Genomic DNA, 118,629 nt, shown 5'->3' with positions numbered 1-118,629 from the left:
GAGACTATGAACATGCAATGCAAAGTCATAAGGTTTGGGTCCTTTTTTTAAAGTCCGAGTAGAAATTCTGATTTAGAACTAGTGATGTGTACAATTCTAAGGATCACTAGGTATTATAAATGTATGATTCTGTGTAAAAAAAAACAAAAACTTTAAGCCAAAGAATTCTGAAAATCTTAAAATTACAGTTTCTCAGATGTACCAACAAAAAAGAAAGAGATTTTAAATTTGAGGAGAGTAGAGATGGAAGTATTGATGAGAGAAACAGAGATCCATCCACTATCACAGTCTTCCCAAGTGAAAGAATTTGAGAAGACACAGTAAGAAGGTTATAGAATGACTGTCCATTCTACACTGTGTTACAGCTTTGGAGAACACGACACCTAAGTATGCTTTTTCCAACATTCTCCGCCCCCCCCCCCCCCATGCCCTACAATTCATCAAGATAAATGGGTTGGCTTAAATGTAAAGAAGAAGAAACAAATCAATTCCCATGTAATGGCTCCTAGTCAGGAACACTGAATGGCAGGGTGCTGATGACCTCTCCAGACTCGGTGACAATGGCATCGTAAACCCACTTCCGGCTGCAGCGGCACTCGGGCCCACACTTGTTGGAGTTACACTTGGGGCAGGGGTAGAAGCAGCCCAGGCAGTTCTTCTCCAGGCAGTCGCACAGATCAGCATCGTTACAGATTAGCCGGCCACTTTTGTCATACTTCTTCATAATTCTGCAAAGAAAAAGAATGACACTAACACAACAGTGCAATGCTCCTCAACACTGAGATAAATTATTATGCAACAACTTCATTAATGTGATCTCTTTACTCAGAGGAAACAGTACCCTAGAGATTACCCAGCAACACTTCAAAATATTATATGGCAGTGATGTTCTGGGAAATTCAGCCAATATGTGTTCTATAGTTTCATCAACACTGATATTATCAGACTGTCTGGGGAGTGGGGCACTTCTCCATACATTGCTGATGGGGCTCAGTATCCTGAGTGTTTATTAGCCTTTTCTTCTATGAAATGTCTGTTCATTGTTTGGTTCATTTTTTTCTCAGAGGAAATTTACCTTTTTTAAAAAAATTAACTTGTAGAATTCTCTATAGATTTTGGACACTAATCTTCTAAATTATAAGTAACTTTTCCTACCTTGTGATTTGTGTATCATTATTTTAGGGTGTTTTTGATGGTTATAAATCCTTAATTTCAAAGTAGTAGAATTTATCAAGCTTTTTCTTTGTGGCTTACTTAGTTTATACTTCTGATGCACTAGCAATCATTGTACTTATGACACTTCGTGCTCATTTGATATCTGAATCCACTCCCATGGTTATATTATTTCTCCTTCAAATGATGTATCTTACTTTTAATCATTTTTCCTACTAAATTCCTCTGGAGTCTTTTTTTGAAATTGAATTCTAGTTTGGGATTATCTTTTATTTCTTGAAGTTACTAACTTCCAGATACATCGGGTGATACTGTACTTTAGAAAACATATATTTAAATCATAAACAACAGACAACCTTTAATTACTTTGCTTTGTCAAGTAGAACTCGTGCATTTTATTATCCCAGAGATCAAGTAAAATAAATCATGATCTTACTTGTAATTCACAGAAAAATACTCATTCATCTTTGACATCCGGGCTTTCTTTTTCTGCTGTCGTGTTTCAGGATTAAAGTCTGCTACCTGGGGTCCAGGGTTTTGAAATGCCAAGCATCTTAACTGTCGCTCTATCTGTTGCTATGAAACAAATAAAATGTATTAGCAGTAAGAACTGGATAGCTTTATCTATTTTACCTTGTGTCAAAATAAATTTTCTGTAATGTTTACCATAATGGCATGGAGGACAGATACTATTACCTAGAGAAATAACCAGTTTAATCTGATTAAGTTCCAGAAGATGATGTAAATTTTCTCAAGTTAAGTCATTCTTTCTGAACAAAGAAATCCATGGTATAAAACATATGTAAAAAAAAACAAACAAATGAGAACATAATTCTTTTTATACCAGCAAAACACCAGCTGGCTCCTCAAACATGATGGGGATGAAAGTGAGAATTAGCATTTTTCTGGTAGAGAAGGACAAAGGTAAACTGTGTCACATCACAGAGAGCCCAAGTACACGCAGTCCTCCCTTCCGTGCTCTGGGACATTTCAGGAGGACTGATACCCTGGGAGTGTGGGCTCTACCAGGGCTCCGATGCAGACCACAGCCAAATGAAGTTTACACTCTCAGTCAAAGCCAGATTTGAAAAAGAAAATCTTGCTAAAATGCTGTCTAGAGTGTTAGTGTAAATTTTCAAAAGTCTCTGGGGTTATTTATAATTCCAAATTAATGGGGCTTAATCAGGAACACAAGTAACAGATGCTTCAAGCAATCCCGACGTCTTATTTTGAACATGAGGGAAGGGAATGCTCTTTTAAAGGATTTTATAAGGATAACCTGAGTGGCCCAAAAACATATAGGCTACTATACAAGGCTACTATACAAGGGTATAGGGGTAAAAGTAGGTTTAGTTATTCATATGGAAAATAATACATAATTAATAAATAGGAAGGATCCAAGATGGTGGCAGAGTAGGGGGACATTACACTCACCTCTTCCCAGAACAAAACTGGAGTTACAATTAAAATAGAAAACAATCAACCTGAATCACCAAGTGAAGATTCACTGAAGAAAAGTCTTATAACCAAAGATTTATAGAAGAAGCCACATTGAGACTGGAAGGAAGGGTGGAGGCGAGAAAAGGGCTAGCCCTACTCCCACAAGCGGCAGCTGAGATTCTGGAGGGTTATCTCAGCTGCAAAGGTTCCTCCTGAGAAACGTGGGGCATAAACCCCAAGCTGGGTCCCCAGTCCTGAGCACCAGAGATGGGAAGGGGTGCCCACGTAGCATCTGTCTGTGAAAATTGAGCAGAGCCTTCCCTTTACACAACCAAATTTTGGTCTCATTGGGCCTGATAACTCCCTAAGACCCTGCCCCCACCATAAGGTGTGCAAAAATTCAGCAGGTGGCAGCTAGATTTGGTATACCCTGGGACATTTGTTGAATGGCCTCAAACCCAGCATTGGCTCCAAGTTTGAAACTGTATTGATCTGGTGAACACCGCTCATCTCTACCTGGTGACTCACTGTGAACCTACCTCATGCAACTCAAGTACCACTAGAGGCTCTTCAGTGACTAAGCCTAACAGGCAGCCAGCAGATGGAGGCAGGTGGAGGTGGATCTTGGGGTGCCTTGGAACTTTTGCTGAATTTCAAAAGATGCTGGTAAGAGATGGCCTTGGTGCACAGCTTGGTCTTCCTGCACACACTCAGGCTCAGCAGAGGCAGCCAAAAACTATGGATTGCTTTGTAGCTTCAAAGAGATTGCCCAGGGCCAGTCACAGGCAGCATCTGACATGGACCTGCACTAGAGTCTCTCCCAAAAGGCACAGAACCAACATAGCCAGTGACCAGCTTTAGACAACAGCAGAGCAGAAACCAAATAGCTTCACAAACAGCATATCCAAAGGGAGAACTCAACAGGTACCAGACCCTGCTGAGGCAAATTCTATTCTGAGGTACAGCAGCTTGTACACTGAAAGCCAGCCAGTCTGAGGGTTGACCCCACAGATGAACAGGCTAATAGAAAGCAATACTCAAGTACAACAGGAAGGTCCACTTAATACATATAAGGGACATTGCCAGGATCACCAACTTCAGGTGGTCAAGGGGACTGCATCACTGGGTCCCACAGGACACTTACTATATAATGTTACCCTTCCAAGACTGGAAGTCATAGCAGATATAATATATAAACAAACAAAATGCAGACAAAAGGTAGTCAAAATGGGGGGACAAAGAAAGATGCCCCAAATGAAAGGACAGGAGAAATCTCCAGAAAAAAAAAAAAGCTAAATGAAGCATAGGTAAGCAATTTACCAGATATCCTATATTATACAAAGCCTGTAGTCGTGATGCCCTCATGCTGTAACAAACGATCACCAGGAGGCTGTGTGCATGGCAGGCACTCACGGGTGGGCGGGGCTGCATGCGTGGCGAGGTGCGCGCGGGTGGGCAGGGACTTGACACTGCATCCCTGCAGGCGCCGGCCCAGACTCTGACAGGAGAGAGGAGGGAGCCGAATACCCACACCCAGGACTTGGCAAATAGTGATGTTAAAATATTTCTTCTAATTAATTCCCTTTCAATGTGCACAAATTCATGCACCAGGCCACTATTAGAGTTCATAAAAACAATTATAAGGATGCTCAAGGAACACAGTGAAAAATTCAACGAAGAGATGGAAGACAAAAAATGTCACAGAAACCATAAAAAAATAACCAGTCAGAAATGAAGAATACAATATCTGGTTAAATGAAGCAGAAGATGGAACAAGCGACTTGGAAATGATAGTAGAAAACATCCAATCAGAGCAGCACAAAGAAAAACAAATTTAATGAAAATAGTTTAAGCAACCTTTGGGATGACATGAAGCATAACAACATCCATATCTCAGGAGTATCAGAAGAAAGAGAGAAAGAGCAAGGGATTGAGAAACAATCTGAAGAAATAATGACTGAAAACTTCCACAACCTGAAGAAGGAAAAAGACCCATGTCTAGGAGGTATCACGCGACCTGATATAGAACTACACTATAAGGATATAGTGATCAAAACAGCATGGTATTGGCATAAAAGCAGACATATAAATCAATGGAACAGAATAGAGAGCCCAGAAATAAACCCATGCCTTTATAGTCAATTAATATTTGACAAACAAGGCAAGGACATACAATGGGATAAAGATAGACTATTCAATAAATGGTGTTACAAAAACTGGACAGATAAATGGGGAAAAAATGAAACTAGACCATCTTCTTACACCATACAGAAAAACAAACTCAAAATAAATTAAAGATTTAAATGGTGGACCTTGAGACCATAAAGAAGAAAACATAGACAGTAAAAATCTCAGACATTTCTTGTAGCAATATTTTTTCTGATATATCTCCTTGGGCAAAGGAAACAAAATAAAAAAATGGAATTACATCAAACTAAAACATTTTTACACAACAAAGGAAACCATCAACAAAATGAAGACAACTTACTGAATGGGAGAACATATTCACCAATGATATATCTGATAAGAGGTTAATATCTAAAATTTGTAAAGAACTTTATACAACTCAACATCAAAAAAACCAAACAATCCAATTAAAAAATGGGCAAAGGACCTGAATTAAAACTTCTCCATTTAGGACATACAGATGGCCAATAGATATATGAAAAGATGCTCAACATCAGTAATCATCAGAGAAATGCAAATAAAACTACATTAAAACATCACCTCACACCTCAGAATGGCTATCATCAATAAATCAACAAACAAGTGTTAGCAAGGTTGTACAGAAAAGGAAACCCTGATGGACTGTTGATGGGAATGCAGATTGGTGTAGCCACTGTGAAAAACAGTATGGAGTTACCTCAAAAAATTAAAAATGGAACTGCCTATGACCCAATGATTCCACTTCTGAGTATATGTCCAAAGAAACTTGAAACACAACTTGAAAATTGAAAAATATATGTGCTCCCCTATGTTTGTTGCAGCGTTATTTAAAATAGCCAAGATTTGTACAAAGCCCAAGTGCCATCAATAGATAAGTGAATAAGAAAGCCGTGGTCACAATGTAATACTACTTAGTCTTAAAAAAATAAGGAAATCTTACCTTTTGTGACAGCATGGATGGACCTGCAGAGTATTTTGCTAAGTGAAATAAGCCAGTTAGAGAAAGACAAGTACCATATGATTTTGCTCATATGTGGAATCTAATGAATAAAATAAACTAACAAAATAGAAACATACTCATAGATACATAGATCAGGCTAACAGCTGTAAGAGGGAAGGGGGGTTGAGAACTGGGTGAAAAAGGTGAAGAGATTAAGAAAAAAAAAACCTCATAGACACAGACAATAATACAGTGATTAAAAGGGGGGATAAATGTTGATGGAAGAGATTTTACTTGGGGTGGTGAACACATAATACAATATGAAGATGATGTATTATATAGCTGTACACCTGAGACCTATATACTAGTAATTTTATTAATCCATGTCATTCTAATAAACTCAATACAAGAATTAATAAAAATTCTGAAACTGAGAGGCACAGCGGAGATACATGAGGTGCGACCAGCTTAGCGATGAGTAGAGTTAAGAGGAAGAAAAGCCCCATCATTATGGGGAGGAGGCAGAAATCCTCTGTGAGAAGTCCTGAGTTAGCCCACCTTTCCCTGCAAATCTGGGGCCTCTCAGGAACCCCCATGCTGGAAACTCCCCAAATTCCATGGAATCGTAATATCCATACGCCATACCAGTTGCTTTTGTCCGATTTGACAGTTTTTCTCAGGAGAACTTTGACCTGTGTGTCCCTCTTCAGTGGAAGTGGTTTTTTCTGGCTGTTCACTCATTTCTAATCACTAAAAAAGGTAAGTAGAAAAAAGTAAAACACATTAATTTCATGCATCCCCAGTAACTTAATCCTGTGTGTTCCACTTCTATGGGAACGTATGCACAGGTGACCCAGTTAGCCTCATTTGGATATACCAATACAGACGTCAAAGGGTACTTTATTACTTAGGCCAAGCTTAAACCAAAATTAAGAAGAGAGGAGACACAGGAGACAGAGTACAAGAATCACACAGGTTTATTTACCAGAGAGCAGATGGGTTTCAGTCCTTGGCAGGCCACCCGGAGACACTCGCTGACAGAGATACACGGAGGTCAGATACGCAGCTGCAGGTGCTCAATCTCTTGACACAAAGAGAGGCCTCTAACAATCTGGGCTCAGGGCAGAGCAGGAGTGGCAGAAGTTCCAAGGGTAAGGAGAATGTCTCGTCTGTGGAGGGCAGACAGGCATCTGACTGCTGGTGTGAGAGTCCTTCTTTTATACCCGATGGATGGGCTTCTTCAGTGTCTCTTATCAGTGTGCTCCAGTGGTGCCTTCTGGGCTTATCGGGGTACACACGCAGGGGTTTGCAAAGTACTTATCTGGGATGCACACACACACAGGTTAAGTTTCACTTCTAATACAAAATGAAGTTATGTCTCCAATATAAGATGGAGTTTTAGAATGAACTTTATAATACCAAACCACACACTAATACAATTTTATTTCCTATCACTATAAATTCAAACTTATTACTATAACACTGTGACTTTCCTGCTCTCTTCCTACATCTTTCTTTCAAAGCCAGACCTCCATCTGCACACCTGGTTTCTTTTTTACCACTCACTCTTTTGTTCTTGTTTGTTTTGTTTGTGCATTTATTTTGATTTTTAGGTTCCACATATAAGTGAAATCATGTGGGGTTTATATTCCTTTGTCTCAACACTCACTCTCAAATCCTGCATTTGACTCCCCTGTCCACTTTACTGATGCTCTCCTTTGCCAGTGTCCCATGAGCAAATCAATGGCACCTCTTACAGTTCTTAGCATCGCAGGCCTCACTGGAGCAGGCAACACCAGGACCACCATCTACTGCTTAACAAAACTGAATTCTTAGATCTCTATTTTTGCCCCTTTATATTCCCTTTAAAAAAGGTAAGACACATTAATGTTATATATCCCCAGTAAGTTTGTGAAAATCTTATTCACTCCCATGGTTTCAGTGGTCTCTTCTTCAGAGACCTTTCCCCAGGCTGACCTTGTGAAAATTTTCTAATACAACTTGTGCTAAATGGAAGTAATCATTTTCCCATAAATCTTAGCTGCTAAGATGCCTATAATTTACTTTGAAATACTTCAGTATGTATCCAGGGTGCCTGTGTGTGTGTGTGTGTATGTGTGTGTGACTTAGGTGAAGCTAACATAGGATGCTAATCACAAATGCACCATCCAGGCTGCTCTACAGGTTCTGTCAGAAAGGACCACCCACCCTCGAGAGGAGGCTTCCACAGCCCTGCTGCTTTCCCTCTCTCTCTCTGTCAACTGCTGGCACTGACTATAGGGTCCCGTTTCTACCAAAGGAAACTAAGGATTATGCTTTGCCAAGATGGCCTGGGTCCTTTGGCACCACCTGCCTGCCAACTGGAAATTCCATTTCTGTCAATGTACCTTCATTCTCCCTGTGTCTAGAGTCACTAGACATTGACTGCTCACTTTTCTGTATCATGGAACTTAAAGTCAGCATAAAAGAGGAAAGTCACATGCAGACAAAATTATCCTTGAAAATGCCTAGAAAATGCCTAGAAATGTCTGACTATCCCTATACAGTCAGGCATTTCTCCAGTATTGAAATAGATTATTGTTTCTTAGATTGAGCATCGGATGAAGTAGTTGGTTTATTCATAGGAGCCATCATAGTAAATTATGTTTACCTTTAAACCTCAGAATCTACACACCCTGGCATGTTGCTTACTCTATGGAGGCCTTAGGAAGTGGGTCTTATAGAAATACCACTGGGTCCAGATCTCCATCTTACTGCCCCCCTCTGAGGCACAGGTCATCAAGGGAAATGCAGGCAAATGACTCAAACTTTCATCACTACACTTATCTGTAGGATGCCCCAGCACCGGACAGTTGAATTTTGTTAAGCTGATTGTGCCTTGCAAAATATAGACAAAGTATTTTTTCTACTTTATCCCTAAGGACTCTAGCAAATTTCCAAAGCAAGAAAAGTGTTTAATTTAAACTCTAGCTCAAAAGGCCTCCAATTTCATTCAGTGCAGATAAATAGGTTTATTCAGAGACACTATGTGTAAGACACCCCCCAGAAAACACTTAGAAGTAAAAGACATACACATGGACACTGACAGAGAACATTCATATGGGCAATATAGTGGTAACTTAATAAAAAAGTATTCATTAAAAGCAATCACAGTAGACTCAAGCTATTTTAATCTCATTCTGTCTGTGGCCTTGGTTTCTATACTCGCTAAAATGGCAGGTCACTGGGATAACTGACAGGTAAATCAAATCCCAGCAGGATCATATTTGGTGGAGAGAAACACCTGCTGTGCAGGTGATCAATTAAGTCATTCCCTTGCTGCTCCCTCCCAGTTGATTCAGCTGTTTTCAAAGTCACAAAAAACTGCTCAACAACCTTTAATAAAATCTCCATCACCATTTCTCCTAAGAATGAAACATACTTTTGATCTAAGCCAGTTGAGAGTGGTTTTAGATAAGCAATGTTAATGCTTGATTAGCAACTTGCTTTACAATACTGTACATAAATTTTCCTAAAGGCACTTTTATTGCTATATATTCCAACACACACACACACACACACACACACACACACACACACTTCTGTGGCTCAATATAAAATAATGTGAATACAAATATATTTTTAAAATAATTTAAAAGTGCACTCAGCAGAGGATTTGAGAAGCTGTGGAACACAATGAGAGATGTTGCTTTTGCTAATGCGGGAATTCTGCAATCTGGTACTGCTCTGAAACCACATCCCCTGAAGAGCCCATCTGAGTCAGTTACAGATCAGCATCCATGAGAGCCTCTCTATTCACAACTTATTTATAATTTGGATCTCTTGAATCATACATTAAAATTCTTCCTTGCAATCTTAAGGATCCTAACACGCAGAAACCTGTCTGTTTACTCGGCCCCATCAATGGAAAGCAAAGGGAAGGAAGAAAACTCTTATGAGACCAGAAGATTTGGGCCATTTTCTGCATTATCATGATAAATACAGTCAGCATTATCTTGACAAAAATACTTCAAAACCACTCATCCCAAATTTCAAGTGTGGAGGCTTTTTTCAGGTCTCTAAGGCCCTTTTATGCTCTTTTTTTCTTTCATTTTTAATTCAGTCCACACTGCAACAAAAGAACACCAATTTTCTTCCACTCTTAACTACAACACATTAATATGGCAATATATATTCACAGTCAACATTCAGTGGCTTGCTTTTGCTGCTTCTTTCTCTACCAGCCTCAGAGAGAATCAAGTTTAAATGCATCGTTGAAAAAGAAGTGCCTTTCTAATTATAAACTTCCACAGTTCTCTTACTCCCTACTTCTCAATGAGAGTTGCCTTGTCAAGCTGAAGCAATAGGTGGTAAGGAGAAAGTCCACATACCTTTAAGTTGGATGAAAAAGAAGGAAGGAATACTGGAAAAAAGAGAAACTGTACTGCTTTGTTTCCTTTGTTTTGCTGAGAAACCATAGAACTCTCTAGGGAAAAAGTCACAGGCCCCCAAGGTGCTTCTATAATTTAACACTTTAATAATATTGGCCAAGAGGAGGAAAGGTGAGGAAACAGAGGGGGTTTTTTGGGGGGAGGGTATAGATGTAAACATTGTTAACTCTCTCTTCCAACACGAGTCTACTCTAAAATTAGATGAAATCAGGAAGTCATAATTCATCTGCTCACTCATTTTGCATTTGCACTAAGAAATGAATCTAGAATTTACGTTTTGACTCTACTGCTCAGTCTCATGTATCAACTTCAAGTGTTCAACTAATATTAACACCAAACTGCCTCTGGCTATTTTTATACTTCACTGTAAAGTATATATAATGTGTGTGTGTGTATGTGTGTATATATATATATATATATAGCTTGGCAAGTTGCTTAAATATCTACATGTATTTAAAATAAAAAAGCACTTAAGAAAAAACTATTGTCCTAAGAGAGAACTAAACCATGTTCATAAATTGTCTAAGACATATTAATCTCTAAATTACAATGCTCTAACCATTGTCCTCTACCACTAGGACTCAGATATTATGCTGTGAGTCATTAAAACCACTCTACTACAAGTTAATACCCATCCGTTCATTTGTGAATTATAGGGTAAAAACCGCCATTTCATTCCTAATTACTTTTGCTGCAAAGACAAAGGAAAGGAAACAAAAACAGAGCTTGCAACGCATCTGGCAATGATGTGAAACCTTAAGGTGATACCAGAATTAAGTATATTTGACCTGAATGCTATATCCATTATGCAACTGCTATATTTTTGAGATTACACCATATGTTTTGCTTCTCAAAAATTTTCCATTTAAGGGTTGTCAATTCTATCTTGCCAATTAAGGACTGATAAACCTCAAAGCAGGTAAAATTCCTACTACACTTTCCACAGTAAATCAAACTTTACAAAAATACATTTTTGTCCAATGTCTGGCTTTGTTCTTATACAATCAACAGAAAAAAAGTACTCGTCACTGATCTAACCACACAAGATGCTACAGAAAAAAACAAACATATCAAGGTCCAATGCAAGGGCAGTGATCCTCTTAAAAACCAAGAGAAGTCCCAACTGAACACTTAAAAAACTAAAGTGCTGAGAAATAATAGTGCATCACAGAATAGAAAGCTATTTCTTCTTAATTCTTTAATTTAAAAAAGAAAATAAGTCATATAAAATAATTATCCTGTATTATTTCCAAGTTTCTCAAGCAAAATCTAATGGCTTTTGAAACTAATTGGTGTTTAACTGGCAAATCTTCACAAGAACTTTACACCATGTTTTTAAAAAGATATCAATTTAATCTTTAAAAATGAAAGAGTAGCCCTAACCGGTTTGGCTCAGTGGATAGAGCGTCAGCCGGCGGACTCAAGGATCCCAGGTTCGATTCTGGTCAAGGGCATGTACCTTGGTTGCAGGCACATCCCCAGTAGGGGGTGTGCAGGAGGCAGCTGATCGATGTTTCTCTGTCATCGATGTTTCTCTCTATCCCACTCCCTTCCTCTCTGTAAAAAATCAATAAAATATATTTTTTAAAAAATGAAAGAGTATTTTTCAAAGTTAATAATACCTCACTAAATTTACTAGTCCAATGGTGGCCTAACCAGTGTGGCTCAGTGGTTGACTGTCAACCCATAAACCAGAGGTCACAGTTTGATTCTCATCAGGGCACATGCCTGGGTTGCGAGCTAGATCCCAAAAGGGGGCATGCGGGAGGCAAACAATTGATAATTCTCTTTTATCATTGATGTTTCTATCTTTCTCTCTCCCTCTCCCTTCCTCTCTCTGCAGTCAATAAAAACATATTTTTTAAAAATTTAAAGATACTAATGGTGTATTTCACAGAACTAGAACAAATATTCCAAAACTTTATATGGAACCACAAAATACCCAGAATTGCCACCACAATCTTGAGAAAGAAGAACAAAGTTGGAGGAATCATGCTATTAAAGTGTACTTACTACAAGGCCATGGTAATCAAAACAGCATGGTGCTGGCATAAAAACAAACACATAGATCAATGGAATAGAATAGAGCCCAGAAATAAACCTCACCTCTGGGGTCAATTAATATTCAACAAAGGAGGCAAGAACCTAAAATATTCAATAAATGTTGTTGGGAAAATTAACAGACATGTGCAAAAAAATGAAACTACACCACCTTCTAACATTCTTATACCATATACAAAAATAAACTCAAAATGGATTAGAGACTTAAATGGTAAGACTTGAAACCATAAAAATTCTGGAAGAAAACACAGGCAGTAAAATCTTGGATATATCTTGTAGCAATATTTTTTTCTGATATATCTCTTTGGGCAAGGGGGAAACAAAGATAATCAATAGCCTTATGAAAAGATGTTCAATATCACTAATCATCAGAGAAATGCAAATTAAAACCACAATGAAATATCACCTCACATCTGTCAAAATGGCTCTCATCAATGAATCAACAAACAGTAAGTATTGGCAAGGTTGTGGAGAAAAGGGAATCCTTGCTTTACTGTTGGTGGGAATGCAGATTGGTGTTGCCACTGTGGAAAACAATATGGAGCTACCTCAAAAAATTAAAAATGGAATTGCCTCATGACCCAGCAATTCCACTTCTGAGTATATATACAAAGACACCTGAAACGCTAATTCAAAAGAAAATATGCACCCTATGTTCATTGAACCATTATTTATAATAGCCAAGATTTGGAAACAGCTCAAGTGCCCATTAGTAGATGAGTGGATAAAAAACCGGTGTACAATTACACAATGGAATACTACTCAGTCATAAAAAAGAAGGAAATATTACCTTTAAGACAGCATGGATGGACACAGACAATATTATGCTAAGTGAAATAAGCCAGACAGAGAAAATCAAATATCATATGATTTCACTAGATTAATGTGGAATCTAATGAACAAAATAAACTAACAAACAAAATAGAAACAGACTCATAGATAGATAGAACAGACTGACAGCTGTCAGAGTGGAGGAGGGTTGTGGGGGCTGGGTAGAAAAAGTGAAGGGATTAAGTTTAAAAAAAACACATACATAGACACAGACAGCAGTCTGGTGATTACCAGAGGGAAAGAAGGTAGAAGTGGGTAAAGGGAAGAACAGTGGTGATTGGAAGATACTTGACTTGAGGTGGTGAACACACAATACATTATATAGATAATGTATTACAGAATTGTACACCTGAAACTTATATAATTTTTTATTGATTTAGAGAGGGAGGAAGGGAGACAGAGAGAAACATAGATGGGAGAGGGATACATCTATACTGAATGTACCCCAACTAGGGATCGAACCTGCAACCTGTGTATGTGCCCTGACTGGGAATGTAACCTGCAACTTTCTGTTGCAAGGGATGATGCTCCAATCAACTGAACTATACCAGCCAGAGGCTAAAATCTACATAACTTTATTAACCAATGTCACCCCAAGAAATTCAATAAAAATTACAAAAAAACACAAATCAAAGCTGAAAGATAACATATTCTTGTGTGCATGAAAATAAAACCATTAGATCTTAATAATAGGTATCTCTGGATTTTTGTCTTATCCTTTATTATTTCTTATCTTACCATTTCCTGTAATAAACATATCCTTTACATGTTTAAAAATATTAATAAATATTTTAAACATACATCTGAGAATAAATGTACAGTTCTCTCACAGTATGTACAAAACAAATATGTCCAGCAGATGGTGCAAAAACCCAATCCAGAATTAAACACATTTTAAAAGAATAACCCTTATTAGTTCAAGAATGCCATGTGGATGGTATGTTTCTAGGTGACCAAGAATCAATCAAAACGGAATTTTCATGTCCATCTATATATATAAAAAGCCAGCAACCAGAATGCCATAATGACCGGAACAACCAGTCGCTATGATGTCCACTACGGCCAGCCACCCGGTCAGATCAGGGGGTGGGGCCAGCCAGCCAACCCCCCCACGGCCCTTCCCCCCAGCCAGCCCCACCCCCGATCAGCCCCTCCGCCGGCTGACCCCATCCCTGATCACCCCCCACCCCAATAGGGGGCAGGGCAGGCCAGCCAACCTCCTGCAGCCCCTCCCCCCAGCTGGCCCTGTCCCCGATGGGCCCCCCACCACCCCATTGGCCTGCAGCCCCTCCCCCTGGCTAACCCCACCCCAGATTGCCCCCCCACCCCAATAGGGGGCAGGACCAGCAGCCAACCTCCTGCAGCCCCTCCCCCCCCCCCCCCCCGCTGGCCCCACACCTGATGGCCCCCCATACCCCAAGAGTGGGCGGGGCCAGTTGGCAAACCTTCTGCAGCCCCTCCCCCGGGCTGGCCCCACCCCCGATGGGCCCCCACCACCCCATAGGTCCCCTCCCCCCAGTCACCTCAACCCCCATTTGTCCCCACCGACTCCAATCAGGGCAGGGCCACTGGCCAACCACCCATGGCCCCTCCCCCAGGCCACTGGCCCCTAATCGGCTCCCCCACCCCAATTGGGGGTGGGGCCCGCCAGCCAATCGCCCCCGGCCCCTCCCCACAGCCGGCCTGGCCCTGAGCGGCCCCTATGGGGCGGGCAGTCAGCCAACCTCCCACCTTCTCCTCCTCCTGACAGGCCCAGCCCCAATTTGCCCCGGTTGGGGCCAAGCCGGTCGGACCCCACCTGTGCACAAATTCCTGCACTGGGCCTCTAGTTAAATATAATTTGTTTGACCTCTTCTGTAGTCAAAAGTGCGTCACTTCAGAGGTAAATTAGGGGTCTTTCCATAAGGAATGTGTGGGAACTACAGAGGCTACAGAGCAAGATGATTTGTGTAAAAGAATCTTGAGGAATGGGCGCTAGATGTCAATGTACTGTTGTACCAAGAAAGGGCTTTGAAAATCATATTGCCCATCAGTTTTCAAATTTGTTTTTTATATTTTTCTCTAAATAAATCACAATATATGAAAACAACAAAACTGGAACCATCCTATAGAAGCGGGAGTTGGGGACAAGACCCATGGTGGGCCTTCTCTTTATTCAAACTCCCACCCCTGCTTCTTTGGTGGCTGACAGAATCAACATCTACAGAATCTACAAAATACTCCCAAGAAGCCCTAGAGAAAACTTCTAATGCAGTGTAGTACGGTCACTTTACTACTGATTAAAGAGATGCTCAGAGAAGAGCTTCCCATGTGAAATGAAAAACTACATAAAAAGCAAATAAAAATTGTTAATTGGTTTTAAGGTACAATTCAATAAGGCCATTTAAAATGCATCAATAACAATGACACCAATACTTTTCACAAAATTTACAACATTTAGAATTTATATTGAATTAAGTTTCTGATATCTTAAACTTTGGATTCACTTCCATCCTTTTTATGTATGTGGTTTATGAAACTATAGGAAGTCAGCATTTAGTTGAGTAATATAAGCATATTATTGGGTCTTATTTATACCAATAAAGTTTACTTATATCAAAATGTCCTCAGACTGTACTTCCTGTACAGTCTATAATTTTTTTATAAATATATCTTTACTGATTTCAGAGAGGAAGGGAGAGGGAGAGAGAGAGATAGAGATAGAAACATCAATGATGAGAAGGAATCATCGATCGCCGCCTCCTGCACGCCCCCTACTGGGGATTGAGCCGCTGGGCATGTGCCCTTGACCGGAATCCAACCTGGACTCTTCAGTCCGCAGGCCGTCGCTCTATCCACTGAGCACATTGGCCAGGGCTAGTCTATAACTTTTAAATGCAATTATAAACCATACAAATGGTGATTTGATAGCATGAAGCTAGTTAAAGAAGTTCGCAAAAAAAAGAAAAGTAATTTATAAAATCTCTCTACGTAATGTTTGCAAAGTAGATACAACCTATTTAAATAAATTCACCTCGTTTCTTTTCAATACAAGTCCAAATTTAAGTCTCTTTTAAAACTCACTCTTAAAAAGTTTTGTTTGGATAGTTACATCTACATGAAGTTCTGCCTGATAAATTTTACTTGACACCCGGTATTTCTGGTCCACAGATGGTGTGGATCCAGCTTTCACCTGAGATTTCTCGGTATATAACAGTGTCTTGACGTGTCCTAATTTAACAGGTCAGAGAAAAACCCAAAGTAAATGGCGCAGTAAACAGATTGGGTCTTAAATCTGGCCGGTTATACTGACCGGAGTCGGGTAGTAAGCCGCTCTCTCGGTTCCAAACCCACCCTTTTGTCCTCCGCAAACCGCACGGCGCTTTAGCTCCAGGGGGCGCTGAGGGACCCGGAAGACTAGCGGAGGGAGAGGCTGGCTCTCCCCTGTTGGCTTCCGGTTTCTCTCAGCATCTCCTCTGCAGAGATTCTTATTACTGACTTGGTGCTGTTGGGTTCCGGTTCTCAGGATTCACCGTCCCCACCCCAGGCCCCATCTCCCAGGCCCAGCCTAGTGAGCCACCCACAGAAACCAGCACCTGGCAGAGCCACCGCCTCAGAGGTCCGGGTCCAGCACCAAGAGGCCGTCATCTGAGTTCCTAGAACACCCGCCCCAGCCAAGCCGTTCCCCTCCTCAAGGTCTGGATCCCAGCTCTGCCGGACCCTTTCTCTGAGCTACTAAGGCAGCAGCACCAGCTCTGGATCCCAGATAACCCCATCCCTTCTCCTTGTTGCCCCAGCCCTAGGCGTGCTAGCTATTCCTTGCAGCTCCTATCTTGGTGTTAGCTCAGTGTTACTCTTTTGCCTTTTTCAGTTCTGTACATACCAATGCTATATATTAGGTTCTGTAAATCAAAAAAAGCTGATCCGGTTTCTGTTTTCCTGACTGGTGCCAGCAGACTCTCAGGAAAAAGAATCTCAAGGTCAGATCTGACCATGCCCTGTCCTTGGACCCAGTGCTCACCCCCTAATGCCACCACGGTGAATCAGGTAATCACCTGTGTTTGATTACAGTGAGGTATCTACCGAAGCACGTGGCTTCTGGGGCGCAGGGGCTGTTGTGTTTAACCAGGGTGACAGCGAGGATATGGAATGAATGGCTATTTCTGAATGTGCTGGGTAATTTACAGGAAGAAAATTATCAGCTCAAGTCAGCGATTTTTAACCTGTTTCATCGGCACACATAAACTAATTACCAAAATTCTGTGGCACACCAAAAATATATCTTTTTTTTTTTTTGCCGATCTGACACAAAAAATAGGTATAATTTTGATTTATGCATACCAGATGGCTATTTTTGTGTTGGCTGTTGTCTTTTTTTTTTTTTTTTTTTTTTGACAACCTAAGGGAAAAGAGGTCAGTGCCCCAGACTAAATAGTCAGGTATTGCATGTTTTAAAAATTCTTGTGGCACACCAGTTTGCCTGCTGAGGCATGCTGGTTGGAAATTGCTGACTCAAGTGATAAAGAGCCAAAGACCTTCAAAGGCTGTTCTCACCAAATCTCATATTTCTTGTAGCTGCTCTGTAGGATGCGTCATTACAATGCAAGTTGAATTCGCAGGCTTGCTAAGGTTCCACCGTGAGAGTTAGGGCACTGATTGGAGAGGAGACCCTGAGGTTTGGAATGTGGACATCTGGGTGGACCAAACTAAACAGGAACTCGTGTGCTGTCTAATCCAAGCTCCTACATTCTAGTAACTCCAACCTTTGCCCTTTATCCTCCAGCCCTAAAGAAGAGAACTACTTCCTGCACTATAACTTAGGGGTTTTCTTTTGCATTTTCACTTCTCTAATAGCTGTTATACAAATCCCTAACATTAAAATCTCTTTGGTAAAACAAACAAACAAAAATGGCCTACATTCTATTTTTCTGGCTGGATCTTAGTGGATTCACTGTCTTATAGAGTTATTTTGAGGATGAGATAAAGTGGCACATAGCTCAGTACATCCTATGTAGAGGGTACTAAACAGGTAGTAGTGATTTCCTACCGACCACATCTCTTCTCTACTCTTCTATGGTCCAACCAACCCAGTCACCTGGCCAGGGCCTTAGCAAAGAATTTTTGATAAATCAAGATAGTAGTAAAGAATACATACTATACAACTTTGAGACTTATGTACCATTTATTACTAGTCGTGTGAAATATATCATTTAGGTATTACTCTGCATAGCTTAAGTCAATTATTGTTTAGACATTACTCTGCATAGCTTAAGTCAAGTTGTTGCCATAGTGACTTTTCAAGGTTACATTTATCCTTGTGTATATAGATTTTTTTCAAAAGACATAGTTCAGTTTTAAAAACTTCAGAAGCATAAATGCTACAAACTTACATACAAGTTTCAAATAAACTTTATTCAAAAAATTTATTTACATTTATTTTACATTTTGTAGCTCTGCTAATTTTGAATAATATCTTTTAATATTTTAGTCCCTTTGATTTAAGATGGAAACTATTGACTGAAACAAGAAATTAAGTTTTTTTGGGACAACCTGTGCCTTCACTTTGTGCTTACTGAAATGCTTAATAGATACCTTCAGGACTGTGGCTATGACCCTTAACAAGTTTGACATTAAAAAAAATATTTGAAAAAAATGCGTTGCAGTTCTAAAAAAAAATTTTTTATTTTTTAAAATATATTTTATTGATTTTTTACAGAGAGGAAGAGAGAGAGATAGTCAGAAACATCGATGAGAGAGAGACAACGATCAGCTGCCTCCTGCACATCTCCTACTGGGGATGTGCCCACAACCAAGGTACATGCCCTTGACCGGAATCAAACCCGGGATCTTTCAGTCCGTAGGCTGATGCTCTATCCACTGAGCCAAACCAGTTTCGGCTTTTATTTATTTTTAAATGTAATTTATATAATTAAAAATTTATAGAGAAGTTAGAATTATAATAAAAATATATTTTTCTGCATCATTAATATTTAGTTGTCACACCTGATGCCCCATTCACCCCTTGATGTGGATTTCCTACAACAGGGATTTTTTTCCTACATAAATACAACACAACCATAAAAGTCAGAAAGTTAACACTGATGCATTTCTAGTATCTAATCCTCAGAATTCATTCAAATTTTTCCAGTTGTCCCAATAATGTCATTTATAGCAAAAGAATCCAGTTCAGAATCACATTACATTTTGTTGCCATGTATCTTTCATCTCTTTCATTCTAAAGTGGTCTTCCATCTTCCTTTGACTTTCATAACCTTGACACTTTTGAAGGATATTTTGTGGCATGTAACTTAATTTGAGTTTGTCTTATGTTTCCTCATGATTAGGTTCATGTTATGCAGATTCATCTGGGATATAACAAAAAGTGATGCTGTATTTTTGTCATTTTGTTTTATTAAGTGGAACAAATTTTTTATTTATCCCACTGTGACAATGTTCACATTGATCTATTGATTAAAGTACATCTGCCAGTTTTCCCACTGTAAATTACTTTCCCTTTACAATTTATCAGTATTTTGCAATTATGTATATATTCTTTTCCTCATCAAAATTTCAATTTATTCATTACTTAGACATATAAGTATAGATTCATGAATCCCTGTTTTATTCCATTACTGTCTTTATTACAATACTCAAATTCTCCAATATTTGATTAGTGAGGGCTCCCTTTAAACTGGCTTTTGTGCCTTTGATATGTCCTCAACATTCTTTTAGCAATTCCTTATCTTTTAGTACAAAATGATATTCTATCTCAAATTGTCCTCAGCCTTGAAATCATCCATTTCTCCAAGAAACCCTGGTTCTCTTAGCAGAATATGGCATTTAGAAGCCAAGATCTGGACACTAATGGTGCTCATTGTTATTAACATGTTACTGCTCCCAGGCTCTATCAGTTGAATACCTAGCTCTATATCTATATCATCTATATCTATATAGCTATATTTCTATATCTATAAATCTATATCTATATATCTACATCTGTATTCCTATCCATATTTCTATATATTTATAACTATAATTACATATCTATACAGAGAAAGAGCAAGATAAGTCTATAAACACATTTACATTTATATGTATAATCTATTCATGTATTGAGAACTGTGAGATCTGTTCACATCAATACCTCCAATTCTAATCCAAAAACAAAGGGTTTGTCCTAGTGTTTTGTTTTTTTCCTTTTGAATATCTGCAACTCTCTTCCACAGAGAGAAAACCTGGATTCTATTATCTCATATATTTCCTTGTTGGCTTCATAACCCTGTGGTAGCCAAGCTCCCATCTCTGCCTCTCCCTCACCCCATATGGATGCCCCCCTCACCATCTTCAGTCTCTAATATTTCATGCTGGGCCACCCCACCCCTGGTCTAGATCTTCTCTTCTCAGCATTTGGGCTTTGACTGCTCTTGCTTGCGGCTTCCCTGCATAGAGGTCCTTCTTACCCTGTTTGGCTCTGACCCTTCATGTCATAAGCTGCCTCTCTGCACGATGTCACCCACTGACTCTTCTTCGCTCTGACAGCCGGTGCCAAGCTGCTCCCACAATGTGGACTCCCTCTTTGCCCCACTCAAGCTTTTCCACCTCATTCCAGGCCACAGGCCAGCACTGCTGTAGAAGCCTACCTTGCCCTGCCTCACCTTTAGGACTGACTCTTTTGAAAGAAAGGGAAAAGGAAGAGTCCAAATAACTCGTATGCATTTTAATGAATATCTTTGCTGAATTTTGTTGAATTAGAGAGAAGATCAAGCTGGAGGCAATATATGTGTGGTTTCAAATGCTGCTGACTGCTACACAATTATTTGTGGAGGCGCCAGTTATATTTAGTTATAAGCACCCTTAAGACTTTGCTTTGGATATATTTATTCGCTAAAGCTTGGATGAAATAAAGATAGCATTTATTGGGGTAAACGGGAAAAGTAATCAAGTAGAGCTCCCTTCTAAATCTCATCTTATTTTGCTTTTTCATTTGTTCCTCAGAATGGATTTACTGTACAGACAGACTGGCCTCAGGGTTTGAATTATAGAGGATCTCCAGTCTTCAAGACTAAGGCATTTGTTCTTTCACTTAAAGTCATTGAATGTGTTTGAGCAGAAAAGATGCATGAGATTGTGAGGAAAACTTTAATTTCTAATTACCAGATTGAAAAAAAAATCATGAGTACATTGTACATCTTGTTAACTTTTCTTAGGATGAACAGTATAAAGAAAAAACTATTTATAGTTGGGGTGCTAATAGATAAGATGGCTTATTTGTTAATAAAGTATTTATACCATTTAGATAAATCTGGCTCAGTTTAATTCCCTGGCTTACTGCTGTCACAATAATAAATTCATAATTACTTCTTTTTATACAATTATTAGGTACAATATAATAAAATGTAATTCTTATAAAAGTAACTGGCTTTATTCAAACCAGAAAACAATTTACATTATTCAAAATTCCTTTTCCTATTTAGAGGAAGGACTATTAACCAAATACTTGAGCATTTGACTTTGGATAAACACTTCCAGCACTATTTAATTACCACAGAGGCTAAGATGGGATGTGAATTTTTAGCAGATGGTCTGAATCAGGCAGTGCTTGTGCTTCTTGGTAGGATCAGGCAGTATTTGGCATCACCCAACAACAGGTATCAGAGCCTGCTGGGGCCCCGAGTGTCAGCCTCCAACTGCCCTTGGTGGAATGAGAACACAGTAGGGTAGGAAGACCAAGGACAGAGGACAAGGTTAACCAGGCCAAGGTCACTGGAAAGGAAGGAAGACAGAGAAGTCCGAGGGAGAGAGGGAAGAGCTGGAAGTGGAGGAGAGAAGGAGGAGGAAGAGAAAAGCACTTGAGAAGACATGTGACATGGTTATCAAAAGATGAGATTGATGATCAGAGGGGGAAAAAAGGAAATATAGAAAGAATGCTTAAGGAAACATAAGATATCTCATACACAACGATGTGAAAACATGGGGATATTTTATTGCTTTAATTTTAAATTTCTAAATTTCAAGGAAAAATTTTCTGAGCTGTGACCCATGGTCAAATCTGAGTAGAATGTGCATTGGTTTGTCCTCATGGTTGTCTTATAGCCTCCACTCACACTCAGGGAGCATCTTCTTATGAAGCAAATATGCAAGTGAATTTTTGTATAACATTTTAATTTGTGGCTGCATTAACTTATATAAGAAATAGGGAATAAAATCTTAAATCACACTGTCTTGAGTTTATATAACATTAGAGGCCCGATGCACAAAATTCGTGCAAGGGGCTTGGCCCCCTACATCATGGCAGCTGCCTCTGCCTTGGCCCCTGCCACCACGGCTTTGTCTGGAAGGTCATCCGGAAGGACATCTGATCTAATTAGCATATTACACTTTTATTACTCTAGATATTTAAAGACCTTTCATTGACATATTCCTTAGTTTTTACAATATCGCTCTGAGGTAGATAGGAGATTTGTAGTTTAATCCCCATTCTACAAAATCAAAATTAAAGCACAGTATTAAATCAGATATACACAAACTCTAGAGTAGGCCTTAGCTGTCCTGGTTTTATCAGGGATAATAAAACTAATCTAATTCCATACATTGTGACTGATGAAAATGTTTAAAGTTGTCCAAACTATAAGTAGTTTGAATTTGGCCAAATGAAACCACATTTCAAACTAATCCCCTGAGTGCAAAGCTGTGAAGAGTATATTCTGGTTAGCCTGTTAGTTTCATTTCTCTTTATTTGACCATCTCCCTTTGTGCTGAAGATTAGCCCATAATTGCTATTGTCTGTTGACATATTATTTTTGCTCATAAACTTTGGCTAAAAGAATATCCATTCCCACAGGAAAATACAGTCAAGAGCTTCAAGGCAGAGCCTTCCTCTCCAATCTGGCCTCCACACAGCAAGCCTAAAGGTACTTTAGGACCCTGTGATCCAGGGTCTTTTTGTGACATCATACATTCAGTAGCCAGTAAGTAAAGTGTGGCACAATGCCTAGGTACTCTGGGGAGAGAGGAAGAGGCACAAGACACATTTCCTTCTTTTAGGGCAGATCACACGGCTCATAAAATTGCCTGTTCCTTCTTTTTAAAACTTGCTTTTCTGATTTCTAGGGGGTATTATTCTTCTGGTTCTCCTTCTTTACACTGCTGTGTTACTTGCTCATTATTCTTTTAAATACCCTATCTAATAAAAGAGTAATATGTAAATTAAGCATCACTCCGCCACAAAGATGGTGGCACCCTTAGTGGCAGGGGCGGGATGCTGGTGGTGTCACCCCAGCAATGTGAGCCCAGCATCTGCACCCCGGCTGCGTGGAGGGAAGGGAGGGGAGGGTCCTCGGGCTAGGGCGAGGGATGCTGGTGTCGTTGCAGGCCAGGCTGAGGGACACCCCTCCCCCGTGCATGAATTTCATGCACCGGGCCTCTAGTTGAACTAAATAAACCCTAGAGTATTGCAAATCTGTATTTCTTTCAGAAAAGAATGTACTCATTTAGCCAATGATTTAATATTCTACTGGCCTTCACAACAGAATAAGCAAGACTTTCTAAGGTAAATTTGTTTTTTACAAGGCATTTAAAGTAAATTTTGTGGTTTTATAGCCCAACTTGAAGTGAAATCTTCCCCCAAAACACAGCAGTGCTGGAAAAATCCTCAGCAATCAGTGAGCTCAGAGCCAGCGTGACGACAAGGGAGGAACAGGATGCTGAGTAGTAAATGTGACTGAAATACAAATAACAAAACATGTGGTTTTCTAGACTCACAAAGTATTGGAAGACAAAACAGTCCGCAAACTACAGTATAACATACAAGGGGAAATGCCAAAAGTGGCCACTAAATTATGTGTTTTTCCGTAGCCATGCAGCTATCCTGGCACTTCGGTTTTTGTTTGTCAGATTTTCGTTCTTTATTGCCTGTAATTTGGCATGAACTTCGAGCCTCTGGTGCTCCTCCAACATGGGGCTGAAAAACTGCTGCAGCTGAAAAGACAAAGAGACGGTCAAGGCAATCTGACTCCTTATTTAGACAAAACAGGACGGTTCACTCTAAGTCGCAACATGATTTTGCAAATGGCCAATGGCAGTTGGAATGGGTGGCAATGTGTGAAGACCACCTACCCTGAAGAGTCAGATGTAGACTGGAAGCTCCATGATGTAGGAACTTCATCTATTTTATTCACTGCTCTATTCCCCAACCACCTAGTAGGTGTTCAATAAAGATTTACTGAATGCATACCAGCTATTAGACAAAATTTGTGGACAGAGATAGAGTGAGACCTTTTCTTATCTCAAAAAATACTTTGCAACTTTCAAAGCTCAAAACTGGCACACAACATCTGTGTCTTTATAGATGTTATCCTTTATTTAAGAACTAGAGGCCCAATGCACAAAAATTCATGCAAGAGTAGTCCTTCCTTCCCCTGGCTGCTGGCACCGGCTTCTCTCCAGCACCTGGGGCCCAGGCTGGCTTTCCTCGGGCTGCCCACAGGCACCCAAGACCCAAGATGGCTTCCCTCCAGCCCTGGTTTGGTAAGGAAGGATGTCCAGAATGACACCAGGAAGATGTCCGGTCTAATTAGCATATTACCCTTTTATTATTATAGATATTTAGATAGCGGATTTGTCCATTGGCTAAATTCCTTCATTGAGTCAAGTCAAGCATTAAGCTATAGGAACATATGCAATATTATGTACAAGCCAGATGCCAATTGACTAATTACTTATATTCCTAGTCTATTTTTCCATCAACAAATTAGAACTTAGCACATGTGAGATCACAGTGTACCTGTGCTCACAAAATGTCATTTAAACCCTAATGCACTTAAAATTGAGCAGTAATAGGGTTATCAAGGCTAATTACAATGTAAAAGAAAAGGAACATTCTGGAAAAAGTAGATTAAGGAACCAGAACCTCCCACCCTCTTCCACACCTGTCCATACCTACCAGGCAGTGGAATCCACCTCCCCACAACCCCATATGATCATGCACCTGCAGTGAGTGGGAGGGGAGTAGGGTCTGTGACATTGTAGGGGGGGCTTCATGTGTGCTTGAGAGCATGAGTGCAGCCAGGCTCCAACAGGGTAGTTTATAAGGAACAGAGCAAGAGAAGCAAAAAGTATATAGGAAATGTGCTGGTCTGGAAGGAGAAGGGACTCATGTGACTTTCTTTTCATCCTCTTTTTAGTAATTATTTTTTATATTACCATGTGAATTAATACATTATAGGAGGACTATTGGGCATTAGTAGGTTTTTGACAAGGATATTCACAATAGCTAACTTGTTTTCAAAATTGCAAAAATGTAATCACTGCTAAATCCACTTTTACATTATCTCTCTATATAAAAAGCTAATATGCAAATTGCCCCCTCAGGAGTTCGACCAGGAGTTCAATTGCTTGCTGTGACGTGTGCTGACCACCAGGGGGTGACGTGGAATGAAGGAAGGCCCTCGCCAGCAGCCGGCAGCTAGAGAAGGGAGGTCCCGGCTGGCAGCCGAAGGCCCCGATCGGCCCTGATCACTGGCCAGGCCTAGGGGGCCTACCCATGCACGAATTTTGTGCACCAGGCCTCTAGTTTTAAATAAACTATCAGTGACTAGAGAGCTTTGGAACTTTGAAGACTGCTAAATTTATACAACCTTCATTCATTAAACAACAACAACAAGCTCTAGCCAGTATGGTTCAGTTGGTTGGAGCATCATTCCAGACACCAAAAGGTGATAGACAGGTTCCATACACGGTTGGGGCACATGCAGGGGTCAACCAACCTCTTTCTCTCTCTCTTTCTCTCTCTCTCTCTCCCCCTCACCCCTTCCTCTCTAAAAATCAATAAAAATTAAAAATGAAAAACAATAAAATTTTACTGGGTTCTGTAGAGATAAACTACAAAAATAAACTGATACACTTTAGAAGACTCAACAGGATTCCAAACCTTCTTTCCAGCATTTCTGGGTGTGCCCTTTACTCTCTGATCCAGGGAATCCCTGATAAATCAGGTCCTGACAGTTCATCTTCAGGCAAGCCAAACTGAAACAAAGCTAATTCCTTCAGGAATTAGCAGTTCTTCCTCTCTCTCTTTATAACAACTACATAACTGACTGCTTCTTTTTTTCTTGCTCAGGATCAAATTTCAGGCCTTATGTCCTAAACATTTATTTGTTTACTTGCTGGGGCAGGGAGTTGATTTTCCTTTCTTATTTACACAGGCCCTTCCTATTTTTATTAATATAGTTCCAGGCCATAGTTAATTTTTACTCACGTATTTTTTTTTTACTTATAATCAACTTTATTGAGATAAAATTTATATACATAAGCTTTAAAGTATACAAGTCGAGTTTGGATCTCTGTATACACCTGTGAAACCATAGCCACAATCAAGATACAGTCCATTTCCATGGCCCACAAAAGTTTCTTCCTGCCCTTTTCAGGTCATCCCTCCCTCTATCCCAGGCAACCACTGATTTACCTTCTGTTACTACGGATCAGTTTGCATTTCCTAGAAAGTCTCTGGTTTCTTTTGCTCGGGACAATCATCTTGAAATTCATCCATGAGGCTACACAGAATTGTTCCTTTTTTAAATTGTGGGGTAGAATTCCATTGTGTGGATATATTGCATTTTCCTTGTCCATTCACCTATTGATGGATATTTGGGTGGTTTCCAGTTTTTAGCTAATGTGAATAAAGCCGCTAGGAACATTCATGTACAAGTATTTGTGTGGACATAGGTTTCCATTTCTTTTGAGTCAAAACCTTAAAGTGGAACTGTTGGGTCACATGTGTCTAATTAACATTTAGAGATACTGTCTGTTTTCCATAGTTTCCATGTCACAGTCCCACCAGTAGGGTAAGAGTTCCAGTTGCTTTACATCTTTGCCAACCTTTGGTATTGTCAATCTTTCTGATTTTATCTATGCTGCTGGGTGTGTAGAGGTTGTATTTATATTTTATTCTTGTTTTACTTTGTATGTTGCTTTTTTGTAGACATTTGCTTTTGCCACTCAGTTTACCTTGTAGTTATAGGATTTCCCTTTTCTTTCCAGAACTACTCCTTCCCTATCTCAGTGTCTGTGGTTTGGGTGGGGCTGGTTCCAAACGTGGGCAAATGACCCAGGTTAGGCCAATCAGAGTATTTCCTTCGCCCTGGACACGGTGATTCGTGCATGTGAGCCAAGTAGGACCAATCAGAGTTCTGCCTTCAGGACTGGAACTTGAAGCTGGGTGAAAAGGTACTCCTTTTTCTACAACTGAGGATGCTAAGGATCATGTAAGCCTGGACCTATGTTTGCCTCCATGTGAAGAAAGCCTGCCTAAGAAGAAATTCAGCCCAGAGGAAAGCAGACGCTAGAAACAGCAAGCCCCATGTTAGATTCTAGAATACAGTTATAATTAAAATGTGGTCTCTGTCCTCAGGGAGCTTATTTTACCCTCATAGAGTAGACGTATGCACACGCTGATTACAGTATAATGTGGTAAGTGCTGTAATAAAGATAATGATGGGATGATTTGGGAGTATGGAGGAAGGACAGGTATAAATCGGTTCATTAAAAATTCCTGGAATAGTGGTTGGAGCAGGGTCTTAAAGGATGATTAGGAATTATCCAGTCAAGGACAGGGTTCTGAAATCTAGAAAATGTAAAACAACCTAATAATTTCAGAAAATCTGTAAGTGGTGGAGTATAGCTAGAGGAAAAGAATTTGGGGGTGGTCTATCTCTTGGTTTCAGATACTCAGTGGTGAGCTGGGCAAAAATGAAATTAGAGGGTAAGGCAGGGTCCAGATTATTAAGGGCTTCGTGTGTTAATGAAAAGATTTGAAAATTTCCTAAAAACTGATAAGCTACTGAAGCTTTGGGAACAGGGCAATGGTTGGTAGCAATGTGCAGAATGGATGGAGGCAAGCCCAGCCCGGGCTAGGGAGCTTGGGCCAGAGTCTACTGAAGTAATTCAGGTGAGAAAGAATGATGTCCAATCCTCAAGAGCAAGATAGAATTAAAAAACATTTCATGTACAGTTATGACGGCACCAATGGAAGCATAGAATGTTATAATTCAGATAAGCATTTTAATTTTAGCAACTCTAAATGACACAAAAAGTGGCTTCCAACTAATTATAATAATTCATAATATCTAAAGTACTTACCTCCATGACCTGTAAATCTGTACTTATGGTTCTCCCTATTAAATATATTATAGTAACCAACGAGTGTATTCCATACCTGCAAAGCAACAAGATGCTAATCAGGGTTGGGAAATGTTTTGCAAGACAAAGCTATATTTTATTTGCCAGATAAATGCTAAGTATATAGCTCCTTTTAATTTCTATCTCCAACATCTAAAAGAAAACATTTATGAATTAGTTTACCCTCATCTTTTAATAGAAAATCTATTATATAAAAAATTCTAGCCCTGGCCAGGTAGCTTAGTTGGTTAGAGCATCATCCCAATATGCCAGCATTGCAGGTTCAATCTCTGGTCAGGGCACATACAAGAAGCAACCAATGAATGCATAAATAAATGGAACAACAAATTGATGTCTCCCTTCCTATCTCTTTAAAATCAATAAAAAAATTCTATTAGCACTAAAAATATTTATATTTAAATACTGATTTGTGTAACACATAGTTTTTAGTTCACTTAAATGTAAAAAAAACTCTTCTTAAAAACAATAACAATGTCAACTGTTTTTATCTTTTTAAATGAGGTGGTTAGAATAGCTGTCACATACCTCAAATTAAGAAAATTTGTAAGGGAGTAATAAATATGCAAATTATATCCCTTAAAAACAGTGTTTTTTTGTATTTGTGTGGTTTTTTTTTTTTTTAATTCTGATTAAAGTACACTGAAAGCTCATTAAAAATGTTGTATTTGTATGTGCTTTTTGGGAAGAGGATCCATATCATCTGAGATCCTCAAGGCTAAGTACCTGGCTCTACTCTATTTACATTCCCTCAAACAAGCGTGGTCACTGAAACTTCCTTCTTAGTTTAGTGCCCCTGATACCCAATGAGAATCATCTAAAAAAAAAAGCCATGAAGTGCTGCTGTAGAGAAAGAACAGACACATACCTGCCCAAAGTGGCGCTGTAGTTACAAAAGTAAATAAAGACTTTTGGATGCATTAAAAAAGAAAGAAAATTAAGATAGGGTTAATATAGACTGAATAGGAAATGGTTGAACTGGCTTGATAATTATACACACAATTTATTTCAAAAATGTATACTTGAAATTAAAAATTATAAGAGTTAATGTTGGCATACTACACAAACAAGGGTAAGAGAAAACAGTGCTTTTGTTCTTTTTAGATCTCCAGCTATAGTGTAAACTGTGTTTACTTGAGCAAAGTAGAGGACAAGAGACAGTCTACATGTGATTCAGACAAGCAAACTTGTTTCTGTGGGGAAAGTGGAAATATTTCTTATTTTTCATTTTTATTGGCCAGGTATGAAAAGCCTTTGAGATGACTCAAGAAACTTGGCAAAATTTGCAAAGAACCAAGTCCCAAGCTTAAAAGAAAAAAAAGTGGAAAACTACATAAGGTGCTAACTATGGGATTTTCTACCAGATCCAGAAGAAAGGTTACCCCAACAGGTGAGGCCCAATTTGAAGTTACCTTGGGCAACTCATAAATTGTAGAAATGAGGAATAACTTATTGTTAGAAGCATTGTTCTGGAGAGTAAATGAGATAATGTATGTTGTGGCATCTATCAGAACACCTGGCACACATCATTCCTTCCTGGTCTTGCAAACTTCAAGCGGAGATATTTCTGAGACAGATAGGATTTGTCACTCTCATTGCGAGAGCAATCTCTTTGAAATATTAAACAAAAATACATACTTTATGAGTAGTTTATCTCCCCCGTAGTCAAATGCATTCTAATTAATATCAAGACAGGAGCCAGTGGGTGTCAGCATAGTTACCCTTTAAAAAATACTGATAACATTCAATGCTAGTGTGGACACAGTGAGATGGGTATTCTAGTTTGGCTTGCATTCTGCCTCTTTCCTTTCTCACATTTCTCCTTCTCTCCTCTCCCTTCCCCTGCCATGTCTGACTTCCTGTGGCAAGCATGGCCACCAGGCAAGCATGGGGCACCAAGGCATCCAGCCCAATCCAGTGGCAGGTGATGGGAATGGGTCCACTCCAACCACATCTCAACTCACGCAGTTCCCTTGTGCTCCCACTTAACCTTTTCCACTCCATGTTCTCCATCATAAAATACAACAGAATGGAAGTGAAAATAAGTGCAGGTTTTAAGCTTAGGACTCTAGGCAATATAACAATATTTGGAGGAGAAATCGAGTGTTTGATAAGGAAAAGTGAAGATTCATTTTGGGCCAGTTGAGTTTGAAACTGATTATACCTTATAGTCTATATTCAAACAAAACTAGCGTTTTCCTGTTGGCTGTGAAATCCACATTGTTTTAAGAAAGCTAAAAGCAACTTAACAAGGGTGATAAGGGCACAAACATAACTTCTACCACATACAATAAAAGATCACAAAAATCCTGGTGTTCCATCCCTATCCACACATTCTTCCATAGAATCTACCCACATCTACATGTACATATTGATTTTCCTGTAACCTGAAAGATGTCTTTATGGTCAGTGGAGGTTCCTTCATTTAGATCAGTGCTCAAAGGATCATCTTGGTCCAACAGTTAAATAATTACCCCTCAGAGACCAGTGCAGTGTCTGCACAAGGGAGGGAGGAGCAGGAGCAAGCTGAAGATGTTTTACTCAAGCAAATATTCCAAAATGTATTTTCAGATTGGGCCTCCTGAGAAGAGTCCTGGGTGTGGTCGAGAGGAGCAGATGTTCCTGAACCTCTATTGGTAGTGTGCTCAATTCAACCCCGTGACCTCCCCTGTCTCCCCCTTTCCAGAGCCCCAAGCTCCAGCCAGGGATGTGACTCATTCCAAGTCAGTCTTTTAGTCCTTCCATGTGGAAGGTGACTTTTTCCAAATCTGCCTGTTCAAACCTCACTCAATTCCCTTCCTTCCCTTTGAGTCCCCAAAACCCTCTCTGTCTCCATCTCCACATTCTAATCACTTTATATCCCCAACAACAGCTGAAACTAACTGTGTCTTATCAGAGTAAAACCAAAATACTTTATTACTAGAAAGAACTTTAGAATTAATAAATATACGTCTTTCATTTTAGAGAAGAGGAAACTAAGGCCTAAATGTTCATAGACAAACAATAAATAGATGTTCCACTTCCAGTTCCAAATGAGAGGGTTAGAGAACTTATTTTCTTTTTCTTTCCTTTGTATTGAATTTATTGGGGTGACACTGGTAACAAAATTATACAGGTTTCAGGTGCACAGTTCCATAACACACCATCTGTACACTGTATTGTGTGTTCACCACCCAAAGTCAAATGGATAGGTTACTTTCTCATCTGTGTTTATTCTGATAGGACTGATCTACTAGCAAAAGGATACTTTGTTTACATGAACATTTATAGTGCATAGTAGGATTACAGATGAAAAGGCAGGCATTGCAGACCTAGAGTGAACATGGGGTGAAGTTTTTATTACAAGCTCCAGGGAAAGAGAAAAGATACAACCCTAGGGGGTGGGCGCCTCTCTGAAACCTCATGGAACAAGGGGACCTGTGAACATAATTCTGATTTACAGCCGAATTTCCAGTGAGAAGTAGGACCTAGGAAGGAGGGCATTATCTTTAACAACTTAAGCAAAAATGAAAACACCATTTATCCAAAAGGTCTTAGGGATCCCAGGAAATTTAAGGAATTTATAACACCCTCTGAAGCAATGAACCTAGAATGATAAATAATTTAAAACAGGAGATAAAGACAATTTTCTCAAATTCCACTGATGAGCCTGTAATGGTACTGTACAAATAAGCTTTTATCTACACATTTTTAATTTCTGATTTAAAACTACATTTTTTGGTGTTGTATGGGTGCTCAATAAATGTACACACACACACACACACACACACAAAACCAAAAAAATGCACCCCATTCCATTATTTTCCTCTTTCAGAGAACCATATTCACATTCTTAAACATTTTTATGCTAAAAATACTTTGTTTTAAAAGAACTTATTTATACAATGTAGCTTTCAACTTTACAGTTGCTTGTACCTGAACTGTTGGCTACTTCGAATCTGCTCACTCTATAGCATGTGATTATTAGGAATGCATGGTTGAGTAATGTTCTAGAAAAACCAGCCATCCAGGGCCTGCTGTCTGATATTTGTATGCCAATGTATATGTTACCCAATAGATGGGCTAGGAAGCAAACAGATTAGTCTTAAATTATGAGAAATATTAAAAAGTTTAAGACTATGGAATCCAGGCATATAAAAGGGAATCTGACAAGTAAAGCACACAAGCAACATCCAGGCTGATGTAATGATGGGGTTGCTGTTTCATAAAGACATGGTGATGCACTTCACAAAATAAACGAATGGTGATGTACATGCACCAAGAAAATGTGACTTGCTCTAATCTCGCTTTCAAACTTCTGAGCGGGCACAACAGGGAAACTGTGGTATAAAACTATCCCATGCAAATCTATCTTTATTCAGAAAGCCAAAACGGAAGACAAGTGACCTTCTCTTCCATGACACGACCAGTTTATGGTGAAACTAAATGCCTTTTCTAGTCAGTGCAGAGGACGTTTGTGACCTAGCCAGGCTGAATCTGTGCTTCTAGCACCAAACTCATGACCTAAATGAAAGAGTGGTCTTGCATCCTTTTCTTACCTTTCACTCACAGCTTGCCAATTGTTGACTAAAAAGTCTTTTGCGACATATCGGCCAACATCAAATGCTGCCACAACTTCAATTATATTTGTTTCATTAAAATTGAATGAATATGTAGTGATGGCATATTCCATATATCTGTAAAAATGAATTTGCAGAAAATAAATATGTAAAAACTATCCAATACAAGAAGTTAATTTAAATAAATGGAATCAAAATCCCATATGATTCCAAGTTAATGATGCACGAATATTTATTACTTGTTATCGTAGCACAGTGGTATTTTTCTCCCTTTGGTTTATTAATTGCACTCTTCCACCAGGAACTTTCAAGGTAAGTTGTCCATAATCACCTGGTAAGTATCCATGGGTCTTTACTGCAGCTCATTGCATAAGCAAGTTGATTCCTTTCTTCTTCATTTGTGTTATTGGCGTAGATATTTAACAAAAAATCCCACTCTTTATCACTTCCCGAGGCAATGCCGTAACATAAAATCACAGTTTTAATTGGATAAGGTATTCTGTAAAGTATAACACGTAATGATATTTCTCATGGTAGTTGAGTTATAAACATGTTACTTGGGTTCATGGGTTGTCATATATTCAGAACTATGTAGCTAGAAAAAAATGTTGTGATCTCAGATATAAAGAGCAAAAGTAGGGATCTAGAAAGGCAACTGTGGGAACTATCATTGGTGTTACCATGATGAGATGAGACTGTCAAATTAGTTTAGAAAGGGATTTAGGGGAGAAATAAATTATAGTAGTACAAATGGTAAGTATATGCTGATAAGTTTGGTTTCATATCTTACTATCATATTTCCTAACAGTCCATCTGAGGTGATATATTAATAGAGTCTTAGCCTCAGCTCTCTGAGAGACGGCAAACGAATAGAAAAAAAAAAAGAGTTGCTCTGATGTATGTATGTATATAATAAAGAACAACCTAAATAAGACTCAAAATAAGCATAAGTGCTTATAGGGAATGCACTGGCAATGATAGATCCTGAGTGATAATCGCTGTATAAGTTCTAATCTATTGTTATGAACAGACCTACATCAGACAGGTTTTTTTAAAAAAGAAAGATACTTGAATAAAATAGTAGGAGAGATTAACCAAGTGAAAACAAAACAATCATTCCCAGAGTGAAAGCATCAAAAAGGTAGAAAGATTGCTGGTGTTGAAACAGGACAAAGACCAGTGCAATTGCAGTATTTATCTTACTCATTCTCTGGATTGTCCATCCAGTTTTTGAAGAGCTCTTTTGACAGCTGAAGACAGTCCTCAACGCCCAAGAAACACACACTCGCAAAAAGTTTTTCCAGCGATATTCTTGAAGGAACAAAGGAAATCATTTTATTTTGCATTACCACATTATTTTTTTCTCCCTCCAAGAATATGTTTCATAAAAAGATGGGTATTTTAAAACATCCTTCCAATAACATCAAGTTTGCTAAAAAAGAAAAAAAAGCTTTTGTGGATAACAAACGTGTTTAAGATTCAGGGAAATGTTTTCTGAGAGCCTGTCAGGCACCAAATAAGCTCCTAAGACTGGTATTTTTTGAAAAGTTAGAAATAAATTACTGCCATCCTTTATCTCCCTCAATCACACATGGTGTACACAGACTCCACATCTGTTATCAATTTACTTTTCCTCCCTTTTATAATAATTGCCTTGTGGATAAAAAATGACTTTAGAGTATTTGATCTAATACTCTTAAAAAGAAAGTTCTTTATACATGGAAAGGAATGGTTTATTTCTCTCTTTCAACCATGTGCTTTTCCTTGCTTAAGTTTCTGTTTCTTCTTCAACTCCTCCTGGCTATTATATTTATGGCCAGAAAAAGGATAGAGGTTTTGTTTTGTTTTTATAGCTGAGAAGGGGTACACATTATGGTTCAAAACAAATAAGTTCAAACGAATACAGTGAAGAACAATTATAAATCCAGATAAGCGGTGCGTGGGGTGTATCTCCCTGCTCTCCCCAAGTTTGAAGTAAAAGGTAAAGGAAATCAAAGTGGCCATAAAGTTCCAGAAAATGCAAGAGCCAAATCTCTATTCCTCCACCCACTAGTTTCAACTCAGCTTGACCTGACTCTCTGATAAGCAGAAGTGGAATGTCCAAGGGTGGAGGCCTTCTGAAAGACAGCTCTGAGCATTCATTTATACACACACTGTCCCTCCCCACCCATCCCAAGCTGGCTGCAGAGAACTCGTCTTGGGATGCTACCAAAAAGCAGGTCACTTCAGTCCAATTAACTAATCCAAGGTTATGGCTAGTTAACAGGTGTGCTACCTTCGTGGGGTTTTTTTAAAATATATTTTTATTGAATTGAGAGAGGAAGGGAGAGGGAGAGAGAGAGATAGGAACATCGATGATGAGAAAGAATCATTGTTTGGCTGCCTCCTGCATGCTCTACACTGGGGATCGAGCCTGCAACTGGGGCATGGGTCCTTGACCAGAATCGAACCTGGGACCCTTCAGGCAACAGGCTGATGCTCCATCCACTGAGCCAAACCAGTTAGGGCCATGCCTGCGTTTTTGAGCACACTTTTGCCTTCCTGTTTATTCACACATGCCTACACATTCACTATTCCAACTAGTCCTCCCCATCTTCAATCTACTTGTCCATTCAACCCTATGTCCTTCTAGTCACAGGTCCTAGCACTAAAATTTTCTCCTCTCTCAGAAGGATACTCATGAGAGATAATAATCACATTTTGTATGCTTTGTATTTCTTGTTTGGTCTAATTGATTTAAAGCTGATGTGACTAGTGCTGTAAATATAATCCCTGTACCATAGCTGATCACAAACTCCCTCCCTAAATCTAGAAGCCCAGCATACACACCTGGCCTTGGGTCACAGGGAGGCCGGTGACAGCAGAGCTGTATTTTGCCTTTCACCCCCTTCCTGGGTCATTATGACAATGTGCTTACTTCTCTCACCAAATCAATGATTTGAAAATCATTTATAACACTTATGATCATACACAATGACTGATATATTTCACTGTCAACCTCTCATAAAATTTGCACAGTGATAGAATTTCTGTCGCCAGTAATATACAGAGGGGCCCCTTTTCCATGCCCTTTAATTCACTGGGATGGGCTGACTTTGCTTAGCACAGCCCTTCACCATTAGTATGACATACTTACAATTTCAACCAGTAAGATTTGAGAATACAGAGCTATAAATTCCTGTATAAAATGTCACATGATGTCACTTATTTGTGGAATCTAATGAACAAAATGAATTAACCAACAAAATAAGACCCGAAGCATGGAGGCATGGAACAGACTAACATACCTCAATGTGCATTGGGAGAACGAGAAGAGATAAACCAAAGAACTTATATACTTATATGCATAGCCCATGGTCACAGGCAATAGGGTACCTGGGGGGTATAGGTAGGGGTTAGGAGGAGGGAGTTAAAGGGGGGGGGGAATGGGAGATATCTGTAATAATATCAACAATAAAAAATATATTTTTTAAAAATTTTCTGTGTATACACATATGTGCTTTGTGGGTAAATTAAGATCCCAAACTATTATTTCCTATTAGGATACATGTAGCTCATCAATCTCAAAGCTACTGTCCTAAAATAGTATATAAAAATCTCTCAGTGAATCATAGGTATTAAGATGTTATGATGTAAGTATGGAAGCCTATTTATTAATATGAATAATTTTATGCAATTATTACTATTCAAAAATACTTACAAAGCTAAATAGTCATCTTGCAATGCTGTCACATTTTCACGAATTATAGTTGAATAATGATTCCATATTGAGGTCAGTCTCTTTAATAGATACTTCTATAAACAATAAAGAAAATATACTGTTAGTCTAGCTCGCAACACTGAATTTGCATTGCATTTCTCTTGATCTGAAGAGACATTAATAATGACAGATATGTCTTCAGAGATGGTTTTTATTTGTTAGTAATGTGTAACTGGTTTATTTTTTAGCCTGCATAGGTTCAGTTTTCTCACACAAAACAAGGTTTACAATAACACCATTATTATAGTTTTGTGAAGACTGAACAATATAATGTATGTAAGCATACTGCCTGGCAAATAAGTCAATAAATATTAGCTATTATTATAACTTAATATCATCCTATTCATTTCTGGTTATCATAAAAAATGAGAAAAAAGTATAAAAATTTAAAACTTAAACTTTCTATTTTAAAAATTCCATGTTTAATATATAAACCTCCAAGAAAATAAGAACTGATTTATGTCTCAAACAATTTAAGCCCTGAATCTGAAGTAAATAATAAGATTATAAAAGTTATACATTCCTGTATTGAAATACTACATGTATTCATTGAAATTCTTTAAAAACAAATATTAGTTTTTACTTATTTATGCAAACCCAGTCATCAGATATAATCAACGAGTTTCCTTGATCCCACAAATATTAAAGTGCCTTCTATTGGTCACCAATCCAACATTCCAGTAAGTTTCCCCAGCACTTTGGACAGAAGAGACAAGAAAGTATGGAACCCTGAGGTAGTTATGATTTCAGCCTCAAACTGCCTCAGCAACTCACTTGGAATCCTCACCTAACTTACTTTCCAGTTTGTTTGTGGCCCTTAACTCTCCAAAGGTTTGCTCCCTAACTTAGGCTTTGATTCTACCTGTGCTATCTTTCTTATGAACACTGTTTAAAACCGAATGATGGAACTTTTCTCCTTTTATATTGTTTCAGTTATGATGGCATGTTATGTCTTTAGTCATTAAGTCTAATTTCCCTCACTCTCTTCGCAACATCAAAAGCAGCTTTGAAACGTTACTTTTTCTGGAACTCACTTCTCTGGTTTTAAGTGCTGGCCCTGTAAATCAAAGCATCTCACTTATGCATTTGGATTGTAAAAAGTCATTCTGTTTGATTAACAATCTTTTAGGAAAATAGTTGCTAATGCATACTATCCTTTTCTGTAAGCAAAAAGGCATACCATATCTATCCACTTCTGGTTTCTTAGGACACATTGCCACTTCCATGAGAATTAAAGACCTTTCTAAACTTCTATCATACTCATCTCCTAGACCAGGTTTATGACTAAGGTATTTTCTTTTAAGAATAATCAATCATTCGTTGAAAAAAATGAATATGTATATATTAATTAGTTATATATATAAATAAACTACTTTTGGAAAGGCCTGTTTCACAGATGCTCTTTAGAATATAGAATGAGGAAGAATGGATTCTTTTAAACCACAAAACAAAGAATGAAATTACCTTTAATAATGTGTATGTATCATAGTTGCCCACATCAGAAACAAAATTGCTGGGTAGCAGGTTCACCAAGACTGTATGCCATACTATGATTTCATCTTCTTCAGCAAGGTACTTGGTTAAATCAAGTGCTGTTTCAATCTCAATATAATTGTTTCTGTTTGGTTTAAAAACACACACTAAAAAACCTTCACTTGCTAAAAATGATTTGTACACTTTCCATATTTGTTCCATGCGTCAATGCCTGACTTTATAAAGTATGTGAAATCAAGAAGATAGAGGGCAAAGGTCCCATCTCATTGATAAGATGGGAACCAAGCAATGTTGATCAACCCTCCATTTCAGTTTGGTATGTGCACCCAAATTCCTGAAGATTTTATAGAAAATCCAGGCCCAATATTGGCCTAATTATCGGGCAAAAGAATATTTGTGCATTTAGTATGCATTCTTATGAGAGCATAGTTTCCATTCAACAAGTATTAATTAAAAGTCATTCTCTCTCTAATGTTCTGCCAGCACAAACTAGAATATAGGACAATACGCTCTCCTACTATTGAGGATCTTACTACTTCAATGAGGAGCTGAGATTTATGCATAAGTAAATGTTAACAAAAGGTCCTAAGAAAGGCAATGAATACAACAAAGGAGCAAAGAAGGTAAACACGCATGTAATGGAAAAGTCAGCGAAGGCCTCCTGGAGTAGGAATTTGAGAACAATGAAGGTTGGGTAGGATTGAAATGGGTAATAAAAAAGAAGACAGTTTAGGACAAAGAAAATTATTGGGAATTAATATGATGGGCAGACCAAGCTAACCGAAGCAGAGAATTTCTTTTGTGTATAGTTGAAAGGTGGGGCCTAATAGGAAAGGTGGATCAAAACTGTGAAGAGCCATGAATGTTAGGTTATAAAATTTACATGTGGTAGGAAGATGTTTAGATCTGGGTACCATCATGAAGGTGATGCCTAAAAATTTTATTATAATTGGGCTCAAGAAGATAGAATGGAATTCAAAGGCACTAAAGGCGAGAAGCTAATGCAATAGGCCAAGCAAAAGACAATGAAAGCTTGGCTTAGTATGGAAACAGTGAAGGTAGTAAGTAAGGTGAGAATCCAAAAGACTTTTCCAGGAATGAATAGATAAGACATGGTGACTATTTGGGAAATATGCAGGAGTTCAGGATATCTCTTATGTTGCAAGTTTGGGTGATGGGAAGAATAGTGGAACCTTTGACAGAGAGAAAAAATGATAGCAGGAGCAGTTTAGAGACAAATAAAGTTCAGTGTCTCAGGTGTTGAATTTAAATGACCACAGGATAAATAGAAGACAGGGAGAGACAAGTAGGTTTAGAAGTCATCAACATATCTTCCACAAACATTTATTGAGTACCTTATATCTTCTAGGCACTGTACATGTACATAATAAAATCGCTGAAATTTTAAAAATGAATGCATTATCCAAAGGGAAGATAGAAAAAAATAAGACAACCATCACTGGTCTTATGATGCTCACAGCAGCAAGAAGAAGAGAAGCCAGATACATGAGGAGAACCACATTTGCATATTGAAGTCTCAGGAAGCCAGTAAAGAAGTTTCCAGGAGGATGTGGTCAACAGTACCAAAGTCAGGGTAATCTCAGAGAGGAGTTTCAACAAAGTAGTGAGCAAGGAAGTATGCTGCAGGTTACAGAGGGGAAAAGTAGTAAAGAAATAAAAGATAAAATAAGCAGACATTCATTCAAAAAATAGGACAAGCCAAAGAGAGAGTGAGCACACTAAATAATTTATTATGTATACTCCTTAATTTTATTGTCTGAAAATTTAAATTCTGAACATATATTAATTTGCCTGGTCAAATACTTACCAGCTGCTTTTATATATATGTCACATTTTATTTATATCATAATGAATAAGGATGATATAAATAAAATCAATAATTTTGCAATATGTTAAAATACATGCCGTATCTCATTAATATTATACCTACAGCCATCATCGTCAGGTATTATAAATCACTTCAAAATTTTAATAGTCTATTTCCAGCAACTCGTTTTTTAGATGACAGCTACTTTATTTCCTTAACACTCAATATCACAGAAAAATATGAACACAATCTTCCTAAATTTATCCATTTTAACATTTACTAGAGTTTACAAAGGTAAGCTTGAATCACTTGTAATTTACCTAAGTTTTTATTCCTGATTGATACTTTATAAATAATGGTTCTTATGCTTTTTATAATAAGCCTATAAATATTTAAGCACTATTATCTTTTTTCTCTTTATATCATCTCTACTACATCCTTTTCAAGCTTTTCCTTTAAGGTGTTTCTTTCAAAACATTGAGTTATCTTTGCTATTCTTTTAAAACCCTTTAAAAATTCTCCATAATTAGTTTAAATCTTATTATACCAAAGTTAACTTAATTGAAAATACATAGGACTTTGATTATAATTGAATGCCAAGGTTTGACTTGAGAAGAACATATTCTTTCTCTCAAAACATTGTTTCTTGGAGAGAAACCAAAATGGTGGCATAGGTAAACACTGGAAACTGCTGCCTCGCACAAACATTTCAAAAATACAACTAAAAGACAAAACGAACATCATCCAGAACTACAGGAAGGCTGGCTGAGTGGAAATTATACAACTAGAAGGAAAGAGAAAAGCACTGAGACTCAGAGGAGTTACAGAAGTAAAGTGCAGAGGTACGGAGGCGCACGCCGAAAGGGCTGGCAGCTGAGGACGCGGTTGTCTTTTTCAATCGGGAGGGAGTCACAAGCTCCCAACTGCTCTGAACTCCAGTTCTGGGTGAGTCTCTGGGGACCCAGACTCATACGGGGAGAAAATGGACTGTCTGGCATTGGGCAGAACTCGAGGGCGGCTTTCTCTCAGAAGTACTTGCAGCTATTACCGGGACACTGAGATGCGGGCCTCTTAGGGTAGGACTGGGGAGCAGCCATAGCTGCTTGCTCCGCCCTGTTGATCCACTGAGACCCCGCCCCACCCAAGCTGTGCACAGAGGCTTTTGCATATGAAAGGCCTGGCCCTTTGCAATCTGAAAATTACCTAACAAACTGCAGCTGAATCAGAGAGACCAAGAACTTCCAAAAGAAGGTCTAAGGCAGGGGTGGGCAAACTTTTTGACTCAAGGGCCACAATGGGTTCTTAAACTGGACCAGAGGGCCGGAACAAAAGCATGGATGGAGTGTTTGTGTGAACTAATATAAATTCAAAGTAAACATCATTACATAAAAGGGTACGGTCTTTTTTTTTTTTAGTTTTATTCATTTCAAACAGGCCGGATCTGGCCTGCGGGCCGTAGTTTGCCCATGGCTGGTCTAAGGCCCCACAGCAGCTTGCATTGCTTCACAGCTGGGCCTCATCTGGGCACCTCCAAACCCCAAACAAAGAAGAGGAATCTGCAGATCTCTCTGTAGCTCCTGCTGGGTAGCCTCAGGCAGAGGCTAAATTAGCACCTCCTTAGAGATCCAAGAGCCAGTGTACCCAGTGGTCAGAGTGGGACCATCCAGATTACAACTCCTCAGATCCATAAGGGACACACTCAGGGGGCAGACTCAGTGAGCACCAAAGCCCCACTGAAGCAAGTCTTGCCCCAGAAGAGTGTCTCCAGCTCAGAAGTTCTCCCACTGCAGACACAGCTGATTCTCACAGCCAATTGGCCTGGAGGTCAATTCCTCCCAGTGACACCTACAACAATCAAGGCTTAACTATAACAAGACTGTGCACAAAGCCCACAAAGGGGTGCACCAAGAGTGTCCACCTCAGGTAATTGGGGAGGCTGAGCCACTGGGCCCTATAGGACACCTAACACAGAAAGCCACTCTATTAACACAGGGAAGCATAAAAAATGCGGAGACAAAGAAACAGATCACAAATGACAGAAATGGAGGAAAGCAAACTACTGGATATAAAGTTCAAAACCATGGTTATAAGGTTTTTCAAGAATTTTCTAGAAACCGCCAATAAATTTAGTGAGATCCTCAAGAAATCTAGTGAGACCGCCGATAAATTTAGTGAGACCCTCAAGAAATCTAGTGAGACCCTCGAGGTTATGAAAAAGGACCAACTAGAAATTAAGCATACACTGACTGAAATAAAGGATATTATGCAGAGTTCCAACAGCAGACTAGAGGATCGCAAGAATCAAGTCAAAGATTTGAAATCCGAAGAAGCAAAAATCACCCAACTGGAAAAACAAAAAGAAAAAAGAATCCAAAAATATGAAGATAGTGTAAGGAGCCTCTGGGACAACTTCAAGCGTACCAACATCAGAATTATGGGGGTGCCAGAAGAAGAGAGAGAGCAAATATTGAAAACCTATTTGAAGAAATAATGACAGAAAACTTCCCCTACCTGGTGAAAGAAATAGACTTACAAGTCCAGGAAGCGCAGAGAACCCCAAACAAAAGGAATCCAAAGAGGACCGCACCAAGACACATCATAATTAAAATGCCAAGAGCAAAAGACAAAGAGAGAATCTTAAAAGCAGCAAGAGAAAAACAATCAGTTACCTACAAGGGAGTACCCATACAACTGTCAGCTGATTTCTCAACAGAAACTATGCAGGCCAGAAGGGAGTGGCAAGAAATATTCCAAGTGATGAATAGCAAGAACCTACAACCAAGATTACTTTATCCAGCAAAGCTATCATTCAGAATTGAAAGTCAGATAAAGAGCTTCACAGATAAGAAAAAGCTAAAGGAGTACATCACCACCAAACCAGTATTATATGATATGCTGAAAGGTATCCTTTAAGAAGAGGAAGAAGAAGAAAAAGGTAAAGATACAAATTATGAACAACAAATACACATCTATCAACAAGTGAATCTAAAAATCAAGTGAATAAGTAATCTGATGAACAGAATAAACTGGTGAATATAATAGAATCAGGGGCATAGAAAGGGAGTGGACTGATTATTCTCGGGGGGGAAAGGGGTGTGGAGGGTGTGGGAAGAGACTGGACAAAAATTGTACACCTATGGATGAGAACAGTGGGTGGCAGGGGTAAGGGCAGAGGGTGGGGTAGGAACCGGGTGGAGGGGAGCTATGGGGGGAAAAAGAGGAACAACTGTAATAATCTGAACGATAAAGATTTAATTAAAGAAATAAATTAAATAAATAAATAAATAAAAAACAAACAAAAAACATTGTTTCTTGGTGGCTTTCTATTGTAATAGACATTATTGCTCTTTCTTTATAGGACTTTTTAAATTGTCTTTCTTTTATTGTGGGAAAATACACATAAAATTTGTCATTGTAACCATTTTTAAGTGTACAGTTCAGCAGTATTAAATACATTCATAATTTTGTGCATCCATCACCATCATCTGTCTCCTTAACTCTTTTCATTTGTAAAACTGAAACTCTGTACCCATTAAATAATATCTCCCCTTTTCACCTTTCCCCTAACCCCTGGCAACCACCATTGCGCTTTAAGTCTTTATGATTTTGATTACTCTAAGCACCTCATTGTAAAGTGGAATATTACAGTACTTTTCCTTTTGTGACCGGCTTATTTCACTTAGCATAATGTCCTCAAGTTTCATCCATGTTGTTGCACATTCCAGGCACTTTTACGTAATAAAATTCCACTATAACTACAGAATTTGATCCTAATCTTGAGAAGTTATGGCCTGGATATGCTAAAGAACCAACTTCATAGTGATGAAGTTCATAATGATAAATTCTCAAGGTGAACTCTAAAACCATGTGAGAAGAAAATATACTCACTTAGACAAGGAAAAGGCATCATCAATCAACTGCAGTCTGTGAATAACAGGAATAGCCTGCAAATTAGATCCCAATATGTGCAGAGAAAGATGAGAATTTTTTTAGTAAAAAAAATAATTTTAAAAGAATAACATTTAAAGATCATTGCTAATTACAAAGTACTTTCACATGAATTGTCTCATGTACAGAGAAATGATAAATACTAAGGGTAGTCTCCATAACTTATGTATTATACATCTGTTTTTGATAAATGATCCCTCTGGACATGAATCATAGGCTTAAATAAGGCAGAGAGCTATGCCAAAATTCTCCCTGAAAACAGCATGTTAGAAAATAAAAACAGGAAGCCAAGTTTAAAAGGCTTCTCCAAAACAGAAAGCATACATTAAATTGTATGACAATGTCCAAATTATTGTCAGGGGAATTTTTTGGCATAGGAGGGCTTAAATAAATATTATTTAGCACTATTTTGGTAAGATTGAGGTACTCTTTCAAATGGTATGTCTCTTCTCAGGAATTTACTGCTTTGACACAATACCACCAGTAGGGCCCTTTGAATCACAGAAAGGCAGGAGTCAATTGCCAGCCTAACTCCTGAGGCTCCTGTCTGAGCTCCTTGCATTGCCAGGCCACAGGACTCTGTCTCAGCTGTAGTGTCCTAAGGATGCCCAACGCCGCCCACAGTATTCCTTCAATAGCTCCAGAATTTTCATATATTTGGTACTAGAAAATTTACCTTCGCTACATCCCTTTGAACATCTAAGCAAACCAAGCTTAATTCTTTTCTTGGGAGTAGTCTCTTTTTCTTTCTGGCGCTAATAACCTATTTTCTAGATTAATATTAATAACTGAAATATTTTTTTATTTGCTCACCAAATATGTTGTAGGAATAATTAACCTCAGTCTTTAAATAAGTAAGTCTGCAGTGGTTTCAAGAAATCATTGCTATAATAACATGACCTAAAGCTTCCATAGCCAAGAGTGCCCTTAGAAATTAACAAGAATTTAGCTACTCAGAAAAGGATTTTAAAATGCCATCATAAGTCGGTTTTGTAGCTTTATTCAAAAGTATAATAGTAATTTTTAAAAATTACTGAACGTGCTCCGAATGCCTGAATTGTGTCAGGCCTCTGTTAGACCATAACACATGCATCACTTTATTTAATCTTCGCAACAACCCTTTAAGGTTGGTCTGTTATTATACAGACTAGTGGCCCGGTGCACGAGTTCATGCACACTGAATGGAAATTAATTAGAAGAAATATTTTAATATCGCTATTCGCCCTTTCTCTATAATAGAAGTGTCAACCAAACTCACAATCGACAATGACAGATGGAAACACACATGTGCAATTGGCACCAGTGAGAGCTTTATATATATAGATAAGGAAACTGAGGCATGACTGGCCAAATAAGAGGCCTAAGGCCACACACCTCGCAAATGAGGAACATAAATATAAACACAAATCTACCTGACCAAAAATCCAAAGTCTGGACCAATGTTCTTTATTGCCTCTTCTGGTTGAGAGGTTCCTGCATGTGTCTCAGAGAATTTCCAGAGTGAGACACCAAGATTTCTTTTAGTTCAACACTCTAGTTTCACAAATGTCGTCTCAATGACGTGCCCAAGATTTCACAGCTGAGCCAACTCTACAGACTTACAAGCCAGCATCTATCTCCACCAATGGAGATTTAGTTAAATTCAATCAATAAAAGTCTTACTGACTAGAGCTAGCCAACATTTTAATATTTACATATTGTATAATGATTTATAATTCTTTCACAATTTAAAGTGGTATTAGATTATTATTGCTATTTGTGGATTAAATTCTCCCCTCGGAGGAAGAGTGAGAATAAAATTTTTACAAAAATTAACATTTTCTAGCATATACTGCACATCTATTATGGGCTTAGAAATTTTAAGTATATGTTTACCTACATCGTCTCTAATCCTCTTGATAAATAAGTAATACATAATATTACTTCCATTTAAAATAAGAAATGAAAGCAGAACATTTAAGTAACTTGCTTAACATCACAAAACTAATGGTTAATAGGAAAATGTATTCTTATTTTTATCTAGAAAGGTAAAATTGTTGTGGAAAAGTGAGATTAATGTTCAAAAATACAAAGCATTCAACCAAAATCTCCCTTTTCTAAGAATAAGTAATGAGGGGAAGGTCTCTTCTCATCAGACAGACATATGAAAACTCAACTCTGAAAGGCTAGAGAGTGCAATACTAATGATATTTTTAAAAAGATATAAAAATAATCTTACCTTATGATCTTTTTCAAGCTGTTGATTTAATTTCTTCCAACCTAATTTATCATAGTTAACTCTGTAATATCCAGTCATATTCAAATTTAAAATCACCCAGTCATGATCAAAATTTGAAACTTGCATTTCAGGGAATAATTCTACAAAGAAATATGTGAAATGTTTGATGTGGTACATCTGAAAAATATTTCAATATATGTTTATACTATATTCTCTTAATTCTAAACAATAAATCCAATGAAACAAAAATTAAAGAAATTCATATATATATCTTACCATATAATTACATTTTTTCACATTAATAGCTTTTGATTTGAAACTTTTCTTTAAATCTCTATGTTCAACAAGAATGATATCATACTTTAGTTTTAAACAGGATAGCTTTTCAAAAGCTAAATATTTCAACTTTTTATCCTTTATATTATATATATGCATGTATATATGTGAAGATATTTAAAAAATTTGTTACTTACCGCTGCTTTTATCTAGCCAGACTAAAGATTGTGTAGTTCCATTTTTCATCCAAAGAACAGGTACAATCCATGTGTCACTTAGAAAAATTTTTAAATTCAATTAATTTTCACACATAAGAATGTAAGCACTGAGCCAATGTTAAATGAGATGATAAAATAACAGACAGAAATTGGTCATTCCCTCTGGATATGTAGGACTTGGCTTCTTATTATTCACTATTGATTTTACAAGCCAGTTTGGCTTTAGTTGTTTGTTTACTCTCTCTTGTTGTATCTTATAGATCAGTGGTTCTCAACCTGTGGGTCGCGACCCCTTTGGCGGTCCAACAACCCTTTCACAGGGGTCGCCTAAGACTGTCCTGCATATCAGATATTTACATTACGATTCATAACAGTAGCAACATTACAGTTATGAAGTAACAACGAAAATAATTTTATGGTTGGGTCACAACATGAGGAACTGTATTTAAAGGGCCAGAAGGTTGAGAACCCCTGTTATAGATTGACTTCTTAAAACTTAAGGTAGCTTCTAGGACTATCTTGTATCTGAAACTTTAAAGGCCTGTTTATAATAAATGATAGCCACCTGGCCTGTTCAGAGGTTGTTCAAATGCTGCAGACAGACCCAAATCCATCCTTGCCAAGAGAGGTAAAGAGAAATTTAAGAAGAAAAACTTAGCAAATATTTCAAAATACTTTTCTGCATCAAGCTTTCTCCCCATCTGAAAAATGTTCAGCATGAGTCAGCCAGATCATTCATATTTCCTGAGTGCCAGCATTCTTTCCATGTTTGTGGACATGACCTGAATGAAGAAGCTGACCACAAGGAGGACATTAGTCATCTGAAGGGACGGACATGCTACTTGGAATTTGGGCAATATTTTTCAATCTGCTCAAATACTCACAAGTCTGGGTTCTCAAAGGCATTAAACTGAGGGTCTCTGTTTTACCTGATGACTAAGGTATAACTCTTCTCAAAAGACACAGTATATCACAGTGAGAAGAAATCTTTAGGTCTCTTGTTCCTCTCCCCTGGGGTTTTAAAGAAAGAGTAGGAGGACCTGAAAATTTTGGTGGTGGTATTTGAAAATTAATTACTCATTTGTGGCAATACTACAATGAGATGTGAGGATCAAAATTTTATGAAAAACAGTTAAAAATTATCTAACAAATTAAGAAATAGAAGGGAAGGAGAAAATGATGAATACTAAGCCACTTTATACTCATTATTTCATTTTTACAACAATCTACTGGGATACCTGTTATTATGTTTATTTTATAGATAAGTCAATTAAAACTCAGAGATTTTAAATAAGACTTACCTAAGATTTGAAGTTTGGTGGAGTTCCTATTTGAACCCAGGTCTAACAGTATTGAAAGCCCATAATTCTAATGCTATAGGAAGGGGTACAAATACACATAGACATGCATGTGTGGACATGCACAAAACTATTCCTCAGACATAGTTACCATTCAGTACTGTTTCTAGAGAAAAGAAGATGACCTTGAAACACGATATCCTTTTCTCTTAACTAGCATGAGGTCATCTATGGCTCTAGTGTACTGCCTGTCACCCAGAATCCTGAGTAATTTGTTATTTCTGCCTGAAGGACAAAAAAGAAATACATAACACCCAAAGCTTTGGTCAATGGTGTTGAGGAGAGGCACTGCCTTGAAACCTTAAAAGCAGGTCTGTGGCCTGGCTCAGGACATCAGGGGCTCTCCCTTAACCTAGCACCACAGGAACGTCCTACACGGAGTCCTAAGTCACCATCCCAGAGTCACTCTGCAAAAGGTGTAGCCAGCAGGGGTCATGCTTCCGCACCCACAGGCTGGTTTCCATTTGATCAGAACTCAGCCCAAGGAAGGGAAAGACAGAGGAGCAAATCTACCTACTTGTGGGTTGGAAGAGTCTGATTTTTAACCTTTCCAAGATAAAATGGCTCCTGTTTCATGACGCCAGTAGATACATTTAAGGTGATAACTGGAAAACCACTCTGGTAGGTCCAACTGTCCATTATACTTTTTACTGTTGCTGGCAAAACAATTTTATTCTGGTCATCTATGGCCTGTTTTTAAAAAAAACATCAGAAAAGCAGATATTTATCTTCAAAATCTTTTGAGGTAGCAATCTCCTAAAAGAAACGACATAGCTATTCTATATAGTAATTCCCAGTGGGTGATATATTGGGGCCAAATTCAGAACTCCCTTCAAGTCTATACCTGAATGGTTCCTTAGTTTATTCATTCATTCTCTCACTAAACATATATTTTTAGACCTAATATGTGCAGGCTCTGTTCTGGGCACTGGGAATACAGTATTGGAGACTAAAGAAACAGCTCGACTTAAGGGAGTTTCCCAAACAAGGTAAAACTGTTTTCCTGTGGCATTGCCATATAAGACTGGCTGCCCCATCTTGTTGAATTCTATCATACAGAACAACTCAGCAAAAACATGTCAGGAATACCAATACCATTTGAAAATGCCTCCAGAGATCATCTTGCTTAGCATTCGAGTAAGAAAATGTCTCCAAATATGACTGTAAAAATAGAAAAGTTAAGGTTAGAATAAATCACATCCTAAAGCAATTTACATTTATTGCCCTCCAAGTAACATTTTATAAACTTACCTTAAGTGCGCTGATAAATAAATTCTCACTCAGAAAACTAGAAAGCATCCGGACCATAGACGCACCCTAAGACATAAGAAGTTGTCCATGATTTGAACAAAATTCAATATCTAAATACTGACACATTCCATTTCAACAAGCATTATGCTGGGCTGTGCTCTGGACTGCATTGTGCACTTTAGTTGAAAAACTTCAGTTATTCTAAAATATTTTAATAAAATAGTAGACTGTCACTAATTAATAGGTACAAGGTGAACTAATGCCCTACATATAGAAAGTTCAGGGTACAAAAAATGTTTTAAATTTATATATTTATATATATATGGCAAAAATAAATTTGTACCAAATAGAAGTGTCGAGGTCTAAGTGTCTAAGTCTATTCATAATGGTAGATGGTACTGAGCACCTAAGATGTGCTTAATTAGTATTTACCAGATAATAATTGATTTAACCACATTTTCTGAAATCTATCTACTGAATAAAATTAGGGTTATTTGTATCAAAAGTTGTACAATAGCATATTAGCTTATGAACCTTGGAATCTATTTTATGCAACTTTCTGCAAGAGTTCAGAACAAAAGGAAATATATGACCGATTTTACCTTATTGTAAGTAAATATGTCAAAGAGCTCACTTATTTCATTAATTTCTGTGAAATTTTCCACCTTCATGGATACAGCTCGTGACACCAGGGAGTGATCTTCTCTGAGAACATCATGTAAAAGGTTAGAAAAAAACACTTCATTCTAAAAGGAAACGATTGAGCCACATTAAGTTCTGAGGTGTCACAGAAACACAAAGTTCAATGTTCCCAAAATACTTTCAAAAACTGACATTGAAGAAGGGAAAAACAATAATTGAGAAGTGCTCTATGAGCTACAATATGCCAAATAAGAATTCCGTGAGTAATAAAATTCTAGGATACTTTCCTTCCCATTTAGTGTCTTTCTTTATTTCAATTTTTAAAAAATCAATTACAAGAGCTCCATATACCTTTTTCCTAAGGAGGTTCCATGGGGGTTGGGGGGCAGAATAGTATCTCTTGGTGATGTTTTAAAAAATATATTTTATTGATTTTTTACAGAGAGGAAGGGAGTGGGATAGAAAGTTAGAAACATCGATGAGTGAGAAACATCAATCAGCTGCCTCCTGCACACTCCCTACTGGGGATGTGCCCACAACCAAGGTACATGCCCTTGACCAGAATCGAACCTGGGACCCTTGAGTCCGCAGGCTGACGCTCTATCCACTGAGCCAAACCGGTTAGGGCATCTCTTGGTGGTTTTCATCCTCTAGAATTTTATAGAGAATTAATAAAATCTAATATTAACCCAATTACTAATAGCAAACCCTTAAGATCAATCAGTATCTCTTTCATGGGCATTCATAAACCACAAGCATGCCATATTTATAAATTCAAAAGAATGCTGATATAATAATTTGTAATTGGAAATAACAGATTGGATATAACAGTTTATATATAACTCATACATTATAAGAAGGCAATTTGTTACATTTTGATAAGAAGTACAGAACTCTATAAAAGACTAAATCTCTCTGACCCATGACAAGGGCCATTTCTTTCTGAAGAAAAGCTGAAAGGATAACCAAAGTATAGCCAAGAGGTGCCTGGGGTGGATGCGCCAAAGAAGGAACAATGGAGAAGTTGCAGGAATAGCATACCCTGGAGAGCCCCTGATAATCCACATGAAACCTCTTTTGGGGGTCCCCATGTTGACTCTCTCACCCCTGGTCAGTGTCAGATAAACTTTCAAATTCTGCCCCACTTCCATTAGCCTATGTTGCAATCATCACTCTCCCATTAGCACAATATTTTTAGATTTATTAATACCATTGATTAGGCTCTTATCAAACTCTGAGAAAGCCTATCATTTATGGCAATGCATGCCAATAAAGACAATCTTTAATGTCAATAAAGATCACCTGGGGATTTTGTCAAACTCATCTTTTAATTCAGTTGGTCTGGGGTGGGGCCTATATTTTAACCAGATGCCGCTGACATTGCTAATTTGAGAATCACACTTTGAGTCACAAAAATTCAGGGACGACATCTACATAAGTCTGATCTTATTCATTAAGTATAGGTTTTATTAATTTAACACTCAAGAGTTCTGCATCTGCATATGGTTCTCTGATTTTCCTTCTCAATTTCAATCTAATGACTAGATTAAAAGTCCATGATCTCTCAAAGGTTATTGAAATAAGGCCTTAAGCTTAAAAAAAATTTTTTTTCAAAGCTTATGCTAATTTTCTCAAGTGCCAGATCTGATGCTCTTCTAGCAAGGATTGTATTCACTCTGCTGCACAATAATTGAGAAATGTAGACTCAGAAAAGAGTAATTAAGAACCAATGATGAAAAAAATAACTAAATGATACAAAAAGAGCTAATCTTACCATCTAAGTTTCAAAAACACCAGTAATATGTTTTCATCAAGTTTCCCAGATATGACAATACCTTAGCCATTTTAGTTGCATTAAGAGGTACTGATTAATGTTAATATATTCTATTTAATTAAGAACAGGGTAAAATTTAAAAAATGGGCAGAAAACCTGAGTAGACATTTCACCAAAGAGGGTACACAGATAGCTAATAGACATATGTAAAGATGCTCAACAACACTAATCATCAAAGAAATGCAAATTAAAACCACAATGAGATACCACCCCACACCTGTCAGAATGGCTATCATCAGTAAATCAACAAACAACAAGTGTTGGTGAGGATGTGAGAAAAGGGAAACCTTGTGCATTTTGGTGAGAATGTAAATTGGTGCAGCCACTATGCAAAATATTATGGAAGATTTTTTAAAAAATTAAAAATGGAACTGCCTTATGACCCAGCAATTCCACTTCTGGGAATATATCCAAAGAAACCCAAAATACTAATTTAAAGGAATATATGTATCCCTATGTTCATTGCAATAGTCAAGATATGGAAGCAACCCAAGTGTCCATCAATAGACAAGTGGTACATAGACACAATGGAATATTACCAGGTCATAAAAAAGAATGATATCTTACCATCTGTGACAACATAGATGAACCTAGAGGGTATTATACTAAGTGAAATAAGTAAGTCAGAGAAAGACTAATACCAGATGGTTTCACTTATATGTGGAATCTAAGCGACAAAATAAACTAATGAGCAAAACTGAAACAGTCTTATAGAAACAGAGAACAGACTGATGTTTGCCACAGGGGATGGAGTTGGAGGGCTGAGTGAAAAAGGTGAAGGGATTAAGAAGCACAAATTGGTAGTTACAAGACAGTCACAGGGATGCAAAGCGCAGCATAGGGAATAGAGTCAATAATCTTATATAATAAAAGGCTAATATGCAAATCAACTGAACGGCAGAATGTCCAGTTGCTATGATACACACTGACCACCAAGCAGCAGACACTCAACACAGGAGCTGCCCCCTGGTGGTCAATGTGCTCCCACAGGGGGAGCGCCGCTCAGCCAGAAGCTGGGCAGTGCTCAGGATGTCTGACTGACGGAAAGTGGGCCTAACTTGGCAGTTGGACATCCTCCAAGGGCTCTCAGACTGCGAGAGGGTACAGGCCAGGCTGAGGAACTCCCCCCCCCCCACACCTGAGTGCACGAATTTTGTGCACTGGGCCTCTAGTATTGTAATAATATTGTAACTATATATGGTACCAGGTGGGTACTGAGAAAATTGGGAGAGAACACTTTGTAAAGTATATGACTATAACCACTATGCTGCACATCTGAAATTAATAAAAATAATGTTGCATGTAAACTGTTATTGAAAATAAAATTTAAAAAGAACATAGAGAGTAAATCTAATTATTTTGGGGAATGGAACTTCTTTATTGACTCTAAGAATAGAGGTTTAGAGTATATGGATAGGGCTTTTGAAGAAAACTAAGATTTACTACATGTATATAAAGTTTATATATATGAGAAGAGTCATATAAACACACACACACACACACACACACACACACACACACACACACACACTGGCTCCTTGAGAGCAAGAACACTCCCAGGTGCTTTCTCTGCAGAGCACGGTGGTTAAAGCATGGGCTTTGCAGTCAGAGAATTTGGAATTGCATCTCACCTTTGATATTTAATAACTCTGAAACCTTGCACAGAGCACTTAATGCTTCCATGCCTGTTTCCTTAACTATAAAATAGAAAAAATAACAATTACACTCAGATGATTGTTTTGAGGATTAAGATGATGTGTGTATAGAATTCACAGTACCTGGCACTTAAGTCCAAAGTGCTCAGTTAATGGCAAAGACCATATTATTGTTGTCACTCTCATCATTACCCTAGTCATTAGACTAGATTCAGACAACTGGGTTATAATCACAGTTCTGTCCCAATCAGGAAAATGAACTTGGAAAGTCAGTTAACCTTTTGATACTTCTTTCTGCTGAACTATATAATAATGGCCAATCCAGAGGAGAAAGAACAGAGCCACCACAGAGCAGCTGGACTGCAGGGTTGTGGACATTTTATAGGATATCTGAAAAGGGGAGAGTAGATGCATGGAACTGGGACATTCAGAGGTTGCTATATCAGTGCTTCCCAGAAACCATGATTTCACAAACAGATGCAAAAAGAGTTTTTTTTAAGTCTGTAGGGCTAAGACAGGTTTGTCAACTTTTTATTCTACCATCTTTTTTAAAAAAATATTTTTTTTATTGATTTCAGAGAGGAAGGGAGAGGGGAGAGAGAGATAGAAACATCAATGAGGAGAGAGAATCATTGATTGGCTGCCTCCTGCACGCCCCCTACTGGGGATCGAGTTCGCAACCTCAGCATGTGCCCTTGACCAGAATTGAACCCGGGACCCTTTAGTCCGCAGGCCAACGCTCCATCCATCCGCTGAGCCAAACCAGCTAGGGCACTGCCATCTTTTTAATCAACAAAAACCAAACATTATCTATGTACCATCACCATCCTTTCATAAAAGAAGGCAAATTTTATTACCAATATATTCTTACAAACTCCTTCAAAGTGAAGAAATTTAGCCTGTAAGGAGGAGCTGGCCAGTGGAGATCAACATTTCAAATAATAATACACTCTTTGAATGAGTGGGGATGGGGAGAGGACAAGAGGCCAAGAATCCAGCCTGGGAACCACTTGGGAGGAAAGATGAGGGAGAGGCTGGCAGAGAGCAGCAGGAAGAGCTGCCCTAAGCATCAGAGAGGTGGCGGGAGGCAGGACCAGAAGGGAAGAAAGGGCCTCTGGTTTGTTATAAAGGGGTGAGGTCTGTGTCAAAGGATGATATTAAATTTAAACACGTAAACATCTAAGTAAAATAAAGTCAATTTAGCTTGATCATGACATCCTGAAAGCACTACCTAATTACTCTAAATAAATTATCAAAAATATAACTTAGAGTTGAAATCATCAGAATCGCATATCCATAAATTTATCCTTTTTTTCATATTACTAGTTACTCAAAACAGCAAAATAATATGAGCTATAATATATAAACATCAGCTATATAATATACTAGAGGCCCGGTGCACGAAATTCATGCACCGGCCTGCATCCTCTAGATGTCCACGACCCCTTGGGGGATGTCCACCCTCACAATCCAGGATCCCTCGCTCCTTACCGCCTGCTTGCTCGCTCCTTATCACTTGACTTGCTGTTCCTTAGTGCTGCCACGGAGGCGGGAGAGGCTCCCGCCACCGCTGCTGCGCTTGCCAGCCATAAGCCCAGCTTCTGGCTGAGTGACGCTCTCCCTTTGGGAGCACACTGACCACCAGGGGGCAGTTCTTGCATTGAGCATCTGCCCCCTGGTGGTCAGTGCTCATCATAGCGACCGGTCATTCTGGTCGTTCCGCTATAATGGTCATTTAGGCTTTTATTATATAGATTATATATCAACTATATTATATGTGAAATTATATGTACTATTTTAAATATATAATATAGCATATCACTTATCATTAAAGTCATAGACCACTGATTACAACTGCTTTAAAATTTAGGTTAGGTAGGAATAAGTGAAAGTAACCTAAAATCAAATAATAGGAAAAGATTATACACATATACCTTATAAGGTTATATAATAACATGTTAGGCAACCTTTAAAAACCTTGTTTTCAAAAATAATTAATGATTTGTGGAAATGCTTTTGATATCATTTGAAGTTAAAAAAGGCATTATACATTTCTGTGTAATTCCCACTTTTATGAATATTTACAATAAATAAGCCTGGAAAAAGAAAATACATTAAAAAGATAACACTGATCATCTCTGGTATTACAGATAATGTAGTATTACTTATATTTTACACATTTTCATCAATAACTATGCATGACTCTTATAAGTAGGAGAAAAAATTACAAATAAGTTTGACAGACATACTTACTCCTGAGAGTTTAGGATTGAAGTAGTTAACTACTCCAAACTCAAAATGAGATGCAAATCCTTCATTGAGCCAGATATTGTTCCACCAACTCATGGTAACCAAGTTTCCAAACCACTTTTGAAGATGGAAAAGAAAAGAGTTTTCTTAAATTTAATTTAGGTAATATTTCTTGAAATTGCATGTTAAATAAATGTAGAATCAAAGACAAACTTTACTTGCTATCAATAAAACAGGAATCCAAAAACATGTTGTTTTAACATGAAGAAATATGAGTCATGCGCTCATTTCCCTGAAATAATTATTTCACATTCAAAGACTGAAAGCAATTTTTGTTTTAATGTGATGCTCAAAAATAATGAAAGCCAGAGTAGCATTTCTTAAACTGTCCACTTTGCCCATAAGTTAAATAAAGCAGAAGTTCTAAATGTCACATAATACCTACTAATTACAGCATCTTATACTCTAAATAAATTACAGCAGGATTTGGCTGTAAGCAGTTATTATGTTCTAAAAATATGATTTGATCTGTGCCATGTACAAATCACTCAAGTAATCATGTTCTGCAAAATGGTACCGCTATCATTATTTTCTATTTGAGCTTAATAGAAAGTGTCAAACAGATGATGAATAGAATCAGGAAAGAAAAACACAATAATTTCCAAGACCAACAAATCCACACCCTAGTATTTAACCAAATTATTAGAACAGCTGTGATGTGCTAAGAGTTAGCCTGTATTCCAAAACAATGTGTCACTTAGGATATAATAAAAAATGACACCTTGGGTGACTGATCAAAACTTGTGAAAGTGTGTGTTGACTGTGTAACAGGGTGTTTGTTATTCAACCCCAGTAAATCACTTTCCCAAAATTTCTTATAAATCTATGTAACAAAATAATTTCATAGTTTAGTTATTTCTTTCTTGACTGGCTTGTATTAATGAAGTCAAGGTCAAAAGGGGCATATGAAAATTTCCATCAAACCAAATTTCCATCAAACTAAACTTCTCCAACCACAACATGAAAGTATATAGTTCTAATGTAATGAACTTTGTTTACACCAGTTTTGGGGATGCAGCTCGAGGATTAATTATCACTCATCTCATTGACACTAATATATTGTATATATTCCTTTAACCTCTCTTCCCCCACCCCCCGTCCCAAGAAAGAGCTTGTAACAATCTACTGATGAAATGTGGATATCTTTCCGTAAACTTTTATGATGTACCTTACTTTGAGATGGCATGAAAACAAATAATCATAGCTCTGCTTGGCTTATTTTTCCTGAAGGGAACTTTTTAGAGCAAGTTAACCCTTGGATGTAAATAGCTAATCCTCCAATGGACTGTAAGGTCTCATCACTGTGATCCATCAACAACTGTTCAGATCTACTCAGGATGTGATTACATAGAGCTTCCCTTGTTTTTCTCATTATATATATATATTGGAGAGGGCAGAAGGGAGAGAAGGAGAGAGAAACATTGATCAGCTGCCTCCTGCATGCGTCCTACTGGGGATTGAGCCCACAACCCAGACATGTACCCCTTCTGGGGATCAAACCTGCAACCTCTAGCTGCATGAGAAGACATTCAACCAACTGAACCACACTGGCCATGGCTCCCATTTTATTTTTTAAATATTTTCTTTTTTAGAAAGAGGGGAAAGAAAAGGGAGAGAGAAACATCTATATGAGAGTGAGACATCGATTGAATGCCTTCTGCATGCCCACTACCAGGGATAGGCTGCAATCCAAACAACTGACCTATACTGGCCAGGGCTCTCATTGTCCCATTTTTTGAAAAAATTTTTTAAAATTTGGTGTATGGCAGGTGTTGTTGTTTTTCTTTTTATACTTTGTTTTTTGCTATTTTTGGTAGAGCAGCTGGGAAACATCTTCATGTGAAATAAGAGAAAACATTCTACCACGTGCCTGATGCCCAATCTCGTGGGAGACAATGTGAGAGATCACCGTCTTTTTTTCTGTTAGTTGCTCATCTGGTTTCAGCAACAATAATGACTCATCAAATATCAGTAATCCCCAATTTTCCATTGCACGGCTGTCAAAAGTAGGTAAGGCAATCATATCTGAATGGAATTCAATGGAGGAAACAATAGAATCATTCTCTCAAAAAATTTGAGATTTCCAGTTATAAATATCTCAAAGTTAAATCATATAAATACTGAAAAAATACAAGTAAATATGTATAATCTGAGAGTAGACTTTAAAGACAAATACCAAAGACAGAAGCCAGAAAATAAATTGTTTTTATTATATAAAAACCAAATACTTTTAATGAATGACTTGTATCCAAAATATGCAAAGATCTCTTAAAGGTCAACAATAAGCAAATAAGTAACTTTATAAATTTGGCAAAAGATCAAAACAGACATGCCACTAAATAATATATACCAGGCTTAACCGTTTTGGCTCAGTGGATAGAGCATCGGCCTGCGGACTCAAGGGTCCCAGGTTTGATTCCGGTCAAGGGCATGTACCTTGGTTGCGGGCACATCCCCAGTTGGGAGTGTGCAGGAGGCAGCTGATCAATGTTTCGCTCTCATCCATGTTTCTAACTCTCTATCCCTCTCCCTTCCTCTCTGTAAAAAATCAATAAAATATATTTAAAAAATAAAAGAATATATACCAATGAAAAATAAGCATATGAAAAGAAGCTCTACGTCATATGTCATTAGGAAATTGCAAATTAAAACAATAATAAAACAAAAACAACGAGATACCACTACACACCTATTAGGATGGCTAAAATCCAAAACACACCACCAAATGTTGAAGATTTGGAACAACAGAAACTCTCATTATTGCTGGTGGGTATGCAAAATGGTACAGTCACTTAGGAAGAAAGTTTGGTGATTTCTGATAAAGCTAAATATAGGCTGATCATACAGTCTAGCAACTGAGCTTCTAGGTATTTACCCCCCTAGTTGAAGATTTATGCCCATACAAAAACTTGCACACACATGTTTATTGGCTCTTTATTCGTAATTGCCCAAAATGAAAAGCAACCAAGATGTCCTTCAAAGGCCAATGGATAAACAAACTGTTGGACATCCATACAATATTGTATTATTCAACTATAAAAAGAAATGATCTATCAAGCTATGGGAAGTCATGGAGAAATCGTAAATGTATATCACTAAGTAAAGGAAGCCAGTCTAAAAAATCTACATATGGTATATAGGAACTCTCTAAAAAATAAAGTCTATTTAAAATTAAACATTTAGTTCACTAAAAGGCACCATAAACAAATTTGAAAGGCAAACCACAAACTGGGAAAAGTATATATCACAACTAGACAATATATTTTTAGTAAACAATTCTGACAAATTTTAAAAATATGTGAATAATTCACTAAAGAAATAATTCAAACAGCCAAAAATCTTACTAAAATGTTCAACTTCTTTACTTATCAAAAACAAGGATTAAAATAATGGTATAACTTAATCTTTTAAATGTATGAGAAGCTTACTAATTAGTACTGGTTAGCATTAGTATTAATAATTAGTTATAGGAAAACTGGAACATGGCCTGCTGGTGAGGTGTCTTTCAGAAGCAATCCAGCAAAATGCTTCATAATCTTTAGAAATGTTCCTACCTTTTGACTAAATCATTCAACTTTTGGAATCTATACTAAGGCAAATATCCCATATATTTGTAAACATTTTCTTACAAGGATTTTCTGTAGTATCCTGAAAGTAGTCCCCCCAAAGTGGTAGAAGCAGTCCAAATATTCAACCACTGAGGAGTAAATAAAGTAATTTGTCAAGTTGAATATGTAGGTATTCTATCTCTTTAAAATGACAATAAATAATAGCCTGGCTGGTGTGGCTCAGTAGTTGAGCATTGACCCATGAACCAGGAGGTCACAGTTTGATTTCCAGGCAGTGTATATGCAAGGGTTGTGGGCTCGATCCCCAGCAGGGGACATGCAGGAGACACCCAATCCATGATACTCCTCATAGTTAATGTTTCTATCTCTCACTCCTTCTCCCTTTCTCTCTCTGAAATCAATAATAAACATATTTTAAATACAATAAAAAAGAATATTTAGTTATCTGGATCATGTCGATACATTTTGTTAAAAAACAAAGAAGCAAACAAAGACAGAGATCCAGACTGGCAGGCACTGGGATATACCCAAATGCCGGCCATGGTTATATCTGTGTGGTAGCATTGCAGGAGATTTTTTTCTCTCTTATGTGTGTGTGCTTTCCCCTATTTTTCCAAATTTTCTACAGTGTTATCATTTATTACTTTTGTAACTAGAAGAACAATAAAAGTTTTTTAAATTTTCTTTTGCTACTAGAAGAAATCTCATTCATACAATCTGTGCTACATCTGTCCAGTGAATGTTCTATGCTGTGCTAAATTCAATAATTTAAGTTGGCCTTATACAAGGTTGAAGTTGATAGTGTGTAGTAAAGTGTGTACCCAGGTCATTTCATACCCTCCACAGATAATGCTCTATTATCTTGGATCAAACTTAGTTGCCTTAGCCTAAGTTTCCCATTCTTCTAACCTTCCCTTTCCTTCACCCACTCCCATCCCACCACCAATGCATGACAAAGGAACAAAAAACATTTACATGATACCCTCACTCTAGAGAGAAAAAAAAACAACATTGAACAACTTTCTAAGCTGAGTGGCTCTTTAAGGACATACTGTATAGATCTATGAGAGATAAAATGTTTACATATTTCCTCAAGAATCATATTATATTCACACATGATTCCAATTTTATATAGCAAAAATTCACAGATGGGACTCTTAAATCCTAATCCAATGACTCAAAACTAAAGAATATTCTTTTAAACCAACAAAACCTTACTAAAGGGAACTGAGTGACTCACGCAGGCCTGCTAAAAGAACCCAGAGCATTGCATTGCACACTTGCATTATGAGAGAAAAGTACTGGATGCAAGAGAGAAGACAGGGTCTGGATGATGTGAGGCTGCTAGCGAGGGATCCAAAGCCTGAGAGCTCCTTGAAAACCTGCTGGGCACAGGAAGAGCAGACAGGCCTTCATGTTTTCAGGAGGGGATGAAACTAACCCCAAAATAGCAGCTAAATGGTGACAGTGGGTCCTTGGAGGCTCATCTGGATACAATCTCATCCCAGGGCCCCATAAAAGGAAAATAACTGCATTGGAAGGGCAGACGACTCACCTGTTTTTGGAAGAGGGTAACTAATATTAAATAAATCTTCCAGAAAAGAGAAGATGGGGCCTGTGATGTTCAAAGCAAAGTCTGCATTTCCATTTGCAATGGCATCTTTCCGAGCCCAGATGCGTATCTAAATAAAAACAATTGAGCAGTGATGAGAAAAAGCAGTATTGGAAAGTGGCAGCCTGCTTGCTCCAATTCCCTGATACTCTAGACCAGCGGTTCTCAACCTGTGGGTCGCGACCCCTTTGGCAGTCGAACGACCCTTTCACAGGGGTCGCCTAAATACATCCTGTATATCAGATATTTAAATTATGATTCATAACAGTAGCAAAATTACAGTTATGAAGTAGCAACAAAAATAATTTTATGGTTGGGGGTCACCAAAACATGAGGAACTGTATTAAAGGGTCGCGGCATTAGGAAGGTTGAGAACCACTGCTCTAGGCTCTAGAGCCAAAGTCATACTGTTTCACAAGAAGCTACATAACAAAACATTTAAATGCATATGCATGCTGAGAAAAGCCCAGAAGGCTCTTCTATGAGTTGTGAACAGTGGCTACCCCCAAAAATGTGTTATTTCAGTCTTTTGCAATAACATGTATAACTATTGTCACCCCAAAACAATCTGTGCCTACCCCCACAGAAAATGTAGCTTCTATGTTAGAGAGTAAATGGGCACCTTGGGCCCTTATTTCCTGGTTCTAGACATATTTCCAATGTCCCAAAAAAGAATTGTGTGGTTAGTGAGGGTTATACAGTATGGTACACATTAAACAAATTTGAATCGTGCCAACTTAAAATGGTTTGTTAATGAAAACATTAATAGTCCCATCTTACTTTCAAAACTTAGAATACGGTTAATTTCCCTGATTTTAAAGAGTTCATCAAAAGTTTTATGATTTTATAGTTGTTGAAGCAAGTAAATTATATTCTGTTTATATATATAGTAGGTAAAAAGAAATCCCTGCCATGTTTTATTAGTTTAATGTAACCATGTTGTTTGGGCACTTGGAATTTATTTGCATAATTTTGGTGACTACTGTTGTTTTAACATTCATTATTATTTTAATATAAAATTATTTTATACCCCAAAACAATGCCATCTAAGCACTTTTTAATGGAGTTGCTAGTGTTAATGTTAAAGAACATGTATGAAACTCAATAACCCTGAAACGAAAAGCAGAGGGAATTAAAATAATTGTACTGATGCGAGTACAGTTAATTTGAGAAAGATCTCTCTGCAAAACATTAGGGAAAATGCTAAATAAATGAAAAACAGCATAACAATATTTGCAAATTACTGCCCTTCAAGAACACATTCACTTTACTTTGCTCTAATTTCTGCTAGAAAAATGTGTCTTGAAGCACGCACACTTTGAATTATGTGAGATCTTCAGGAATGCTCCCCTTTCACAGCATGTAACCACCTGCTTTTGAAGCCTTCTGCATGATCCCCTGACTCCTTCCAACCTTCCCCTTGCTGCTGAGGTCTCATTACCCTCGGGAAAATGGGCCCAGGACTCAGCCCTACTTCTACAATAAACTTACCCTCCCCAACTCTAGTTCTAACTTTTGCATCAACAGAAAGACTACTAACCCAAAGTGCACACTACTGAGTGAAAAGAACAATCTCCTCTCCCCACATTCAAGATAATGAATGCATTTTAATTCATTTAATTATTTGGAAAATAATGGCAATAACAGTTAAAGTCTCTATGTTAATTTTTAGTCTATAAAGCTCCTCCCATCAACTACCATTCCATAAGCCAAGAGGCAGGCAAATAATGGAGATTTCTATCTGGGTGCGAGGGGTGAGTGGCCCCAGTAGAGCAGCAAGGAGCACTTGGAGATGTAGCCATAAAGTTCCTTCAAAACCATAGCTAGTCCACCAATGTGTTCTTGTGTGGCCCTCCTGATACACAGCCAACCTCAGCATCTAAGAGAGAGGAATGTCTTTGCGCATACCCATGTGTGCTAACTTCTACTTAAAATATGTTATCTCCAACCTTAATTCTGTGTTTCCTATGTTTATCCTCATGCCACACATTAATCACATTTTCAATTTCACTAAGTTTTCTCCTACTTGATGAGTAATTTTTATACAATCTTGGCATTATTCCAAGGGTACATTCTAGTTCTCCTGTAGAGTATACAGGACCCCTTCATTGTAGCACTGAGCCTTAGCCAAATGCAACATTCCACTGATAAACTCATCCCAAATTTCAACTTTCTGGCTGACAACATTACTTTCTTAGGCATTTCCTCTTTGCTTCTATGGCAGCTGGCTTTCTTTTAGGGGGAATCTTTCATTAAGAAACAGATTTGATGCTTTTCTGAGACTTGTTCGCTGTGCAGTAGCATTGAGAGCAACAAGCCACTTGAGATGTGGATGCTGACAGAGCGCTTAGGGTCACTCGTGTGCTCTCGAGCCCACTCCTTCATGTCAGACACAAAGCGTGTGCTTTCAAATCGTGCCTGAGTATATTGATGAATATAGATGTCATGAAGGTTTGACGTGGCCAATGTTATATCTGTGAACATCAAGGATTTACTGGTGATTATTCAATCCAGAAAATCAGGCTGGAGCCAAGAGCTGAGGGAGATAACGAGCCGCTGTTTGCATCCAGCACGGTATTTCCAATTCATCATTAGTTAGGAGTGCAAAAGGAGTAACTATGAGTGATTCTCCCCCTGATGACAGACTTGGCTCATCTACAGCTTCCTTGTCTCCACAAGTAGGAGACAAAGTACGAGCCCAAGAGAGAGCCTCAGCCAGCTGTAGGGCCGAATCTTTCTCAGCCCAATGAAGTCAGTCTGACCAGAAAGAACCAGGACTACAGCAGTGGTCTTACTTGCCTCCACACTCTAGCCTAGAGAGTGAACCAGTATACAAAATATTGGGTACTTCCCGCAAGGATTATTATGTAATGAGGATATCATTGGGAGAAAACTAGGTATTTCAGGACAGAGCACCTATTTTATACAAATCTGGGGAAGTGTTATGAGCTGCAGAGCTGAGGAAGCCAACAGCCCTGCTTCTCAGCAGGGATGGTATTTAACCTGCACGTTTCATCTCAGCCATAGCACTGTTCCCAGCTCGGTCATGCTCGTGCCACACTGAGTATCACCCAGCTTCAAGGCTGAGTTACAGGGAGGTAAACAACAGGTAAACCTGAGCTTCAAGGCGCTAGTACGTCAGTTCTCCCTGTTCTCCCTTGTCCTTTGAAAGGCAGCAACAGCTTGGGAAGAGGGGGCTCTGAACTTGCCTTGAGTGGACTTAGTGTGTAGCCTTCCATGGAAACCCCTCCACAGAGCTATAGCGGGGATTATGTTTCATTCCTCAAAGCCACACTAAGAGCTTGTAAAGGACTTGGAAAAAGTTGGAGTGAGTACCAGGAAGGGACGATGGGATGTGTAGCCATGCTCCCAGATGCAGAGAGAGTGGATGAACACTCTGCAGCCCGTACAAAGATACCCTTACCTGGAGACACTTCCTTACTCACCTCCTTGCCCCTTTCAGTTCTGTTGACATGGTCATAGTCACATATGACAAATGCAGCTAAGTAAGTTGGCATGCGGGGTGTGGTATGAAAGGTGGTAACTGTCCATTTGCTTCCATTCACATCTTTTTCAGACTGACCTGGAGAAATTTATTTTAGTCCAAAATCACCATAAACCTAAGTAACAATATCTACCTTTAAATTAATTTGTCAAGTTGACTGTCACCTGGCTACTTCCCAACTATGTCCCACAGTCTAGCAGTTTGGATTTCTCTAACCCTAACTTATCAAGACCACATTGGGAAGACCTAAGGACAGCATCTTAGTCCTGAATTAGTATGTTGAGTAGCTGGTCTTGACTGAGGGCCACATCCATGAGCACTCTAAGTTAGGCCCCATGTAGAGACTAGACATTGGATGGTGAGCACACAATGCAATAAACAGATGATGTATTATAAAACTGTATACCTGAAACTTATATAATGTTATTAACCAATGTTACCCCAATAAATTTAATTTAAAAAAAGAAACAGGATTTATTATCTCCAAAATGTGGGTGCTGCCACATATCCCATGTGACTGATCTTCCTAACTATAATACACTACCAGCATATTGCATAGAAAAGCTATTGATTTAAAAGCTATTACAGAGTTAAGTAGATATATTATATATATATATATATATATATATATAGAGAGAGAGAGAGAGAGAGAGAGAGAGAGAGACAGGAAACATTACACATTACTTACGTAGCTTTGGCATGTTGGAGAGAGCCACATAACTTGGATGATGAATAATTGTAATATTAAAAGTTGCTTTCAGAGCTGGTTCATCAAAACAAGGGAAAACATTCCTGGCAAATGTTGGTTCCATCTGAGATGCTAACAGGGCCCTAAAATACATTTTGGGGAGAAATCTATTTATTTTTATCTCAAACTAGTGGGAGAAAAAACTACTGAGGTATTATGGCTTATAATTATATACAGGAAGGAGCTATAATGTTTTCCCCTCATTTCCTTTGCTGCCCTCCCCATAACACACACACAGTGCAATTCTCACAAGACCAAAATACAAAAGAACTATTTAATTTTCAACCACAAAATAATATTTACTTCATTACATCATATGCCTTTAAAACCTTTTATAAACAAAATAGGAACAAAAATAACAAATATGCAATGCCAGGCTTTTGAAAACCAAGTACTTTTTAAAATGGAATTATTGTTTTGGGAATGGTCTATTGCTTTTATCTTCCATTGAAATGCAAATCAGCTGAAGCATGTCTATATTTTTATCTTTTGCTCACATGTTCCCTCTTCTTCCTGGTTGAAACATACAAAATGTTTTATTTTGAACATTCTTGAGGGATAAACAATGTAAGTAAATGCTTATACAAAACAACCTGCATTTTACTTTTGAATTATCCTATATATGGATAGATTGATCAAATCCCTTACTGGTCCTTCCCCCAATCTCCATGGAAAACTACAAAAAATGACATTATCCCACTGTGCACTAGTGATTTATAGGGAAAAGCTTAGGGACAAGAGTACCCTGAGCAAACAAGGTTCACCCTTGTAAAAACTGCCTGAGTCTAACAGGTGGGTCCTAGCAAACAACCTTTTCCTCAGAATAAATCTGCAGTCTTGTTGTCCCATTTTCCCAGACTCCTGACCTGGCAACATATCTATATATATAAAAGGCTAAGTGACCATCCAACTGTCCGACCATCCGACCAGCTGGTACATATGATGCACACTACCACCAGCGGCAAACACTCAATCCAGGAGCTGCTGACCTGGCAGCGGCAGTTCTGGGGTGACGTACTCCGGAACCAGAGAGGAGGAAGCCCCATTTCTCGCAGGGCCCACCGGATTCCACCTTAGGCCGTGGGTTATGTTGTTACTGGGGCGCTGTTGGCCCTGAGTCTGATTTACTATTAAAATAATTTGTATTTTGCCGAAACTGGTTTGGCTCAGTGGATAGAGCGTCGGCCTGCAGACTGAAAGGTCCCAGGTTCGATTCCGGTCAAGGGCATGTACCTGGGTTGTGGGCACATCCCCAGTAGGAGGTGTGCAGGAGGCAGCTTATCGATGTTTCTCTCTCATCGATTTTTCTAACTCTCTATCTCACTCCCTTCCTCTCTGTGAAAAATCAATAAAATATATTTAAAAAAATAAAAAATAAAAAATAATTTGTATTTTAATTTTATAATACTACATCATATATACCATTTTGACATGTAATTTTTTGCAGTAATGTAATTACCGCAATCTTTCTTCTAATTAATTTCCTTTCAATGTGCACAAATCCGTGCACCGGGCCACTAGTTTTTAGATAACAATCCTGGAGTCTATATTCCTTTTCTCTTCTGAGGTCCTGAGATCAAATGTCTCTGGCATTTACTCTTGCTTCATGCCCCATTCTTAGGTAAGTGAGACGTGAATTAAACAAAGGTATCTCGAGAGAGCATGGCCCATCCATCACCTACCTCTGTGGATTTCTCCTGTAGTGGTAAGGCCCCTGCTCACATAGAAATTCACACAGCTTTAGGAAGGACACACAAAAAAGTTGGCATGTTCAAAAGCTTCTCACAGTCAACTAATTTGATGTGTTCATAACCTCATTGTGACAAAAATACAATTTTTAAAAAATATGTTTTATTGATATTTTACAGAGAGGAAGGGAGAGGGATAGAGAGTTAGAAACATGGATGAGAGAGAAACATTGATCAGCTGCCTCCTGCACACTCCCAACTGGGGATGTGCCCGCAACCAAGGTACATGCCCTTGACCAGAATCGAACCTGGGACCCTTCAGTCCACAGGCTGACGCTCTATCCACTGAGCCAAACCAGTTAGGGCCAAAAATACAATTTTTAACAAGCCTATTTTTCCCTACTTGCTTTTCCCCACTTTATTATACTCTTGCTAGAATGGACTGGAATTAGGCCTATGGGCTCTAACACTAGCAACTTCAGCTACAAGACTCCGCTCCGTCTACTACCAAGTGAGCAGTCCTGAACAAGTCCCATGTTCTTGTTGAGCCTCAGTTTCCCCATCTAAAAAATGACAAAACTACCTATCTTTTATTGTTGTTTGAGCTTCCATGTTATTAGTAACTAAATTTACCAACAAATGATCTTTGAATTATTCTATATTCCTTCCAATGTCACAAATTGTTCTTGCTATAAATGAACTACAGAAGAATTTAAGGAGGAATAAGTTATAGGGTAGTGGTGGAGGGCTGGAAATCACTAATTACAAATGTATTTTAAAAGGTTCCAGAGGTCACAGTTGACCACAAGCTGAATATGAACCATGTCTGTCTACCCAACAAATTTTAAACTCTCAGAAGTTAAAGGTTACGTATTTTTTCTTCTGTATCATTTACAGTACTTGGCAAAAAAGGTGGGTTCATATCCATTGAATAAGTATTTTCTCAGCTTTGGAGATACTATAATATAAAGGCAGCTTGATATTAGTATATGAATACTACAAAGTAGTTTTGCAGATTTTGCTACACTGGCATTTGTTTGTTTTGTAGCATTGGTTGCTATCTTTAAAAGGGATGGGATAAAGTAGGGGAGATGCAGCAATTGAAAATCTAGTGGAAAGAATATTGAGCAGGGAATTCAGCGAGCTGAGTTCTTGCTCAGGGTCTGTGGTGCAAACACAGTGGTGTAACTTGGCGAAAATTGCTTAAACTCTTTGGGAATCCATTTCCATAAAATTCACAGATGGGACTAGGTGATCACTAAGTCCAGTTACAACTGTAAAATTGATTCTAACAGTGTTAAATACATCCAACAGGATGGAAAAAGAGTCCACGAGGTCATGTAGGGTTGGGAGAAACAGTCCCTGGAGAGCTCACGCATGAGCTTCAGGAGATCGGTGGGCTCTCTGAAATTGCCGGACGTTTCGTACTAACAGTGACACATTAGCATGAGAAGGTGTAATGTAGAGTGAAAAAGCGCATCCACTTATGTAATCACACTTATATATTTGGAAGGCCAACAAATGCCTATTGTTTGTGCAACAAAAACTATAGAAACTAAAGCTTGATAACATCTTCTCTGATGCCATAACTTCACAAAGCATATAAATCTCAAGGAGGCTGCACGGTGGGGAGGAGGGAGAGAATCAGACTCTTTCAGGAAACGGGTAAGCACCAAAACAGGCTACAGTTTCAAAAAGGCTAAGAGACAGCCGCTTAGACTCACCAGTTTAGCAAATCAAACACCAAGCAAGTGCCTTTCCGTTTCATATTCAGGTCTCCGGAGAAGTGAAATTAAAGAAACGCTCTTGGATTTTACTCAACTATTTCCCATCCTGGTTTTATACAAACAAACAAAATGGAGAAAACCCCTGCAATACAGAGTCTTTCTGGCTCTCAATCTTAATTGCAAAGGTCAGAAGCAACCAGCAACACATACGATTTGGTTATGTTACATCTGGGGACCAAAGACCGGTATTTATTTCCCTTCTCTCTGCTTTGGACTCAAGCAACCCTGTAAGGATATCCTGACCTCAGAAAATAGAACCATCCACCGCCCTCTCCTCCCTTCAGACCTCGCTGAAACATGCTATTATGGTGCCTATGAAGTCTGGGTTTAGAGGGCTCAGCTGGTGAGGGAGTTAATTTGGGATAGTTTGTCTCCTAGCAGCTCAGGATTGCAAAGCCACTTTCTTTCCTAGCCTCTTGTACAGCTGGTGGGCTTACCCCTTTCTTGTGCTGGAAGAGGTCTTAGTTGTCAAGACCACTTGATGCCCTTGGGGATAAAACTACACCATATAAAAAATATCCACTCAGTAAGGTATTTCATTCCAAATTATTCTATTACAGCTCTATTTAACAAGTGCTAAATAACACAGTGGTCAAAGATGAAATAAGAGTCTTTGGAGAGTTGTCCCCAATTTTTTTTTTACATGAAACACTCAAAATATTTAGTAGAGACAGATGTTATACCACTGGACTGTGGTTCAAAGATTGGCCCATGAATCATGTTTGTTTATTACTTGTGTAATAGGATCTTAACTGAAATTTCCACCAGGCAACAATAATAATAGATGTAAAATTCTGTCCTAGCTGGTTTGGCTCAGTGGATAGAGTATCAACCCGTGGTCTGAAAGGTCCCGGGTTCAATTCCAGTCAAGGGCACGTACCTCAGTTGCAGGCTTAATCCCTGGTGCTGGTAGGGGCTCATGTGTGAGGCAACCAATAGATGTGTCTCTCTCACAGTGAGGTTTCCCTCTCTCTGTCTCACCCCCTCCCCTCCACTCTCTCTAAAAATCAATGGAAAAATACCTTGGGTGAGGATTAACAACAACAAAATTCCAAAGGAAGGTGCCAAACCATGTTATGAAGATTTTCAAAGTAAATGTTCCCAAGAATCTGAGGGCTCCCCCTGGGACTTCTCAGCTATATCAAGGATAGAAAAAAAGTGACAGGAAATGGAAATGAAAAAAATCAGAGAAGAGGTTTCTGGGGGTGGAGGAATGGCATTATTTGCCAATCCCTCCTGCTCTCAGGGAGTTGGGAGGAGGTGCAACCCTCTCACCCTGAGCTAAGGGGAGAAGATCCCTCAGAAAGCAGTAGATGTGTTTCCTGAGGCTGAGACTTGGAGGCTGGTGCCCAACAAACTCTTGATAAAGTTGAAATTGGCATTGGCCAGAGTCTCACTCCTACCAGGTGGGAATCTGAAAAGCAAGAGAACTGACTGCTTTGGAGGCAGAATCAGAAGGGCGCTGCTGCCTTGGGACCCATGTCAGTCTCAGGCAAGGGATGTATGCGTGCTCCTTGGAATGAGCCAGTATGGGGACTGTCTTGGGTTCTGTCCAATAGAGCCACCTGGAGGAACTTGGAGATGCACTACTCAATGTCTAGGGCAGTGATGGCGAACCTTTTGAGCTCGGCGTGTCAGCATTTTGAAAAACCCTAACTTAACTCTGGTGCCATGTCACATATAGAAATTTTTTGATATATGCAACCATAGTAAAACAAAGATTTATATTTTTGATATTTATTTTATATATTTAAATGCCATTTAATAAAGAAAAATCAACCAAAAAAATGAGTTCACGTGTCACCTCTGACACGCGTGTCATAGGTTCGCCATCACTGGTCTAGGGGCTAAGGAAGGAGTCACAAGTGACCATCAGAACAGAAAAATAAGAAAAACATCCTGCAAGGTCAAGGGAATTGCAGGGGAAAGAAAAACAGTGAGAAAACTCTGAAGAGTCCAGAAAAATGACATCTCAAGGGAAAAAGGCGTCTGCTAGACCCAAGTGAGATGAAATGATAAGAGGACTGGCTCCAGTAAAAACTTCCCTGTGTGTCACCGCCTCCTTGTCTCCTGCAGCCCCACTGGATCTGGTGGGGTTAAGATAGCAGCTCTCAAGATGGAAGAGGAGGACTAGAAATATGAAGTGGAGAAATGGAAGGGCCACTATCCCCAACTTTGCTGCAGGTTTCTATCCTGAAGCCAGGCCAAACTTGGAGAAGTGAGGGTGGAGGGAGAAAGAGGGAGATTTGACAGAAAGTTAAGTTCAAAGTTTTGAGTATCACGCAGGACTGGATTGATTTTCCATTTTCTGCATCTGGACAGTGTTTGTCCCTCAGTGACCACAGATCATCTGCCACCTAAGAATGAGCAGGAAATTCTAGACTACTAGAATATTCATGCAGGAGCAGGAAAGATTACCCCAGAGACTAAATTGTGAAAGGACTGTGGAAGAAACACGGCAGTATTTTTACTGAACCATGAGGTGTGCTTTTTCAATATGTTGGTTACACTGGTTTTCAAATGATGCAGGATCTAAGTCTTCGATGGCAAAACCATCAGCTGTATGAAATGTACGGGTTCAATACTTGCATAGGATAATGAAATGACCTCTTTTCTCTGTGACATCAATGACATCATGTGCCTGGCACTTGAGTTCACTGACCTTGTGTTGAGACTTCTCAATTCTTTCCTAATATTACTCAAACTTCTCTCTTGTGTGTCATACCCTGAGGGTTGTGCCAGATTCTTAGATAAAACAGTAGCTGGAGGGAAGTCTTTCAATTTTCAGAATACTCTTTCTACACCTACACAAATTGATTGATTTTGATCATTCTGTTTTCACCTTAATCCATCCCAAATAAAGATCCAAATTTTCTCCAGCCATTTCACACTAGTAAGCTGCTCCTACTCCTTTGCTCCTGATAAGGACATTTTGTTTGTTTGTTTTTCCAGTTTATATATATATATCTTTACTGTTGAGAGTATAACAGATATTCCCCTTTTCCCACCACTGTCCCCTTCCACCTGGTTCCTGCCCCAACCCAGGCCCTCACCACCCTATTGTCTGTGTCCATAGATAATGCATATCTATCTATATAAAACCCTAATGTGCAAATAGACTGAAGGGCAGAACAACCGAAGAACTGGTTACTATGACGTGCGCTGACCACCAGGGGGCCCTCGTGGAACATGGCGGGCTTCAGCAGCAGGCGATAGAGCATGGAACATGGCAGGCATTGGCCATGGTGGGATGGTGGAGCAAGTAAGCAGGGGTGCCAGACCAAGGTGGGGCGCTGGTCACCGACATCTGGGTGAGCCCCTGGTGGTTACTGAAAATTCTTTGCTCCTGTACGCCGTGGTCCCGCCTGTGCTTGCACCCACTGCCGGCACCAGCCCTGCTCGCACCTGCTGCCAACACCGGGCCCCAATTGCTCTGCGCTGTCAGCAGACACGAGCAGGGCCGGCGCCATCAGCACATGAGAGCGGCAGCGGCAGGAGTGGGGCTGCCAGCAGATAGGGGACCAGGGGCCACAGCGGGAAGGACAAGGCAGGGCACAGAGGATGGGCCAAGACCCGCCCCTGTGCCCACCACAGCCTCATGGCCCACAGTTCCTTACAAGGTGCATGAATTCATGCACTGGGTCCCTAGTATACTTTTAAGATCTTTGGTTAATCTCCCCCCCTACTTTCCTCTGAGATTCATCAGTCTGTTCCATGTTTCCAATAGAAGCAGAGGGAATACTCTTACTTATTCTATGAAGCCAGCATTATCTTAATACCAAAACTAGACAAAGATATTACAAGAAAATAAAACTATAGACCAATTTCTCTCATGAACAAAGATGTAAAAATTCTCAACAAAATATTAGCAAATTTAATTTAACAATCTTTAAAAAGAATTATACACCATAGCCAAGTGCGATTTATCCCAGGTATGCAAGACTGGTTAATTATGCTAAGTAAAATAAGCCAGTCAGAGAAAGAAAAATACCCTATGATCTCACTTTTATGTGGAATCTAATGAATAAAATAAACTGATGAACAAAATAGAAACAGAGGCATGGATACATGGAACAGGCTGACAGCTGTCAGAGGGGAGGGGAGAGGGGGAACTGGATGAAAGAAAGTGAGCAAATTAGCTAAAGCACATATATGCCAGCCCATAGACACAAAAACAGTATGGTGATGGCCAGAGGGAAAATGGGGACATCTGTAATAGTGTCAACAATAAAAATAAAGTTAAAAAAAGAAAATCAATTAATCCATCACATCAACAAACTAAATAAGAAAAATCACATGATCATATCAATAGATGCAGAAAAAAACTTTTGCCAAAATCCAACAACCATTCATAATAAATTCTCAGTAAAATAGGAATAGATAAAAGAACAGGCAAATAGATTAATGGAATAGAATAAAGAGCCCAGATATAGTCAACTGACCTTTGACAAAGGAGCAAAGGCAATACAATGGAGTAAATATAGTCTCTTCAACAAATGTAGCTAGAACTATTGGACATCTACATGTAAAAAAAAATAATCTAGACAAAGACCCTACTACCTTAACAAAAATTAACTCATAATGGGTGATACACATAAACGTAAAATGCAAAACTATAAAACTCCTACCAGATAACATAGAAAAGAAAACCTAAATAACCTTGGATATTAAGATCTCATTTTGGATACTACACCAAAGACATGATCCATGAAAGAAATACATGACAGCCCGAACTTCATTAAAATTAAAAACATCTGCTCTGCAAAAGACAATATAAAGAGAATGAGAAGACAAGCCACAGACTGGAAGAAAATCTTTGCAAAAGACACATCTTATAAAGTACTGTTGTCCAAAATATACAAAAGAATTTCTTAAAATACAATAATAAGAAAACAAACAACTCAATTAAAAAGTGGGTCAAAGACCTAAACTGACGTCTCATCTAAGAAACTATATAGATGGCAAATAAGCACATAAAAGATGCTCCACATTCTATGTCATCAGGGAAATGGAAATGAACAGAACAATGAGATACCACTACAAGCTATTAGAATGACCCAAATCTGGAACACTTACAGCTAATGCTGGTAAGGATGTGGAGTAACAGGAACTCTCTCATTTATTGCTGGTGGAAGACAGTTTGGTGGTTATAGTTACAAAACTAAGCATACTCTTACCATACAATCTAGTAACTATTGGTATTTACCTAAAGTTATTAAAGAATGCATGACCACACAAAAACCTGCATACAGAGTTTATAGCAGCTTTCTCATAATTGCCAAAATTGGAAGCAACCAAGATGTCCTTAGAAGGTGAATGAATAAACTGTGGAATATTATTCAGTGCTAAAAAGGAAAGAGCTATCAAGCCATGAAAAGAGAAACCTCAATTGTTGCATATCACCAAGAGAAAGAAGCCAATCTGAAAAGGATATATGTATACACAATACATGATGATAAAAGGCTATATAATATATAGCCATTATATATGTACAATGAATTCCTACTATATGACATTCCGGAGAAGGCAAAACTATGGAGACAATAAAAATACCAGAGGTTGGGAGCTGATAAATAGGCAGATAACAGGACTTTTAGGGAAGTGAATATACTCAGTATCTACACTAATAAAATACAAACATGCAAATTGACCGTACCTTCACCATGCCATAAGCCACGCCCACCAGCCAATCAGAGTGATGATATGCAAATTAACCCAACCAAGATGGTGACTGGCAGCCACGGAGCTGGAGCAAGCAGGAGGCTTGGTTGCCCCAATGATAGAGGAAGCCAAGCTTCCTGCTTGCCGCGGCAGGCTCTGAGCTCCACTCAAAGCCACAAAGTTTCAATTATAGAAGATAAATAAACCCCAGATACCTGCTTTCAGCCGGTCGTGGCCACGGAGCTGGAGCGAGCAGGAGGCTTCCCTCCCGGCTGCCCTGGCCAGCGCTGAGCTCCTCTCAAGGCTACAAAGTTTCAATTATAGAAGGTAAATAAATCCCAGAATAAAAAAAAAAGAAAAAAAGGAGAGGCTGGGAGCTTCCATCACCGGAGGGCTTGGCCAGCCTGAAAATGGCCCTCAGCCCCTCACCCAGACTGGCCAGGCACCCCAGTGGGGACCCCCCACCCTAAAGGGGGTGTGGCCAGCCTGAAAACAGCCATCAGCCCCTCACCCAGGCTGGCCAAACCTCCATGGGGTGAGGGTCCCCACTGGGGGCAGGGGGGCTTGACCAGCCTTCAAACACCCATCAGCCTCTCACCCAGGCTGGCCAGGCACCCCAGCGGGACCCCCACCCTGATCCGGGACACCCTTTAGGGCAAACCAGCCGGCCCCCACCCATGCACGAGGCCTCTATCCTATATAATAAAAGGGTAATATGCAAACTGACCCTAACAGCAGAACGACTGGGAATGACTGGTCACTATGACACACACTGACCACCAGGGGGGCAGACGCTCAATGCAGGAGCTGCCCTCTGGTGGTCAGTGCGCTCCCACAGGGAGAGTTCTGCTCAGCCACAAGCCAGGGTGACGGCTGCCCGTACAGCGGTGGTGGCAGGAGCCTCTCCCGCCCCCTCAGCAGCGCTAAGGATGTCCGACTGCAGCTTAGGCCTGCTCCCTGCTGGCAAGTGGACATCCCCCGAGGGCTGCCGGGCTGCCAGAGGGATGTCTGACTGCCAGCTTGGGCCCCATCCCCCAGGGAGCAGGCCTAAGCCAGCAGGTGGACATCCTCCGAGGGGTCCCAGACTGCAAGAGGGCATAGGCTGGGCTGAGGGACCCCCTGAGTGCACAAATTTTTGTGCACCGGGCCTCTAGTAACTTTATAATGATGGATATATGTCATTATATGTTTGTTCAAACTTACAGAATGTACAACACCAATAGGGAACCCTAGAGTAAACTATGGATTTTGGGTGATTATGTTGTGTCAATATACATTCATCTTTCGTAAAGGAAAAAACAACAGCATTCTGGTGAGTGATGTTGATAGTGAGGGAGGCCATGCATGTGTGGGAGCAGGGACGATATGAGAAATCTCTGTACTTCTCTCTCAATTTTGTTGTAAACCTAAAACTGCTCTAAAAAATAGTCATAAAAAAAGAATTCCTAGACATGACACTGAAAGCATGACCTATAAAAATTGATAAATTGGACTTCATTAAAAATTAAAACCTTTGGTCTCTGAAAGACATTAATAACAATGAAAAGACAAGATACAGACTGGGAGGACATATTTATGAGCCATAAATCTCACAACCCATTCAGATATAAGATATATTTTTTAAAACTCCCAGAACTCAACAGTAAAAAAACAAACAGAAAATGAGCAAAAGAGATGAAAAGCCATTTCACTGAAGGTGACATACAGATGGCAAATAAGCATGAAAAGATGTTCAATGTCACCCTCGCTGGTTTGGCTCAGTGGATAGATGGTTGGCTTGCATACCTGGAAGGGTCCCGGGTTAATTCAATTCCAGTCAAGGGCACATACCTCCTCCCTGGCCAAACCCTGGTCAGGGCCTTGAAGGAGGCAACCAATCGATGTGTTTCTTTCACATAGATGTTTCCCTCTCTCTTCCACTCTCTCTAAAAATCAATGGGAAAATATCCTCAGGTGAGGATTAAAAATAACAATAATAAGATGATCAATGTCATTACCCATTAGATAAATGCAAATTAAAATTACAATGAGATATCACTATACACTTATCAGGACAGCTAAAATAAAAAATAAAATAAAAAAACAACAACCCACAAAGTGAGAATACCTAATGGTGGCCAAGAAGCAAAGAAACTATCATTCATACATTGCTGGTGGGAATGTAAAGTGGTACAGACACTTTGGGAAACAGTTCGGCAGTTTCTTAAAAATGAAACATGCAACTACCATATGACCCAGCAATTGCACTCCTGGGCCTTTATCCAGAAAAACAAAAACTCACAACCACACAAAAACCTATACACAATTGCTCATAGACTCTTTATTTATAATAGCCCAAAACTGGAAACCAAAATGTCCCTCATAAAACAACTCCCCACTTCCCCAGCCCTTAGCAATCACAATTTTACTTTCTGAATTTGACTACTCTAAGTACCTTATATAATGTCCTCAAGGTTCCTCCATGTTATAGCATATTTCAGAATTTCCTTCCTTTTAAAGGCTGAATTATATATATATATATATATATATATATATATATATATATCACATTTTGTTTATCCATTCATTCATCAGTGGACACTGGGTTGCCCACCTTAATATTGCTATCAACATGAATATACTGACCTGTAAATTTTGAGGGTGTGCCCCAGGAATCTGAATTTTAATAAGCTCCCCTGATGGTTCTGGTGCACATTAAATGTTTGTGAACCACTACTCCAATTAGGATCTCTCAAAGTATAGATGGGGAAATATTTTCAGTGGCCCTCAGATGCACTATAATATAGATTTGACTCACACATAACTGTCCTTTTCCAATTTTATGAATCATCTTGATTGAATCAAGAGAAAGTCTTCGTTTGGTGTTATTTATCTTAAACATCTAATTCCAATTTTCCTTTTTAACAAAGAGAGAGCAGCTCTCAGATTCAGAGCCTTCAGATCCTTCAGTAGGCAATGATAATAGGTACAATTTATTAGCATTTTTTTTATTATATTAGTCTGTGCCAATGCAGTCTATACATTACAAATGGTTTTCCATGTATGTCAATGGTATGGAGTTGCTTTTTAATAAATCTACTTAATATTTTTGTTTAAATCAAGTAACTCTTTAAAGAAAATAATATGGCTGGAGATGTGTAAATATGACATAACCTTAAATAGTAGTATGCCAGTGGATGAAGTTTGGGAAATACTACTTTGAAGGGACATTAACATTTTTAAAAATATATTTTTATTGATTTCAGGGAGAAAGGGAGAGGGAGATAGAAACATCAATGATGAGAGAGAATCATTGATCAGCTGCCCCCTACTGGGGATCAAGCCTGCAACCCAGGCATGTGCCCTGACCCGGAATTGAACCATGACCTCCTGGTGTATAGGTCGCTGCTCAACCACTGTGGCACACTGGCCAGGCGGGACATCGACATTTTGATCTTGCTCTCAACTTCCTACACATGGAAGGAGGAAACCAGATACTGACACAGAAGCACAAATCCAAGGCCTCCAGAACGTGGCTCCTATACGGCAGGAATGTGATGGAACCTGCCAAGTGGAAAAAGGCCAAGAACAGGTAGGAAGCATCCCCAGAAACCTCTAAACATTAGAAGTGAGAGACAGTGATGCTCTTTGAAAATCATTTTCTGGAATGATTTCCTTTCTCTTTTCCCTTAGCGTCGAGTAAAATTATTTAAAAACATGGCCTTCTAATATTATCTTTGGTGATAAAGGATCACCAAAGAAGAGAGGTAAACATGTTCTGACTGCTGCAATGGAAGTTATAGACACCCTAAGGAAAATGTGAAATCAGTAGGCCGTTTCCTCCCATATGGAAATCTTCTTAAACTCATATGTAACAGGAATATGGCAGATTCCACGTTCAGATAACAGGAGGGTGCTCCTAACAATAATATCCCGAATTAATGACAGTAGTTACCATTGCACCGTCTCCCCCTTTCTCATTAAATTCTCACAACACTCTCACTTAGTATGTGTATTCCATGAAGGAGGCAGCACACGCAGAGAGGTAGAGAGACTCAGGTTCAAACTGTGCCTATTGGGTTTCCAAAATCTGCCTCACCGTAAGTCATCACTTTGTTTAGGTTCTTTGTTACCTTGGCTTCAAGCTCAGCTGCAGGTCTCATTTCCTTGTGGTTTCAGACAGTGGTTCTCAACCTTCTGGCTCTTTAAATACAGTTCCTCATGTTGTGACCCAACCATAAAATTATTTTCGTTGCTACTTCATAACTGTAATGTTGCTACTGTTATGAATCGTAATGTAAATATCTGATATGCAGGATGGTCTTAGGCGACCCCTGTGAAAAGGTCGTTCGACCGCCAAAGGGGTCGCGACCCACAGGTTGAGAACCGCTGCTTCAGAAGCAGGGACCCTGAAAACAACTTTGAGGCAATAGCTCCTTTAAGATGCCGCAAATCTGGAGCTCCGCCTTGGCCTCTGAACATCTGTAAAACTTTATTGAGTTTTCTGCCTGTTTGAATTTTAATGTTCTCAAACTATGGTTTCTAGTTACCGCCCGTTGGCAGCACAATAGAAAAGGGGACTTTGCTTTCCCATGTTTGCTGGAGCGGTGCATCTGGGCCAGAGCCCCATTAAGACTCCCCATTAAGGAAGCAGAAAGAGATGTGTGTGCACAGTGTGGCTATTTTTTCTCTGAAAACTCTTGCCTCCTGAGCTACGCACAGTTTATTCAAAAGGTCCCCATTGCTCATACTCCAGATACACATCATCCTAATGTGAAACCTTTCAAAAACAATTTTTCAAGCACGGGTGCATTTTTGAAAGAGAACAACCAGGCATACTGTCCTTAAAAACAAACGTTACACATCACTAAGGCAGTTTATTAAACTTATTTTAAAACCCCCAAAGTTTTGAAAATAGTGCAGGAGATTAGGGGTAATCTAGTGGGTTTCTTTCCCAGAGAGAACATCTGAGAACATTTTCTCTAATAATAAAGGGTAAAGTACATGCAGTTGTGTAAACCGCAAATGCTCCACCAGTGCGTGAGTGAAGGAGATCGCCGGTTTGGGGAGAGAGAGAAAAAGATTTTTGGTATCTTCCACCTAAACCATTTATCCCCCATGCTCGCTCGCCTGAGGTCAAGTAATGCGGTCCCAGGCCGTAGCAACAGTCAGTTCTTGAGGTGGAAACATTCCGTGTGGGAAACATTATCTCAAATGAGTATAAAAAGAGCACATGTACACTACGTGAGCTTGCAAACTCAGAGGGGCGGCCTGTCGTCGCTGTTATTTATTTATTTTTTCCAGCAGAGGAATCCCAAAAGCGCAGGCTCGGACCCTTGGCAGAGCTGTTCAAAGGGCTGGGTGGGGTAGGGGGGGATGCGGCTGCTCTCTAGCAAAGCCAGACGCGGGCCCTAGGCAGGGGTGGGAGGGGGTGAATTAAAGGGCATTCCGAAGGTTTCAAGAACCTTCGTAAAAAGAAAAAACAACAACAAGAGAACAAACAGCCCCGACGTGAATCTGAATCTTTGTTGCAAGAGCAGCCGTTACAGAGCGCAGAGGTAAAGAGGCAACGCAGGGAGGGATCTGAGTGCGGAGCGGCCCCCGGGAAAGGAGCGGTGGCAAGGCGGAGGGTGAGATAGCACCCCCCCCCCCCCACCCCCGGCTTCTCCTACTCCATCACCTGCGGATCTCTCGTTAACGCGCACATGCTGATCTCTTAGGTTGAGGGTGGGGCCCACGAGTCTGCGTTTTGAACAAGCTCCCAAGTATCACAGCAATTGCTGGTCCGCGGACCAAACCTGGAGGACCGAGGCCGTCCTGCCCTTACCTGCGCTCACCCTGGTCCGTGTAGAGGTTGATGAAGAGTCCCTCCCTAAAGTCCTGGTACACGGGGCCCGAAAAGCTGAGCTGCAGCTCATAGAGGCTCCCGGGCTGCAGGGCCTCGCGGAGCTCCAGCACCATGTACTGCGTGTCCTCCGCGAGCCACACCTTGTCCACCGGCACGCGGCCCACGGTGGCGTCTCCAGCTCCCGGGGACAGAGGGCCCCTCACCTCGGCGCGGTCACAGCGCAGGAAGAGGCTGTGGAGCAGCAGCCGCGCGGTGGCCTCGGTGCAGCGCACCGTGATGTTGACGCGGCCCGTGAAGCGCAGCGCTGGAGGGGAGAGCTCGTCTGGCCGCAGCCGGGGCCACAGCTCCAGCTCGTAGTGCAGCGGCACGAGCCAGGGCGGCAGGCGCAGCTGGTCCCAGGGCCCCGAGGGTCGCCACACGTCCGGGGTGACCGTCACCTCCGGCTCAAGAGTGGGGTTGGACTTCCTGGCGTCTGGGACCCCGCAGCGGTGAAGCTCCGACGGCGCGACGCGCGCGCAGTGGCCGTACAGGGCGGCGAGCACGGCCAGCGCCAACAGGAGCGCGGCCGCCAGCGCGGCCAGCAGCAGGGCCACCGCGCGGCTCACGAAGAAGCCGGAGCTGGAACGGGGTCCCATCGCCAAGACCTCTAGCGGGGATGAGGTGAGAGCCCGGAGACGGCGGCGAGGCGGCGACGGCTCAAAACCCCGCGGCCGGGTGCTCGGGGGTGGGAGCCCCACTCTTGTACGGCCCCTCCTCCTCCCCGAGGGGTTGGGAGACAGGAGAGCGCGATTGGGACCTCGGCTTCCCCTCCCACCTCCTCAGATGCAGGTCCCTGCCTACACACCCCTCCCGCCAGGACGTGGGAAGAGGCCGAGCGGGCGCACTGAGGCGCGCGCCCCTCCGGGTCCGACGGGCAAGACCTCGCACGAGAGGCTTCCAGAGTCGCTGCGAGGCGAGGACCGTCGGGACAAACTCGGATTTAGACACCTCCGGCGGGAATATTTGGATTCACGGGATTTGTTGGGTGTGCCACGGAGCAGTTCAGGTGCCGGCTAAGGAACGGGGACCGAGCACCTGGGGCTCCTGGACTGCAGTGATGAGCGGCCCGTCGCACACCTGCGGGCCACCGCCGGGGACTCGCACGCCAGGGGCTGGGTGGAGGCTTAAGGACCTGGACTTTTGGGGTGCGTTCTGAAATGACTCTGCGAGGGCCAACTGTGCGGTGAGAACTTCCGGAGCCAAATCTTTGGCGCAAAATTCACCTCCTGAATACAGTTGGGATGAAATCAAGGACTGGCATCCGAGCTTTTTGGAAGGAGGGTTGGAGGAGGGGGCGAATAAAAAACAGGGAGAAGGAGAGGGAGGGGCGCTTTACCTCCTGACCGGTCGGGGAGAGAAGCCGCCACTAGGCTCCGCAAACGCCAGGGACGGGGTGCCAGTCCTGGAGCCGGGTCTGGCTCTCCGCTCCCTTGCCCGGGGAAAGGGGAATGAATCCTGCTCTCAAAACCTGCCTTTAAATATATATATATATATATTTCAGAGAGGAAGGGAGAGGGGGAGAGAGATAGAAACGCCAATGATAAGAGAGAATCATTGATGGGCTGCTTCCTCATGGAGAATCATTGATCGGCTGCTTCCTGCACGCCCCCTACTGGGGATGGAGCCCGCTACCCGGGCACGTGCCCTTGACCGGAATGGAACTTGGGACCCTTCAGTCCGCAGGCCTTCGCTCTAACCAGTTAGGGCAAAACTGGCCTCTTTTAAGCAAAGAGAATAAGACAATCCGGCGCCCAACCTTTCCACTGGGAAACAGCCGGCTGGAACTCGTCTCCCAGGCGGTGCCCTGGTCGGGGAGGCTTAGGGCGTTCGGGCATCTGTTTGCTATTTAGCTACGCTCCTGGGAGAGTCCGGCCTGTGAGCCTGCACGCGCTCTGCAGTGAATTGGGAATGGTTGCAAGTACTCAGGAGGCGTGGCGGAAGAGGAAGGAGAGGGCGGTTCAAGATCCTGTTGTTGGCTCAAGATTTATTTGAGTGCATCCTGTCGTTAGACTCCTTCAGTTATTTCAGATCGAAGAGAATTTGTCTGTTACAGCCATAAAACTTAAAACGGTTTTCATTTTTTTCTTTGAACTGTATCTCCCTTCCAATGAGAAAACCCTCCCTCCTGAGGTCAGAGACAGGTTAAACCCAGGTGATTCTCCAGGGAAATGTAATCTTCCTGGCTCCTGGAACCGAAAGTTATCACATTAACAACAACACCACACACTCACTCACACACACACACACACACACACACACACAAGAAAGGAGACTTGACAACAAGTTCACACAGATGGCTGTGCTGTAACCTGTGACTAGTCTCCTGATTCCAAGTTTGATTTGCTTTCTTCAGAAACAAAACAATTATATTTAAAAATAACTATGACCACCTGCATCACTCCCAGAAGATCCTGGGTAGAGACCTTCTCTTTCTTTCTGCAAAACCTGCCCAAAGTCAGCTGCCAGATTGTGAGCTACTGGGCTATCAGGGGCCCCTGGGTTTAGGCCATTGTCAGATGGGATTGTTAGATGCAGTGCTAATTAATTTTTGTCCTCACAACCTCCTGGACATTTTTTTTTTAAAGAAACTTGAAGGATTCCAGACTCCCATGTAAAGGTTTGTTTGTTTGTTTGTTTACCTTTATAAAAAGGGGGGGGTAGTCAGTGCTAAACAAAATAATTCATATTAGATGTGTGGCTCCCCTCAATTTTATATAAGAAATTATTGAAAAGTGAGTACATGGACACTAGTATTTAACTCTATTTCTCTAACATCATTAAAGAAATAAAAATTGGCTACCACACAAAAAGCTTCATAGTAATAAAATCATTCCAAATGATTAAGCAATTTAAATATCTTACCAAAAGGGAAAATATTTCTGATAAATCATTAATTTCACTCAAAAGAAGTTACAAAATAAATGCTGGCTGAGTTGTGCTTATGTTAATAATTAAAAAGGACTGGAAAATACTATTATATAAAACATTTAACATCTCAACCAAAGAATAGTTCTGGGACAGATCAGTTGGCAGAAAAACACCGACCAAAAAGTTTAAAAAAATGTTTTTAATGAGTTACTCAGAAAACCTCCTTCCTATTCCTATCAGAAAAGTGGTGATTCTCAATGGAGAGCTGTTGGTGGCCTCCTCCCCTGGACATTTGACAATGTTTGGAGACATTTTTGGTTGTCACAACTTTGGGGGGTTGCTACTGGGTAGAGGCCAAGGTTACTGCTAAACATCCTCCCATGCACAGGTCACCCATGACAAAGAAATATCCTGCCCAAAATGTGATCAGTGCTGCTCTTTATAAATCCTAAGCTAAAGCAATTATTCAAGCCTTTTATATGCTACCCAAGTGAAACTTCACCTTAGTATCTTATGTCACTATTTACTTTGTTGTTTATGTTTATGCTTTGGCATGTCTACTATTTTTCCATCTTTATTTTTTGGTCCTGATTCTGAGGGTAAAACCAGCATGATTTCCTGGCACAGTGGATATAGGATGTAAAAGAAAAAGAGACTTCAAAGATGATTACAAGGTTAGACTGAGTAATTGCAAGGTTGAAATTCCCACCAACTGTGAAATGGAAGATTACTGGGTGAAGAAAGCTTGGAGAGGGGTCATCAGTATGTGGCTTCTGGTCAGGTTGAGTTTGAAATGCTGAGCCAATCACTTGGGTATCTGCTATTGCATTTATTCCTCACCTTTTGCCTCTTATGTATCTCAGTAGGCAGTTACCAGACTTCTTTGCCTCTGGTTTCAGGATGCTTTTCACCAATGGGAGTCACAGGAAAAATACTGGGAGGCAAGGAGAGAGCCAGGGAAGAGGGGTTACAGGGCTGGGTGAAAAAAGTGAAGAAATCAAGCAAAACATGAGAGAAAGGAGAGAGAGAAAGAGGACTGTCTGTTATGACAACAGTTTGGTGATTATCTGAGGGAAGAGGGGTGGGGAGAAGAAGAGGGTAAAGGGAGGATAAATGGTGATGGAAGGAGACTTGACTTGGGGTAATGAACACACAATGCAATATACAGATGATGTATTATAAAATTGTACACCTGAAACTTATATAATTTTATTAATCCATGTCACCCTAATAAACTCAATAAAAATTTAAAAATAAAAGTAATAATTTAAAATTTTAAACAGTGATTCAGTTACAAAAGAAAGAAGAGTTCTGCTATAAATACTCTTGTATATATGTATTCTGGAATACATTTTTGCTGAATAGTTATCTAGGAATTAAATTATTAAACCATAGAATATGTGTGTTCTTTCAACTTAAGTAGATGATGCAAAGCTATTGGTAGTACCAATTTGCACTCCTTCCAGCAGTGTATGAATTCCACTGCTCCATAAATTTGCCAATATTCAATATTGTCAATATTTTGAACTTGAGACATCTTGGTATGTTTGGGATTTTAATTTTCACTTTCTTGGTTTATAATGAAGCTAAGGGCCTTTTCACATAATTATCAGGTCTTTGGATTGCCTCATTTGTGAAGGGCTTATTTAAGGGTTTTGTACATTTTTCTACTGGTTGTCTGTGGGTATTTTGTTTGTTTGTTTTTGCTTATATATTTCCTAGATATGAGTCCTTTGTTGAATGTACATGTTGGGAATACCTTTTCTGATATTAAAGTAGGATTTGAAGAGAGAATAGGAGTAGCCTTCAGGGAGAGAAAATTTTCCTTTAAATATATATTTTTTGAAATTCCAAACTGTAGCCTTCTCTTCTAGAGCTTGGTTAGGGAGGCTGTCTCTTGACTATTTTTTTTTCTGTCCTTTACTAATACCAATAAACTTTTAGAGTTGATACTTGTCATTTATGGCGCTCAGGTTTAAGGTTTGGCTGATTGTATGTGGTGGCCATGAAAATATATCATTCAGATCTCCTGCTGGAGTGAGTATAATTGACTGACAACCCCGATGCTGCTCTGAGTCCCCCACCCTGTTCACACTGAGGCCATGCATCCTTGGGCTGCTCCCAGACAATGAATGACTGAGCATGGCAAGGATCTTAATGAAGGTCTGGGAAAGAATTCCACTGATAGGCAACTTTGGCCGGAAGGCTTCCCATTGGCCCAGAAACTTTCTTAACACTGCACTGCAGTCTGAGACTTCTTACCCAGCTCTCCTCTCTCTCCTCCCTCCTACCTAGTGGCCAGACCACCATCACAAGGTAATAACTCTCCCCAAGTCCTCTGGCTCTCTGCCCTTTTCCTCTCACCATCATTTCTCCCCAGTACGTCCTTTCCACATCGAATCTCATCTTAGCGTTGCTTTCTGGAACACCCAAACTAACACACTCTAGAAAAAGCTCTGTTTAAAATTCAGTTACACTTCTATCATTTTTTTTCTTTTCCTCACAATTCAAAAATTACTGCTAGGGTATGTCTTTTTAAAAGCCTCTTTCATGGATTTACTTTTATTAGAACATCATTTTCTTTTGAGATTGGTAATGAGGGTTTTTTTTCCAGTCTAAGAGAGTTCTTTAGGCTTATGTTTTAAATTATTGCTTCTTCTGTTTCAATTGTTCTAGTTCCTTCATCAGAAATAGCCATAATTCTTAGTTTGAATCTCTGTCATTTGTCTTCATTATCTATTATGCTCTTTCTCTCTCTTTTCATTTTAAGTCGTTTTTCTCTGTCGTTCTTGCAGAATTTATCAAGTGTTTCCTCACCACAATATAGCTGCACAAAAGGAAAAATCTATTCAGTATTGGGACCTGGACAAGGACAGTAACCAGGCTGAGTACTGACAAAGACATTTGATCAAGTAGATAGAGAGTGAAATCAAGAGTCCTGCACACCTGTGGATGGTGAGAGTGTGTCTAATACAGGGCTGTATTCCATGAGGTTGAAATGATGTCTCCACTACCACCAGCACCTGACAACGGATAGATGGAATATAAGGAAACTCTAATGCCCAAAGGCTTTGCTGCCTCTTATTTCCATCCCCACTTAAAATAATTTATTTTAGGGAATAATACCACCTTAGATGCAACATGTCACTCCCTGGCTACCTCCTCAACTATCTCAGAGTTGTAATTATTTATTGGGTGTAATAAAAGAGGGGGAAGAAAGAAGATAATTGGGAAGCAATAGCACTATGGCTGCGCCCAAAAGCCACACTTGTAAACCAGGGGACTCGTGTCAGAACAATACTCCTGTTTCTGACCCAGGGAGTGGATAGTTGGGAGTTCTAAGCTGATTGGGTATTTTAGTGATAAGCTGAGGAAGGGTAGGTCAGGAACTCTCATGAGGTGTTATTTACAGAAATCTCCACCCCATCACTTACAGTCTTATATATAACTAAAGGCCCAGTGCATGAAATTTGTGTACTGGGGGCGGGGGGCGGGGGGGTGTCCCTCAGCCCGGCCTGCATCCTCTCCAATCTTGGACCCCTATCACAATCCAGGACTGCTGGCTCCCAACTGCTCACCTGCCTGCCTGCCTGATTGCCCCTAACTGCTTCTGCCTGCCAGCCCAATCACTCCCAACTGCCCTCCCTTGCCAGCCCGATCACCCCCAACTGCCCTCCCCTGCCAGCCTTATTTCACCTCCAACTGCCCTCCCCTGCTGGCTAGGTCGCCCCTAACTGCCCTCCCCTGCTGTCCTGATTGCCCATAACTGCCCTCCCCTGCTGGCCATCCTGTGGTGGCCATCTTATGACCACATGGGGGCTACCATCTTGTGCAAGGGCATGACGGTCAATTTGCATATTACCTCTTTATTATATAGGATTGCTTTCCTTTCTTCTATATAGTAAAGGTATTTGTCCCAGAAACCATGGCATTAGTGTTAATGAAGCACTGAGCACAGCATCCTCCCAGCATATTATGTTCAATAAATGTTTGTGGAATGAATAATGGAATTCAAATGATTAGTTCCAAAGATTTTATGTCTGCTACTCTGTCATATTGCATATAATATTTTAGTCACTTTCACTAAGTTAATGTGTTTTAAATGAAGATCAATTGTGTGTAAATCAACCCTCTTTCCTAAAGTAGAAAGCATACTGTCGACTTTGGCAGTTCACATTTGATAATTGAGAACACACATTAGAGAAGAGGAGGATCAAGTCTGGTTTTCCTCTCTATAGTATCTTGCACACAATCTGATGTGGGAACCATGAGTATGGAAAAAACAGTTATTAAAAAAAAGGAGAGGAAGAAAAACACATGGAGAAGACCATTCTAGATATGATGCTAAAAACATAGTAAAATGAGTACTCAGCTCTCCATTTAATTACATAAGAGTCCATTAAAAACCCAAATTTTCAACAAAATATGTTGTTTAGTCACCTGGGAAGTTAGGAATTATAGGAGAACCTCAGACAAATTTGCACAAAAACGTTCATTTGGCATGTAACTTCCAAATGAGCCCTGATGAAATAGTTAAGGTTTAGGCTAAACTGTTGTAATAAAGGGATCCAAGAAAAAGCAGTGACTCCAGCAAGACAGAGTTTGTTTTTTTCACACAATCGTCCAGAGGCAAATGGAGTATCCAAGGTGGGCAGGTGACTCTTCGATGACATCATCCATCCCCCAAGGGGGTAGTTCTTGTCCACATGCTCAACACTGGCTCCCACCCCCACATCTGCAACCTGGCCCCATGAAAGGGAAAGAGAGAAAGAGGAGGGCAAGTGTTTTCTTTTAAACAAGTGATGCAGATGTGTTGCACATGTCTTTCTTTGTTCATTTTCCAATGGTAAGGAAATCATATGGCCATAGCTAGCTCTAAGGAAAACTAGATTTGTGTCTAAATTTCTATAGGGGGGATTTCTATCACTAAAAGGAGGAAAGAACAGACCGTGGAAGACAATTGGCAGTCTTTGCCATCCTTGAAGAAAAAGTTTATACAGCCATTCTTGTGTTGGGATTTAAATAAAACACATACAAAGAGGAGGCTCAAAGCTAAGCCTCAGGGAAAGTGTTGTGTGGTGTCAAACATTATTTTATCCAAGAATGCAGAGACAGCACTCTGAGTGTGGTTATCATTTGTCACATCGTTTATGAGTCACAGAAAAGCAATGAAGTTTACCCCAAAATGGAGCTCAGACCTGCCAACTGCACGTTCATGTCTCTAGTGTTTTCTCTAAAATTACCACTCTACCCCATTTCCTATGCCTTGAGAGGGTGGGGGTTTACTGAGTACTTCCCTATAATTAGCATCTCACTCAGCCTGCTCAGAGGTCAGAAGACCCTTAGTCAGCATCAAGTGACGCGGGATCACTGTACAAAAGCAAGAGGGAGAGTTCTGGAGTTCAGGCAGAGAACTGAACAGCAAGCTAAGAGTTGGACAGTTTCATTTCCCTTCCTGGTTCTATTACTACCTCACTAAGATGCATTTCCCAAGAATAATAAAACATTTTTGAAATTTACATATCCTGGAAGCATTCCATCAGTGGCCAAAGATAAATTCATGGGTAGCAAATGCCAAGATCAACAGAGATTTCATAAAGATCTGTTTTGCTCCTGTAGCAGTGTGTGGGAGATTGATACCTTGGACTATTCTCAGTTCCCCATCACCTAGTTCAATTTTTGCCCTTTTCTATGCTCTCAGAGGTTGCTCTCTACTAACTGCATCAACCAGCCTCTCTTGACCTCTGAGTCCAGTCGGGTTTGATCAATGGGAGGTATGGTCAAAAGATCAAAAGGCAAAAAGAGAGAAGTTGAGGTATTTCTTCTCTCTTGCTCCATCTGTACCTCAGTACTGGGATTCTGGCAAGGGCTGAGCTTGTCTATGCCACAGCTGCTGTTGACTGGCTCTTTCACAGCTTTCTCCAGGTTCTACTAAAACTTTTTCCTCTTGCCCCATTCAGTTCTAAGTAGTGGTACTGATTTCTCATTATTGCTAGTCCCTAGGTGTATAACAATTCCTTATTGTTTCCCTTTATCCTATCAGCAGAAACAGCCCCTTCGTTAAATTCTCATGGATTCTGTGAACTGTTTTCTGTTGGAACCTGATACAATAATTTTATCAGGGATTGTCCCCGGAAATAGATGCCCAAAATGTGACTGTGGGATTGGGCAGCTCACATATCTAAAGAGCACATGAATATCCACCCTGCTGGAACAGTGCTTACTCAAACTCTCACCACTGGTGGCATAGGATGGGTTATAGGTAGAAAGCAAGGCATTTTAGAAGATGGACTGTAAGATTTAGTGATTATGTTGATAATGGTGATTATGAGGATTGTGGATTATTATGGTATCTTCTGACTGCCATGGAGAGAGCCAAAAAGAAAAAGATTAATTTAAGGCTTTAAACTCTCATCTCAAGGTATAAATGGACAGTAAGGAAATCTCTTTTGTCACCTTAAAGAAGCCCTTTATCTAGCTTCAAGTTAAAATAGTTGAAATTAGGCCCAGAGTTGCAATGTCAGTTAAACATACAACCCCACCAGGTCTAATGCTAAGGTAAGGGCACTATCTGGAAAGGAGTGGGATGCTGAGACTTGGGATGGGATTTGTTTTTTGTTTTGTTCTTTTTTTTAGACTTAAACTTTGATAAACTTCTTTTTAAAAATTTTTTTATTAAAATTTACATTCAATATTGCTTTGTATTAGTTTCAGGTACATAGATAGTGGTTAGACAATCATATACTTTACAAAGTGTTCTCCCTGATATTTCCAGTACCCACCTGGCACTATACATAGTTATTACAATACTATTAACTATATTCCCTATGCTGTACTTTATATCCCCATAGCTATTTTATAACTACCAATTTGTACTTCTTAATCCCTTCATCTTTTCACTCAGTCCCCCAATCACCCCCCTGCCCACGACAACTGTCTGTTCTCTGTATCTATGAGTGTTTTTCTTTTGCTTGTTCCTTTATATTGTTCTTTATATTCCACATATAAGTGAAATCATATAGTATTTGTTTTTCTCTGACTGACATTTCATTTAGCATACTACCCTTTAGGTACGTCTATACTGTTGAAAATGGTAAGATTTTGTTCTTTTCATGGCCGAGTAATATTCCATTGTGTAAATGTACTACCAATTTTTTATCTACTCAGCTATTGAGGGGCACTTGGGAAGCTTCCATAGCTTGGCTATTGTAAATAACACTGCAATGAACATAGGGCTGTGTATATTTTTTCAAATTAGTGTTTTGGATTTCTTTAGATATATTCCCATAAGAGGAATTGCTGGGTCATAGGCTGTTCCATTTTCAATTTTTTGAGGAAACTCTATACTGTTTCCCACAGTGGCTGCACCAAATCTGAATTCCCACCAAAAATGCACAAGGGTTCCCTTTTCTCCACATCCTCAACACTTGTTGTTTACTGATTTATTGATGACAGCCATTCTGACAGGTATGAGGTGATATCTCATTGTGGTTTTAATTAGCATTTTCCTGATGATTAGTAATGTTGAGTATTTTTTCATATACCTATTGGCCATCTGATGTTCTCTTTGGAGAAGTGTTTATTAAGGTCCTTTGCCCTTTTTTAAATTGGATTGTTTGTTTTGTAAGTATTGAGTTGTATGAGTTCTTTATAAATTTTGGATTGTAACCCCTTATCAGATGTATCCTTGGCGAATATGTTCTCCCATTCAATGAGTTGTCTTTTCATATTGTTGATGGTTTTCTTTGCTGTCCAAAAACTTTTTTAGTTTGATGGAGTCCCATTTGTTCAACCACTGAGCCAAACCGGCTTTACAGTATGGACATTTTAACATTGTTAAGTCCATGAGCACAGTAATTGCTTCCATTTCTGTGTATCTTCTTCAATTTCTTTCTTCAATATCTTATAATTTTTTGAGTAGAAATCGGGATATTTGGACAGACATAGACAAAGCTGAGAATTTCACACCATCAGTTCCCTTTGACCCTTTTTTTTTTTTTTTTTTTTTACCAGTGGAAGCAGCTCTCTATTCTGTTTGAGGAGCACCTCTCCTTGCATAAACCTGTCTTCCCCTCCTGGACCAATGCCTTGCCTTGAAAAGGGATACTTAATCTCTGATCTCACCCACCCACTACTCATTGCCTCCAGGCTCAAAATGAGATGTCAAAATATGTTCTCTCTAGGAAGAGAACCTACATACCTATGATCTTTCAATTTTGTATCAGCAGAAGTCTGGGGAGCCTATAAGGCAATAGATTCTAAGAGTGTTATATCACATAAAAGGCTGAATCAGGACAAATTTATTCATATTGATGCTCTAATTTAATATTCCACATTTAATATGTTAACTTGAAGATCTGGATTGAAATTCATTGGAACCTAAACTCAGTAGTAGCCTACAGTCAATGAGCCTGATGTGAAGGAATTTAGAGCAGTGGTTTCAACTCTGGCTGCACATTGGAATCACCTTGGTTTTCAAAATGATACAGCAGGCATCACAGTTCTGTGCTGGAGGCTAAAGCCCACAGCAGTTAGCATATTAATGCAAAAAGAATCATTGGAAGGCCAATGGACTTCAATATTCAGCAGGGCTGAAAATCAGCATAATATTGCCCTACTGTGGGCTCAGTGGCTCAAGGCAATTCCCTAACCTGATAATCCTTTTACTGTTTACCAAACTTTACTTTGATATGCCTGTATGCATTGCTAAACGGCAAATGTGTATTCAAGTAAATAAATAGTGGACCAGGCCAGAAGTTGGTGTGTCTCTTCAAGAAAGAGGCTCCTCCACCTGGCCCCCAATGCCTTCTAAATTCATATTTCTTGTACTGTATAGCATTTTCATTTTGTGTGTTGGCCCCTCCTTCAGATCCTGAACCCTGCTGGGACCCGGCTCTCCTTGGTTTCTTTCTCTCTGGCCCATCTTTGCAGATGCCTTTGCTCAATGTTCTCTGCTACCTGGACATTAAGCATAGGAATTCCTCAAGTCCCTATCCTATTCTGACTCTGTGCTATCTTTCTTCTGTGATGTCATAGATCCAAATATGACATAAAAAGTCCACGAATCCTACATTTGTGTCTGCAGTCTCAACCTCTGTGCTCACCTGCTCCTTGACATGCTTGCTGACTTTCTCAGGCTCCTGATCCTGAACTAGACTTATTCTTTCTCCTGACCCCACATCTGCTCTTCTGCTAGTATTTCCTGTCTTGGGAAATGGCATCATCACTCCCACCCCCTGTTGCTCAAACCAGAAAGTGGGAGATAGCCATGTTTCCCCCCTCTTTCTCATTTCTCACATCCAATCAATCACTAAATTTGGGGAGTTACCCAGGTTTCCCCTGCCTCTGCATTCTTCACATCCAATCAATTACCAACTTTTATCAGTTTTGCCTCCAAAACATCTAATTTTCTCTCTCCTCAGTGCCTGTATAGTCCCCAGACCAGGCTAATATCATCTCTGACCTGGAGCATTGCAAAAGCCTCTTAACTGGTCTCCTGGCCTGTGATGGCTTGTTTGAAGCCTGTCTTATCACTGGACTATCTACTCCATGACAGCAAAGATAAGGACTGTCTTATTCAACCACTTTATTTACAATTTCTGTTAGGCTGTTTGGCATAGTATATACACAATAAATCTTTTATAAAATTAATGAACATGATTCCTAAATTCCAATCTACTATATCACTCCAAGCAAACACATCTTTCACTCATCCCAAAATCCAAAAGTAAGAAAGGAAAAACAGGGAGAAACCAAGATGGCGGCATAGGTAAACACCGGAAATTGCTGCCTCGGACAACAACTTCAAAAATACAATGAAAAGACAAAACGGACAGCATCCAGAACTACAGGAAGGCTGGCTGAGTGGAAATTCTACAACTAGAAGGAAAGAGAAAAGCACACTGAGACTCAGAGGAGCTGCGGAAGTAAACTGCAGAGGTATGGAGGCTCGAGCGCGAGCGGAAAGGGGCTGGCACCTGAGGACGCGGCTGTCTTTTTGAATCGGGAGGGAATCCCTCAGAGGTGGCTGCTGCCATCTTTGCCAGGGTGAGGTCCCTCTATTTGCTCTGCTAAGGAATTGGAAATTTCATTTGGTCTTCTACAGATGCAACTATATGTTTATTTACCCATTCAGAAATATTTATTATTTACCTCATATATAGATTCTGGGCTAAGAAAGTTAAGACATGTACACAAATAATGATAATACAAGACAGAGTGTGGTTGAGTGCCATCAGACCAATGGGAACTATCCTCAATACCAAAGAATGTATAAGGCACTCAGTGGAGAAGACATAGGCTATGACATGAATGAACCTTAAAAGCATTAAGTTAATTGAAAGAAGCCAATCACATACACAAAACTAAAACACATGTTGCATGATTTTATTCATATGAAAGTCCAGAATAAACAACTCTATTAGAGACACAAAGTAGAGTAGTGGTTGCTTAGGGCTAGAGGGTAGAGAATGGGATGGGGGTGATAGGGGGACAAGAGAGTACAGGGATAATAGCTAGAAAGAAACTTTCTTTTTGAGGTGATGAAAATGTTCTAAAATTGTTTGTGGTGATGATTGCACACATCTGTGGCTATCCTAAAAATGATTGAATTGTACACCTTAAACAGGCAAATTGTATGATATGTGAATTATCTCAATAAAACTGTTTTGTTTTTTTTAAAGTCAACAGGATGTGGCAATTTACTATCATGGGAAATGAAGTAGAGAAATGAGTTCAAGATAGTTCTAAGACAACCTACTTGGGTCAGAAGGAGACAGTAGCATAATGACAAAGAGAACGAAGACAGGAAGAGGAACCTGGTTGGGTAGCAGAAAGAAATATTATATTGCCTGTTATGCCTGAGTCTGCAGTGACTGTGAAAGAACCATGTAGGTAACCAAGAAACAGAGGATGTGAGAACGCTTCTGGGCTAGCTAAGGTCCCTCTTTCTGGGGACTTGGGCATGACAGAGGAATACACCGGGACCAAAAGTCAAAAAGGCTGCCAACTCATGCATGTTTAGGAATAGATGAAAAATTTTCATTTTCCTTACAAAGTTAGATGGCAGGTTATTCATAATATAATGCTGCTTTCATTACAAGACTTTCTTGAATTACAAGACTTTCTGTTGATTGCAGGTCCTGGCTGGCTCATCTCAATGTATGCATTCCCCACCCTAACTAGCTCACAGTCATGCATTTAAGAGCTGCTAAATAATTCTTATAATTTCAAATTTAGATTTTAACTTTCACTAGTCTACCAGATGTTTGAAATACAAAGAGAGTCCATACCAGGGGTAGGCAAACTTTTTGACTCGAGGGCCACAATGGGTTCTTAAACTGGACCTGAGGGCCGGAACAAAAGCATGGATGGAGTGTTTGTGTGAACTAATATAAATTCAAAGTAAACATCATTACGTAAAAGGGTACGGTCTTTTTTTTTTTAGTTTTATTCATTTTAAACGGGCCACGGGCCGTAGTTTGCCCACGGCTGGTCCATACCATCAGCCCATACCCCTCCATCTGTGTTCCCCTACAACTCTGCACAGACATTTCAGTTGCCTTTTTGTGATATTACATCCTCTATACAATTGTTCTTGCTTATTCAGAGATATTTGTATTTGTGGAACAGTATCACCTGTTTTGGATGACTTCATCTTCTGTGTTTGTGACATTTTTGGCCTCCTTGTTTCTGGTTTGTCTTTTTTGTGACAAAAAAAGAAAGAAAGAAAAAAGATCCAAGGAAAACCTATAATTGATGATAACTAAAGAGAAAGATGGTAAGCCCAACCTAATGATCTGAAGATGCTTGTTATATCAGATCATTGACCAATCTCTACACATTGTGTAAAACTTGGAAGCATACACCTATGTCAGATTAGGTCTGATACACAAGATATGCTATAATCATTGTTCTCGCTACAGTGACAAAAAACTCACTTTCCCCTCTACTGAGAATCAAATAAATCTGCAGAATAATGTATCTTTCAAGGTCCGAACCTAGCACTTTATGTACATGTCTTACTTAATACTCATACTGAGGAGGACACAGGCCCAGAATAGCAAAGGGATTTATTTGCTCAAGATCACTTAGCTAGGATTTAAAACCAGCTCTTTCTTTTACAAAGACTGGGCTGATATATTACAATGGCTTCAAATGTCTAATACCCCCATTAGTGTTATGTCCTGCATTTATGAACCACATATTTATGAGTGTTAAACACATTTAAGTGATGATCCATCACCCAATAATGCCTTTGAACAGTGGTGTTCTCCTAGATGCTAGACGAGTCTCAATTGGGCTGACTGGGCACTTCAAGTCTCTGCCACGTATCTGTTCCATGCCAGTAGGCTACCTCAGGAATGTCCTCATGGAGATGACAGAAACACAAGAAAGAGCAAGGCCTCTCGAGTTGTAGACTTTGAAGCACCATACTTGCACTTCTGCTTCATTCTATTACTCAAAGTCAGGCACATGGTCAAGTCCAGAGACAGAGGCAGAGGACACTTCAAAGTTAAATGTCCAAGGGGGTGGATGCAGAGAGGGTAAAAGATCATTCAACCCATCACCAAGACCTATCAATTCTACCTTAGAAATACTTTCCACACCTGTCCAATACTCCTTCTATCTTATTGCTACCACCACTTCAGTTCACCATGATCTCTCTTACCTATCACCACCTGACTGCTCTGTCCAAATCTTTCTTGTCCATTCCTTCTCAGACTGTTCTCAATGCACCAACGAGAATAAACTTAAAAAGAAAACCTGCTCTGACCACTCATTTAATGAAGTCTGCCAAATGGTTTCCTATTGTTCTCAGGATAAAGGTGAAAATCCTGACTACGGCCTGAATTGTTTTCAATTTTCAATTGAGGGGTTATTTTAAAGCAAACAGGTGAACCTGGTGAAAGGGAAAAAGAGAGTGAAGAGGGAGCGTGGGAAAGAGAGGCTTTGTAATGACTTCCATGTGAGGACAGCCTGAAACCCCTTTCTCCAACCTCATCTCCTTCCATCCTTTCTTTCACTTTATGGTTGGAACACATCATAATTCCCAAACTTGTACACTATTTCAAGCCTCTGGGGTCTTACGTGGACTGCTCTGTGTCCATGTAGAGTTCTTTTTCCCTCCTTTTGGTACGGATTCAAAACCCTCTGCCTTTCTCCTTTCCTTCTTGCAGGGAAAAAGTAGAGAGGAGAAAAGCCCTGATTCATTTGGTTCAGTGGATAGAGCGTTGGCCTGCGGACTGAAGGGTCCCACGTTCGATTCCAGTCAAGGGGGAGGGAAAGGGAGGGAGAGGGAGAGGGAGAGAGAGGGAGAGGAAGAGGGAGGGAGAGGGAGAGAGAGGGAGAGGAAGAGGGAGAGAGAGGGAGAGAGAGGGAGAGGAAGAGGAAGAGGGAGAGGGAGGGAGGGAGGGAGAGAGGGAGAGAGAGAGGGAGAGAGAGAGAGGGAGAGGAAGAGGGAGGGAGAGAGGGAGAGAGAGAGAGAGAGGGAGGCCTTGTTCTCCACCTTACCTTTCAAATACTTTAATATTGACCATTTCTAAACTGGATATTGCCAAATAATTCATTCATTCCCTTCATTTTGAAGACCATGCTCATTTAAAAGGAAATGTAATCCATATGTTTCTGGTTCCTTTACACTTAACTCATCAACAATATATTCTTTTGCAATAGCTACTAGATGTCCAAATGTCTTTGGAGACAATTTTTTTCATGAGGGCAGGAAGCTGCATTTGGACAAGAGTAATCACTAAAAGGTTTAGGTTCACAACTTGAAAATGTAATCCCATAAGGTTTAAATTGTAAACTGGCCCACTCCTTATTCTGAAACAGCCCCAAAGAATAATAATAACAAGGAGCTGGCAAGTCATAGTACATGAACAGCTGGAAAAAGGGGTTGGGTGTGGAATAAGAGAAGACAATGACTGATATGGATGCCATCAAGAAGCCTGGCCAGGGTAGGGTCCCTTGACAAATCCAGGAGACACAGTGTCCTTGGAATCCTGATGTTCTTGTTGTGAAGTTAGCAGTGGCAGTAGCAGCCAGAACACCCTAGAAGCCATGAGGGAATTCATGGTTGAAAACAGAGCCAGAACTAGATCCATATTTTATATAAAACTAAACATCTGTGGCTGGGCCTAGAGGCTCCTATTTGTTCAAATGTCATAGGAAAAGTCTCTACTTCTACTGGGCTATGGCATAATCTCAGTCTGGGATATAATTAAGAAAGTATAGAAAGCTAAGTTTTCATAAACAGTGGATTAAAATTAACTGAGACCTATATAATGTAGCACCTTATTATATATTGATTTTGATCTTGATTTAGAAAGGACTAAGGATTTTCTCAGTTGTAAATAAACATCAAAAAATAAAATTTAGCTAGCTTGAAAAAAGAAGAGAAAAATTATTCTTAAAAATTTTGAAACAAATATTTTCTATTATTAATTGTAGATAATGGAGAACAAAGACTTTGTACTGTATGAAATCTGACTCAATGGGCATTCTCTTAGAGAAAAAATAACATGATTTTTAGTTAAAGAACTAGTTGTGGAAGTAACAATATAAAAGGCATTATGGGAATTCTCTGTGACATCATGGGACTCACAGAGAAGCAGGCAACATAAGAGAACATGAACTTATTGTCTCATAGACAAATTCTACATTGGTTGGTTTGTTTCTGAGTCTCAGATTATTCACACATATATCTGTCAACTGCTACTGCTAGCCTCTTTACCAAGGAAAGATGGAATGTAAGGAATGAGGGCTGGAGAGTAGGGACTCCAGAAAGCCCAAGGAGAATCTAGAAACCAAGGAAGAGAAAAGATGCCTATTGTGGCATGAGAGGTGTTTATCCATTTCGTTGCTTCACCACTTGGAAGTTGTGGTCTTCAAGTTCACTGTGACAATAGAAAGATATTATGGTGGAAACCTATCAGCTCTTAACTACCTCAATCCAGAAGTGCCATATATACCTTCTGCTCATCTATTGGGCATAATTTGTCATATGACCTAACCTGACTACAAGTAAGACTAGGAAATATAGAGAAGTACATGGACAGTTGGTGAGCCCAATTGTTTCTACCATAAACACCTGACTTATCTGTGCCTATACTTTGACTTCCTTTGCATCTCTGTGGCCAGGTTTTTTGTTAATCCTCTGAGTTAAGCTGACAATTTCCCAATAATTTCCAACTTTAAAAAGTGAATCAATAGTTGTGGGGGGGGGGGAGCACATAGAGACTGGTGGTGGTGGGGGGGGAGGCATGAAAGGGCTGGTTAGGCACCCACAGATGGCAACTGAAGTCCCTGAGAGATATCTCAGCTATGGGGGGTGCCACTGAGAACTCTGGGATCTAACCCCAAAGCTGTGCTCCCCAGCAGAGAGCACCAAACTGAGGAGGTTACCCACATAACATCTAGCTGTGAAAAGCAGTGGGGTGCTGTCTTCTAGGGAGTGGCAGCTGAAAGTTCAGGAACCCTCTTAAAGGGCCAATGCACAAAAATTTCCTGTGGAGCCATCCACCTTGTGCTCTGGCAGAGGGAGGGTGAAGTGGACTGGAGCTGTGAGAGTAGAACCCAGGACCGGGGACTCAGGGGATAGAACTCAGAAGGCAGACACCCCAAGTTTCCTGGGATGAGTCATTCCCTCACACAGCAGAGGACATCTTTCCCATATAGACATCTGCCTTGCCTGGAGGGAAGACAGTAAACACACCCTATTGGAAAACACCTGGCCCTGAGGCCACTTAAGAGATTAAAAGTAACAATTAGCCAGGCAGAAGCAACTGCCCCACCTGTTGAAAAAAACTCTCATCACACCTGAGGATGATTGCCTGGGGGCAATTCAAGTCAGAATCCTATTAGTCTGTAGACAGAGGTGGTCTCTGAAGGCTTTGAGTCTTTGCCTGATCCAATTAGAAACAGCCATTAACACTGTCCTGCACTAGAGATTGAGAGGTGTAGAGGATCTACCTAATACATAGTCACAAACCCAAACAGACAACCCAAATGAGGAAACAAAGAAACAATGCCCAAATGAAAGAACTAGCAAATTCTCCAGAAGAAAAGATAAATGCAGAGATAAAAAATTTATCTGAAACAGAGTTCAGAGTAATGATGTTAAAAATGCTCAACAGTATGAAAAGAGACATAATAACTATGAAAAAAGAACAGTCTGAGATAAACAATGACATAACACAAATAAAGAACACATAGGAAGGAATACACAGCAAATTAGGGGAAGCTGAGGATCAAATCATTGAATGAGAAGACAGAGTTGAAAATATTACTCAATTAGAAAACCAAAAAGAAAAAACAATTACAAAACAGGAGGACAGCTTAAGGGAGCTGTGGGAAAATGTGAAATGTAACAATATTAGAATAGTAGGTGTGCCAGAAGAGGCAGAAAGGGAGAAAGGTATAGAGAAGGTGTTTGAAGAAATAATGGTAGAAAACTTCCCTAACGTGGTAAAGGAAAAAGTCACACAAGTTCAGGAGGCACAGAGAACTCCAAACATGAAGAACTGAAACAGACCCATGCCCAGACACACCATAATTAAAATGCCAAAAATTAAAGAGAATCTTAAAGGCAGCAAGAGAAAACAAAACTGTTACCTATAAAGGAGTACCCATAAGGCTGATGCCTGATTTCTCATCAGAAACTCTACAGGCCAGAAGGGAATGGCATAAAGTGCTCAAGGTAATGGAAAGCAAGGATCTGAGACCAAGATAACTATATCCAGCAAGGCTATCATTCAAAATAGATGTCAAATAAAGAGCTTCCCAGACCAAAAAAAAGGCTAAAGGAGTTCATCACCACCAAGCCAGCAGTACAAGAAATGCTAAAGGGATTGCTGTAAGGGATTGCTGAGAAGAAGAAACAGAGAAACCTAACCATACAGAATTAAAATGGCTATAAATAAGTACCTCTCAATAATAACCCTAAATGTAAATGGATCAAATGCTCCAATCAAAAGGTGCAGAGTAGCTAAATGGATACAAAAACATGATCTAACTATATGCTGTCTACAAGAGGCCCACCTTAAAACGAAAGACACATACAGCAGTGGTTCTCAACCTTCCTAATGCCGTGACCCTTTAATACAGTTCCTCATGTTGTGGTGACCCCTAACCATAAAATTATTTTCGTTGCTACTTCATAACTATAATTTTTCTACTGTTATGAATCATAATGTAAATATCTGATATGCAGGATGTATTTTCATTGTTACAAATTGAACATAATTAAAGCATAGTGATTAATCACAAAAACAATATGTAATTATATATGTGTTTTCCGATGGTCTTAGGTGATCCTTGTGAAAGGGTCGTTCGACCCCCAAAGGGGTCGCGACCCACAGGTTGAGAACCGCTGACATACAGGATGAAAGTGAAGGGATGGAAAAAAATTTCCATGCAAATGGAAAAGAAAAAAAAGCTGGAGTAGTGATACTCATATCCAACAAAATAAACTTTAAAAGCATCATGCTAAGCGAAATAAGCCAGTCGGAGAAAGATAAATATCATATGATCTCACTCATTTGTGGACTATAATGAACAACATAAACTGATGAACAAAAGAGAGCCAGGGGGCGGAGGGGGGGGGGGGGGATCTAGAATATATTAGGAGTAATCCTCTTATTTGAAGACTTTTAATATTTCCTACAACTTTTGTGATATCATCTGTTAGTAGAGTTTTGGTAATATTATTATACTTAAAATTCTTTATTCTTGAAATATTAATGTTTATTGCACATAATATTATTATATGTAAGATCATTTTTCCTGAATAATTGGTGTTTATTGCATGTAACATTATCATATTTAAAATTGTTTTTCTTGAGATATTAATGTTTATTGCATATATTATTATATTTAAGATCACTTCTCTTGAAATATTAAGGTTTATTGCATGCAACATTATTATATTTAAAATCGTTTTTCTTGAAATAAAAACTGAAAAAAAAACAACACAACAGTTAGGGCAGGACCTGTAAGGAATTTTCGATATTGGAAATGCACACATCACATTAGGCCTGAGCTATAATATGGAACAAAGAGCTTCCTATCAGTGTTTCTGCATTATTTACACTATTTCTAAATCGAGTAACATGGAAATTGAGAAGAGATGGTTTCAACAGATGCTCAATTCTCAATTACCTTTTCCATTTTTCTTTAAAGAAAGATATATTATTTTTATTGGGAGAGAAGACTGACAAAGAGGGTTCAAGTACAACTTGATGGAAGGGAGGATGACCCTTCTAAGGAGGGTGTGTGGGAGTGTATGGGTACAAGAGCACATAATCATGCCCTACATGTTTTGTGTGGGTTTCATTCATAGAAGGAGGTAGGCTCTAATGCTACACAAGGTATGCCCCCTATGATGCCACCCCACAGTGTTTTATGTTAGCAAACAAAATAATGGATCATCAGGACAAATGTTCTACTACTGCCTAACACCTCAACCTATATTGCTATAATGCTAAATGGAGCCACCCTGAAAGAGCAGAGAGGGGGCAAAAAAGAAGGATATGGGGCTCTCTGCCTCTCATTTGGTCTAATAAATATGGAAGCCAGGACAGTGGTAAATAACCTAGAGTGGAAAATTGAGGGCTCAAGTATTCTACAACCACTAAATACGGAAATAAATGTACCTATATGTCCTGGCCTTTGGATAGACTTAATCTGTGAATATATATGACATCACATGTATGATAATGCTTCAAAGACACTGCGTTGTGCACTTAGTAGCAGAAGTTTCTGTCAAGGGGTTCTCTGGCCCCACAATCTTCACATGGTGTTACAAATGTGAATCAGAAATATACTGCTGTCACTGACATCCCTGCTCCTGGAAGAGATTCAGAACTACTTCCCTTGAGGCCAGTGGGGCTCAGGGGTGGGATGTAGAAGCCAAGTTGTAGATTCTTGAATGGCCTAACTTTTCAATTCATTATACAAATTTGACACATTCTGGGCATGAAATATTGTAAGCTAATTGTGACAGGGAGGGTTCACCAGAAGTAGATGCTGAGATGAAGTTTTGGGCACAAGATGTTTATTAAAATCAACACCCGTGACAGAAAGTGGGGGGAGCAGGATTGGCAGAGGGAAAAGTCAAACTGCAACATAGGCCAGCCTAGTGGGAGCTCTGGAGTGAAAAATGTCCTTTGGCATTGTCCCAAAATAACTGCCTGGGACTTTATATCCCTGAAAAAAAATGACCAGCCCATGTTCAGTCACCGGATCCAGACTGCCCCAAGATGGGCATGGCTTCAGGCAAAGACTCTGCAGCTGAGGCAGCTCCTGAAGAAGCTGACAGCTGGAGGCTGTCTACTGGTTGCATTTCCTACTGCTGGTCAGCAAATCTTTCCTTGAAGAGGGCTCTTCATGGTACATATCAGGGCCGACTATACTGATGGGTTAGTCCAAACCAGGGAGGAGGGAAAAGAGATGAGAAGATAAAAAGATGTGAATGGGCAAGGAGTGAAGAAGCTGGAGCCACCTAGAGTGTGAGGTCAAAACCTGCTCTCAATCTTGGGTCGGGGAAGACACTAGAGTCTGCAGTCCCTTCCAGCCTCCACTACTATGACCAGCTCCTTGGAGTACCCCAACAACCGGAGAGGCCTTGCCTCTTTCAACTCAACTCTCAACTTCCTTAATGTTGATGGGGCATGATGCCACTCAGTGTCAACACCTGTACAATCAGAATGTGAGGGCTAAGGGAGTGGGCAGTTACTGTCCCATTGACCAATAGGAGGCAGAATAAGAAATTTGCCTTTCTCTTAAAAAACAGTGCTGTAAGACTGGGCAATTAGCTTGGCACCAGCTGTGGAGTGGGTAATACATTGTCATGTTGGCTCTCCTACCTTTCCATCTCAGTCCTTCCCCAACTCTTTCCCTGGGATTGCATTCTCTAATAAAGCTATAGCACATAAACTTCTGCCTGAAACTCTGTTCTTTGAAGAACCCAGGAGAAGCTGGTTTGTTTCTTAGGCTAGGGCTAAATGTCTCGAGATCAAAATTTCCCACGCAGCAAAACGGCCAGTTATGAGCAAATGGGTGGGTGGGTTGCCCAGGACCTGAAGACTGTTGCTGTGCATAAAGAAACTCCCAACCAACCCCCTTTCCCCCCACCACCCCCACCCATCAAGGGGAAAAAAATCTAGATTCTGATCTTGTCCCTTCCCCATTTCCTCTTGTAATTAGACACACACAAATCTGTCCTAATCCCTTGCCTTTTACTATGACCAAAAAATGGAAAATTCAGGGAAGTACTTAAGTCATTCCCCACCCCCGCAACTCAGAATGCTGGAACTATTAAGTGTTCTTGTATTTCTTCTTTTAAGATGGGGAACTCAAAAACAGAGAGAGCACAAAACATTTCTACATCTTGAACCTTCATCTGATATCTGGAGTTCAATATAGAAACACTGCTGCCATTGTTCAGTCAAACGTCCGGCCTCCGACACACCTACAAGAGCACTTTCAGATGTTCCTTTATGAAGAATTCCTTAGGGCCATGGTGAAACTGGGCCAAATGAAAACTGAAGTCTATTACATCAAGCAGTGTGGCTTACAAGTCCAAATAGATTATTCACAGACCAATGTGATGGACCAAATGGAGCCTCTTGGCAAAGGGGTTTATTTTCGAGTGTCACTCATAGTTCAGCAGTTGAGTTGCACATAAATGTACAATAATGTAGCTGAATCACCTGCTAGAGATTAAGTGTATATTTTCTCCCTCTTTAGGATAGTGAAAGCTATTCCATCTGAAGGCAGAAGTGTTTGGGTAGCTACCCTTAGAATAGGGCTAGAGTCTCATTGTGAGAAAGAGCAGGATTAGTCTTTTAGAGCCCAAGGTTGTTACACTCCCAGAACACCTCCAGGTACCATAAGGATTAGTTAGAACCTGATGCTACCCTCAGGCAAAAAGTGATAAGCCCTATAGGGATGAGTTGGAACTTAAGAGACAGAGGGCAGGACTTACCAGGGCAGCCTAAATTTATGGAAGCCTTAAACCAGTGGTCGGCAAACTCATTAGCCAACAGAGCCAAATATCAACAGTACAACGATTGAAATTTCTTTTGAGAGCCAAATTTTTTAAACTTAAACTATATAGGTAGGTACATTGTTATTTACTTAATTAGGGTACTCCTAAGCTGGCCTTTGCTAAAAACGTCCTCAATCTGATTGAGGTACGTTCGTTGAGGTCCAACTCTCCCATCCACACTCGTCTTGTATACTTGTTTCGTCTATCTCCTTTCATTCATCCTCTCTATATGTCCAAACCATCTCAACATACCTTTCTCAATCCTCGACACTACATCTTCTTTCACTCCACAACATTCCCTAAAATTAACTTAATAAACTTTACTTAAAGTTTTAAGTCAACTTTGCACTGTACATGTGCACCCGCACGTGGTATTTTGTGGAAGAGCCACACTCAAGGGGCCAAAGAGCCACATGTGGCTCATGAGCCTCGGTTTGCCAACCACTGGTCTAAAGGATTGCTAAAGTCCCTGACTGAAAATGCCCTCTTATTTCCAGAAAGGTATAAGAAGGGGAGAGAGAACTCTTTTCTGGAGAGCTAAATAATGTACCTACTTCAATTAGGGGTTGAAGAAGAATATTTTTATTTAGGGCTCTTTTAGTTTCATGACTAACTGTACTACTTGTTGCTTAAGTGGCCTTGGCACTGACTGAGGAAACAGGAGTCTTAAGGCTCAGTCTCTGATCTTCTGCAATTTATAGTCTACTTAAAAAGATTAGGTCACTTAAAAGAGCTTATATAAGCAACTGAAATTTAATTAAGTGCAATACTCCTCATATAAGTTGTTATTTTAAGAACCAGCTTAGCCCGGCCAGTGTGGCTCAGTGGTTGAGTGTTGGCCTATGAACCAGGAGGTCATGGTTCGATTCCCAGTCAGGGCACATGTCTGGTTTTGGGGCTTAATCCCCAGTGGGGGGCATGCAGGAGGCAGCTGATTGATGGTTCTCTCATTATCAATGTTTCTATTTTTCCCTCTCCCTTCCCCTCTGAAATCAATAAAAATATATATATATATTTTAAAAGAACCAGCTAAACTTGACTTAAAGATTCCTATCAGTCCAGAAGCTCTTCTGTGAGCTGAATGGCTATGAAATGCTTGGGCTGGCAATTCACATCTCCTTGCTCCTCTTCTCCCTGTTCCAGTGTGCAAGTTGCTCGAAACATTTGGATGTGAGCATCTCTCTCAGATTGTGGGCTCTTTCTAAACAATTTGAACAGATCCCTATGCTTTCCACATATGATGTCAATGTTCTCTGGCAATTTTTTTAAGTCTCAATCTTGACATTTTAATTCATTTTACATTTGGTTTCTGTGAGTCCCTTTCTTGGTTGTGAAATGTTAGGGTGGTTAGTTTGTGTTTCATTAACTTCCCTCAAGCCTGTCAAGATTTCTAGTTTCCTTAGAGCATGTGGATGTGGGCCAGACCCATAAATGTTTGCTGTGCCCTGACCCTTTCCAATAGAAGCCAAGGGAGGGTTCTCTGGATGGTAAGGAAAGCAGGTCTGACTGACAGGAAGAGGGAGGGAATGAGCAAGGCTGAAACATAAACAGGAGCAGGTCTTCCCAGAAGTGGTGGAATTTGCCACAGGACATATTGGGACACAGGGCCTGCCAGGAACATGGTGCAATTTTTAGCCACATTTACACTAGGAGAGAGCACAGCCTTAGCATTATTACCTCTGCATGAGAATGTTCATAAAACTGAGAGGACATGGACAAATTCTGATCTCTCAGAGAATTACATCTGGGAATTCTAAGGGATATAATCTGGCCACACAATTCAGGAAGAAGCCCCAACATCTGTTCCCTCTGTGAAGCCAACTGGCAAATGTTTTATTTCCTCTAGTCAGAAACACAGCCTTTTGAGAAACCTAAATTCACCTTGACTTTTCTCCCCTTTTCACAAGTTTTCTTATTGGCTTTTGTTTTTCTCCTAGTCAGATGTTCTTCATAATTACTTCAAACCTTAAACTTGGACACACTCAAAAAGATAAATGCTGCCACTGCAGATTCTGTGAGCCTGGAAGACAGGAGCTTCAGAAAGAACTAGAAACAAATTTTAAACATCAATTACTTAGAAATGGATCCAGGTGTTTCACATACATTTGAATTTACTCTCCACGCATCTCCTGTTGGCTTTGTCTGGATCTTTTCGTTGCCATAATTGCTCAGGGGTAACACTGATGTGGTATAAGTAAAGTTTTACTTTTATCATTTCTGCCCCAATGACTAACCCTTTACAAATAATCACCTTGACTTGCACACAACTGCTTTTCTGATATAAATAAAGGATTAAATTATGTTTCCTTTTCATTTTATTCCTATTCCTAGAGTTGGTCTGTAGGCCTTACAAATTCTCTAAGAACTCTGACAGCCTGTAATTGTCTACAGCCAAATACCTTCTTCAGGGTGGAGCCTTAGAACAGTGTGTTGATGATACTTAGGCTTTAACATTCCCCTTGCTAGTAAAATTTTAACATACTCCTCTAATAAGACAAACATGTATGATTTCCTGAAAACTACAACCCAGTAATCTGGATGAATTAAAGCATTAATATTACATACTCACCATATACTAGAAATCCAAAATGGAGGCCCACTGAAAAGTAAATGATTTAGAAGAATTTTTAATATTTTGTCCTTTTTAGTTCATTTCTGTTTTGGTTGGCTTTTTTGGAAATCAACATATGTGAACACTTGATTTGTTTTAGTCAGATATTTCTGGGCTCTTGGCTTGGTACACAGAACAGCAGTGATGGGAAGACAAATGGGGAGGAAGATGAAGACACCAGGAAATGGGAGTGAGACTCAGACCACGGGTTTTGTTGCTTGTCACTGGACTCTGATCATTTCTGAAAACTGTTGCAACCTGTTTTGTATGTTTAAAGAGGAATGTCAGTTTCCAAGATAAATGAAGTTTTCTCTAAGGTCACATATTACTTCACAGCAGAGTTGGGGGCCATTTCTACTTGCACATGGAAGGCATTCCAGGAATATGCATTTGCTAAATTTAGATAAGTTCCTAAAGGTTGTGTGTGACTTCCATTTTTATAAGTTGAATCATACTTTTAAAACATATGGGGAGCACATTTAATGGAATACTACATTGGGTCATTTGTAAATTTAATACCCACCTCCTGATATATCTGTTTTGTAAGCAGAATTGGGTTTATCAGGTTTTCTTATAACTGAGCACACAGGCCCAACCTGTGTGGCTCAGTGGTTGTGTGTTGACCTATGAACCAGGAGGTCACTGTTCAATTCCCTGTCAGGGCACATGCCTGGGTTACGGGCTTGATCCCCCGTAGGGGGCATGCAGGAGGCAGCTGATCAATGATTCTCTCTCATCATCAATGTTTCTATCTCTCCCTCTCCCTTCCTCTCTGAAAAAAATAAAATAAAAAAAATTAAAACACACACACACACACACACACACACAAATGAGCACACAGATTCTCTGTTCTTCATCTATAACAAGAGGGAAGTGGACTCAGTGATTTTGGATATTTCTTCCAATGTTAAAATTATAAGGTTTTCAACAATAAAGATTTTTTTTAAATTATAAGGTTTTAGGGGCCAGGGTAAAGGGGGGCAATGGGGAGGGGAAGAAGGCATGTGTAATATTTTCAACAATAAAGATAAATTTTTAAAAATTATAAGGTTTTAGGACCGACTTCCAACTAACATTAAATTAGAAATTGAGACATTAGGCCATCTTTTCTGCTTTGAGGGATAGGGAGAAAAAAGAATAGAATGATTCTTCTTATGTTTTGTCTTCTTTTCTTTTATTCATAACTAACGCCTTATTGCAATTACATTCATCTGAAATAACAATTATTTGTATTGAGCACATTAGGCAGAGCTTTACTATGGCTTAAATCCATTGTTTGCTCTTAGACATGCTTTACTTCTTGGCTACAAATGAACTGAGCTCTCCGGAGCAGAGGTGAGAACACTTGAGCATTCCTCCTTCCTGCAGTGGCTAACTGTAAAATATCTTATATATCTTAACAGCAAAATCACACAATCAAGGTCCTTTTCTCTCTCTCTCTCTCTCTCTCTCTCTCTCCCTCTCCCTCTATGTTCCCACAGGGGGCGGAAAATGAGAACATCTTTTTTATTTGTTTGTTTTGTACACAATTAATATAGTTAATTGTATATAAATATACTGATGGATTATGGTAATTTAGTAAACCCTCTTTTGGACCAAATTTTATCCCACAAATCCCTACAAAATGAAACAGTATGTTGGTTCCTATCGTAACTAGAATATTATCAAGATAAAAAGATCTTGATAGTTAGCACTTTTTCTCCATCTTCATGTAGAAAACATAGTGTTTTTAATACTTTAATAGAAAGAACATAATTATTCAAAATAATTCAAGCAGTTGAGAAAATTACCACAAATTCCAAGAGTCATATACAGGAGTCCTTAAAATGTGGTAGACAGCATTACAGGCATCTCTTTATGTATATATAGAGAGAATTGATGGAAGAACAGATGGATGTATGGCTGGGTGGAAAGAAAGAAGGAAGGAAGGAAGGAAGGAAGGAAGGAAGGAAGGAAGGAAGGAAGGGAGGAAGGAAGGAAGGAAAGGAGGGAAGAAAATCATACAATACATGCTTTCAGATTTTAAAAATGTTCTTTTAAATATTTATAAATTTTAGAATCCTATATAATAAAAGCCTAATATGCTAAGTGTCCAACCATTCATTCGACCATTCTACAAGTCACTATGATGTGCACTGACCACAAGGGGGCAGACTCTTCAACGGGTAGGTTAGTTTGCTGCTGGTGTTCAGCTGTTTGGAATGAGCGAAACAGGCTGGACACACCCTGGAGCCCTCCCTGGCCCCAATCATATACCAGTGGGGTCCCTTGGTCTGGCTTACGCCCTTTTGCAATCTGGGACCCCTTGGGGGATGTTGGAGAGCCAGTTTCAGCCCGATCCCCGCAGGCCAGGCTGAGGGACTCCACCAGTGCACGAATCTGTGCACTGGGCCTCTAGTAGTGTTATATTTACAGAAAAATTCCAAGAGTAGCACAAAGGGTTCCCTTATACCAACTATCCAGTTGTCCCCACTGTTAATCTTACATTAGTGTGCTAAATTTATCCAAACAAATGAAACATTGTTAATAACTAAAGTCCATACGTTAGTTGAATTTTAATTATTATCTGATGTCCTTTTTCCTGTCCCCAGATCTCAACAAGATACCACATTGAATTGTCATCATTTCCCCTTAGGCTCCTCTAGATTTTTGACAGTTTCTCAGAATTTTCTTGATTTTGATGACAGGTCAGGTAACTTTGCAGAGTGGTCCTCAGTTTGGGTTTTTCTCATTTTTTCTCATGATTGGGGTTAGGGTTCTTGGAAGAAAGATTGCAAAGGTAAAGGGCCATTCTTACCACAGCATACCAGGGTACATGCTATCAATATTACTCATCCCTGACAAGGTTAACCTTAACTGTAGGGTGAAGCAGTGTTTGTCAGATTTCTCCACTCTTATTCCTCTTTCTATATGGTACTGTTTGCGTGGATATTGTTATGCAAAGTCCATACTTAAGGGATAGAGAGTTATGCTCTATCAAGTTGAGAGTATAGAACCTACATAAATTGTTTGAAATTCTTTTGTACATATTTGTCGATTATTTATTATTTACCTACTCATTTACTTTTGTCAGTATGGACTCAGAGATATTTACTTTATACTTTGGATTATAATCCAATACTATGTTATTTATTTTGTCTCTCAAATTGTTTTAAGCTATGGCCATTGAGAGTTCTTTCAGTTGGCTCTTGGGTCCTTTTGATATGTACCCATTGTCTTGTTTTGTGAGCGCTCCCTTACTTTCTGGCACCTTAAGATGCCCCACCCTAGAATGAGAGAGCCCTGTTTCCCTTTACTGAAGAATGGCATTTAGAATCCACGATCTGGGTGCTGAGTGTGCTCATTGCCTCTAGGGCAGTGATGGCGAACCTATGACACGCGTGTCAGAGGTGACACGCAAACTCATTTTTTTGGTTGATTTTTCTTTGTTAAATGGCATTTAAATATATAAAATAAATATCAAAAATGTAAGTCTTTGTTTTACTATGGTTGCAAATATCAAAAAATTTCTATATGTGACACGGCACCAGAGTTAAGTTAGGGTTTTTCAAAATGCTGACACACCGAGCTCAAAAGGTTTGCCATCACTGCTCTAGGGTATGGCTCTTCTTTCCTTTTTGCTTCTTCTAGATCAGTGGTTCTCAACCTTCCTAATGCCGAGACCCTTTAATACAGTTCCTCATGTTGTGGTGACCCCCAACCATAAAATTATTTTCGTTGTTACTTCATAACTGTAATGTTGCTACTGTTATGAATCAATTCCCTCCCATCAATTCCCTCCTCTTGCCCTTTGTCATCAACCTCTCCCGCTATCTCCAGTTTTTGTTATCCACTGACCTATTCTTCATTGCTATAGTTTGGCCTTCTCCAAAATGTTGTATAAATAGAATCTTATAGTAAGCAGCCTTTTGGCTCTAGCTTATTTCGCTTAGCAAAAATGCATTTGAGATTATTCCATGTTATTGCATAAAATAACTTAATATCAATATACTAAATCAGCATAGTTTAGATTTTTGCTCTAGTCATTTCCTTGAATGCCTGTATTAGTTTTCTATTGTGGCATAACAAATTACCACAATCTTAGGGACTTAAAACAATACCTATTTATTAACTCACAGTTTCCATGGGTCTGGAATCCAGGCACAGCTTGGCTGAGTACTCTGTTCAGGATCTCACAAGGCTGCAGTCAACATGTCAGCCTGGGCTGCTATCTCATCTGCGATTTACAATGCTCTTCTAAGCTCACAGGTTGTTGGCAGAATTCAGTTCCTTGAAGCTATAGGACTGAGGTCCTTGTCCTGTCAACACTTTGACTTTTGTGCAGTAAAATGATTTTGGATTTCTCACCTCCAGAACTGTAAGAGAATAAACTTGCATGTTTTAAGGTTAAAGCCACTAAATTTGTGGTAATTTGTTACAACAGCAATGAGAAACTAATACATTGCACATTAGGAGAAAAGTGTATATCCAGAGGATATGTTAAAATACAGTAGGAATTCTCAAGCTCTTTTAATGGCCAACTCTGGTAAGTAATACATTTTATATCAATATCTAAGATGAACAAGCATCCACAATTGTATACACCCAAACAATCAAAAGTTTTGCAAGTCTATATTTACTCTACAAAGTATACTCTAATATTTTCTGTACTGTTTTATTCTACTCCATTAATTCTTTTTTCTTTTTCTTTTTTTTACTGATTTCAGAAAGAGAGAAAGGGAGAGGTAGAGAGAGATAGAAACATCAATGGTGAGAAAGAATCACTGATCAGCTGCCTCCTGCATGCCCCCTACTGGGGATCAAGCCTGCAATCTGGCATGTACCCTCACCAGAAATCAAATTGTGACCTCCTGGTTCATAGGTAGACACTCAACCACTGAGCCATACCAACTGGGCCATTATTTCATTTTTTAAAGAAAATGCTGGTTAGTGCCCACTAGATTGATTTCATAATCTCCTGAGAATCTTGAAAAACACTACAGTTCAGGGAATAGACTAGATCTTAAGAAAGGGAGATTGGGATCCACTGAGTTAACTTTAAATGTCAACCTCCTGACAGCATTTGATAAATGCTTCTGAGCAGCTCATAGGTGGTGTCATTGCCATCAGGGGCCTCAATAACATATAGACAGTGCAAAGTTTTCCCCAGGAATTGTGAATTCTCTGTTTCAATGGTTCTCAACTGAGGGTGATTTTGCAGCCCAGGGGACATTGGCCAATGTCTAGAAATATTTTTGCTATTATACCTGGGAGGTAGGCCAGTACTGGCATAGAGTGGGTAGAGTCTAGGGATGCTACTGCTAATCACTCTACAATGCACAGGACAGCCCCCACAATGAATTATCCAGCCCCAGATGTCAATAGTGTCAAGGTTGAGAAACCAAGCTCCAGTTGCCTCTTTGTCAGCTGTGTTCAGATTGTGTTCATCTCTTCTGAAGCCCTTCTGCAGGCTTGTCCTCCTTTATGATGTCATATGGTCCAAAACTATGCCTTTCCTACCCAGCATAAAATATTCACAAGTTCTTGTGAATTAGATTTGTGTTTTAGTCCATTTGGGCTGTTATAACAAATACACAGACTAGGTAGCTTATAAACAACAGAAATTTATTTCTCACAGTTCTGGAGGCTGAAGTCCAACCCTCTTCCAAGTTGCAGACTTCTTGTTGTATCATCATATGTTGGAAGAGACAAGCAAGCTCTAGGGAACCTCTTTTATAGAGGCACTGAGCCCATTTATAAGGGCTCTACCTCATGACCAATCACCTCTCAAAGGCCCTAACTCCTAATAACTTTACCTTGAGGGTTAGATTCCAACATATGAATTTTGGAGGGACACATATTCAGAGCATAGCAGTGCATCATAAGTGACAGCTGCATTTTAAAAAGTTTATTAATAAATCTGAAAGCAGTGATTGGTGAAACGTGCAAGAACCTCCTTGACACACAGTGGCTTATTCCAGGCTGCTGCTCTCAGGGAACTAAACTACCACACCTGCAACTTGTTTTAAACTGCCAAACTACAAAGTATGTAGCTCATCTGGTCATCTAAAATGAGCTGCTTTACGGTAGGTTGTTAGATTTTACTATAGTCAGCCTTAAGGTACATTTGAAAATCTTATGAGTGGGACACAGATAGCACTGGCCCACTGAAAACTGAAAAGATAATGACTTCCACACTATAAAGCCATTTAGGAGGTTTTTTTCTTCACTCTAAACATAATTTTACCAGTCCCTTATTCTAAGTATTCCATTAAAGGGCACTAGAAAATAGCTTAAGGGAAGAAGGAATAGTCAGTAATCAGCTTTTGTTGTTTCTACAAATAACTCATATAAAATATACCAGATGTTTAGGAAATAATATCTAATTAAAGCGAACTGGGGCAATTCTCTGAGGGAGGCACAGGCCACAGTCACAGGGTCAGCTCACTGGGGTAAGGGTGGGCGGTGACACATAGAGCAAGTGGTGGTACTTAGTGTCCAAGGGTGGGCTGTGAAAATAATCTATTTTATCTTTCATGTTTTGGGGGAGGTCTTTGGAAAAAATATCACATTTATTGTTAATTCCAGAATGAATGGTTTTACAGTTTGGGTATTATTGTCTCTCCTACTTTCACAGGAACAGAAAAGCACCTATAAAAATAAACTCCAGGAAGTGAAAGCTACATTACAAAGAAGGTTTTAAACATAATAATTAGAATTCCTGCCTTCTGAAACTAAGAGAGCTTTACTGTGGAAAATACTCTGATCTTAATTTCTGTGTTGCAATATCTACCCCGAACCCTGGGGCAGGTTGAAGTCCTAATGAGGAGAGATCCTAGGAAACCAAACTTCAGGAGCTTGAATAGTTAAGGAAGGTGTCTAAAAGAAGTTTCCAGAAGGGAATTGTTCCAAGAAGAACAAGCCCTTTAAAGTAAAATATATTCTTTGCTAACCAGTCAGGATCCTTCTGTATTTGCATGTATGCATTTTCCTCTATGGCAAAGACACATACTCTTTTTTTAAGTGACCATTTTATTAAGTGCTGACCTAGTGTTTGGCGCTATGCTAAGCACATTAAACGGATTAGTTCATGTAGTCATCACAGTAATTCTATGAGGTGAGCAACATTGGTATTCCCACTTATACATTAGAAAACCAAAGCTTAGGGGATTATTTGGCTTAACAAGGGACCAAGCCAGGATTATAATCAGGCGATTTGAGTCTAGAGGTCATGCAAATAATCATCCTGGAACACACGGTGCATGGGATTCTTTCAAGCCCTGTCATAGATTTTATTATGGGCTCAAAGTGATTGGAATGGTTAAGGTATTGATTGAAATAGGAAAAGTCTATGTGTTTCTGTTTACATTTTCCAGTCATATCAATTCTCTCTTTTTTTTTTTAACTAAAATATATCTGACATATAACATTGTGTAAGTTTAAGGTATATAACATGTTGATTTGATACATTAAATATTGCAGTATGGTTGCCTTTAGAGCTAGCACCTCTATCACAGCACATAATTCTCATTTCATTTTTGGAGGGGGAAATAATTAAGATCCAGTCTTTTAGCAAGTTTGATGTTTATAATACCCCTAGAGGCCCAGTGCATGAAATTTGTGCATGGGGGGTGTGGGAGCAGAGGGGTTCCTCAGCCCGGCCTGCACCCTCTCACAATCTAGGACCCCTCGGGGGATGTTCGACTGCTGGTTTAGGCCCGATCCCACAGGCCTAAACCAGCAGTCGGACATCGCTCTCGCAATCTGGAACCACTGGCTCCTAACCACTTGCCTGCCTGCCTGCCTGATCGCCCCTAACCACTCTGCTTGCCTGCCTGATTGCCCCTAACCACTCACCTGCCTACCTGATCACCCCTAACTGCTCACCTGCCTGCCTAATTGCCCCTAACCGCCTCTGCCTGCCTGCCTGATTGCCCCTAAACACTCTGCCTGCCTGCCTGATCTCCCATAACCACCTCTGCCTCGGCCCAGGCCACTGAGGGCTTCATCCGGATGGATGTCCGGAATGATGTCTGGAAGGTCGTTTGGCTGTCTGGTCTAATTAGCATATTACACTTTTATTATTATAGGTAGTGTTGTCTATAATCACCATACTGTGCATTAGATCTCTAGGACTTATTTATGTACAAGTTACAAGTTTGCACATTTAAGCAACATATCTCCTATTCCCCCACCCTCCAGCACATCATGCTTATAATCTTTTTTATATGTTCTTGAATTGTTTGCTAATATTTTATTGAGAATTTTTCATCTATAGTTATCAGGAGTATTGTTATATAGTTCTCTTTCCTTGTAGTGTCCTTATCTGGGTTTGGTATCAGGATAATGCTGGCCTTGTAGAGTGAGTGCCTTTGGAGATGTTCCCTCCTCTTCAATTTTTTGGAAGATTTTGAGGACTTGCATTATTCATCAAATTTTTAGAATTTACCAGTGAAACCACCTGGTCCTGAGGTTTCCTGTGTTGAGATGTTTTGATAACTGATTCAATCTTGTTACTTGTTATTGGCTTTTACTTTCTATTTATTACTGATTCAGTCTTGGTAGGTTGTGTTTCTGGGATTTATCTGATTGTCTAATTTGTTATCATATACTTATTCACAGTAGTCTCTTATAATCCTATGGGTTTTTTTGTAGTATCAGTTGCAATGCCTCTCCTTTCATTTTTGAGTCTTCTTTCTTTTTCCTTGGTTCTAGCTAAAGGTTTACCAATTTTCTTTATTTTTTTAAAAAGCTAGCTCTCAGTTTTGTTGATCTTTTCTATTGTTTACTGGTCTCTATTTCATTTATTTCTACTCTGGTTTGTATTATTTCTCTCCTTCTGCTAACTTTGGGCTTAATTTGTTCTTTTTTTTTCTAGTTCCTTGAGATGTAAAAATATGCTATTTTAGATATTTCTAATTTCTTAATGTTTGCACTTATTTTTATAAAGTTCTGTCTCACAACTGCTTTTGCAGCATCCCATAGGTTTGCTATGTTGTGTTTCCATTTTCATTTGTTCCAAGATATTTTTTATTTTCTTTACTTTTTATTTGACCCATTGGTTGTTCAGAAGTGTGTTAATTTTCACATATTTGTAGATTTTCTAGTTTTCCTCGTTACTGACTTCTAGTTTCATCTTTTCTAGTAGGAAAATATATTTGGTATAATTTTAATCTTCTTAAATTTGCTAAGCTTGTTTTTTGGTCCTATCACATGGTCTATTCTGGAGAATAGTCTGTGTGCACTTTAGAAGAACGTGTATTCTGCTGCAGTTGGATGGGATGTTCTATATATGTCGGTTCAGTTCATTTGATCTAAAGTATGATTCAATTCCAATATTTCCCTGTTGACTTTCTGTCTGGATGATCTATCTATCCATGGCTGAAGTCCCCTACTATTACTATATTGTCTCTGTCTCCCTTCAGATCTGCTAGTATTTGCCTAATATATTTAGATATTAGGTACATATATGTTTATGATTATATCTTATATATCTTGGTGTATTAGCCCCTTTATCCTTATACAATGGCATTCATTGTCTCTTGTTACCATTTTTGGATTAAAGTCTATTTTGTTTGATGTAAGTATGGCTACCCCAGCTTTCTTTTGGTTTCTACTTGCATGGAATATTTTTTCCATCCCTTTACTTTGAGTTTATGTATGTCCTTAAAACTAAAGTTGTTCTCTTGTAGGAAGCATATAGTGGGTCTTGTTTTATCCATTCAGTCACTTTGTGCCTTTTGATTGGTGAATTCAATCCATTTACATTTAGAGTAACTACTGATATGAAAGGACTTATTACTGCCATCTTATCAATTGCTTTCTGGTTGTTCTGTATTTCCATTATTTCTTTTTCTCTGTTTATGCCTACGTTTTGAAGTTGGTGACTCATCAGCTTCATGACCTTAGATGTCAAAATCTTTCCCCAGGTTTGGGAAGTTTTCAGCTATTACTTTTTAAAAATAAAATCTCTGTCCCCTTCTCTCTCTTATCTCCTTCTGGAACCCCAATTATTCTAATACTTTCCCTTTTGATTAAGCCTTAGATCACTGTGGCTTTATTTGTTCTCTTTTTTGTTGTTATTGTTCTTTTTCTTTGTTCACTTATTTCTAAATTCCTATCCTCTGTCACTTATTCTGTCTTTTATTCGCTCTATTTTACTTCAGATGCTCTTTGTTGTAGTATTCATCTCAGTCAATGAATACTTCAACTTCAGAGTTGTTCTTTGGTTCTTTTAAAAATAATTTCTATCTCTTTAGTAAAGAGTTCATTTTGTTTGTTCATATACTTTTCCCCCTAATATTATTTATCTTTCTGAGTTTTCTTGTAATTCACTGAAATTTCTTCAAAATAGCTATTCAGCCACATTGCAGTATTCTGCGGCTTTGAGCTCAGTTGTTGGAGAATTATATCTTTTGGGGGTGACATATTTTGACTTCACATGTTCCTTGTATTTTTGCATTACTGTTTTCCCATTTGAAGTGGCAGACACCTCCTTAAATCTCTATGGTTGCTTTCCCATGAGAGTGATCATTGGTATTGCTATGTTTGGGGTTTCCTCAGCTTTTGAATGGGTAGACCTGCCCCACTCTTGCTGCCTCTTGTGGCGGACTTCTCAAGCTCTTACATCTTTTTTAGTTCTTATAACTAGGCTGACTGCTGGAAACCTCTCATTTGTTTCCCAGAAGGTGACACTAATAGCTCCAGTTCGTGATTTCTCCCTTGCTCACCAGAATTTTTCTGAGCACCCCAGAATTGCTCTCACTGCTGCACTTGGAAGCACTCACAAAGATCCTCCACAAAGTCAAGGGAAGTGTGAGTTTAGCAACCTGAGGTGATGTGGGAGCCCATGGACCCAGTGGGGAGATTCTCAACTGGGATACTTGTGGGTGAACTTCCTGCTTAAGTCGTGAAGCAGTCATTAGGAACCACTTATTCAATTCCCTTTGATATTCTTATCTGCTTCTTTCCCTTTCTCCTCCATTTCCCAAGTCATGGAGGTTCCACCTCAGTACTCTGGGTGCTGCTAGAGAGAAACAGATTTCTCCAGCCACAACCCACAAAACAGATAGCTAGTCATTCACTCACAGCTTTCCACAACACTTGACAGCTTATCCCCATGCATTGTCACGGAGTGGTGGTGGGTGGTGCTGGTGATGTAGGGCTCTGCCAGTCTCCCTCTCCACTGTGCACAAATTCTTATCTTTTCCACTCTGATGGTGTGCTGAAATCTTCCCTCAGGCAGGCTGGACTTCTACAAATTCTCTCTTGCCTGAATCTGAACAGACAAGCACTCTCCAGGTTTTTCCTCCTACTGAGGTGAGCAGGGATAGGGCAGGTTCACTAACTCCCTCTGACCCTCAGCCCTTACCAGGTGTGTTAGTCTATTTTTGAAAGCACAGTTAGGTGAGAGTCCTCTCAGCTACCTTAGTGTAGATTGTTGGGTCCCTCATCTCCCAATGAGGCACTTTTGTTCATGGTTGGATGACTAATTAGTTGTTTAAAAAGGGGAAAGGAGAAACATTCTACATCGACATGATCTGACATTACTCTCTATCAATTCTTAGGGAGAAATCTATTATAGAAGGTAATCCTATATAATAAAAGGCCAATATGCAAATCAACTGAACGGCACAATGACCAGTCTCTATGATGCACACTGACCACCAGGGGGCAGACGCTCAATGCAGGAGCTGCCCCCTGGTGGTCAGTGCGCTCCCACAGGGGGAGCGCTGCTCAGCCAGAAGCCGTGCTCACGGCTGGCGAGCGCAGCAGCGGTGGCAGGAGCCTCTCCTGCCTCCATGGCAGCGCTGAGGATGTCCGACTAAGCCGTCAGTTGGACATCCCCCAAGGGCTCCCAGACTGTGAGAGGGCACAGGCCAGGCTGAGGACCTTCCCCCCCAGTGCACAAATCTCATGCACCAGGCCTCTAGTTCTATTATAGAAATTATATCCTCCAAAATCTGTGATCTTACATGAATAGTAGTTTAGGAGGTATCTTCACCTCTTCTTCACTTGCAATAGGTTACTCTTCAGTTTGATCCTCCCCTTCTCCCCCCCAACCCTCCCCCCCCCCCCCCCCCCCACACACACACACACAATACACTATTTTAACTTCTGATT

The 118,629-nt window shown here is 39.7% G+C and overlaps 2 protein-coding genes across 2 annotated transcripts; both read right to left on the bottom strand.

Moving 5' to 3' along the window:
* Positions 1-459: 459 nt before the first annotated feature.
* On the bottom strand, positions 460-6,819 carry ARL14EPL (ARF like GTPase 14 effector protein like). Its single transcript, XM_070411479.1, has 4 exons — positions 6,705-6,819; positions 6,365-6,469; positions 1,610-1,749; positions 460-728 (listed from the first exon to the last, which is right to left on the bottom strand). The coding sequence occupies exons 2-4, from the start codon at positions 6,458-6,460 to the stop codon at positions 506-508; spliced, it is 459 nt and encodes a 152-aa protein (XP_070267580.1). The 5' UTR covers positions 6,461-6,469; positions 6,705-6,819; the 3' UTR covers positions 460-505.
* An 11,656-nt stretch (positions 6,820-18,475) lies between these two features.
* LVRN (laeverin) lies at positions 18,476-80,626 on the bottom strand. Its single transcript, XM_070412501.1, has 20 exons — positions 79,940-80,626; positions 64,938-65,080; positions 64,191-64,327; positions 60,688-60,814; positions 57,434-57,588; positions 55,507-55,620; positions 49,725-49,868; positions 49,123-49,188; positions 48,967-49,032; positions 48,389-48,561; positions 46,493-46,569; positions 46,020-46,159; positions 43,742-43,797; positions 37,996-38,149; positions 36,472-36,566; positions 33,975-34,082; positions 33,103-33,270; positions 32,751-32,888; positions 28,156-28,231; positions 18,476-23,997 (listed from the first exon to the last, which is right to left on the bottom strand). Exons 1-20 carry the CDS (start codon positions 80,593-80,595, stop codon positions 23,857-23,859), a joined length of 2,934 nt encoding a protein of 977 aa, XP_070268602.1. The 5' UTR covers positions 80,596-80,626; the 3' UTR covers positions 18,476-23,856.
* Between the last annotated feature and the right edge of the window lie 38,003 nt (positions 80,627-118,629).

This window comes from Myotis yumanensis, unplaced genomic scaffold, assembly GCF_028538775.1.
Source record: "Myotis yumanensis isolate MYYU_CA2020_CCGP unplaced genomic scaffold, mMyoYum1.0.hap1 SCAF_4, whole genome shotgun sequence".
NCBI lineage: Eukaryota > Metazoa > Chordata > Mammalia > Chiroptera > Vespertilionidae > Myotis > Myotis yumanensis.
The sequence above is the reverse complement of the archived record's forward strand: the minus strand, read 5'-3'. Positions and strand labels throughout refer to the sequence as shown.

What these genes read in the sequence shown, in the direction of transcription:
- ARL14EPL (XM_070411479.1), bottom strand. Translation starts at nt 6,460, where the DNA reads ATGAGTGAACAGCCAGAAAAAACCACTTCCACTGAAGAGGGACACACA. An exon ending in AAATCGGACAAAAGCAACTG is followed by an intron (nt 1,750 to 6,364) that starts GTATGGCGTATG and finishes TTTGTTTCATAG; the next exon opens with CAACAGATAGAGCGACAGTT. An exon ending in TATTTTTCTGTGAATTACAA is followed by an intron (nt 729 to 1,609) that starts GTAAGATCATGA and finishes TTTTCTTTGCAG; the next exon opens with AATTATGAAGAAGTATGACA.
- LVRN (XM_070412501.1), bottom strand. Translation starts at nt 80,595, where the DNA reads ATGGGACCCCGTTCCAGCTCCGGCTTCTTCGTGAGCCGCGCGGTGGCC. An exon ending in CTCCAACATGCCAAAGCTAC is followed by an intron (nt 64,328 to 64,937) that starts GTAAGTAATGTG and finishes AAATTTCTCCAG; the next exon opens with GTCAGTCTGAAAAAGATGTG. An exon ending in ATGGACAATCCAGAGAATGA is followed by an intron (nt 33,271 to 33,974) that starts GTAAGATAAATA and finishes TATACTTTACAG; the next exon opens with AATACCTTATCCAATTAAAA.